The 116,496-nt window shown below is 52.7% G+C and overlaps 8 protein-coding genes and 1 long non-coding RNA gene across 10 annotated transcripts; 2 read left to right on the top strand and 7 right to left on the bottom strand.

Annotated features, from left to right (window-relative positions):
• Positions 1-3,702: 3,702 nt before the first annotated feature.
• CLRN1 (clarin 1) lies at positions 3,703-9,802 on the bottom strand. The gene is made up of 3 exons (XM_054639558.2): positions 9,505-9,802; positions 6,404-6,583; positions 3,703-5,478 (listed from the first exon to the last, which is right to left on the bottom strand). The coding sequence occupies exons 1-3, from the start codon at positions 9,755-9,757 to the stop codon at positions 5,213-5,215; spliced, it is 699 nt and encodes a 232-aa protein (XP_054495533.2). The 5' UTR covers positions 9,758-9,802; the 3' UTR covers positions 3,703-5,212.
• Positions 9,803-16,472: 6,670 nt separating this feature from the next.
• GPR171 (G protein-coupled receptor 171) lies at positions 16,473-19,936 on the bottom strand. Its single transcript, XM_054639613.2, has 2 exons — positions 18,928-19,936; positions 16,473-17,651 (listed from the first exon to the last, which is right to left on the bottom strand). Exon 2 carries the CDS (start codon positions 17,600-17,602, stop codon positions 16,568-16,570), a length of 1,035 nt encoding a protein of 344 aa, XP_054495588.2. The 5' UTR covers positions 17,603-17,651; positions 18,928-19,936; the 3' UTR covers positions 16,473-16,567.
• A 182-nt stretch (positions 19,937-20,118) lies between these two features.
• On the bottom strand, positions 20,119-27,937 carry P2RY14 (purinergic receptor P2Y14). Of its 2 annotated transcripts, XM_077183598.1 has the most exons (3): positions 27,825-27,937; positions 21,598-21,968; positions 20,121-21,309 (listed from the first exon to the last, which is right to left on the bottom strand). In XM_077183598.1, exons 2-3 carry the CDS (start codon positions 21,948-21,950, stop codon positions 20,937-20,939), a joined length of 726 nt encoding a protein of 241 aa, XP_077039713.1. In that variant the 5' UTR covers positions 21,951-21,968; positions 27,825-27,937; the 3' UTR covers positions 20,121-20,936. The 2 variants fall into 2 exon arrangements, with proteins under 2 accessions (XP_054495560.2, XP_077039713.1); XM_054639585.2 differs by having other exon boundaries at positions 20,119-21,968.
• A 6,580-nt stretch (positions 27,938-34,517) lies between these two features.
• Positions 34,518-36,538, bottom strand: GPR87 (G protein-coupled receptor 87). The gene is made up of 2 exons (XM_054639561.2): positions 36,505-36,538; positions 34,518-35,539 (listed from the first exon to the last, which is right to left on the bottom strand). The coding sequence occupies exons 1-2, from the start codon at positions 36,536-36,538 to the stop codon at positions 34,518-34,520; spliced, it is 1,056 nt and encodes a 351-aa protein (XP_054495536.1).
• A 12,965-nt stretch (positions 36,539-49,503) lies between these two features.
• Positions 49,504-54,756, bottom strand: P2RY13 (purinergic receptor P2Y13). The gene is made up of 2 exons (XM_054639560.2): positions 53,006-54,756; positions 49,504-52,381 (listed from the first exon to the last, which is right to left on the bottom strand). Exons 1-2 carry the CDS (start codon positions 53,053-53,055, stop codon positions 51,337-51,339), a joined length of 1,095 nt encoding a protein of 364 aa, XP_054495535.2. The 5' UTR covers positions 53,056-54,756; the 3' UTR covers positions 49,504-51,336.
• A 160-nt stretch (positions 54,757-54,916) lies between these two features.
• On the bottom strand, positions 54,917-59,989 carry P2RY12 (purinergic receptor P2Y12). Its single transcript, XM_054639314.2, has 3 exons — positions 59,553-59,989; positions 57,168-57,250; positions 54,917-56,633 (listed from the first exon to the last, which is right to left on the bottom strand). The coding sequence occupies exon 3, from the start codon at positions 56,614-56,616 to the stop codon at positions 55,609-55,611; it is 1,008 nt and encodes a 335-aa protein (XP_054495289.1). The 5' UTR covers positions 56,617-56,633; positions 57,168-57,250; positions 59,553-59,989; the 3' UTR covers positions 54,917-55,608.
• A 4,630-nt stretch (positions 59,990-64,619) lies between these two features.
• On the top strand, positions 64,620-66,863 carry LOC143694855 (uncharacterized). The gene is made up of 4 exons (XR_013183582.1): positions 64,620-64,689; positions 65,021-65,162; positions 66,104-66,388; positions 66,467-66,863. It is a non-coding gene; the product is annotated as an uncharacterized LOC143694855 (long non-coding RNA).
• Positions 66,864-71,236: 4,373 nt separating this feature from the next.
• On the bottom strand, positions 71,237-83,495 carry IGSF10 (immunoglobulin superfamily member 10). The gene is made up of 7 exons (XM_054639667.2): positions 83,276-83,495; positions 82,087-82,216; positions 81,076-81,466; positions 77,662-80,571; positions 75,895-76,776; positions 73,808-74,708; positions 71,237-73,145 (listed from the first exon to the last, which is right to left on the bottom strand). The coding sequence occupies exons 1-7, from the start codon at positions 83,470-83,472 to the stop codon at positions 71,237-71,239; spliced, it is 7,320 nt and encodes a 2,439-aa protein (XP_054495642.2). The 5' UTR covers positions 83,473-83,495.
• Positions 83,496-105,352: 21,857 nt separating this feature from the next.
• AADAC (arylacetamide deacetylase) lies at positions 105,353-113,304 on the top strand. The gene is made up of 5 exons (XM_054639598.2): positions 105,353-105,723; positions 109,497-109,719; positions 109,846-109,915; positions 110,220-110,391; positions 111,483-113,304. Exons 1-5 carry the CDS (start codon positions 105,586-105,588, stop codon positions 112,089-112,091), a joined length of 1,212 nt encoding a protein of 403 aa, XP_054495573.2. The 5' UTR covers positions 105,353-105,585; the 3' UTR covers positions 112,092-113,304.
• Positions 113,305-116,496: the final 3,192 nt, after the last annotated feature.

Raw genomic sequence — 116,496 nt, 5'->3', positions numbered from 1 at the left:
CTTCTGCTTTCTTGGGTGCAGCGTTGTGATGGTAAATAAGGAAGAAGAAAACCTCCATCTCAGAAAATTATAAATTATAGTTTAGGTGACTTCAGTTGTTGGATTTCTAGGTGGAGCAGGAATAATCAGGTAAGTCTAATTCTCAGAAAAGATACGAGCTTTTTGCAACCTGTTGCATCTCTCCTGAGCAGGTGTGCAGGGTACAGGTGTGCAGGGTACAGGTGTGTGGAGTACAGGTGTGCAGGGTACAGGTGTGCGGGGTAAAGACATGCGGGGTACAGACATGCGGGGTACAGGTGTGTGGGGTGCAGGTGTGCAGGGTACAGGTGTGCCGGGTACAGGTGTGTGGAGTACAGGTGTGCAGGGTACAGGTGTGCGGGGTACAGACATGCGGGGTACAGACATGCGGGGTACAGGTGTGTGTGCTGCCGAGGCCCCTGCCCTGCTCCAGCTCCCAGGAGTGTCTGTGGCAGCAGCAGCTGGCGGCAGGTGCTGTGTGACAGTTTCACCTCTCCTGCCTGCAGCGCGTAGGCCAGGGGGGAGCGCGGCGGGTGGAACCTGAAGCGCGCTGCTGCCCACTCGCAGCTGAAGAGCGGGGCCGTGCTCCTGAAGAGCAGCTGCTGCAGCCTCTGTGGAAGAGGAGGCAGAGGGGCCAGGGTCAGGGCTCTCATCCTGGCGTGAGGGTCTGTCCCATCAGGGCTCTCGGGGTGCAGGTGCCGCGCGTGCCCTCAGCCAGAGCTGCCTAGAGCCAGGCCTCACCGCTTCAGAGCAAAGTGATGTTTGAGCTCAGTAAAGGGACTTCACACTGCACTCAGCCACTCTGGTGAAGCTTGGTTGTACATTTACATTTTACATTTGGGTACAGTGCGCATTTTGGGGAAGATTGCACCAGGGCCCATCGTGCCATTGCCTGCAGATCTGCCAAGCTGCTGGACAACAGCACCTGGCAGCAGTGCTTTTGGGGCCAGGCACTCAGCAGGAGCTGAAATCCCTCCCTGATGGTGTTAAGGGCCCTTTCCAAGCCAAACAATTCTAAGATTCCATAATCCTGCCTCCTGAGGCTGTTTGTCAGGGAAGCCTCCAAGTGCAGGGAAATGTTGCCTGTTGTCATTGGACTGGGTCTCTCCTGAGAATTATTGCGTATCAGCTTTAAGGTGGCATTCCAGCCATGTTTGTTAAGAGTCTCCTAAATAATCCATCCCCATTCCACACCCTGTTCAGCTGACAGCAGGCTGAACCCTGCAGTCAGAGCACCAGGAAAGGCTCCCCAGTCTCTTTCCCTTCAGGAGATTCAATTACAGCTCATTCTTAATTCAGCAGGCAGCTCACCATGGCCGTGTCCGGGGAGATGGGGCAGCCACCCATGCCCTGAGGGAGCAGGAGGGGCCGGGGGACGGTGGAGGGCGGCTGTGACCCCGGGGACTCCCCGGCTCCGGGCGGTCCGTGGCCAGCGCTGCTCCGTCCTTGCTGCAGGGAGAGGAGCAGGCAGGGCATCACCCGGGGCCGCTGCTCCCCCGGGCATCACCTGGGGCTGCTGCTCCTCCGGGCATCACCCGGGGCCGCTGCTCCCCCGGGCATCACCCGGGGCCGCTGCTCCCCCGGGCATCACTCGGGGCCGCTGCTCCCTCACCCAGCGTGGGGCATCACCCGGGGCCGCTGCTCCCTCACCCATCGTGGGGCATCACCCGGGGCCGCTGCTCCCTCACCCAGCGTGGGGCATCACCCGGGGCCGCTGCTCCCTCACCCAGCGTGCCCCCAGTGCTCCCAGGGTGGGCACAGCGCCTGGGCTGGCAGGGGGCTGGGGGCACGAGGTGCCCTGGAACAGGGGTGCCCTTGACTTCCAGCTGCTTTCAGACATTCCCAACACATCCCTCCGATCTGATGACTGCAGCAGGTAATAGTGCTGTGTTTGTCTGAATTACAGGGAATACCCTTCAGTGTCTCCCAACCTAAGGGCACAGCAGGCTTTCCAAATACTTACATTTTAGAGATCTTAGTTTGTTTTCTAAAACTCACCATGAAAACCATTAGTTTTTGATGGAAAGGTTAATCAAGTGTAGGACCGGTCTGCCTCTTTGACTTCAAAATATCTGAAGTCTGTTTCTCAAAGAAGCAGCATGAGAAATGAATCTCCATAGATACCTGGGCTGCAGGTATGGACGTGTGCCATCTAATGACAGCCCAAAACTCACCAGACAAACAGAAAATATTACCTTTGGAAAAGGAGTTACCTGATGAGTCGTGCTGTTGATTTCCAAGCTGAAAGCATAAATAAAGTACAAATGAAAACACCCGACAGAGGTATTACTAGCATGTGGAGAAACTGGAGTCCAGCCAGAAGAGAACCCCAGAACAAAGGAAGAATAAGACCTGTAGCATTTATATTACTGGGTACACAAGGACTTTTTGTCATTGTCACATAAGTTTTGTAATAAAACATAACTTGAAAAATTGCGTTAAATAACCACCTGGAATTAAAACTGTTAAAGAAGCAGAATAAAAACCTTACCCGGGGAAACTGAAGATTTCTCTCCATTTGCTGAGGTCAGAGATTCTGCTGGCGATCTCCTGCAGCGGTGCGGGCGCAGCGTGCCCGGCGCCCTGGTCACCCATGGCCCCGAGCGGAGCCGCGCTGGCCCTCGCTGCTCGCAGGCACCGACCCTCCCGCCCGCCGGGCCGTCAGAGAGCCCGGCAGCATCAATGTTTAATGATGCTTAATGATGTTTAGTGCCGCAGGAGCGGCTGCTCGGGGAATGCGGGGCCGGGAGCGGGGGCAGGAGCGGGGGCATTGTCCAGCATGGGCAGGAACGGGGCTGTTTCCCAAAGTGGGCCAGAGCAGGGGCATTGTCCAGCATGAGCAGGAACGGGGCTGTTTCCCAAAGCGGGGCAGAGTGGGGGCATTGTCCAGCATGGGCAGGAACGGGGCTGTTTCCCAAAGTGGGGCAGAGCAGGGGCATTGTCCAGCATGGGCAGGAACGGGGCTGTTTCCCAAAGTGGGGCAGAGCAGGGGCATTGTCCAGCATGGGCAGGAACGGGGCTGTTTCCCAAAGTGGGGCAGAGCAGGGGCATTGTCCAGCATGGGCAGGAACGGGGGCATTGTCCAGCATGGGCAGGAACGGGGCTATTTCCCGAATGGGGACATTGTCCAGCATGGGCAGGAACGGGGCTGTTTCCCAAAGTGGGGCAGAGTGGGGGCATTGTCCAGCATGGGCAGGAACGGGGCTGTTTCCCAAACGGGGGCATTGTCCAGCATGAGCAGGAACGGGGCTGTTTCCCAAAGTGGGGCAGAGTGGGGGCATTGTCCAGCACATGGCAGGACCAGGGGCATTTTCATGGATGCAAGGAGGTCCAGGGTCCATTCTGGGGCTCCCCCAGGGTCCTTCCTGGGGTTCCCTCAGGGTCCATGCTGGGGCTCCCTCACAGTTTGTGCTGGGCAGACCATACCTGCTCTTCCAGCGTGCCAAACCCACAAACATTGTCTTCATTTTATTTTAGCTGGTAAGAAGTTGTTGTTTGCCTCAGGAAGAGCGGGGCTGATCCTGGGGTGCCGGGTGGGATCTGGGGGTGGTCAGGCCGGGCTTTGGGCACAGGGACCCCTGTGAGGACTCCCAGACCCCAGGTTGGGGCTGCTCTTGCCTGCACAGTAAAGGAGTGGTTTTGGGTTTGCCGTGTAGTAAACAATACCATAAGATGCAACACAAATTATGCTTTAAGAATATACATTAACATTAGGAGGAATATGCATATGGTTTATGAAGAAAATGATGAAAAAAGCTGGGAGCTGTGCTGACTTGCAGAAGCCCTTCCACATTGATAAAATCCAGGGAGATGGGGAGGCAGAGCTACCTTGGGAAAGATGCAGCTGACAAACCTTTGCAACAACCCGGCAGTGTTTTGCCTTTCACAGTAAAAATACAAAAAATGACATCAAAGTCAGTAAGGCCTTGTGGGCTGGTAGATCCTGAAGCACAGAGGGCTGTGATACCTGAAACCTGGGTCTGATCTGCACCTGGGCACTGGGTGGATGCTGGCAGGGATTGCTCCTCACCCACAGCTGGGCGCAGCAGCCCCTGCAGATAAATGGGGCAGGGGCTCTCAGCCTCTGTTTGTTTCTGTGTCCTGTGAGGAGCAGCTCATCTCCAAGGCACCCAGGTAACCCACAGAGGCAGTGTTTGGTGGTGTGATGCTCTGCCTGGGGAAGCATCCTGTGCTTTAGCTGACTTGGGGCTGTCCAGGGGTGAGGGTTGGTGTGTCTGTCTGCTCTGGCTTCCCATGCCAGGCCCTCCCGTGTTTGTTCCTCAGTCCCTGCAGAGCTGCAGCCTGTCTGCCCTTCACCAGGGGTTCTGACAGGGTTTATTGGTACTGTTTGATGAGAATTTGCAGGGCTGTTCTCTGGAGGGGGCAGTGGAAGGTGGAGGTACCTGGGCTCAGTCCCATGGCTCTGCCCTGGGAAATGCCCTTTGCATTTCAAGCAAACCCCAGAGGGTTTGTTCAGCTCTGCCAAGCCTGGCTGCCTCCCTCAGGAGCAGCAGCAGATGTGGCATCTCCCCTGCATCTGCTGTGCTGTGTCAGCTTTGTCACCAAGCTGCAGCAGCTGCTGGGGAAACGAGGGCTCCCAGGACTTTGAGTTTGGAGTAGTTTGTTTTGTTAAAAGGAAAAACCCAGAGAGTTTCATGGAGATAAATGATGCTGTTGCCCTGCATGTGGAGCCAGATCGAAGTGCAGGAGTTAGGGCTGTGCCCCCTGAGCGCTGCAGCTGAGCTGGGGTCTGAGTGTGCTGGGCAGTGCCTGGGGGCTGTGCTGCCCCGTGCTGGGTGCCCCTGGCCCTGCTGCTCTGACGGGGTCACGGCTGCGTCCTTGCCTTCACCAGGGCTGAGGGCAGAGCTGCTGCTGGTCAGTGTGTGCTTCTACTGAACCCATTGATTGGACCTGCCAGATTCAGGGCAATCCTACTGAGATTCCTATTTTTCTTCATACCAGCCACTTTTTAAACAGTTTACAGGAAAAAAATGTTTTAGAGGGCTTTTCCATCCAGGCATCACCATACAGCACATCTTCTTTTGTTCACTGCTTACACCATATAAACACTTATTTGAAACTTTCCCTTTTTTTACCTTCTCTAGGACAATCATTCACAAGTTGGTACATCTGGTGGTTGTTGATGTAATAGTGACAAATTTCTTTGCTAGAAATGTTCTTAAATCCCATCATTTTAATACATCAAGTCAACTGCTCCTGTAATTGTCCCTGACTCTTTTGATTTTGAAAAGGGAAATTCAAATCCAGCAAATCGGATTAGCAGGGCGTTGAGGAAGTGCACCAGGGAGCAAACCAGGATGGTCCAGAAGGAATTTGCAAACTGCTCACTGTGAGTCTTGAATGTAAAAGTTCCCTCTTTGAAATTAGCAATTTTCTCTGAAAGGTGGTGGATCTTCACTTCTGAGGAGAAGAGAATCATGATGAGGCAGCCACAGGAACCTGGAAGGGAGGGGGAGATGCTCGTTACCTCAGGATCCCTCAGCTGTGCTGCACGATGTATGCTGCAGCCCAACACCACAGGGAGAATGTTTGTATGGCCACACCGCTTTAACAGGGATTATTTTTGGAATCCAAGCCAATGGCTATTGAAATGGGTAAGCTTTTCTAATTGAGTTTGGCTCAGGACCAGGAGTATTTAGCATGGCTGCTTTAGTGCCCTGAGCTAGTGAGGTGTCTGTGTTCATGTTCAGCTTTAAGTTGCTCATTGTCCCATTGAGCATGACGGAGCTGTCTGCATGCCTGAACATAAATCTGTACTGAAGTCCTCTGTGAAATGATGGTTGTCATGTGTAACACCTTGTAAAGCTGGGGTAAATCTGCCTGTCAGCCAGGCCAGCAGCCCAGGGAGCAGGTGTGTGGCTGTTTTCCCTGCATGGCAGTGGTTCTCCTCAGAGACCACGAGCTGCTGCCAGCCTCTGGCTGCTCAGCTCCCCTGTCCTTGGCAAGGCTGTGCTGCTCTGTGTGCTGGCCTTGCTCACGTTGTCTGGAACCCTCCTGTGGTGGAACCAGCTGCATCACTGGCATATTTTGGTTGCTTTCTGCCCCCTTTTCCTACTCTGGGGTGGCTGCTGGTTCTGACTGTGTGTGGGGTGTCAGTGATGCCAGCCCAGCTCTGGGTCGCTGGGGCCCTTCTGCCATGGCTCCTGCAGCTGCTTGCCCATTCCCATCCTGCCACCCACCCTTTTGTGGGGTTTCCCCAGTTTATCTCCCAACTTCAATTTGGAAAACATGTGTTTTGACGTGGCAGAGCCACCCGCCTTCCTGCCTGGCTTGCTTTTGCCAACTGAGAGCCAAAGCAGGCACAGTTTAGCCTGAGCAGTGGGTGATGCTGGCAGTGCCAGCCCCAGCCCAGCCTGGTACTCACAGGAGATGAAGCTCCACAGGTACAGCCCCACGGGGCCGTGCAGCGTCTCGTAGGGGCTGCCAAAAGCGTTGAACATGAAGAACCCTGCTCCCACCAGGGCAAAGACAATCAGTACTGTGCAGAAGAGAATGACACTGACATGGATACTCGCAGGGATAATTCTGAGCAAATCTGGAAAAACTGAAAACAAACAAACACAACATTATTATACACATTAGGCAAAGTTGTCTCTCATTAGGCAAAGTTGTCTCAAAGTTGTCGGGCCGGGGGTTCCTGCTCATTTGTGATAATTGTTTTGATGCTGCCCTTCTAAATGCAACCAGATGAAATAATTCACTAGAAATGGTTTTTCATGGATGTTTGGAGGCAGAAAAATTCTGTGGAACTCAGAGGCATGACTGGCCAGGAGGGAGAGAGACTAGCTCCAGGAAAAGCCTCTCCTCCCCTTCCTGAGGGTGCTCTTTGGTCCTGAATGTGAACAGCATCTTTTGGGGACAAACAAGGAAGCTGTGATTGAGGAGGCAGGTCTGGCACAAGGTGTCGCTGAGATCTCTTCCAGTGCCAGTGTTAGGGGCTGATTTCCCTTGGCTGAAGGCTTGGCCATCCCCTCTTCTCTGGGACTTGGACAATAAATCTTTCTTTACACTTTTTTCATTTATGTTCATGAGGTCCCACAAAGGGTTGTGACGTGGGAAAGGAAATTGTGCTGTGATTGTGGATGCACAAATTCAGGAATAATTTACTCTAAATATTTTAATGCAGTTTTTAAGCTACTGTTTCAAATTGTGGTCCTGTTTGTCTAGGACACAGCGATAGACATTCAGAGAGCAAGAGAGAATGATATTTAAAAATTCCTGTTTGTTCGGCAAAAAGGAGGTGTTTTGGAAGGAACTGTGAAATATACTTCACTGTTCCTGATCTATGGGGGCATGACTAAAGTGAGGCAATAATGCCTGGTGCTGTTTTGCTGTAATGTGTGGAGAATAAAGCAGCCTCACATCAATTACTCCTCCGTGTAAAGTTTGTACCAGCAAACTGCTCTGCAGCTCCACGCAGGAGCACAGGGCAGCAGGTAATGAGGTACCAAATGCATTTATCCCCCTGACTAAATGAAAGGGAAATCAATGAAATGAATGTCTCGTGGAGTTCAGCCAGGCCCAGTGCAAGGCGCTGCCTGTGGGGTTGCCAGGGCAGTCCCAGCACAAAGCCCGGCTGGTGGGACCGTGCTGGGAGCTGCCCCAGGAGAAGGACGGGGGGCGCTGGGGGGAGAGGAGCTCCCCGTGCTTGGGCCAGGGGCTCTGGCACCCAGAACCTGCCCTGGGCTGAGCCCCAGCGGGGCAGGGGGGATTCTGCCCCTCTGCCCTGCTCAGGGAGGCAGAGCAGCCCCTCAATGTCCAAACAAGACAGAGCTGCTGAGTGAGCCCAGAGGGGCCAGGCTGGACCTCTGAGCCCCTTCCAGTGCTTCCCTCTGCAGGATTCCTACAGGGAATAGCATCAGTTCCTGTGACAGTATCTGATGCTTTGGGAAAACATGCAAAACTCTGTATTTAATAATGCAATTTCGTATGGTTCGTTTTAAGAAAACAAGTTGTGGCATGGTATTGAATCCTCCCCTGGGCACCTGCGTCTACAGCTGATTCTGTTATTAACATTTTATATGTGATGTATTGGGAAAAATTACTTCCAGAAGCAATGTTGTCTTGAAAGTAAAGCATTCCTTCATGGTCCTGAATGAACCCTTGTGTGCTGTGCATGGCAGAGACCTTTAGAAAATGAACCATTGACCTAGAAACTGATGGGAATGAGTGGGAACAAATGGAGCAGAAGTTTTCCCCAGCTGAACTGGGTTTGCTGGCAGAGCAAATTCATATTACAATTAAAAGACATGCAGTGGTCAGAGGGGAGCACTTAATGGGAACAAGCACAGAACTAAATCACGTAGCCTATTTTCCATCTGTGTTCTCCTCAGGCGTGCTGAGGTGCAGTGAGTGCATTGAGCTATGGCTGTGTATTTTATAAGTTTGTCCTGCTTTCTGGAATGCTCCTGGTGAGCTTCCAAGGTACTGAGGTGATGGGAGGGGATCAGCATCCTGTCCCCAGTGCTCTCTGGGGTGAATGCTCCTGACCCCTCACAGCTGTCACTGACTGAACCTGAGTGTCAGTCCCAGAGCTGCTGGCAGCTGGACCTGCCCTGGCTCATAACTGTCACCTACAGCAATCCAAATCCTCTGAAAATACAGCCACGGTGCAAGAACTGCACACTGGGATGGCACACAAAGCAATCAACAGGGAACTTCAGCAGTATAAACAGAATAGTGATGGAATTTAGAGAGAGCAAATACTAATACTATATCAAATTAACTTGGTTTACTATTTTTGGAAAATGTTGTATAGTAAATAATTTCTGGTACCTAGTCTGGCAACCTTCCCTTGCATTAAATAACAGGTGTAAGCAATTCACGTGTGCTGTTGTAGCAGAATGATTGTGATCTGTGTGCTGTAGTAACTTCAGGGGAGGTATTGCACACACAGCAACTGGCTTTTACTGCCTGTTCTGCCTGCTGCTGGATACAATTGTGTCTCACTTCATAATTCTCTCATTGATCTTCTTATCCTTGAAGATTAATAGGTTATGAATGTAAAGTGAAGCCATTACTAATAGTTTGACACTCTGTGTCAGGTACCGAGTCAGCCAGCATTCCCCAGACAGCCTCCCCCAATCCTTCTTCCAATTACTGCCACAGATTGCAAACTTTTGGGCTGCTTTGTTTCTCAATAGCAGCCAGTGCCCCAGCTCTTTCCTGAGGTTCTTGCTGGTTTAGCTCATTCTTCTTGACAGCACAGAGGTAATGTTGTAATGCTGGCACACAGAGGAAGATGACAGAGATTAATTAACCCCCCAAATAGTCTTTTTAAAGAAATAGCATAAATCTCTCGGGAGGTGGCTACCCGTGTAACTGCAGTAATTGAAGACATGAGGCAGGCAGTATCAGTACCATAAATAAGTTACTGACCCTGGCGATCAGCGCAGGCCGGGGGCTGCGGGCTCGGTGTCCCGCCGGCCCCGCGGTGTGGGCAGCTCGATGGCCGCGGGTACTCACATGAGAACTGGGAGGCTCTGCCCCCGAGCCCGCACTGCCGCACCCGCTGCCCGGAGAAGAGCCCGTACTGGATGTCGCCGATGAACTTGTGCAGCTCGGGGCCGCTGGCGTTGACGAGCAGCGCTCCGGTGCTGCAGAGGATGGAGCCCCTGACCCAGAGCTGGCTGCCCACGGCCGCCGCCGTGCCCAGCGCGCAGGCCAGGCTCAGCAGCCCGGCCGTGCAGAAGAGCAGCCTCTTGTGCTGCGGCGGCATGCTTCACTGCGCTGCAGGACGGGCTGCGTGCGGCGCTGCAGCGCCCGGCCGGCCCCTGCCCGGCTGAGGGAGGGAGCTCTGAGGGCTCTTCTGCCCCGTGCCCGTCCGCACAGCCCGCAGATGTGCCAGTGCACCCCCTGTCACTCGATAGGGAGGGTTTAGGATGACAGATCTCTGTAATTTGATGAGTGCTCTGCTCGTCCCAGCCCCCGGGCAGCGGATGAGTTGGGGGTTCAGGCGATGAGCTTGGCTGCTCTATCTGATTGTCTGCTCTCCATAAAGAAAGCTTCCAGAGGGTTTATTTTTGCAGGTTTTCTTCTAAAGGTAGTAATGCTGAGCTGCTCTCTTGTATATTTTGGTTGTTTTGTTTTCTTGGTTTTGGGATTTGGTTTTTCTTTTTTTCCATCTGGGTGTATTTCTTTTTTGCTGTTTTTTAAGGTAATGCCCAGGTACCATACAGCGCCCTGCCAAGCTGGAGGCCCCACTTCAGTATCCAGTTGCATTTGGGCACTCGCTTTCCGTGTCAGGGTGTTCTCTGGCAGGGGCCGTGTGTCTGTTATGCACACTGCAGTGTGCAGGATGCTCGGCAAACTGTTCAGACCAGGTTTCAGATATACACAAATAGGTTTTCTCTTACAACTTGACAGAAGGCCCAGCCCACCCTGAGGCTCAGGAACGTGGGGCTCCTGTGTCTCACGTCCTGCTGCTGCTGCTGGGCTCCTGCCTTGCTCCTCTCTCGGGCCGGGGCACGGCGGCCCCTGGAGCGCGGCCAGGGCGAGTTCCAGGGCACCGCCGGTGCCACAGCACACACAGGGCCGGGGCTTTCTCTGAATCACATCAGCTGACTGGTATGCACACGCTCTGCAGGTGGTTCAAGAATGTTATATCATCTGGGCTCAAAGACTGAGTCTGGTGAACTATGGAGGTGCAGAGTGCTGGATGGATGGTGCCTGTGCGTTTTGACATTTGAACTTCCAAAGCCCCAGGTAATGGTTTGGAAGGGACCTTAAATATTGTCCAGTTCCATCCTCCTGCCATGGTCAGGGAACCCACACATCCACCTCACCAGTGCAGGTTCAGGTGTCACCTGCTGGGCAGGCTGTGGTGAGCACCTGGCAGCCCTGCCCTGGTCCGGGGGATGAGGGGAGGGCATTGCCGGGGCCTCGGGCAGGGTGCCGGGGCCTCGGGCAGGGTGCCGGGGCCTCGGGCAGGGTGCCGGGGCCTCGGGCAGGGTGCCGGGGCCTCGGGCAGGGTGCCGGGGCCTCGGGCAGGGTGCCGGGGCCTCGGGCAGGTTCCCGGGGCCTCGGGCAGGGTGCCGGGGCCTCGGGCAGGGTGCCGGGGCCTCGGGCAGGGTGCCGGGGCCTCGGGCAGGTTCCCGGGGCCTCGGGCAGGTTCCCGGGGCCTCGGGCAGGGTGCCGGGGCCTCGGGCAGGGTGCCGGGGCCTCGGGCAGGGTGCCGGGGCCTCGGGCAGGGTGCCGGGGCCTCGGGCAGGTTCCCGGGGCCCCGGGCAGGTTCCCGGGGCCCCGGGCATGGTACCGGAGCTCGGGCAGGGTGCCGGGGCTGCCCAGCCGCCCCACGGCCGCTGGATGTCGGGCGCTCCCCGCGCTGCGGGGATGTCACCACGCGCGGTGCTGTTTGTCTTCTTTTTGTCTCCTGTTTCCTTCCCCTTCATAAACTTCTGCTTTCCCCTGGCAGAGGAGGCCCCAAGTCACGAGGTTGCATACGCTGTTTTCAGCCGGCAGCTCACGTAAGCCTTAAGGATTTTTTTTTGTAAATAGGATGTCCACAGCTAGGACATCTGCCTAGTGACGTTGTTGTTGTTAAAAATGTTCTTTGAAGGACAGCTGTCCGCTGCCCGTGTTTTGATGTAAGCCCAAGTGAAGCATGTTTGGAACCTATTTCCTGTCTGTTTTTCCAGTTTTAGTATCTTGGTTTGAGCCTTTACCATGGATCATGCGTGTTTTAGTGGTGGGCTTGCAGTGCTGTCCTAATGGTTTGATGCGATGCTCTTAGAAGCCTTTTCCAACTGGAATGATTCTGTGATTCTGTCCCAGCTGGCTCTTGTGAGGCAGGTTTCCATACAGGCAAGGGGCTCCCAGCAGGACTGGGTACAACCCAAACCCAGCACTTGGTGTAGCTGACAGAGGCTCAGCTCCTTGTTCATGAGGTTTCAAATAATGATAGCAGCTGTTGAAGTGTTTTGGTGGGAAGGTCTGATGGCCCATAAAGATGTAACATCACAATGAATACAGGAACAGGGTTGCTGCCTGGTGAATGTGGCCATGTGCACTGAGCCATGAAGGACCTCTCATTCCTGGTTCTCTTTGACTTGTGTGGGTTCCTCAGGAGATTTGCCTGAGTAGGGGGACTCAAAATATAGAAACCTATTCTGTGTCATAAAGCAGTAAATTCACTTTCTTTTTAGATGGGATTGCAGAGAAAACTACTGACCTTACTTCTGGCCACAAGCATTTTCCATGTGACATTTCCTCAACTCAAATCATCTCTTGTGCACAGCTCCAGAATGATTTTCACAGTGGTGATTATTGTCAAGGGGTAAATCCAGTAAACAGTTTGTATTGCTACTGTACAGTTTTCAGTTGGAATAAATTGTATTACACCAGTCCAGACTGGAACACCTGTGACTCATCTGCAGCCCCAGCTGGGCAAGGAATCCCTGTGAGGGCAGGAGTTGATTTGGGCAGGAGCAGAGTCCTCAGAATGGTGATCTGGAGAATGCAGTAGTGACAATGACTTTCTCATGTCTGTAACAACTCCTCTGTGAGTTCACCTGTCATTTTCCTAGGGCTTAAACCCACTCAAATTTCCCCTAACACTTGAACTACATGTATTCTATTATCTGTCATAGTCTGTCACAGCTGCCGCCATGGAAGGGAACTGAGAATGAATGGTTTTTTCACATCTTTAATCCATTTTAAGGTGTTTAGAATGGTTGGTGAAACCTGATCTTGTCAGTCTCCTGTGTAGCAAAATACAGCCTGGTTAAGTATAGCTCAAAATACCCCCCAGCAGTGGGGGGATCCCTGGTAATGCAGCTTGGTGGCAGGATTTTCTAGCCAGTGTGCAGTAGTGAATGTGATGCGACGGAAGGGAGTGATTGATGTTTTTAAGGATTGATGTTGAATTTCTTGAAATCACTATGTAGAATCCCGGAACTCCATGGATATTTATGCACTTAGGTCTCTGCTTCTAAGGCTTAGGGCTCTGTACTTGTATTTAGTCTTGTTCTGATGTTGTCTTTGAAGTCCGTCTGAATTCTTATGATGCCAAGAAATGTTTTTCACTTTTTTCACAGAGTGAGAAAGTCCTGTTTTGAATGTGGTTCTCAGGAATGGGGCCTGTGACAAATGCAGAGAGTTGATATTTGTCTTTCTGAGATCACTTTTCTGGAAATGACACAGACAAACAAAACTCCCCACCCCACTGTGGGAAAGGAGCTCTGACAGGTCTTGAAATCACAGAGCTTCAATTTAACATTTGTAACTACATTTGTGAGAGACCCAAATCGGAGTGTGCTGGGCTGCCTGACAGGAAAGAGAGACAAGATGAGCAAAATAATATCTGCAGAATCAGTCTGTTTCCCCAAGCACTGAGGAAGTGGAGCATGTTCTGAACAGTCTTGTAATAGTTTTAATAATGCAGTTAGCATTCCTTCGGTTGCTCAAATTGCTTAGTTACCTGTCCGGGTGTTTTCATCCTTAGCTGTTCTAGCAAATCCAACACCAGGTTCCTGCTCGTCTAAAGGAGTTAAAGTACAGAATCTCTCTGGAATGAAAAAATTTATTCTGTGACTTGAATAACTGACAGTGACCTTGAGAGGAGCACACAGCTTCACGTCTGCTTTTCCTTGTGACCCTGCTGCTGCTCTCTGGGGCAGCAGTTTGAGCCCCTCTGGCACAGGGTCTGTGCTTTTCCAGGCCAGAGTAGCTGCAGTGCAAGACCCCAGATCAGACAAACCCAGAGCCTGGTTAATCCAAGAGGCTGATGCATCCTGAGTGTGTGTAAAGGTGGTGCTGGGAGGGAAAAAGCCCTGAGGTACAGCCTTTGTCACACAGGAAGCCTTTGTGTGGCTCCACATTTGTTATTTCCAGTCAAAAGTGAAATGACCTGTTTGATGGTCAGACCCTTCAGCTTCTCTTGTCTCAGCTGCTGCCAGGGCCCTGAGTTCCAGGAACACCCAGAGTGGGAATGGCTCTGGCTGTGCCCAACAGAAGCCTGCATCAGTGGAGAGCAGAGTCTTTTGGGTGTTCTGCATTGTCTTCAGAAATCTGTAGCATCCCTGTTCTGTTGGTAGCTGACTGATCTCACCACAGCAGTGGTGATGCCATCGTGTTGCTTTATTTGGGTAAGAGAAAAGCATTTCCCCTCCTCCCTGCACGGCCCTGCCCCAGCTGTGTGTGTGTGTGCACAGCAGCCTTGCTCAGCACAAACTTGTGTTCTGTTTTCCTGAGGGGGGAAGCTGGGACACCTGTGAAGCAGGAGCTTCCATGCCCTTGGGTCTGTAATTCCCAATCACTCTGAGGGAAGTGTTCACTTGCTGGGGGTGCTGTGCTTGGCTCCAGCCCTTGCGGTGGCCACTGCTCTCTGTAGCTTCCATTGATCTTGGGGAAAGCAGGAAAATCACATCTCTTTAGTTTGCAGGTTGGTGTTTTGTAGTCTTCAGAGATGGTGGCCAGCTTGGGAGGGACAAGTGAGAACAGCAGAGCACACAGGGAAAAAGGACTGGAAATAAGCACATTACATCCCTTTACTGCTCTGTAAATGCAGGGGTCTAAAGACACATGGTGTTTCTTTAAAATGTCAGAAATAAAATGGGGCTTTTGGGGAGTTTTTCAACCTTGGCTATCTGACAGATAACATCTTTAGAGTCAGGGGGTGTTTTGTTGTGTTTACTGTAATGTGTCAGTGTGATACAAGTCGCAGCCTGGAAACAGACAGGAGGGCTGGAAGAATGAGTGTGTGAATCCTGTGTGGTGAGTGGACTGGAGCCTCTGTGGGTACACTGCTCCTCTTCCTCTTGCTTCACAAAACCAGTGAAGGATGATGTGCTTTGTGAGCAACTTTATCATAAGGTAAAATTTTGACTTGAGTATCAGCAATATGAAAACTGGGGATGTGAAATCTTTCTCTCTTTGGCTTCTAGCTTATATTTCATATGAAATTGTAAAGAAAGCAAATGTGTGCAAGTGACAGCAATGTGTGCATTGGAAGCCCAAAGCACAGCTCATTTGGCTTTTCCTCCTGCAGGGCTGCAGGCTGTTGGGTCAGAGCAGCTCGTGGGCTGTGTGAGTGAGGTGGTTTCTCTGTCCTGCCCTGCACAGGCAGCCCCAAACGATGAGGCCATGGTGATGCTGCTCTGTGAGCTGTAGGAGCTCTGGGAAGCACAGGGCCATGGCTTTGTTCCATCTGTAATTTACATAGACAAGAGAACTCTCCTTTTGTATTCACAGTGGTCCTAGAAGTTGCTTTCTGATCAGTAAGCCAAAATGATTAAATAAAACACCTTAGAACTAACCGAACTAGTTAACAGGAAAAGCCTGTCATTCTAGAGTGAGTCTGGACTTGATGCAGAGGTAAGAGAGTCACACGTGTGGTGGCCTCATATGCAAATGCTGGGGATATTGTGTGCATTTGTGTATAGAAATGTGGTGAATCTGAAGTCCTGGATAAAAAGAAATGATGGGTCTTACACTTCTTATCTTCCTTTTACAATTCACTTGAATTTTCTGCAATAACATGCTGTTAGCTTTTCTCATATTCATTGAGGCAGCAGCAGGGAGAGACAGTGGAATTTGGCAAGAAGAAGAAATTTATTAATGAAGCCTGCACATGTGGTGTAAGCAGATACAATAATTTTTAATCAGTGCAGTTTAAAATCCCTTTTTGGAGTAAATAATGCCCTCTGAAATGCTTTTTGATTAATCTTGTCAAACCTGCTTTGCAGCTGCAGAACTGCTGTTTAGTAATTTCTTCACTTGATAGCACCCAGTCCTTTAATATAGTAAATGCGCAATATTTAACTTAGTAAAGGTGGGTCCAGGTGTCTTCCATAAATAATCCCAGGGTATATTTGAGTCTGAACGTGTATTCTCACGCGTTGCTGATGCCTGGTGGGTATTCACTGTTCTTTGAGCTGTTGGTGAAGGCATTTCTGGAGGCTGTGTGTGCTCGGGGTGCTGTGTGAGCGGTCACACAGCGAGAGGTGCTCCTTGCTGGTGTTTTCCTCCTGCCTGGGCTCATCAGAAGTGCTGCCAGCAGTGCTGCCACAGCTGCAGTCCCCCAGCAGCTGCCAGTGATGCAGGTGGGCTCTGCTCTGCTGCTGTTTCATGGGCAGGGCTGCAGCTCTGCCCTTGGCTCTGCTGCTGTTTCACGGGCAGGGCTGCAGCTCTGCCCTTGGCTCTGCTGCTGTTTCACGGGCAGGGCTGCAGCTCTGCCCTTGGCTCTGCTGCTGTTTCACAGGCAGGGCTGCAGGGCTGCTCTTGGCTCTGCTGCTGTTCCACGGGCAGGGCTGCAGCTCTGCCCTTGGCTCTGCTGCTGTTTCACAGGCAGGGCTGCAGCTCTGCCCTTGGCTCTGCTGCTGTTTCATGGGCAGGGCTGCAGGGCTGCCCTTGGCTCTGCTGCTGTTCTACAGGCAGGGCTGCCCTTGGCTCTGCTGCTGTTTCACAGGCAGGGCTGCAGTTCTGCCCTTGGCTCTGCTGCTGTTTCACGGGCAGGGCTGCAGTTCTGCCCTTGGCTCTGCTGCTGTTTCACGGGCAGGGCTGCAGCTCTGCCCTTGGCTCTGCTGCTGTTTCACGGGCAGGGCTGCAGCTCTGCCCTTGGCTCTGCTGCTGTTTCACGGGCAGGGCTGCAGGGCTGCTCTTGGCTCTGCTGTGCTGTCTCTGTGGCTGTGAGCGCCTTTGTCTCCTTGGGGGCTGCGAAGGTCTCAGTGAATTTCAGCCTGAAGGCCTTGGACAGGTGGTAGTAGAGCACGGGGTCGAGGCAGAGGTTCGAGACGGCGAAGAGCAGCGTGGCCTCCTTGGCCTTGAAGAGCACCCGTCGCAGGGGGCAGCTGGCGCTGGCGCTGCCCTGGCTCAGCGTGTAGGGGATGCGCACGGCGTGGTAGGGCACGAAGCACAGCAGGTAGGCCCCTGTCACCAGCAGGATGTGTGCCAGCGCCTGCCGCGCGCGCCCGCCCTGCTCCCCGTGCTCCCCGCGCCCGTGCCGGCGCAGCTGCCGCACCGCCAGGCAGTTGGAGATCAGAATCACCGCCGAGGAGTTCAGGAATATCGCCGTGCAGATGAAGTTGGTGAACACGTGCCAGTCCCTCCCGAATTTAGTTTTGAAGTCGATGCACCCCACGCCCGGCCGCTCCTCGATGTGCTTGATGGGAATGGCCATGTTGGGCACGGTGATGAGCAGAACCATGGCCCACACCACCGCACACAGGGTCTTGGCAAAGCCAGGCTCCTGGATGCGGTAGATCTTGGAGCTGTGCATCAGCTGCAGGCAGCGATCCATGCTCACAAATCCCAGAAATATGATTGATAAATACATGTTCAGATAGATGAAGCAGGCCGTGACTTGGCAGTGGAATATTCTCAGATTCCAGGATGCAATTCCTAGGTCAACAATAATCTTCACTGGCAGTGTCAAAGTCAGCAGGAAATCTGCAGTGAGGAGGTTGATCAAGTAGATGCTCATGCACTTCTGTTTCTGGTCCTTCTGTGTGAATGCCCACAGTGCAAAACAGCTTCCAATAATTCCCATAAGAAAAATCAAGTAGTAAAAATAGGTAAAAGGTTCCATTTCTTCGTAGAGGTGACATTCAGAAATGTTGCTTGACATTGTAAACTCCTTGTGTGAGTTGGTTTTGCTGACAGGAGATATCACAGACCTACAAAAGAACCAAGAGGACATCAATGACATCAGCCTTTCCTCAGCAACAGCAGCTATTCTCTTAGAATTTTGATTAATTCTAAAAAAAAATAGAGTTAGGAAGAAATATTTTTCTCTCTCTTCATGATGCTTCCCAAATATTCAGGAGAGTTTTGTTCTCATGCTGGAAGAATTAGGAGTGTATTCAGATTTGTTTCTGAAAGAATAGAGCCTTCTGAGCACCATTTCCACTACAGCAGCTTTTCTGGCAGTGTTTGGTTCAGCATCCTCCTCCAGTCAGAATGCTAGAGAAAAAGGTTTGAATCTATTTAAGCATCTGGTTAATAATAATCATACTGAAACATCATAACCTTTGAAGGATTGAAGCTATGCCTGGAAAAAAAAAGTAGTATTTGTAGCATCCCCTTTCTGTAAAAATGCATTGGGAGTTCTGAGGGAATGCACTGCCCAACCAATATACAGATATATCCGATGGGTGAGCAAATGATCCTCATCAGCCTTTAGGCTGCAAACTGCTCTCCATTCCTGCTTGAACAGAGAGCTTGTATTTTTATGAAGCCTTTAGGAAAAGCACATTTTGAAAGAAGCAGATAATAGATAATTTTGCTCGTTTCTTTTGTAGGCTTCAGTAGAAAAGGAAAGTAGAAAATTTTGTTCCTAATTTAAGTAAATACCACTCAAAGACTGAGGGGTTTTTGTTTGTTTGCTGCACTGTGTCAGCCTGCTACAGAGAATGGCTGTGGGAAAGGCTGTTCTTTGAATTTCTTGGAACCAACACATTTATGCCTTGAGTAGCATCAGACTGCAACACTTCTATTTCTATATACTGCACAGAATACTTTATACAACATGAGAGAACTACTGCACACGTAATTTAGTCTGTTAAATTGTATCCAGATTTGCATATTTTGTAAAGCAAAATGATTGCAGATCCTCCAGCGGTTTAAGATGTTGGAGAAAGCAGCCTGGTCCTTGCAGCTGGCTCTGTGCAGGTGTCCCTGTGCTGAGAAGGGGTTGAAGTGGCTCTGGGTGGGGCAGGCAGCGCTGCTGGTGGCTGGGCTGAGGCTGCACGGCTGGGAGAGCCCAGCTTGGCCCTGTCCCTTGTGGGCAGGGACACCCAGCACGCCCAGCCCTGGGGGCTGTGAGCAGTGCCAGGGCTGCTGCCCAGCCAGGGCCTTGCCAAAAGCTGAGCCCAGCCTCTGGCAGCTGGATTTTGGGCTGTCCATCCATGGAGACCTGAACAGGCTGTACAGACAGGGACTGAGGCCACCTACCTGTGCTGGTGGCCAGGGCTGTCCTGAGCATGGTCTGCAGAGCTCTGGTGTCCCCGAGGGCTGCTCTCCTCCCGGGCTGGTGTGTGACCTGCTGCCCAGGCTGCTCTGCGGGCCCAGACGGGGCTGTGGTTTCCAGAGGGGCTGACTGACGCAGTTAAACCCGGCGTTCAAGCAGCTGAATCACGTGGGGATTACCCAGAAGAGCAGTGACAGAAAGAAATAAGCACTCATGGAGCTGCCCCGAGCCCTCGCTTTCCTGTTCTGGGGAGAGGTGTGTGGGGGCTGTATCTGTGTGGCATCAGTTCCTTTGCTTCTGTTTTCGTAAGTCTGGAACTCTCCTTCCCCCCGTTCCCCACGTGTATCTCACATTTAAAATCCACCTGAAATCAGGACTTTGCAATGTTGCTGCTCCTCAAGGTTCTGGCGATCTCATGGTGTTTGTTTTAGAGTTACACCTTGCCTGGCAGGTTTGAAGACACCTTGGGGTGTTCTGCTGATTGCAATGAACATTCTCAATATTTGGATATTTTACAAGGACTATTAAAGTAACATGGCATATTAGGGAAGTCAGGGAAATTTTTATTTTTTGTTTGGTTGGTTTGGGAAACTATGAGAAAAGCTCTGACCTGTGCTGGGGGTGAGGTGCTGACAGTAATACTGAAACTCCAGCTGGTGGCCCTGGGTTGTAATTGAGAATCCACAGGAATTTACAAACCCTGCACCAGAGCTGTGTGGAGGAACAGATGAAGAATGTCTGGTTCTAGGTTTAGTCATGAACTGAAAGTTCAGACCATATTTGTCAAAATGTTTGCAAAGCTTAATAATTGGAGTGATCCCGTGTCCAGCTGCAAGCAAACATCGACTCATTTTGTAGTGTTCTGCTCAGGCAAAGCTGATTTCCTATACTTGTAGGGGTTTTTTAAGGCCAAACTGCAGCAGTGGCAGTTGTTTCTGTCTGTGTGTCTCTGTCAGTCACTCTGCCCTTTTCTGCTGAGTCAGTTTACAGATCAGGGAACTTTTCCAGGTCTAAAAAGACAAAGTGATGGTTCAATGAACCTTTACTGTGTAATGGTCTGCCCTTCCTGCAGAAGTGTTACGGGAAGAGAGCAGATCTTGGAATGTGAGTAATTCCCCGAGTGTGGGAGCAGCTGGCTTGGGCTGTCTGACCCCAGCTTGATGTGCTGGGAAAACACCGAATTTTTAAAAATTTTTCACCCTTAGATCTGTTTGGACTAAGACAAAAAGCAGTGGCAGAAAGGTATTTATATTTCTATAGCTTCTTTATTAAGTAAAATGAAGACAATCAGCTCCAGAGCCACTCTCAGAAAGCTTTAGTGGATACTTTAGGCCCTGGTATGTTTTTCCTGTACAATAATAAAATCAATTTTAAAAAAGCTGCTCTGAAAAATAAAGTTATAACAGAGATTATATTTGTATAGAGCAGGTCGGTGGCTTTCAGCTGTTATCTTGGTACAGACAGAAATGCTTTACTGCTGTGTAAAAATCACGGGAAAGCCAGCAAACCATTCATTCTGGATTTCAATGTACCTGAGTTTTTACACAGCTGTATCTGTGTGCTCCCAGCTGGCTCCGTGGTGTTCTTGCCTCTTGTTGCGGCAGCACTGAGGGAGTTGCTGCAGTTTGGTGTGGACATGTTTCTGTTCATGGAAATCCAGATAAGAAGATTGGTGTGGTTTTGGGTCTGTTGGATGGTGCTGTCAGAGACCCACGGCCTGGAGCTGCAGAATGTGCTGTTCCAGGCTCTCCTCTCTGTGTTTCTGAGATCCAGATGGGTCGTGTCACACCCCAATGCCATCAGGGCATCAGCTGGAGCAGCACACAGTGAATATGTTGGCACATGCAATACTGGGTTTAGGCAGAGAAGCAGCACCTGGCGTTTTGCTGAACCCCTCTCCTGCTTGTTGCTGGTTGTCATGTGCTCTGTTTCTTTGGGACATTTGTGTTCATGAATAACTTCCTGAAATGTGCATTATTGTGGAGACACGAACCTACACTATGTTTATGCTTTCCGGAAGTGTATTTGATCTTCTGGATTTAGAAATTTCAACGTCACTTGAAGCTTTCAGCTTGAGATGCAGTTTTTGATACAGCTTTTCTCTAAAGGGGAGGCAGAGGAAAAAATAAATAATGGGGTCAAGGCAGACATTTGCTGCAGACAGCACCAGAGTGAACTCCTTGGCGTAGAACAGCGATTTTTGGGACTGGCAGGTGAACTGGGAGCTGGTCTGGCTCAAGGTGTATGGGGTCCTGCAGAGGTGGTAGGGCACAAAGCAAATGACAAACACGAACATGATGGTGAATATGTTCCGGCTGGTTTTTCTCTTGGCCGTGTCTGAGCTCCTCCGGAATTTTTTGTAAGAGCTGTATATTTTTTTGGATATAGAAGTGTAAAATATGATTAGCAGGAAAAAAACAATCCAGAAAATCCCTGTGCAAATGTAAGTTGTTGCTTTGTGCCACTGTCTGCCAAGCTCGCTTTTAAGACCTATACATTTTGTGGAGTAATTGTCCTTAGTGATTTCATTAGTTAAAATCATATTTGGAAATGACATAATCATTAGTAACAGCCATATGATTACAGAGACCACCTTGCTGTAGTTAACTGTGTGAACAAAGGAGGTGAACAAAGGCTTCACGATTTTGTAGTACCTGTCAAAGCCTATGAGGCCAAAGAAGGTGATCCCGATGTACATGTTCATGTAGAACACGACTGCAGAGTACCTGCACACGAACAGGCTGAGCTCGGCAGGTGCAATTCCTGAGTCAGCAAGGATTTTGAAAGGAAAGGTCAGGCTCATCAGGAGGTCGGCCACAGCGATGTTCTTGAGATAGACAATAAAGCTCTTGGTGCTGGACACGTAGAGGAAGACCCAGGCTGCCAGGGCGTTGAGCGAGAGCCCTGCAAGGAAGATGAGGCAGTAGAGCAGCGGGATGACCGTGGTGGTGATCACCGTGCTGTGGCTGCAGTTGTTTCCCGAGGAGCTGCTGCTGGAGTTGAGCATCTTGCAGTATCCTCATTCCTAGAAGCAGAAAAAGAGTGTCTGAGCAGGACAGGGTGGCGCTGGGCTTTCTGCTACCTGCTCTGAGCTTTCTGCCCTCACTTCCAAGCAAGCTCGGTGTGCCTCAGAAACAGCCACGTTCCACACCTCATCATTCCCAGCAGGGAATGGAGAGGATTTTCTGAGCAGTGCCATCTCACTTTCTGTTGATGTTCCGTGTTGTTGCTTTGAACAGAGGATGCATTTCCTTCTCTGTTTGACTTTAACCTGTTGCCTTCCAGCCCAGGGCTGCCCCTTTCCTGCAGGCATGAGCCCCCATGCTGCGAGATGGGACTGACCCATGGCAATCTGGTGACTCAGGGTTAATGAGATGTGTTTTTTAAACATTAAATGTGGATTTTTAACATTGATTTGCCATGAAACATGAGGGATATGAATATTCCTGGTCAAAATGTTCTGTAAAATCTCCTGTTAGTCAAGGCTGGAGATGCCCAGCTATGGCAATATATCCCAGTGCTCCCTTGCAAGGAACTTGCATGTGCAGCTGGCAGAGTTCACTTTAAAATTCCAGCAGGCCAGCAGTGTGTCTGTGTTAGTTTGTAATGTGAGAGTTTGAGCTGGCTTCTCAAGTCAGTCAGATTTACATTTTAAAGAATCTCCAAGAAGAAATCACATCTGTTGTCTGCTTTTCTTTGCCAGAATGTTTGTGGGGGTGGATTATCCTCTGTGGGGAGGGCAGAACAAATATAGATATAATTATAATGCTGCTGTGTTTGGCAAGTGAAACCCTGGGCAACTGGAAAATATGTGCCTTGGAGCTGGGAAAAACCCACCTTGTCTTTTAGAAAATAACAAATTTCCTTTTATCCCCATTCTGAGTCAGTAGCTGATGTCTCTGTGGAGTAGGTTGGAGCCTGAATGCAACCTTGCAATAGCTAGAAATTGACATTTTTTCTCAAATAGGTGAAATGGTCTCCTTTGGTGTGTTTGTTTTCTGTACCTCTTGCAGATGGTGTGAAGGCTGATCAGCTTAGGTGTGTTCTGGAGCATGGGGTGGGTGTGTTACCCTGAGCACACCCAGAGCCTGCACTGAACCTCGTCCTGCTCATTATCCTGACAGAGCAGCAGCTCTCCTCCTTTGTCATCAAGGCATTTGGTTTTGTTTGGCTGGGGTTCTAAATGATAAAGATGGTTTGGAGAGTAGGTATTACACTACCACATGTACAGGTGTGTTAGAGCTGGGAGGTTATGAGGGTAGAGCTTGGGGTGATGCTGCTGAAATCAGAAGCATCTTCTGGAACAGCACTAATAGCAAATGGCATTTTAATTTAAATAGTAACACACTGTATTTAGGAACTGTTCTCTCCTGCTGTGTTCCTGTTCCCTTTCTCCCTCCAGGCTGTCTCAGCAGGACCCTCTCTCTGCACGTGGTGGGTTAAGAACTTGCTCCTTCTCTGCAGGGTTTTCTACAGCCAAGAACCCCCAGGTGGGTCTTTCTGTGCTTGGACTTGGGGGTAGGTATTAAATTGTTTAGAAGTTCATGAAGTGTGAGGCATCATACAACAAAGGATTATTTCAGAACTGTATGAGTAGAGATTGGACATCAGATCTTTGTGATGTCCACTGCGTCTGTGCAGCCCAGGGGACACCCTGGACAAGTTTTACATCTGATACCAGCAGACTGACCAACTGGCTGCCACTGAGAGGGGCCACAGGCCAGGCTCTGTCCATCTTTCCCTGCCATTGGCACGTCCTTACCCCCCCTCAGCTGCCTGCTGCGGGGCTTTGCTGAGGGTCTGGAGCACTGTCCGTCCCCAGGCACGGGGCTCTGCTCTTGCTGGGACAGCTGTGGGAGAGGCAGACACAGCCCTGTGTCCTGGCAGAGCACACCTGCGCTGCTGAGGGGCACAGCACAGCACTGAGCAGTGCTCAGACATGGCTGCAGGTCCCTCAGGAGACCTTCAGACAGGGCTGGGGACAGACATGGAGCAGCCGTGCTCAAGCTAAAGCCTGTCACTGCCTGGGAAAGGCAGGAGGCTCCGGTGTCCCCTGCTGAGCATCACAGCTCAGTGCTCTTGGCCGGTTTTATCTGTTCTTTGTGTCACCTTGTCACACTGCTCCTTTTGGAGGGTCTTGTCCTGCTGCTGTCATTAGTTCAGCACTGACAGCAAACGCTGTCACCTTCCTGCCTGTCCCCTCTGTCACTTGGGGGCCCAGAGTGGCTCCTGCAGTGGCAAAGGGAACATGCTAGCATTTAGGAGTCTGTGCCATTTGGGAGGGTGGCACGCAGCCTTTTGTACTCAAGCAGCTGTTCTTGTTTGAATGCTTGGGCCAGCATAAAGTACATTGATTCTGTGTGAATAATGTCAGCTAGTTGTGCAAAGCCAGCAAACTTGATTCACCATATGACCAAGATGGATTGGGTAAAATATAAAAAAGTTCTGAACTTTCTCAGTGTGTAAATCGTGTTGTCTTGGCACAACACACCAAAGGGAAGCTGCATAAACCATTAGAAGTGCTCTGTCTCTTCTGAGGTCAGTCCTGTGCTGTCCCCTGTGACTCTTCCACAGTAGCATTAAGGCAATTCTTGACTTCTGTGACATGACTGTCAAGTTTCAAAGTTCACCCTGCTTTACTAAACATAAGAATAATATTTATAAGTTGTTTTTTAATTTATTTACCCTGGCTTTACCAGAGGTTGTGTTGTTCCAAGTACACATTTTAGCTATTTATGGAAACGAATGCAGCTGTTTAATAAATATGTAATACAGTTACTGGGTCAGGAACTGGTGACAGTGGTCACTATTGCCAGAACTCTTTTTGAATTGCAAAATGGAGGTAATCAGGGGAGGCTATCAGGCTGGATGGCACCTCTGATGTTAGGAGGAAGCTGGAGGAGGAAGAGGCACAACACACACCACAGCCATTGCAAGTTGTGCTGAGTGTGCTAAAAGAAGAACCTTATTTTAAGCTTTTCTCTCTAATGTGGTAGGAATGTTGGTGCTGGTGGAACTTGCTGTGTGATGCAGTGGGAAACTGCTGTGGGTGTCCCTGTGGGGCAGGGGAGGGTGAGGCTCAGGGGCTGGGGGAGCCTCCTCCCCAAACACCAGGACACTTCCCGGCCTCAGGGTGGTCAGGGCTGCTCTGAGCCTCCTCTGTGTCCCCAGAGAGGAGCCCAGCCTGGGGGTGTGTGCCAGGGGGAGACACGCAGGGCTCTGGCCAGGAATTGCCACTCTGCTCTGGAGGGCACTGCTCACAGTGACTGTGGGGATATGTTGGTGCATTGGACTCGTTGCGAGTTTGCCAAGAGACTAAAATTTTGTTATTTACTGTTCTTATTATGACATTTGTCATAGGGCAATGTCTGGGCTTTAATACTTAGGAGAATAAAAGTATGCAAAATAATGGGATATTTTAGCCTCTGGAAATGGCATGTTGGATGGTAGCTGTTCTTGTTTTGTGTAGAATGTAGTGGAGGAAAACGGGATGAATGCTGGAATTAGGATGGCAGAAAGAATAGGTGGCATTCCTGTTGCAGGAGGCAGTGAGGGAGGGGATGTGCCCTGGTGAACGTGGGATGAGTTAGGAGGGCAGAAGAAAGAGGTGGTGTTCCCATTGCAGCTAGGGAGGATCTGCTGTGGGTCAGGCAGGGGCCCTCCTCCAGCAGGGCTGAGGGCAGCATTGGGGCAGGGCTGAGGGCAGCATTGGGGCAGGGCTGCGGGCAGCATTGGGGCAGGGCTGAGGGCAGCATTGGGGCAGGGCTGAGGGCAGCATTGGGGCAGGGCTGCGGGCAGCATTGGGGCAGGGCTGAGGGCAGCAGCGATGCAGGGCTGAGGGCAGCATTGGGGCAGGGCTGAGGGCAGCATTGGGGCAGGGCTGAGGGCAGCAGCAGTGCAGGGCTGAGGGCAGCAGCCAGGCAGGGCTCAGGGCAGCCGGGCAGGGCTGTGGGCTGAGGGCAGCAGCAGTGCAGGGCTCAGGGCAGGGCTGCAGGCAGCAGTGCAGGGCTGAGGGCAGCATTGGGGCAGGGCTGAGGGCAGCAGCGGTGCAGGGCTGCAGCAGCGGTGCAGGGCTGAGGGCAGCAGTGGGGCAGGGCTCAGGGCAGGGCTGCAGGCAGCAGTGCAGGGCTGCAGGCAGCAGTGCAGGGCTCAGGGCAGCAGTGACCAGTGCTGTGTCTCGCCCTTGCCCTCCAGCTCCTGCTGTCTGGCCCCCTCAGGTGTGCTGTGCAAGGACAGAGGACACAGAGCCGTGCCTCTCCTCAGCTGCTCCCTGTGGCAGGGGCTGAGGACAGAGCGTGTCCTGTGGTGTGGCCCTGGTGACACGGGGTGTGCTCTGTCTGTGCTGCTGGCAGAAATGGGAAGGACAGGTGGGGCTGCCTCTGCCCACGTTAGCAGGACATCCCCCTTGTGATCCCAGAAGGCCAAATCCGGGATGCTGTGGTGAGGAGGGGCAGTGGGTGACCACAGTGTGGCATCAGGGAGATCAACACTGTTATGGCATCCATGATGTTCCCCTGGCACCTGCAGAGCTGCTGGTGCTCTGAAGGACACGGGGAGGGAGCCAGCAGGTGCACACAGAGGGGGAGATAAGGTTCTGTATTTCCATTACAGCCACGGCTCCTCTGGGTGCAGTGTCAGGACACCTCAAGGGCAGAACTGTGCTTCTGTCTGGCAAAAACCACCAGTGACTGTTTCATTTCTTCTTCCTGTCCAGCAGTCTCTGTGCTCTTTGGTATCTGAAATTCAACAGCTTTGTCTTCCTCATCAGCTAAATTTTTCATTCTCTTTTTATTTCTGATTTTTAGACAAGAGTATGCATTATTCTGAGCACGCTTTTAACCTTAAAAGATTGTAGACTGTGATGTATTTGTGCAAACCCTGATACTTGGAAACTTGGGCAATGCTTTGAGCTCTTCACACACAACATAATTTTCAGGTCTAATTCAAATACTCAGTTTTTTAAATTAAGTCTCAAAATTCCTCCACTGAGATCCTTCCTATCTCACATCAATTATCATACTGGAATTAGGGAGTGGTGGATGAGAGGAAATGTTAGGTCAGGTAAGAGTAGCTTAAAAAGTTAACAATAATAACAATAATAATTACAATAGATTGTAATGAAGGAAAATAACAAGGAGAGAGATAAACCCCAAGAAAAACAAGTGGGTCAGCTTTCCTGGCATGCCCTCCTGCACTGGCAGGGCATGAGAAGCTGCACCTGACTTGGTGCAAGCCCTGCTCATCAACAGCTAAACCATCAGGGTTCATTGGAGAACCATCGCTCTCATCCCAAACCCAAACACATTTCTGTACCAGCTACTGGGAGAAAATTAACTCTATCCCAGCTAAAACCAGAGCCCTGGGTCAGTAAAACATTTTAGAGATTATTAGTTGCATTGTCCTAAAACTGGGTTTTTTAAAGTAGTAAAATGTGGCTCAGAAAGTTTTTCCCTTTAATATTATATTTTAATGGTAGTATTTGTCATTCAAATATTTTATTTTAAATTCTATTTTCTGATGATTTAAGCTATGTTTTTCATATAGTTATATGTTCTCAGTCATAAATTAAAACAAAACTAGTTGCTTAAGAAAAATATCTTTTTAAGGCAGACAAGAAGAATCCTTGCCTGCCGGTTCTCTGTCTGCTGGCACAGCTAGAGTCTGCTCCATAGCTGAAACAGTCGTTTCTGTAGTTAGCTAGTTAGTTAGTTAAAACTGCTCGTTTGTGTTATTAGTTGTTAGGGGTTTGCAGAACGCGCGGACGCTCGCCTTATTTGCCAATTTAAAAAGTAAAATTGCGGTGGCAGTTACTTAAAAATACCCGAGGGTGCTGGAGAGCGTTTGCAGGGGACGGGAGCGGGTGATGGAGGCAGCGACTCACCTGGGCAGCAGCGCGGGATGGCTGCGCGGTCCCTGCAGCGCCGCTCCGACAGCCGGGGCGCGGGGCTGGGCGGGGATCGCTCCGGGAGCCGCTCCGGGGATGGATCGGTCGGGGAGCCCCTGCCGGGGATGGATCGATCGGGGATGGATCGGTCCGGGAGCCGCTGCCGGGGATGGATCGGTCCGGGAGCCGCTGCCGGGGATGGATCGATCGGGGATGGATCGATCGGGGATGGATCGATCGGGGAGCCGCTCCCGGTCCTGCCGCGCGGAGCCGCTCCCGGTCCTGCCGCGCGGAGCCGCTCCCGGGGAGCCGCAGCCGCTCCTGCCCGCCCGCCGTGCCCGCGCCCCGCCGCTGCCCCCAGCGCAGCCCTGCGAGGATTCCGGAGCAAAAGGGGAAGGGCTGGCGAGCCGGGCCGTGCCCCTGCCCCTGCCCCTGGGCCGTGCCCCTCTCTGGCCGTGGCCCGGCTCCCGGCCCGCAGCTGTCCCGGCTGCAGAGCAGCGCCCGGCGGCTTTCGGGACAGACGCAAGTGCAGCTGGCACAGCAGCCAGAGGGCTGGACTGCCGGGCTGGAGTTTGCTTTTCCTAAACTGTTCCCAGGGCTGGCTGCGACCTTTGCTGTGACGCATCCTGCCCCGAGAGCCGCGGCTCTGTGCTTGGGAGGTTTGAACCGGAGCCATGGGCTGGGAGATGGACTCTGGGGATACGTGATGGATCTTTGGTGTTTGGCTGTTTCCTTTCTCTTCTTTTTTGTGCTATTCTTTTCTTTTAAGCTTAAACACCTACTTGGCTTCCTCCCTTCCCGTTCCTCCCAAAAATTTTCTGTGAGGCTTTGAAATCAAGCACAGAATTAGTGGAAATGTATGGTAATAGAAGAGCTAATATCTTCTCTGTGGAAGTAGGAAAGGAGTATATTCTGAGAGAGAGCTGAGGTTCGGGGAGATAGATAAATCGAGGTTTAAATGTTTATTTAAACACTGTGAAATATGTACATTGTGTACCTTAGAACAAGTAAACATTTAGTGCAGGACTTGAGCTCTGCTTGACAGTGTGTCACCTAAACCCTACAGAAAATACCCAATTCCTCATGGACTTTGCTTCTGTGAGGGTTTATCTGTGTAGAATGAGGGCCTAAAGGCACAGGGAAACACATGTACCTTCTCCCTGAGTGTTGCTGCCATATCCACATCCTTTACATGGGGCCACTGTGAGCTACCCTGAACCTCCAGTCCCTTCCTTCCCCAGATTTCACTGAACATCTCTCAGTGCAATAAGGGGGTATCTTGAGAGGCAGAATTGTCTGCACATTCTTGCCAGTACTCTTGTTCCTCTCTCCATCCTGAGACTCACAGCCCAAAGCTGTAGAGGTCAATCCATGGCTTTGGGCTTGGGTTTGGGTGTTGGTTTCAGTGACAATTTTGTACTTTCCCCATGGATGGGGCAGAACAAACGGGGCACGAGGCTTCTCAGGGGCTCCCCAGAAGACACCAGGCAGCCAAGCTATTCTCTCTTTCCATGCACCCTGTGGTCATTTCTTGAAGCAGGGACGGGAGGAGTGAGTCAGATAAGGCTTTGGTTTAAAAGCCATGGGCTCTCTAAGATAGAGGGGAGCACGGGAAGCCCCAAAGGAGAGGAGGTGCAGTGTTCTCCAGTGTAAGATGCCAGTCTGTGATGGATTAGATGTTGCAGCACAGATAATTTTTTGCAGTGAGAAGTAAGCAGTTGTCCAGGGCAGAGGATTAAGGGCTTAAGCAGAGGGTGGGATGCCTGAGCTCTGTGTACAGCTTCACCCCATTGGAATGGCTCTGGGCAGCAGGGCAAACCCAGGCATTGCTCTGTTGTACAAACATGGGGATTTTTCCAACATGCCAGCCAAACCCAATGTTTAAGGATCTCAAGATGTGGCTGCTGTTTCTCAAGGGTTAGAAAGTAGGCAGTGAGCATGGTCACTAGAAGGCCCTGCACTTTGCCATGCACTTTAGGTGGCTGAAGAACAAACTGATAATGTATTTTACCTTTAGCCATACAAGTCTGCTTCTTCCCCCAAAATCCAAAATTCCCAGCTGCTGTTTGTGTTATTGAGAGAAGCTGTTAACGCTTTGCCTGAGCTGAGGGCCTAAGAAGGGAGTCCTTTTGCAGGATCCTGGTGATGGGTTTGTGTCCCAGAGAGGGGAGAGCACTGCTGGCGTGTCCCAGCAGGACTGGGGCTGGCTTGGTTCCTCTCCTGGCTGCTGCAGCAGTGCAGGGAGGGTGGCAGCTCTGCAGGCCTTGCTGGCAGGATGGGGCTGATGGGTCCTGCCTCAAGGTCAAGCCTTTGCCATGGGGAGGGGGTGTCTGTGACCAGGGTCTCACCTGTGCCCTCCCCAGCCCTGCAGACAGAGCTGCCAGTGCTTCCAGCCCTGCTGAGCACGGAATCACGCACGTCCTGGGGTATCAGTGACCAGCTCTGGCAATTGCTAAAAGCAGGATGAACAAAACAAAGGTTTTTTAGGATAATCCCCCCAGAAGCCAGCTAATTACAAAAGTATTGCAGGACTTCTAGCTGTGTTTCTGCCCCATTAAATCTGCCAGCAAATGTTTTCTGCTCAGTTTTGTTTGGGTGATGGATGGGTGCCTTCTGAGCCCTTACAAGGATTTGTCTGGAGCTCCCTCATCCCTCCCTGAGCCTGTGCCCACGTTCAGGTGGCACCACTGCTGCTCCCAGGCTGATGTTTGGCCTTAGGGGGTGGCAGGAGAGGGGTGCTGAGGGAGGGGACTGTGCTGCACTGAACTAGAAAATGCCTCATGTGGGATTTGATCAAGTAATTTTCCTTACTTAGTCAAAGCAGGCTTTCCTGCAGATCAAAGCAGGCTCTCCTGTCCTTCAGCCACAGCCAGCAGTTTTTCTAGTTGCACACTTGCACTTCAAAGACCATTGACATAATTTTTGTAATTTCTCCTGTGTCTCTTTCTCAAAGGACAATTGTGTTTAGAGTACCTCATTTTCTGACTTCAGAATCATGCATTCTACATCTGTAGTCTCTCCAGGAAATGGGGATCTTTTGATTTCCTTTAGTGTGAAAGATAAACTCTCCTCAAAAACTGCTCAAATAACTCCTTTATCTTTTCCACATTTTTCTTTCCTTTTTTCTTTAACCTTCTACTGCCTTTTTCTCATCCTTCCACCATTTCTGGTCACAAGGTTAATATCTGGTCACAAGTGTCTTGATCACAAGCCTAATATCTGGGTCAGCACTGGGCATAGATGAGGACAGAAATCTCATCAAATGGTGCCTCTTCTGGGCAGGTGAGGAGGACAAACCCATCCGTCTGTCCCTGCAGTGTTGTGCTGGATTCTCATGCCCCAGTTGGATGTAAAATTTAATACCTCAGTAACTCCTGATGTGTGAGGTTCTGTGGGTGGGACTGCAGTCAAACCTTCCGGTGTCTGTGGGTGCCTTTGGCAGGACATCTGTGTAGGTAGGGGTGGGTTGGGTTTACAGAGCATTTCTGGTTAACACAGACCACAGGACCTCCATCCGGCCTGGTGCCTGCACCACAGCCTCCTTGGCGTGTTGAGTTTTGCATTTTCTTCACTGTTTTTTGCCTCTGGCCCTGACCAAGCTGGGTGAACCTGTCATGGCCACTCTGCTTGTCAGTGTTTCCCACTGCTTCATCCACCTCGAGAGTGGTGGGTGCCAATGCAAGGACAGATTTTTAGAAATTTGGGTGGGTTTAATTTCCTTTTTTAGGATTCCTGTGAAGCTGCACTGGTGGAAAGTCACAGGAAAGGTCACTAGTAGAAAAACCACAGAAGCAGAGTGCAAAATAAATGTGATGACAAAAGTCCTGCAGCAGTAGTGATCTGGAGCTGGCTCTGAGTACAGGCTCAAATCTCATTTCTGCCACAATAATGCCCTGGCATGGAGACCTCTGCCTTGGCTATTCAATCAGAATATGGAAGATGTAATTGCATTTGAGTTACAAACACTGTAATGCAAATCTTCCTGAATGTAAAAAATCCCAAATGTTAATGAATTGTTCAGGAATTGCTCCTTGCATTCTTGGGTCAGATCTGCTGTTGTAGTTCCACCAGAAAACTGTGCTTCCTCTTAAAAATGGGACTCTGGGACTGCAGAGCCACAGTTTATATCCACCCTGATGTGGCTCTCTGAAAGGGCTGTCACAGGTCAGAGACTTTCCACACAACTTCCTTGTGGCTTTTTCTTTCAAGATGAACTCTTAGAGACCAAAATTCCATGTCAAATCTGGATAAATTAAATATAGTTATCTGGTATTTGGGGACTGGGATGTTGTTGTACAATTCATATTTAGCCCTGGGAAAATACCTCACAAAGAGCATCTTCAAAGAGCTGTCACGCACGTGAGTGTGCACAAGGCAGTGACCAGATTATCACAGATACACCCTGGCAGGCAGAGCAGCCTGCTCTGGGGTGGTTCTGCAGTGCTGCATGCATGCGGGGCTCAGGCTGCATGCGGGCCTCAGGCTGCAGTGCTGCATGCATGTGGGCCTCAGGCTGCAGAGCTGCCTGCATGCGGGGCTCAGGCTGCATGCGGGGCTCAGGCTGCAATCAGGGCTCAGGCTGCAGTGCTGCCTGCATGTGGGCCTCAGGCTGCATGCAGGGGCTGCTCCTGCCTGGCCTGTGTGCTGGGGCTGCATGGCTGTGCCTTCCCTTCCCACATTTCACGTGGATTTCACTTCTGGGACCCTTCCCAGAAACTGCTGATTGCTTCATGCTTCATGTGGTGCCTGCACAGGGGGCATCTTCAGGCTGAGCTTTGGAGGGCACCATCCCATCACCTGAGTGTGGCTGCTTTGGGTAACAGATTTTTTAGTGGAAAGCTCTTATGAGGGATGAGCAGTGGTGTCTCTCTAGGAGGAAACACCATGAAAATCTGTCCTTCAGTTAAAAATTCGTGGGTAATGAGAAAGGTGGTGTGTGTGCATCCTGTCGAGAGGGCACACAGCACATGGGGGATGCAGGCTCCCCTCTGGCTGTGTTTGCAGCCACCCTGCACTGCACCAGCAGCTCCACCCTGTGCCAGGGCCCACCCCAGCCCTGGTCTGCCTCCTCAGCTGCCTTCAGTTCCTCCGGCTGGGGACCCACAGGGACAGTGCCCCTCAAGTGGCTCTTTGGGCTTTGCTGGGCTTGTGTGGGAAATCCACCATCACCTGGGAAAGGGTCATTGTGGATTTAACAGAGCAATCATCAGGCACAATTTAACGAGCCATAAACCCTCGGTGATTTACACTTGTGGAAAGGAGACCAGAAGCACTCAGCCTTGATTTGCTTTAACCATATAAGACCTGAGAGGACAGTCTTTGGTTAGGAATGTCAGTTCTGTGTGCAGATCTTCCAGTCCTAAATACTATCACTCAATTTCATCTGGTGCTTGTCAGAATTTAAGCTATGCAACCCAGTCCCCAGACTGGCTCTCTTAATATGGTTTTGTATGTGCATGGACTGCTTAGGGTGCAAGATGGCAGATTTGGTCCCAGAACTTGTCTCCTGTGTGTGAACAGTTTTCTATGAAGCTGATTGGGAAACAGGGTTTATCTGTGGTATTTTAGCTATTTTAAGTATTTTTATTTAAAGTAGGATAAGTAGCCAAAGTATTCTGACTTCCTTTCCAGAAATGTTCTCTCCTGATCATGTAAGTGGTTTCATAATACTTGCATTAATCCAAATATTATCATACTTACATTTAAACTTCTTAATTATTCATAAACCAAAATCTAAACCTAAACCAATAGTGTTAAAAAAAAATAGAAGAAAGAAACTGCTCTTTCAGTGGAAAGCTTTATGAAAGATGTTCTCATGCAGAACTTAATTTTGAGTGGTGCATTTTGGGGATTTTCTTGTCAAGGATTTTCTTGGTTTTTTTTTTTGTTTTGTTTTGGTTTTTTTTTTTTTTTTTTTTTTTTTTCTTTTTCCGTGTATCAGAAGGGAAGTGGTTCTGAGTGTCAGCGCTGGCCGATGGACTGTTGCCATCTCCTGCCGGTGCAGCTGCACTGCAGCCGGGGCTGGCTGCGAGCACCGGCTGCTCAGGGCTCTGCACGCTCCTGCCAGCTCCAGCCTGCCTTTGCCAGCTCGGTCGGTTTTTGTCCCAGCAGTTTTTGCTCTAAACAAGCCTGATTCAATCCCCAGTGAGTCCAGGACAGACAGACTGACCCACGTGGACATCACAGGGTGCAGAGGGTTCAGGGCAGGCACCGGGTGAGGGACAGGGAGCCCTGGGGCTGGTGGCACAGAGCTGTGTGGCACCAGAGCCCTGCCCTGGGTACACCGAGGATCCCCACGGATCTCCTCCTGCCCTCCCTTCCCCTGCTGCCTTCTGCCAGACCCGAGGAAGCTGATTCCTCCCAGTGCGTCTGCTCAAGGCCAGAGAGTCCATCCTGGCTGCAGCCTCCTGGCCCAGGGCTGCTTTCTGAGCCGAGACAGCCTCCTGATGGCCCCCAAACCAGCCAACCCCAACCAGCCAACCTGCCCAGCTACCAGAACACCCCCAGCCCCACGGAGTGAGCCTGATCCCTGCAGGGATGGAATTTGAGGTGGATGGTGGTGAGCTGGCACAGAAAAGCTGAACGTGTCTGCACATCCCTTAATGAGCTTCTGTGGTCAGACACTTAGAGACATTTTATTTACATGATGTACAAGCACCCTCGCAGGTCAGCACAGTCTCTGGGGTGCCTTCAGACGTCGGTGTACTCGTGGTAGATGCGCACCTCTGACCTCCTGACGCTCTGCAGGGACCTGATGCTCTCACTCCTGGTTCTCATGTTGGATTTCCTGAACAGCCTTCGAGAGAATGATCGACACATGAAAAAATAAATGATGGGATCCAGACAGACGTTGCATGCGGACAGGAACAGGGTCATTTCCTTACAATAATACAAGATTCTATGTGCAGAGTCATCTAAAATTTTGTCCAGATGACTAAAAGTGAAGGGTATTCGGCACAAATGGTAGGGCAAAAAGCAGGTGAAAAACACAGCCACGACAACCCTTATACTCTGGTTGTGCTTCCTCTTCCGGCTGGAGGAGCTGATGAACTGTTTGCTGGATTTGTAGATGTACCTGGAGATGGCAATGTAGCAGCCTATCAGCACTATCAGCACCACCACGAACATGCAGGTGTTGATGTAGATGACGGCCGAGTGCCACTTGACTCCCAGGGGAGACTTCAGCTTCAGGCAGTCGTCCACGTTCCGCCTGGTGGGGTAGCCGTTGGTGAGGATCAGGTTTGGCAGTGCCAGGAACGCCATCACCACCCAGACGCAGGCTGACAGCACCTTGGTGAAGGTGATGCTGTACATCCTGGAGTCCCCAAAGGGCTTCACCACCTTCAGGTAGCGGTCGATGCTGATGAGGCCCAGGAAGACGATGGTGGTGTACATGTTGGCGTAGAACAGCACGGTGCTGTAGCGGCACAGGAAGGAGTTGAAGTGCCACGGCCCCAGCCGCGAGTCCTGGATGATCTTGAACGGGAACGTCAGCGTCATGAGCAGGTCTGCCACCACAATGTTCTTGAGATAAAAGATGAAGCTGGTCTTGTTCCTGATGTGGAAGAAGATCCAGACGGCCAGGCCGTTGAGCAGGAGGCTGGCCAGGAAGATGAGGAGGTAGAGCACGGGCAGCACGATGGTGGTGAACTCATCCCGCGCCGCCGAGCTGCCGTTGGGCCAGCTGCTGTTCTCGGGGCTGGGGCGGCTGTCTGCGGGAGAGGGAGACCATGGTAAGGCTTCATGGTGCTTTATGGCTGGGGCCAGGTGAGGGGAACAACAGGTAAAGCTTCACGGTGCTTTATGGCTGGGCCAAGTGAGGGAAACAACAGGTAAAGCTTCATGGTGCTTTACGGCTGGGGCCAGGTGAGGGGAACAATGACAAAGCTTCATGGTGCTTTATGAGTGGGGCCAGGCAAGGGAGACAACAGGTAAAGCTTCATGGTGCTTTGTGGGTGGGGCCAGGTGAGGGGAACAACAGGCAAAGCTTCATGGTGTTTTATGGTTGGGGCCAGGTGAGGGGAACAATGGTAAAGCTTCATGGTGCTTTATGGGTGGGCCAAGTGAGGGAAACAACAGGTAAAGCTTCATGGTGCTTTACAGGTGGGGCCAGGTGAGGGGAACAACAGGTAAAGCTTCATGGTGCTTTATGGCTGGGGCCAGGTGAGGGGAACAACAGGTAAAGCTTCATGGTGCTTTACAGACTTGGCCACTTTGGAACTGCCCTCTCTGGGCAGTCTGAGGCTGCTGGGTAAACCATAAATCGGAGCTGTGGGTTGTCAGCTCTTGGCTTTCTTGACAGAGTGTGACTTGTGAGCTGAGATGTTTGTCATGGGACAGGGCTCTGGAGAGACTCCGCAGGCCTATCAAAACGTGAATTTAAACTTGGTTTACTTAAATGTACTTAAAAGTCACAGTCTTTGGGGGATTTTAAGATTTCATATGTAAATGTTTGTGAAAAACTTATAAACTGTGCCATAAAATGTCAGTATGTTTTGTTTCATGTTGTTTATGCTCTGGCCTTGTCTGGTGAGGCAAAGCAGGCTGGCTGTGGGGCAGGCTGGGCAGTGCTCACACAGCCCGTGCTGCAATGACCGATTTCTTTCAAATGTTGGTAGGAACTGACAGTAATAAAATAAGCACTTATCAATCTCTTATATTTCCAGTGTTATTTTACCTGGCAGTTTTCCATAGGACAAATTGTACCCCATCCTTTGCACTGCTGTAGGTTTCCAGCTGAAATGCTCCTCAGGAGTCCCACTGACAGCCGTGGATCCCGGATGCAGCAGGGCCTGTGCCAGGATGATGTTCTGGGGAAAAAAATCCAAATTAAAACCAAAGGAAAATAGAAGAGCCCACCTTCTTCTCCCTGCATGGAGGGGAGCCCTGTGAAAGGAGCTGCCTCTGGAGTTCCCTGTGAGGGGCTGGCTGAGGACTGCACAGTGGTTCTGTTGTCAGGGCTTCATTGCCCTCTTCTTGCTCATTTCAGTGACGGGTGACCGTGAGTAGATATTGTTTTTTTTAAATCATCACTCACTTCTTGAAGTGAAAAAGTTTTATCAGTAATGATGAGATATGTGTGTATAACTTCATGGTGTATTCCCCAAATTGGGGTGGAAATGAAAAGTTCCTGTTCCTTTTTCATAGAAACTGGCACACAAGGAACACTGAAACCTGCAGAAACTCAGTAATGCCATATGGCATCACAATGTTTGATACTGTTAAAAGGGATTTTGCCAATACCAGTTTGCAATGCTGTGCTCCAAATTGCTCTTTCCTCAATCAGTATGCAAATGCAGTAACTTTTCTGGGATTTGTTTTTTGCTTACAAGTTTTGATAGGAAAACTGGCAAAATGGTTCAAATCTCACCAATTTCACAAGACCTGACTGCTCTCATGGGAATGAAGAGAGGGTGGGATTCCTGCAGCCCTTTTGCAGATCAGAACCTGTTTTAGGTGCCATCCCCATGTAGGAACTGTATTGTGTGGCACTAGATGGCACCAAAGCAAGTAATGGTGGGTGAAAGCATCAGTAAAAAACTTTAATTTTTGGGTATTTCAACCTTTTTATCAGTCTGGCATCTTGGCTGGCACTGTTTGCTCTGACAGTGACAAGACTGTCAAAGGTGTTGCAGGTATTTTGTTTTCTGTGTCTGAGCAGCAGTAGTCCATCATTGCTGTAGTTGTAGTAGTGCATCCATTGCTGTTGTTGAGGATTTGCAGCTCTCTTTTCTGCCCAGGAGGCAGAGATCAAAAGGGTATGTGATTTTCTGAAAAGATGCATATCTAACTCCTCATGTAAATCAGGTGCTTATTTCCCTGCTTTTCTGAGTTTCTTTTAAGTCTGCATAATTCCTGGCCCCTGGAAAACTCCCTGTTCTCAGGCTCTGCAGGCAGGTGCTCCATGAAACCCTCAGTGCAGAGAAGTCAGGGAGGTGCTGGATGAGCTGCCTGGGACTGGAGCAGAGCAGGAAGGGCTGCTGTGTGCCCTGCTGCACCCCTGGGACTGCTGCAGCATGGCTGGGGCTGGGGCTGGGGCTGGCCCTGTGTGCCCTGCGCTGCACGCAGCCGCTGTTGTGTCCCCATTCCTGTCGTGGCCCTGCTGAGCCCTGCCCAGGGAAGGTGTGACCACCCTCGGATTGCCCAGGGACATCCAGGCCTCTGGAACCCATCCTGGGAGCTGTGTGCTGGGGTGCAGACCAAGCCTCTCTGTGTCTTCTTCTTCCTGATGGAATTGACATTAAAATGTGTTCCAAAATTATCTCAACAAAGGGTGGTTGGAAAAAGAAAGCAGCAAATTCTTCCCCAGTGTAATCTGTGCCAGCTGAGCTCTGGGCCCTGTGCCCTGCCAGCACACCTGAGCTCAGCATTGCTCTGGTGGCTGCAGGGTGGAGCAGAGAGGCTGCACCTGTGACTGCCTGCCCTCCTCACACACCAAAGGCTCTCCTGCAGCTCAGAGCTTTACAGGCTTCACCAAACAGGGCTGGGCAGAGCTGTGGAGCAGGGCTGGTGGGATGGTTCTGCAGCATGGAGCTGGCTGTGTGATGGAAGGTGGGATGCACAGCCATGGTCCTGCTCAGACTCAGCAGTCCAAAGGTGTTCCCAGAGTCTCCTACCAAAGTCTGTCAGGCTGAGGGGTGCTGTGGTGGGCAGAGCACTGAGAGCAGTGTGGCTTCATTATTTACATACTGGAGTGGGTGATCAAGTGTAGAGCTGGGGTACCTGTACTCTGTAGCTTCATTCTTTCCAACAAAGCCTGCTATATGGCAGATGCCAGGAGCAGGATCACATTTATTATATGGAGAATTCACTCTTTTTCATCTGTTTCATTGCAACAGGATATGAAGATTGTGTTCTCCTTGAAGAGTATTTTAGGGTATTTTGTAGATGCTCACTGACTGTGTACTCTAGTTGTGGATTTTTTACTTGTCTGAATCCAGTATTTTCATGCTCAGCAAGGCTGCCTTTCCTCTCCTTGTCCAGTTTTCTGGACACTTTCCTCACCAATTTTATCCTAAGCAGCTGTCTCAGTCTGCTATACAAATATTTTCTGCTTGGAAGGCTTTGAAGATGCACTAGAAGCTGCTGCTTTATCCGGGCAGCTTTGTAAAGCAGAATACATTTTACTTCTTGTAGCTTCTGTACTTTGTCCGTGGTTGATGAGATAATCTCTTGCTGCTGATGTGGACAGACTGGTTTATGTGCATGACTGATGTAACCTCAGAGAAGAAATGAAATAATAGGCTGCATGGCAGCCTTCAGTGTCAGGTGGATGGGGAATGACTGCAGAGTTTTTCTAGTGACTAAGGCTTTAGGTTACCTTCCTGTTTAAAGAAATTGTACATCCTCAAATCTAATATTTTTTCATCTTATTTAAAACTTTTTAGAGTCAGAAAACTCTCTTTGTGACCTAGACCAGCTGTTCTAGGTCATGGGGCTGCAGAGTCTTGAGCAATGTTTTTTATTGGAGCCCATAACTTGTGGATGTCTGCCTCCTTGCCTCTGCTGCACTCATCACCAAAAGGGTGGGTAAATGGCAGGCTTGATGCAGCAATAGACATGTGAGGCAGATATTAAACCTGCTCTAGGCTGGCTGCAATGCTCTTCTTTCCTTTGCCCATCAGAACCAAATCACAGAGTTGTTTGTAAAGATGCAGGGGGAAGGCACTGGTCAGGGTAAGAGCAAGTGTGCATGAAGCTGCTGCAGGCAGGCCTGAGCCTGTGCCACTGCTCTCTGTGTCACCCACAGCTGTCCCATGTCCCCTGAGCCTGCTCCTTGCTCCCTGAGCAAGCCTCCATGCTCTGGTTGGCCCTGCCTGCATCTCTTTCTTTGTCTGAGTGTTGTCTCCTGCTCACTGCAAGCCCAGCCCCAGTAGCCATGGCACGGCCACCTTTCCCTTCCTTGGAGGCTTCTCTCAGAAGTGGTCCAGCTCCCTTTTGTTGGAGGAAGATGTTAATGTGCTGGTAATGCACGGTGGAATAACCTGAAATTCCTGTTTGAGTCGCTGCCTGCCTCGGTGAGTTGCCCTCCTTGCTTGGGCTGTGCACACTCGGATGGTTCTGATGTTTTGTAGCCAGAACCTCCTGGTGCTGGCCCTGCAGGAGAGGGGTGGGAGCTCCTGGGGTCCCCGTGCCCTGAGCACCCCTGGTACTGAGCATGGGGTGTCAGACCCAGCACGGGTCCCTTCCTCGGCTGGGAGAGGGTGAGGGCACAGGGCTCCCCCGTGTGCCCCCCGTCCTGGCACTGAGGCCACCGTGGGCTGGCTCCAAGTGCCAGCAACCCAGCCCTGCTCAACCAGCCAGGAAGGACTGGGTTATCACTGTCCCAGCTGTGGCTCATGCTGCCCCTCTCCTTAGTCCTAGCCAGAAATAGGAACCTGCATCTGCTCAGAAAGCTGCTCCAGCATCTGGCACAGCACCCCTTCTGTGTTTCAGGTTCCTCCTCGGGCTTCCCCTCGTGTCCGGCCCAGTTCTCCTCCCACACGTCTCAGAGCAGCATCCTGCCTGGGGAAGCTGCTGTGCAGCTGGCTTCCCTCTGCCTTCGGCTGCTGCCTCTGGGATCCTGGCCCTGCCCTGTCCGTCTGTCCTCAGGACAGATAGGAAGGGCAGTGGTCAGGGTGCAGCCCTGCCCGGGCCCTGAGCTGGCATCCAGCTGGGGATGCCCACGGGGGCAGCCCTCCCTGGCTCTGTGCTGGGACCAGTGTCCCCATCCCTGCCATGCCCAGTGTCCCCTGTGCCCTGCAGAGCCCCCGCACAGCCCCGAGTGACAGTGAGGGTCAGTGCTCCCCTGGGACTGCCACGGGGGGCCCCGGGGCTGGCTGTGCCCAGGCTGGCTGTGTCACCTCTGGGGGTCATGGCAAGGTACAGCTGCACAGCTCCTGAAGACTGCATGGAGCTGAGAGCTCTGCCCACAGAGCTGGCACCACCTGGGCAGCGGGTGAGCAGCTGCTCTCGGTGCAGGAGAAGCTGGGTTGCAATTGCTGGCTCCTTTTTGGAGGGGATAAAAAAAAAGAGAGCTCAACACAGTGGCTGGCAAAGCTGGGATAATGAATGTTTTCTCAGTAAGGCAGGCTCTAATTAGCAAGGAGGAAAGGAACTCTGGAATGCTTCCTTTGCTCCTTTCTAGAAGATGCTGCTGTTGGTTGTGGCTGCAGTGGGAGCAGCCTGGGCCCTGCACAGGGGCTTTCCCCGGCCCCCACCCAGGACTCACCACGTGAGGTGCAGCCCCCGTGCACAACCACGGGCAGGGCAGGGGCCCAGAGCTGCGGTGCAGGTGAGCAGGGGCGCCCTTGGCACTGCTGCAGAGCGCGGTGCCACGCTGGCAGTGCCCTGTCCCTGTGTCCCTGTGTCCCTGTGTCCCCGTGTCCCTGTCACCAGTGACACAGCTGCCGTGGGGGAGCCGTGGCTGCCACGCTCTGCAGCCCGCCAGCAAGGGCCACGGCTGGGGTGCCCAGTCCTGAGTCAGGAGTTTTTACTGAAAAGATCAGCTTTTAGGTTTGGTTATTTGTACTGTGCAGTGAAAAACATTAAGTAAAAATTTCAAAATGACACTTTAAAAAGAATAAAGGTGTCTGGGGCACAAACACAGAAATGCAGCTGTGTAATTGGTAGCATTGCACCTTCATCTGTTGGACCTGTGTCTGCTGTGCCTCTATCACATCCCTCAGGGGGCACTGTGAGAAAATAGCTTGGAAAACAAAAATAATTATTGGTATGCGTACATGGCCAGTGCCATTTAAGTCTTTCAGTAACTCCAGTCTAACTTTCAGGCATTTTTCTTTGTGCTGAAGCAATTTCTACTGATTTTTTTGCATGCAATCCTAATTCACATCACAGAAGCACCAAGAAATCCTTGTGTGCCTGTTTCTCTGTGCTCCAGTCCATCCTGCTGCCACACTGTGCCATTTGCTACTCACAGCAGCACCACTGCCTGAAAGAGGAAGGAAAAGGACACGGGGATTTCAGGGAGAAGTCCAGCCTGGTGCAAGCAAGGCCGTTTTTTCTTGCACAGCCCGGAGAGTCCTGCTGGCCCTGGGCAGGGCATCAGGCACAGCTGTGAGAGCTGCTGCTCCTCCTGGCACCCAGCTCTGGGCTCCTTCCACAGTGGCGGCGCCTGCTGCTGCAGGGAGGGTGACACAGGCTGGTCCCAGTGCAGTCTGTGCTGCTCAGCATCAGCTGTCCCTTTGGATGCCACTGACACTGTCTTGAGGAAGAGCCAGAAGCAGTGGTTGCTGCAGTACCTTGTGTGAGGTTCATTGTTGGTCAGAAGCGGAAACACAGTTCTGATAATTGGCAGTGCAATGTTTGAGTTCATTGAAGATGTTATGGTATTTTTTTCTGTTGGAAGGGATTAATGTTGAAATGTAGGAATGGATGTTGCCTCTTTCCTCTGGAGTTCTGCCGGCAGCCCTGGGGTTGGTGTCTGCTGCAGCCTGGGCTGCTGTGGAGCTGAGAGCTGTGCAGAGGCTCTGGAGCTCAGGCTGTGTGTCAGGTGTGTTTCCACCAGCCCCACGCTGTTGATAAGACTGCACAGTTCAGGTTCAGTGCTGTAGCTGGGGCACAGGGGGCTTGCCTGGCTTCTGCTGCTCACTGGATCAAAGAGGAGGTTCTTGGACTTTGCTTGGAGCCTGGCTTCTGCTGGTGCTCACTGGATAGAAGAGGAGGCTCCCCTTGAGCTTTGCTTTGGGAAGGCAAGCGGGGGACTGCTCACCAGGTGAGGAGAAGGAGCATTCCCAGTGCCTGGCTCCTTTCCTGAGCACTCCAGGGCTCTGTGCCGGGGGTGGGAAGGAGCCTGTGGCCTCTGAAGTGCTGCTGTGGTGCGGGGCAGTCTGGACGATGGAGCCTCGCTGCCCTGTCCCGGCGGGCCTTGCTGCCCCTGGGTGTCCCCAGGCCGTGCGGGGCCCCGGGCGTGCCCGGTGTGGCGCTCTGGAGCCTGTGCCGGGATGGGCTCCGCGCTCCCTCCCTGCCCCGGGGCTGGGACACGGGGCTGAGCCGGGAGAGCCCCGAGCAGCCCGAGGCCCGGAGCCGGAGGGCTGCGGCTGCTGAAATGCGCCGCTTTTCCCTCCCAGCCCAGCGCAAACCCGCGGGGGATGCCCGCGCCCCCTCCAGGCGCTCTCCCCATGCCCTGCCCGGTCCCTCTGTCGGGGCTGTCCCCGGGGCTGCCGTCCCTCCTCCCCACGGGATGGGGAGGCCGGAGAGGCTCTCCCGGAGCCTCGGGGCTGCTGGCCCGCCCGAAGGAGAGCAGGGGAAGCTTCTCCCAACCCGAAAAGTGCCGGTGGCTTCCCTGCCCAGGGCCAGTGCCTGCGAGTGAATCAGCGACATCAGCCAAAGGCTCCCTGGCTTTCCTGGTTTCCCTTTCTAAAGAGGGTTGCAGAATTCTTTAAAAAGATGGAAAGAAGCGTGAAGTGCTGCCAGTTTCCAGATGGAGCACGCAGGAGTGGCTGCAGGCCCCAGAGTGCACAAACAAGTGATTTTTAACAAACTCTTGAATCGTGCTGCTGCTCCCACTGCCCCGTAACCAAGAACAACCTTCCCAATATGAGATCGCCCTAAAAGACAGAGGTTTTTGCAAGCACCTCAGATATTTCCCAAGCTGTAAGACTCATCAGATCTCGTCTGCTCATTCAGAGCTATGTGGTTTTTCCAGTGAACCTGACAAGTTTTAACATGACTTGAATGAAGTACGAAGGAAGAAAACATTTATTCTCTTCATATAGTGAAGAGAGCTCAAGTTTGCTTTCTTGTACTGAAAGAGGTGAAAGGGAATATAGTACAAACCCTTTTAAAGCAAATTCAGGTACTGTAGTTACTGAATCTTACTTTATATGAGTTAAGTTCTGTCAAGAAGCGAGTTACTGAAACAATGGACCCACCTGCACTTTGAGTCATATCTGAGAAGGAAGGATTAGTAGAAACTGAACTTTTTTGCCACCAAGAATACCATGTATGAGTGAACAAAAGGTTGGTAAAGGCATGCTATTATGAGAACTTTTCAGTTTATGGTTCCAAGTCTGTCTTTCAGCAACTATATCTGAATTCCTGTTTTTCCAGCCGAGGGTGAGAAAGTGCTAGCAGATTCACTGAACAACTTATCGAATGCTTTTCGGATGATCAGAGCTCACTTACCTGTCAGCATCGTCGCCTTCCGCTCTCGGAGCTGCATCCCCAGAGTGCCTCAGACTCCTGCAGAACGCATCCCGGAGCTACAATGGGCAGGAGAGTAATTCCTGGGAGAGGGCAGCCGAACCAGCCATGGCTGCCAGGAGGATTTTTGGGCTTCCGATGGCTTTTTTTTTGGTGATACCTGATCAGAGAGTCAAAATTCCCCTGGCCAGGAGCAACTGGAGCAACTGGCTCTCTCATTCCTGGGAATGACTCACATGCCAGGGTAGGTGAGCGCTCCGCTCACTTCCTGGCTCCGGCGCAGCCCGGGACGCAGACAGTGATTCACCTGGGAGGTGGGAGCGTGCTGGGGAAGGCTGCAGAGCCTGCAGGCTGCTCCCGCTGCCCTGCCTCTGCCTCCCGGGGCATGCCGTGCCTCTGGATTCAATGTCAGCCTGAAAATCTGGCGCTGAACAGGTGAAAATATCTACTAATCAAGCTTATCTTGTCAATTATTAATTTGATTATATTTTTATTGCCTTTAGTGTTGTGCTTTGAACAGATCCTTCCTTCTAAATAACGTGCAGGATGAAAGTGGAGCTCCAGGTCTGTCACTGCAGCTAAAATGCCCTGAGTGTCTGTTTCCTGCCATGGTGCTCCTTGGGCCTGACTGAGCCCACTGCCTCTCACAGCCCTGCCCTCAGTGGTCCTGCCTGTACATATGTTTACAATCAGGCTATTTGGTGCCTCTAGAGCACTGAAATAATCATGGGGTAAAATTGGGACATATTATACTGGGACTGTTCTATTGGGACAAAGTTCTGCTTCGTGTCAGTGGAGGATGAAGTGGGTAATTTTCCATATCTGCTGCCTACTTTATAAAAGAAAGCAAATTCCCATCTCTCTCATTAAAAATTCGGGAGAAAAGAAAGAATAATCCCCAGTGCTCTGAGGGCAGTGGCTGCCAAGGCCATGTTCTGTCTGTTCTGCCTGGACTTTTCCATAGACATGTTCAATCTTTTTCTCAAATACCTGAGGGGCTGAGCCCCTATGGCCCCTCTGCACAGGAGCCTGCAAGGGGCTGAGCCAGAGCAGGACCCACCTGCTGCCCCCGCAGAGCTGAGCAGCTTCTGCTGGGGCCCCTGTGCTGAATCCCACATTGCTGCTTGTGGGCAGACTCCAGAATTTCCTCTTGCCCCCCGGGACCTGTCCCTCGGATCAGGCACAGTCCCTGATCACACAGACTGCTGGCACAGCTCGCCTTTGAAGCCCAGCTTTTGCAAGGCAAAGCAGACCCATGCAGATGAGGCTGCAGGAGCACGGGCTCACTCTGCTGTGTTTTCAGCTCTGTTATTGCAGGCTGCCAAGCTCATCCCAGGAGCTGCACACCCTGCCAGCAGGGATGGTCCTGCTGCAGGCACACGGCACCCCTGAGCATGGAGGAGCCTTTCCCTGCAGCGAGGGAGAGGAGACCTGATGAAGCCTTTGCCTCGCTCGTGCCTGGGCAGGACAGTGGGTGCTCCCCTTTGCCTTCCTGCAGCTGTCCCTTGTGCTCTGGGCTGTGGCAACTGCCTGCTGGAGTGGGGGAACAAAGCTCGGAGGGTCTGGAGGGGTTTGTACCCTCCTGGAACCATCCCCTGCACGAGGCACTGAGCTCCAGAGCCAGGGCTGTGCGGAGCACAGCTCCTGCATCCCTGCCTGGGGGCACAGCTGGGCTCAGGGGGGCACAGCTGGGCTCGGGGGGCACAGCTGGGCTTGGGGGGGGCACAGCTGGGCTCGGGGGGCACTGCTGGGCTCAGGGAATGCAGCCACTCCTGCACTCCAGCATGGCCCAACAACATGTGCTGCCTACATTTGTGCTGCTGCTTTTCAGCACTGCCAGTGCTGGTGGTCTCCCAGGCTGGGGTCTAAGAACCAGGGCAGCAGGATGTGCCGTGGGGAAAGAGAGAAGAAATTGAAAGTGAAAACTGAAATGCTTAAAAAATGTGATTTTATTGCTTACAGAGACCCAAGAGTTCAGGGGTTGGCACTTTGGGAGTAGAGTTTACACACCAAAACTGGTGTTTTAGTAACGCTCAAATAATAAATAAAATCTGCACCAGAATGGGGTTTAGTTTTAGTTTTTGAATATGGCGCAAAGGCACATTAACTTTTCTTAAAAACCGCTGTATTTTGGTGTGCCAGAAGGACATGATGGGCTGGAAGCTGGTGCCCTGGCACCCCGGGCAGGCTGGATGCAGACGTGCTGCTGCTGCTGCCAGGCTGAGCAGGTCGGGACGAGCTGACACACGAAACGCTGGAAATGGGGAGCTTGCCCTCAAAACAGCACAGGAGAAGTGCAAGGTCTGATGCAAAGAACAGCTGAAGGTAACCTGTAACTTAACTATTGTTCACATTATTTACAGGCTGGATGTCCCTTTTTGTGTTTTGATGATTAGAGAGTAACTCTCAGATTTCATAAGAGCCCGAACAACGTTATTACCACAATTACTGTGTTGCTTCATTTTAAAATGTCTTCACTGCCATATTTAGCAATGTGAACTGCAAGGTTATGTTGAAGCAGATTCATCACCTGGGTAATGCACAGGACTGGCTGTTTCTGCTTTTTAAGCAGAAAAGTGTGAGCAAGATCAGAGCTTGCAACACGGGGAGGATTCTGCAGTGTTGGAGCTGAGATGTGGAGGTGGAGGTGCTGTTGTCAGGGGAAGAGTCCTGGAAGAGCTGCCATTTCCCCTTTCCTGGTGTGGATTACTCCAGTCCCTGTGTGATGCCTGTCACTCAGTGGGAAGGAAGGAGGAAAGTATCTAATTAAGAACTGACATTAAAAGCTTAGTTCTTTTCCCCTCGAGTTCCTCACCGTGTGCTGATAGGGAGCCTGGAGCTCCAGGCCTTGTCTGGCTGATGCTGTCTGTAGGCTCTGGTCTGTCCTGGTGCCTGCAGTCCTCCCCTGTGCCCTGCTGGCTCTGTGCATGTGCCATCATGTGGGTCAGACCTTGGCTGCTTGACTTGTCTGCCCAGCTCTGGTTAGGATGCAAATCATTGGTTTGCATTTCTAATTAATTGAAGCATGGCTGTGTGTTGTGAGAGTTTTCGGAGCCTGGATGGAGGGATGTGTGTAGCTGTGCCAAGGGTCAGGATGTCTCTGCAGAGCAGTTTGTCTCTGGGCACCCAGGAATTGCCATGCTGTCCCTCTGAGGAGAGGCAGGAGGCTGCATGTGAGGGTGCAAAATACTTCCTTTATCTGAAACACAAGGAAAATAAAAAATTTGTATAAGCCTGTATGTACACAAATGAGTGATTTCCTATTAAACACACCTGCTGAGTGCCCTGTAGTTCCCTTTCCAGGAACCCAATGACCTGCAGAGATGTTTAGGACAACTGTCAGTACTTTGTGTGTGGAGCTGGCCCATGGGAGCCTGGGCCAAGGGTCATTTCTGCAAAAGGTTCAGAGCCTCATGCCAGTTTTCAGTTTCTAGGTTGTCTGGAGTGAGGACAAGCCATGCAAGGGAACATTTGTCTGTGGGAAGGAAGAGCTCTGCTGCTGCCTGTGGTGTGATGGGCTGGAATGAGCACAGGTGGGATGGGAATGGTGCTGGTGTTTGCTGTCCTGGCCAGCACAGGTAGAATGGAATGGTGCTGGTGTTTGCTGTCCTGGCCAGCACAGGTGGGAATGGTGCTGGTGTTTGCTGTCCTGTCCAGCACAGGGGGAATGGGAATGGTGCTAGTGTTTGCTGTTCTGTCCAGCACAGGGGGAATGGAATGGTGCTGGTGTTTGCTGTCCTGGCCAGCACAGGGGGAATGGTGCTGGTGTTTGCTGTCCTGTCCAGCACAGGGGGAATGGGAATGGTGCTGGTGTTTGCTGTCCTGGCCAGCACAGATGGGATGGAATGGTGCTGGTGTTTGCTGTCCTGTCCAGCACAGGGGGAATGGGAATGGTGTTTGCTGTCCTGTCCAGCACAGGTGGGAATGGTGCTGGTGTTTGCTGTCCTGTCCAGCACAGATGGGATGGAATGGTGCTGGTGTTTGCTGTTCTGGCCAGCACAGGTGGGAATGGTGCTGGTGTTTGCTGTCCTGGCCAGCACAGGGGGAATGGAATGGTGCTGGTGTTTGCTGTCCTGGCCAGCACAGGTGGGATGGGAATGGTGCTGGTGTTTGCTGTCCTGGCCAGCACAGATGGGAATGGTGCTGGTGTTTGCTGTCCTGTCCAGCACAGGTAGAATGGAATGGTGCTGGTGTTTGCTGTCCTGTCCAGCACAGGTAGAATGGAATGGTGCTGGTGTTTGCTGTCCTGGCCAGCACAGATGGGATGGAATGGTGCTGGTGTTTGCTGTCCTGTCCAGCACAGGGGGAATGGGAATGGTGCTGGTGTTTGCTGTCCTGTCCAGCACAGGGGGAATGGTGCTGGTGTTTGCTGTCCTGGCCAGCACAGGGGGAATGGGAATGGTGCTGGTGTTTGCTGTCCTGGCCAGCACAGGGGGAATGGGAATGGTGCTGGTGTTTGCTGTCCTGGCCAGCACAGGGGGAATGGTGCTGGTCTTTGCTGTCCTGGCCAGCACAGGTGGGATGAGAATGGTGCTGGTGTTTGCTGTCCTGGCCAGCACAGGGGGAATGGTGCTGGTGTTTGCTGTCCTGGCCAGCACAGGGGGAATGGAATGGTGCTGGTGTTTGCTGTCCTGTCCAGCACAGATGGGATGGAATGGTGCTGGTGTTTGCTGTCCTGGCCAGCACAGGGGGAATGGGAATGGTGCTGGTGTTTGCTGTCCTGGCCAGCACAGGGGGAATGGAATGGTGCTGGTGTTTGCTGTCCTGTCCAGCACAGGTGGGATGGAATGGTGCTGGTGTTTGCTGTCCTGGCCAGCACAGATGGGATGGAATGGTGCTGGTGTTTGCTGTCCTGGCCAGCACAGATGGGATGGAATGGTGCTGGTGTTTGCTGTCCTGGCCAGCACAGGGGGAATGGAATGGTGCTGGTGTTTGCTGTCCTGTTCAGCACAGGGGGAATGGTGCTGGTCTTTGCTGTCCTGTCCAGCTGCTCTGTCAGGGAACAGTGAGGGGTTTTCTCAGGGCAGCACCAGCACATTCCAGGTGGGCTGGGACAGAAACCAGGTTTGGGAAAATGGTGACTGCTGTATTGAGTATGCTGGTAAACTTTGCAGAATTCCACAAATCCCTGGGCAGCCCCGCAGGAATGTGGGGAGTCCATGGCAGCTGCTCTGGGCTTCCTGCCAGGGGAGAGCTGCTCTCCAAACACGGCTCTGTTTGATCACGTGCAAAGGAAAATACTGCTTGGGGTGTTTGTTTGAGCCTTAAAAAACAGAGACCTAAACTTTGAGCCATTTTAACAGCTGTGATTTTTACTCCATCTGGAGGCAGCGATCTAAAACTTTGTAGAAAAGGTGTGCAAAATTCCAAGTGCTAGCATTCAGGGACTTTTCCCCTAAGTGCATCAAGCAGGTGTTCTGTCCTTGCAGTCACCTTCACTTCTTTGCCACAGAGTTTGGTAGCTTTGGCTGCCTTTTACCTACCTAAGAAGCAACATCTGAAAAACAGATGATTAAGACTCCTCAGAAACCTTTGTCACACCCTTTATTTAAGGACCAACTCATCCCATTTTGTGGTTACACCCACCCTAACACGGGCTCTCAGCTGTGTGAGCTGCCAGTGTGTGTGCACAGCGTTGGATGAGCCTCGGTCACAAGCAGAAATCGCAAAGTAAAAGAAATTTCTGTTCTTCATCTTCTTAGTTTCTCAGTGCCACCGTGCTCTGCCAGTCCAGAGCTGGATGCAGTGAGTGCTGGAGTCCCTGGGGCTCTGTGTGAGCTGTGCTTTGTGGAAGGCCACAGACCCTCCTCTGCCAGTGTTTGGCTCAGGCCCCTTGGTTAATTGTCAGGATGTGTCAGCAGCTTGGGAAGAACATTTCCAGCTTCCTGTATGCTCCTCTAAGCAGGTACTGAAGGGCTGACTACTTCAGCAGCTAAGAATTTATTATATTTACTTTTCCTAAAGGAGCAAAGTTAGTCCTGTTAACAGTGTATGTGTGTGGGGAGAGCCTTTAATGCAACAACATTTAATGTAAGAGGTAGACAATGCTGAGATAACACTGATTTATAGGCAGATCCAGAATCAATTGAAAGCTGATTGGAGATTAGTTCAGTTTCCAGTTAGGAAGGGTGTTCCAGCTGCAGAAGGTGTGTAACATGCCTGGTGGAGGAGAGGAAGTGGGTAGAAGTTGCTAAATAAGACACACATCTCCCTGTGTGGCAGAGGCTGGGGAACCCCAGAGGCAGAGATAATTAATGCACAGCAACCTAGAGCAGCTTTGAGAAAATCAAGCTGTATGGAGCAACCTGCTGTGTTGGATTAGGCTGCTGTAAACAATGAATTTCTAAAAATAGCAGTCTGGTGGTGATCAAAGTGTCTGGCACGTGTGAGAGAGTGTAAAGCTGGCAGGAGAGCTGGAGGAGAAGGGATGGTTTGGGGACACTGCAGTCTTGAAATAGTGACATAAATTCCAGAATCTGGGGTTAAAAAGTGTTTCTGTGCAGGCACAGTCCCTGTGGGATCGGCGGGGAGAGCCCTGTGAGTGGTTTGGTGAGCTGGGTGGAGGGGCATTCTCTGGATGGGGAGGCTCAGGCTCCTCTGGCTGGCACTGGGAAGGGTGAAGGTGCCACCAACGGGGACATCTCTGGGTGTTCCTTCCTGGTGAGGGTAGCGTGGGGCTGAGCCCCACATGGCTCAGGGTGGGGGATGCAGTCCTGGCTGCTCTGCTTGCCTGGACAAGGAGCATGTCCTGGGAAATTGGGGTGCTGAATGGGGGTACTGAGCTGGGGTACTGCCAGCACTGCCCTGGGAAATTGGGGTGCTGAGCTGGGGTACTGAGCTGCCAGCACTGCCCTCCACCAGGTGATGCTGCTGGTTGCAGAGAGGAAGGTGGTGAAGCAGCGTGGGTGGTAGGAAAGTGATTACATGTGTGAGAGGCGAGGAGGGCTGGGAAGGGACCGAGTCCTTCCCTCTGCTCCTCCCCTTGCCTACTGTTGATGTGCAGCCAAGCTGACACTCAGGGTAGGAATTACTGACATACACAGTCACCAGCTCTGGGGTTTGCTCCCAAATAAAGCTGGATTGCCCTTCAGAGCAGCCAGAGTCGGTAAGATGCTCGGGTGGTAGCAAGTGAGTTGGTTTAGTTTAAAGCAGAGAGAATTACCCTGTGGATTGTCTTTGCAGTTTGAGCAAGAGCCTTTTAGCCATTAAGGCTATGCAGTGACTGTACTTAGAAAATCCATTTTGCTGCATTTATTGAGTGTTACTATTACTTGGCAAACACCCTTTTGTGTTCTTCAGCAGAAGTAAACCAAACTATTTTTCAAGTTCTCTATGAAGAGGCAGAGCAGAGTGTGCAGCTGCAGAATCAAGACTCAGTAGGAGATACTCGTGTGTCCAGCTCTGTTTTTGGGTTTGCCTGGGCTGTTCTCTGCAGAGCCCTTACCCTCCTGTAGAAGACCTTCTCCAGGAAGGGCTTGCACAGGAGCAGGTAGATCAGGGGGTCCATGCAGACGTTGGAGGCTGCCAGCCACAGGGTGCTCTCCTTGGCCACGAAGAGCTGGTTCTGCAGCCGGCAGTCCATGTGGGCGCTCGTTTGGCTCATGGTGTAGGGCACCCTGCTGAAGTGGAAGGGGGCAAAGCACAGGAAGAACACGGTAAAAATGATGAATACTTTCCCCTTGATCCGTTTTTCGCTTCTGTTGCCTTTCTTCTGTGTTTTTACGTAAGACTCATACACCTTTTTGGCAATGACTATATAAAATAGCAGCATGAGGATGAGGACAGTCCAGAAGATGAACTGACAGACGTAGTTGACAGCCTCGTGCCATTTGAGTCCGAGGTAGCTCTTCAAGGAGGCGCACTTCCTCACGGACTGGGGCGTCGCTGCCTTGTTGGACAGGACCATGTTGGGCAGGGAGAGAATGAGGAAGAAGAGCCAGACCAGAGTCGCCAGGATCTTTGCTGAGGTCAGATTCTGCACCCAGAACTTCCCAAAAGGTCTCACAATCTTGAGAAATCTGTCGAAAGCAATGAGCCCCAGCAGCACGATGCTGATGTACATGGTGTCATAGAATATCACGGCTGAGAAGCGGCAGACAAAGGCCTTGAGCTGCCACGGCGCCAGGCCAGAGTCTGTCAGGATCTTCAGAGGAAGCATCAGTGTCATGATGAAGTCAGAAACTGAGATATTTTTCAAGTAGACGATGAAGGTTGATGTGCTTGGAATGTGGAAGAAAGCCCAGCAGGCCAGGCTGTTCAGCAGGAGTCCCAGGAGGAAGATGAGGGTGTAGAGCACCGGGAAGAGCAGGTGGGTGACGGTGGTGTCACGCTGGCACTGTGCAGAGGAGGCTGCTCCACTGGTGTTACCCACAGAGCTCGTGTTTGCTGAGCCTCCCATCGTTGGAAACAGACTTGGGGGAAAAGGAGGGAGAGAACACAAAACACACCCTTCTGTATGTAATATTACATGTTCCTTGCAGTGACAGCAGGTTTGCATGAATAAACACCAAACCCAAGTGTGTGTTAAACAGACCAACCAATTTCTCTTCTGATTCATGGAAAATCCAAATCTTTGCTGAAATTTAAATTGTTTGCAAGCTAGCAACCACTGAAGAGTTAAAAGGGTTCACAATTACTTTGGAGGCCTAGGGTAATGTCATAGCAGGATATAAGAGCAGACTGCCTGGAGCACTGTTGGCCTTTCCATGGAAATAGAAATATTTTAGTGTTGAATAGAAATGTTAGAAATATTCTATATCTCTAACATTCAACACTAAATAGAAATTCAACACTAAAATAGAAATATTTTGGTGTTGAATATAATATAGAAATAGAAATGTTAGAGCTGTGGCCCAAAAGCCAGCCACTCCTGGGTAAGTGACTTCTGGTGATTCTTTCCAAGCACCCACTCTTTCCCTTCTCAGCACGGCTTTAGATAGCATTTCCAAGGTCAGCTGCACACAGGTGGCTCCCAGCCCTGAGCACCAGCTGCCCAACCACCCCATCACACCCCAACACTCCGACCCTGTGAGTACCTGGGCAAACCTGCAGCGGCTGTCACAGAGCCCTCTGTGGCTGTCCCCATCTCATCCGCTGCTCCTCTGCCAGCAGAAGCCTCGAGCAAAGTGTTAGAAGTGGGGAAATGTGTAGAAAGATGAGACGTTTTTCTGCTGGTGTGTGGCTTCCTTCCTCATTTTCAGTGTCGCCTGAGCTGGTCACATTGCTATTGCTTCTGTCTCTTCCCTTTGCTCTGTGTGAGAAAGCACAGCATCTGCTCCTGAACTGGGAAAGGAAACCTGAGCCTGCCCCTTAGGACAGACACATTTCTGGGCTTGTGCATGGGACCTGCTGCACCTGGACTGGTAGGAAGAACAAACACAGAGTGTTTCCTGACAGCATTCCAGAATAAGCCTCAAAAGTAGCTCCTGGTTGTTGTTTGTGTGTGAATTCCATGTTCTAGATGGCACCAGTCATTGCCAAAGCATTGCAAGAGTCTGCTCAGAGCCCCCTGACAGGGAGGGGCTGGCTCCCCTGCCCCTGGTGTCCCTGGCACAGGGCCTGGGCTGGGCTCTGCCTCTCCAGAGAGGATTCCTGGGGTAGGCAGGGGATGCACCTTGTGCTGCTTGCAGCCCCTTTCTGCCCTGGCAGGTCCTGCTGCGTGGAGAGCTGTGGGTTGCTGATGGGTTTGCTGGGTGTAGGCTGGAACTGGGTGCATTTCTCTGAGAGCAGAGCTGCTTGTGTGAGTTTATTGCTGCCTGTGGTGGGACAGGGCTCGCTGCCCTGTGGGCAGTGCTGCTGCTCAGGCCATTTCCTGGGGCAGCTGTGGATTGCTCCAGAGGTGCTCGGGCAGCTGTGCCAGGGAGTTTGTGCATCAGTAGCTGGGACATTTTGGCTAATGTAGGTGCTGGTGTCAGTGTTAAATGGCTGCTGGGAGCAGGCAGCCCTGAGGATGGCTGGGCTTCAGTCACGCTCAGCACTGTCACCAGTGGGGTGTGTCCCTGGCTGTCCCTGCCTTCTGGTCCCCACTGGTGACCACACAAGGGTGTCACAGTCCATGCAATGCCCCAGGAGTACTGTCCTTCCCAGGAACAGTGCCTTCTGTGTTTTGAGCTCTTGCTGCTGTTCCCAGGTGTCAGAGGCAGCAGGTACCTGTGCACATCCCACCCGTGGTGGCTCTGGGGGACAGGTGTGTCTGTGGTGCCTGTCTGGACAGCTCACCTGGCCAGGGAAAGCAGCTCCTGCCTAATTGCCACTCCACGTGTAGGTGCCAAATGTGTGCAGAATGAGTTCTGGGTGGGACTGGGGCATGTGGCACTGCCCTCCCTGGGCATTAATGGGGACTGAGCTGGCCTAGGGCCTGTGGGCTGCTGGGGGAGCACGCTCTGGGGTGGCTGCATGCTGTTCCAGGGAAATCCTGGTGCTCTGTGGTGGAGCCCAGTCACTGCCTGTCTCAGCTGGAGCAGGGCACAGTTTGAGCAGGGTGGGTTCATCCCAGTGGGCTGTCAGAGATGCACAGACCCCAAGGCCGAGGGTCTGTGAGCAACAAGTGAAATTGGGTTGCAGAAGTGCCCTGGCAGGCAGGGACACGTCCCAGGAAGGATGGACAGGTGATGGCTTTGGCAGGCTGAGCTCTTGTGTGCTGGGGGCACACACTGCTCAGCTGGAGCTGTTGGCAGTGGTGATAAATGAACCACAACTTATTCCAATAGCCCACAATCTATTTCATGTGTAATCGCTGTGATACCTCAAAATGTCATGTACTTGAAAATACTTCCCTGGTTTTTTTCAATTTTCCAAGTGCAAAAGGGAAGTGGTTGAGTATTTTGTATAGTGGAAAAAGCTGCCCTTAATCATCAGTAAAGAAGTTAGCATGAGCCTGTTTTTCCCCAGGGTCTCAGTAAGATTTAAATCGAGTGTTTGTATGTTTTCTAATATAATGTTCTCTGTGAAAACATACAGTTTTGTTTATTTAAGTAGTAAGGGGAAGGATTTGGGGATTTAATTAATATCAAGATAAGCCTGATTAAGAAATAATTTCATCTGAAATACAGCTATTAATTATTGGTCAATGGATTAGGAACTGCAAGCATAGAATGAGATTAGAAAAGTGTTATTCTGTTACCAAAAATCTGCCCAAATGGCTCTCTCTATGTTTCTGTTTGTCTGCCAGTTGCATACAAGATGACAACTCCCTGTATCAAAAAATGACATCTACTGTGCATTTTATCTGCATTTCTCAGGTCTTGTGTTGTCATGAACTTTACTCTGGCCCAAATTTAGCTATTTCTGCAACATCTTTACAGTTCATGGTATCATCTGTAGCATTTCATGACTCTGTTTTAAGTTTTTCCTCACAGTTCCACCTTTCAGTTCTGACTTCTTCCCATCAGTTCTGACAGCCATCAGTGGAGGCCGGGGAGCTCTGGTTTTGGAAGGGTGGAGGTTGGGGGGACTCCTCTGGTATTTATTTAAGCTTTTTCTTTTCGCAGGCAGTGGTGGTGGTTCCAGGGTGCTCGTGCTTCATCTGCAGGGCTGTTTCTGAAGAAGTCAGTGAAGTTCTGGACGCTCCTCGTGGCTCTGTGCTCCTGCCACCCTCAGTGAAGGTGTGTGGCCAGGAAGGTGAGAGGAGCCCTGGGTTCTAGAGCGGGGTCTCGTCAGAGTCATCCCCCTTTGTCTGTGCCCCTGACCCTGCCCTGTGCTTGCACAGCATGTCCAGCAAGGATTTCCTGAAGGACTTGCACAGGAAAAAGTAAATGAAGGGATCCAGGCAGGCATTGAGGGACGTCAGCCACAGCGTGGTCTCCTTCAGGTAGAACAGAGCGTTCCGAGCGGAGCAGTCAAACACATCTCTCGTTTGGCTCAAGGTGTAGGGGATTCTGGTAAAGTGGAATGGCACAAAGCAAATAAAGAACACAGCAATTATTATGAAAACCTTGAGATTGACAGTCTTTTTAGATGCCTTCCCTGTGCATCGAGTCCTTTTGTAGGATTTGTACAGTTCCTTGCTGATCAGGATGTAACACACCACTATGACTGCTAAGTTAACCCAGAAGATGAGCTGACAAATGTAATTTACAATTTCATGCCAGACTAAGCCAAAGTCCGATTTCAGGAGAGCACACTTCCTTACGTTCTTGGGTGTTTTCTTCTTATTATTTAGAATCATGTTGGGTAGCGAGAGAGCGAACATGGACAGCCAGATTGCTGTGGACAGGACCTTGGCAGCCAGGAGGCTCCGTGGAGTGGTGGTTCTGAAAGGTGAGGTGGCTTTCTGGTAGCGATCAATCGTTATCAGACCAAGGAACAGGATGCTGATGTACATGGTGAAGTAAAACACCACCTGCGTGACCTGGCACACAAACCCTCGCAGGACCCACGACACCAGCTTGGCATCGCTGAGGATTTTAAATGGAAAAGTCAGGATCATGAGGAAGTCAGAAATCACAGTGTTCTTGAGGAAGATAATGAAATTGGATTTACTGGGTACTTTAAAGAAGACCCACATTGCCAGGCCATTCATGGGGATCCCCACCAGGAACAGAAATGTGTAGAGTAAAGGGAAGATGACTTGGCTGATCCTGCTGTCGCTGGTGCAGTTGCTGTCATTCCTGGAGGAGCTGAACTGGGTTGTGGCTTTCATTTGCATTGTGGTATCTCTTCTCCCTGGAGAAACAAACAGAAAAAAAAAGAAGAAAATGAGAGTTTTATCTGTTATGAGGCTTCAGCCTTTTCAGTCAGCTTTGAATTGTTGTGTTGTGAACAAGTGCACCCGGCTGGGCCAGGGCAGCTCTCAGGTGTGTGGTGATGCAGCTGGTTCTGTCTGTCTGGGCTCTGCCCATGGGAAACAGGCACTCGGGGAATTGATGTGCTCTCAGCTGATGCCCAAATCCCTGACAAAGTTTTATTTCTTCCTAGAAAGTAGGAAAAAAAGGCTTTTGCTTTGAAGATGAAGCAGGTTGATGAGCCAAGCCCCACGCTGTGGGAGCAAGCCCTGGCAGAGGTGGGCACGTGGTGCCCCAGGGCAGGCGCCAGGAGGAGCTGGGCGCTCTGGGCACAGGCTGCTCTCAGCCAGGGGCCCTTGGCAGCCCCTGCAGCAATCAACACGGGGCAGGGCAGGGCAGGAGGGCTCCTGGGGAGCCCCTCGGAGCAGGCAGAGGCAGGAGGAGCAGCTGAGCATCCCTGGCCTGAGACCCAGACCTTGTCCTGGCTCCAAACTGCTTTCTTAGCCAGGGACAGCTGCAGATTCCAGATGATGCACTAGGAGCTTCTGCTTCTGTTTTCTGTAGAAAAGAGAGAGAAATGAAATGTTAAGAAATAATTAGCAGATTCCTTCCTGCCTTTGACTGACTCCCAGAGACATTATTTGTAAAGGGAACAGGGATTTGTCAGATTGTGCAACTTTTCTGAGCACAGAGCTGCATTCCTGTCTGCTCCTATTGGCCTTGTGAGTCCTTAGTGTTATTTCTGTACACAGCCTTGTTTCTTAAAACTCTTAAAGAACTTGAAAGAAGTAGTGATTTGTTACTTTGGAGAAAGTTATTATTGAAGGAAATATTTCTTCCTTATGTGACTTGTAGAACAGTGCTTCAAGTTTTAAGCTGCATACAGTAGGTCAACATTATATGATACATACATGTAATTGAAAGACTAACTATAAACAGTTACAATGAAATAAACTACACATATTTCAATTTTTTTGGGGTGTACAAGACACCACTTTAGGAGCTGCATCTTTTTTTCAATGGATTTGTAAGTAGTAAGTGTCACAGTTTCTAAACATCTGTCTTCTGTTTACTGATCTGCTGCAGAGTATTGATCCAGGGCACAGTTTGAATAGGGGGATGTGCAGTCCCGGGGCTGTTTGGTGCCCGGGGGCTGTGCGGTCCCTGGAGGATGTTCAGTGCCCGGGGCTGTGCTCGGGGAGCCAGGGCTGTGCGGTACCCGGGGTATGTGCGGTGCCCGGGGCATGTTCTGTCCCCGGGGAATGTTTGGTCCCGGGAGATGTTCGGTCCCTGGAGGATGTGCAGTCCCGGGGCTGTGCTCGAGGAGCCGGGGCTGAGCAGTCCCTGGAGGATGTGCGGTCCCTGCGGGATGTTCCGTGCCCGGGGGATGTTCGGTCCCCGGAGGCTGCGCGGTGCCGGGGCTGTGCTGGGGGTCCCGGGGCTGTGCTGGGGGTCCCGGGGCTGCGCGGTGCCGGGGCTGTGCTCGGGCAGCCGGGGCTGTGCGGTCCCTGCGGGATGTGCAGTCCCTGGGGGCTGTGCGGTGCCGGGGCTGTGCTCGGGGTCCCGGGGCTGTGCGGTCTCCGGGGGCTGTGCGGTCCCTGGGGGCTGTGCTCGGTGTCCCGGGGCTGTGCGGTCCCTGCGGGATGTGCAGTCCTTTGGCGCTGTGCGGTGCCCGGGCTGTGCTCGGGGTCCCTGGGGGCTGTGCGGTCTCTGGGGGCTGTGCGGTCCCTGCGGGATGTGCGGAGCCGGGGCTGTGCGGTCCCTGCGGGATGTGCAGTCCTTTGGCGCTGTGCGGTGCCCGGGCTGTGCTCGGGGTCCCGGGGCTGAGCCCGCTCCCGCTCCCGTTCCCGCTGTGTCAGCCCCGGGGCTGCCCTGCCCAGCTCGGGACCGTCCCGGGGCAGCCCCGCGGCACCGGAGCCCCCTCGCCCCCCGGACCCCGCTGCCCCCGCGGGCTGGGGCGCCCGGCTGGGCTCTGGAGCGCCTCGGCTGCAGAACAGGCAGGGCTGGACGGCGAACCTGCCCAATCTCTGCTGCGGTGCTCTGTAAAGGCTGCCTTCGGTGCGGGGAGAGGCACAGACGGGCTTGAGTTTGTGAAGTTTTATGCTTGAATGTTCAGTTCCTTGATTTTTAAGTTAAAAAAGAATTAGATTCCCGTATGGCATATTTTTGGCTTTTACCTTTTAAAGGAGGAATGGAAACCCTTCAGATACAAATCCACATCTTGTAATACTCACAAACTGCCCCAGTTGCTGTTTCCCCTCCTGGTTTGTGTCCCTAGTTTGGGTCTGCATAGTTCAGGTTTGTGGCTCCATTTCATAGGGAGCAGGAGAGTATTTCTCAGTAATAATATTTTAGTAGGTTTACAGACACCTGGCAGCAGTAGCATTCATTTAGAAACACCAGGAAAAGGAAATAGGAAATATAGAACTACACAAGTGTCTATGTTAATTTCTTCTGCTTACAAGCTAAAGTTCAGTAACACAACAAAAATAACAAGTTTTGTTAAGGTTAATCTACAATAACAAGTCAAAACAAGGTCTAGTAATAATACAGGGTAATAAATAATTTATTAAAGATATGATACACAAAACTTGTTTGGAAGCACTTTTTTTTTTTTGTCAAGTGGAGTTAGAAATTCCTGAAAACTGTTAATAAAATTTATGTATACAATTTGAAACAGCTATATTTAAGGTAAGAACATGACATTCTTGTTGGTCTCCTTTCCAAGCACCCAACCCCTGTATGTTCACAGGAACATTTTCAGCTCCTTTCTGGCCTGCTGTAAGCCCAGCTGTTTCTCTCAGTCTGTTTGAAGCGATAATAAATTACAATTCACAGATGCTCACGTTTAGAGACTCACCCTCTGTGGGTTGCTGTGCTCTGGTCTCCTCTGCAGAGTCTCTGAGTGTGCGTCAGTGAGGGAGGGATGTGTTTGGTTTCGTGTGCCTGGAACAGTTACTTATCTTCTGAAAACTTCCTCTTTTAAAATAATTCTTTCACTTTTTTTAAAGATTCTGTCTCCTGGCCACTCCTTCAGTGTTGCTTCTGGTGCAAGTGCTGTCCCAGAGTGGAACACTCGCTGGATTTCTGTCTTTGCTGTGGCACTGGCTGTCAGAGCAGAGGGCTGACATCAGGCACTGCCCTTGTAATTAATTACCCGCTAATGACCTCGTCCTGCTGCCCTTTGGTATCAGGATGTGGAGCAGCAGGCAGGGGCTGGCAGTGGCAGGGGGTCCCAGGGCTGCAGGAGATAGTTTAACTTAACTTCAGTTTATAGATTCTTTTCAGTAATGAGAAGTCTTCCCAGTTGGGCTAATTAGTGAAATTTGTCCCTGTGATATAAAACCTTATGCTGGAGACAAACGCTCCTTGGAATATTTTGGGTGTGAAATTTGCATTCCTCACTAATACCTATTTTTCTCCCTCAAGAAAACCACTTCACATATTGGTGTTCCTGGCCTGGGACAGTACTTGCCCTTTTGTCTAATCATTAATATCAAAATATGAGCTTTAAGTATCTTTTCTCTAGATACTGATTTCCAGACCCTGTCTGTTAAGTCACCTTATTACCAAATGTAGCTTTTAATTTGGATAAATTTTCTCATTTCTCCTTAATGAATTCCCTCTGCCCCACTGCAGCTCACTGGGTCAGGACACCTGGAGGGTGGCACTGTTGGGAAGTGAGGTTCTGTGCCCTGTAGGGACACCTGATGTCCCAGGAAGATGCTGGGGAGGAGGATGTTGGGCCTTACCCAGCTGCTCACAATTTCAGTCCTAGAAATGTCCAGGAACTCATTTGGAAATTCAAGACTTTGTTTGCAGGAAAACTTGAACAAACTAGGTGTAGCAGCCTTGTTATCTGGTAGATGTTGCTTATCCAGAATGAGTTTGAAAATGTGTCTGAAGTGCTAACCCAGCAAGATTTTGAAAACATGTATGAAATGTTAGCCCAGCAGGATATGGAAAACATGTATGAAGTGTTAGCCCAGCAGGATATGGAAAACATGTATGAAATGTTAGCCCAGCAGGATTTTGTCATGGCAGCCGCTTTCCTGCAGTGTGCATTTGCAGGCAGCTCTGGTTTGGCTCCCAGCACTGTGTGTTCCCAGGTGCAGCAACACCCAGACCCCAGCTGCTGTGGGACCAGAGCTCGTGCTGGATTTCCTGGAGAGCCCTCAGCTCCCAGCACGAGCTCCTGGAGGCTGCCCAGGGTCCCGAGTGCCAGGGCAGCTCTGCGGCAGCTGAGCTCTGCAGAATTCCTTCCTCCTGTTTGTCCCGTGCCTGCCTCTGCAACCCTGTGCACTTTCATCCCTCTTGTGAAAATGTATAAAGTACTCTGAGTTACTGTGTTAAATCAGTCTGAGTCATTCCTCAGAAGGGAGGAAGGAGCAGCAGGCCTCGCTGTCAGACTGTCAGGAGCAGCTTGGTACCAGCAGTTGTTGTTGTTTGGCACCAGCAGTTGTTGTTATTTGGTACCAGCAGTTGTTGTTGTTTGGTACCAGCAGTTGTTGTTGCTTGGTACCAGCAGTTGTTGTTGCTTGGCACCAGCAGTTGTTGTTTGGTACCAGCAGTTGTTGTTGTTTGGCACCAGCAGTTGTTGTTTGGCACTAGCAGTTGTTGTCTGGTATCAGCAGTTGTTGTTTGGTACCAGCAGTTGTTGTTTGGCACCAGCAGTTGTTGTTGTTTGGTACCAGCAGTTGTTGTTGTTTGGTACCAGCAGTTGTTGTTGTTGTTTGGCATCAGCAGTTGTTGTTGTTTGGCATCAGCAGTTGTTGCTGTTTGCTACCAGCAGTTGTTGTTGTTTGGTATCAGCAGTTGTTGTTGCTGTTTGGTACCAGCAGTTGTTGTTGTTTGGTACCAGCAGTTGTTGTTGTTTGGTACCAGCAGTTGTTGTTGTTTGGTACCAGCAGTTGTTGTTGTTATTTGGTACCAGCAGTTGTTGTTGTTTGGTATCAGCAGTTGTTGTTGCTGTTTGGTACCAGCAGTTGTTGTTGTTGTTTGGTACCAGCAGTTGTTGTTGTTGTTTGGCACCAGCAGTTGTTGCTGTTTGCTACCAGCAGTTGTTGTTTTTTGGTACCAGCAGTTGTTGTTGTTGCTTGGCACCAGCAGTTGTTGTTGTCTGGTACCAGCAGTTGTTGTTGTTTGGTACCAGCAGTTGTTGTTGTTTGGTACCAGCAGTTGTTGTTGTTGTCTGGTACCAGCAGTTGTTGTTGTTGTTTTTTCTACCAGCAGTGTTGTTGTTTGGCATCAGCAGTTTTGCTGTTTCAGACTGAGCAGCCCAGGACAGTCCTTTCCTGTTTAAGTCTGGAAATGAGGGAAGGTTCTGCATTAGGTCCTTGCCTCCTATTATGATGGGTGTTTTGTTTATTAAATGTGTAATTCATAGATTATGGATTTTGTCTACACAGCTTTTGAAAAATCTGATTTTTAAAAGTAATAAGAGTTTTTACTGGGGGAATTGCTTTAAACTGGCAGAGACTAGGTTTACGTTGGATGTGAGGAAGAAATTGTTCCCTGTGAGGGTGGGCAGGCCCTGGCACAGGTGCCCAGAGCAGCTGGGGCTGCTCCTGGATCCCTGGCAGTGCCCAAGGCCAGGCTGGGCACTGGGGCTGGGAGCACCTGGGGGAGTGGGAGGTGTCCCTGCCATGGCAGGGGTGGAATGGGATGAGTTTTTAAGTTCCCTCCAAGACAAACCAGTCTGTGATTCTCTGGAGTGTGGGGCATCCTTGGCAGGGCAGAGCAGCTGAGAGGAAGCAGTTTTGTAAGAGCACAAAGGGGAACATCTAAATGCAGCCAAATGAGTTTCACTCTAGAATAGAGAGAACATAACTGGCACTGGGGTGAGTCAACTCTGCTGTTTCTTCAGCTGTTACATAACCCTGAATCATGCCCCAAATCCCGCATTACACTGTGTGGGATCTCTGAAGTTCTTTAATGCCAGTAGATTGTGTGGCTGGTCTCCCTCCTGAGGGCAGTGCTGGCTGGGCAGGGGCAGGGTCCTGCAGTGACACAGAGCTGGGCAGAGGTGCCCCACACGCCTCTGCCCCCGAGCTGGGTGCCTCGCACGCCTCTGTGAACCCACGGCTGCTTTTTGATGGCTGCGTATTTTCATGGGTGAAAATATCCACAGTGCAAGTTCAAAATCACAGATGTTTCACTACTGATGATACCAATAACCTTAATTATTTGGGAAATGGTTTGGATGTCAGTAAAACTAGAGGAATTTACTGAAACTTATTCATTCTCTGCACCTGGCAGTGTTGAGAAGGGCAGAAGCACTGACAGGGATACACCCTGTGCTGTCTGGGAGCCTGACATGGAAATGGAGAGTAAGTGTGATTTCAAGCATTGACAGCACTTAATTTTGCCTCATTTGTCATGCAGGTGAGGTAAGGGAAGTAATTTCCTAAATCTGTGGTGTCAAAACCAACACAGGCTTCAGTGTCTCATCGTGGTTAAGTTCCCTGTTCACATGGACACAATGAACCAACAGGCTCCATTTTCCCATTTCAGTGCCCACAGCTTATTTTGATATTAATCCATCATAACCACATACCCCAGCTGAATTAATCACTTACCTGTTAGGCTGCAGTTTCAATGCCAGAAGATTAAATTCTTTCTTCAGCTCATGAGCTTCTGTAGCTGTTCTGGCTGAGGAGGATTTCGCACAAAGGAAATGTTAGTTGATAAAAAATACCCATTTTTTACAAGATTTCCTCTTCTTGGCACAGAGAAATTATTTTCTGGAATTTGTTCTTCTTGTGATTGTCACCTCTTGGCTGCTGCTCACAACAGCATCGAAGTGGGGGCTGTGTGTGCGGTTCTGAAGGCAATTGTGGTGCTGGGTAAGGGTGTGCAGAGTCCTGTGTGGGGTGTTCATGGCAGTGTTTGTGTGGGAAACAGCTGGTGCTGGCTCACTGCTGGGGGAATGCTGCTGGGAAAGGAAGCCCTGGGAACAAGGCAGGAATGTGGCTGCTGTTGTGTCCTGCAGGGAGCAGAGCCCAGGTCAAAGCCACATTTCCCTGTGGCTCAGCCCCAGGGGAGGCTACAGGCACGTGTGACTGTTCCAGATGCTCATCCTGACCTCCATCCCCGAGTCCCAGTGCATTTAAACTCAGGCAAGTCCCTCTCAAATATAGATAGGAAATAGGGTCTCAGATGGGTTTTCTGTGTTTTGCCACAAATCCTGGGTGTCTGCCATTGTGGGAGTTGCAAAAGCATCACTCTGAGCAGCTCTCCACGAGTGGTGAGCTCTATTTTCCTGTAAGTAACTGCCTTTGGTTTGGCACTAGTTCAGCTTGTTGGCACCCTGCATTCGTAATTCAAAATTTTTACTGGCTTTGCTGAAGAAAAGCATCAGATAAATGGTAGCTGCTGCAGGTCAGTGCTGACAAAGCAGCTCCAGTTTTATCAGAGCATTCTGGGGTGGCTTTGGGTTCATGTGGCCTTGGTGCCACTCTCCTCATTGTTTTATCTCCCTGCCAGGTCCTTCCTCTCATCCTTCCTGGCTGAAGGAGTGGGCTGGCAGTGAGATTGAGGGGCCACTGGTCAATTCTGTCTTGAACTGCAGAATGTTAATAAATCAAAGGGAGAGATAGCACTTGGAGAAAGGACATCTGAGAAGAGTGGGTCACATTCAGGTGTGGAGCAGCTCCCTGAGGGCCCCTGAGCTGGGGGATCTCAGTGCAGCTGGGCTGGCTGGGGCTCTGCCTTCCTGCCTGTCCTGAATGCCTCTGCCAAGACTTAAATTGACTAAAACAGAAACAGACACAGATGCAGCAGTGCCACTTTAGGGGAAAACGGGTAGACAAAACAGGGAAGGGACTGAGGATGGGAAGTACCAAAATAACTCTACTAATGCAGTGCTGTGTTTGCTTCTCCTAAAGCTGTCCCTGCTGAGCCAGCAGCCCTTCCTGCCACTGGCACTCACTCGCCTTGAGGGTCAGGATGAGCAAAGGGAAGGGCTCCTGGCACCCCTGCACAATCAGGTTCCTCAGGTAAGGCAAGCACAGAGCTGTGAGCACCTTTGTCAGGTGGGTGTGTGTCAGCAGTTTTATGTCAGCAGTTTGATGGTGTAAACCCAGGGAAATTACAGTGCTGTGCCAAAAGGAGCAGTCCCAGGAGGGGAAAATGGGGAGGCCTTGTTCCTCTTGTGAGTGTGAATACATCTTTTCTCCTAAATTTGTTGCAGAGAAATGTAATGAACTGGAGTCTGATTTCAGTTCTTTCTAGGAAAAACAATAAAGGTGTTGGCCCTGAGAGCATGTCTTCCCAGCCCCTTCCTTGATCCTGGAACGTTTGTATAAGTTTAAAACTGTCCTTCTTTAGGAAGACCTGTCACCCTCTGCAGCTGGCACAGAGAGAGTGCTGAAGAGTTTTGCATACTGTGAACAGCAGCATTCCTGGTCCCAGACTGGCTGCTTGAGGCTCTCCTGATGTTTGAAAAGATGCAGCAGCTGCTGGGGAGGAGGTGAGGAGCAGGGAGCTGCAGTGCCCAGCTCTGGGGGCTGGCGAGCTGTTTTATTCCAGAGTGATCCCAGTGCAGCCCAGAGTGGGCATGTGTGACAGTGCAGGGAGCACCAGTGCAGCCCAGAGTGGGCATGTGTGACAGTGCAGGGAGCACCAGTGCAGCCCAGAGTGGGCATGTGTGACACAGTGCAGGGAGCAGCACCAGTGCAGCCCAGAGTGGGCATGTGTGACACAGTGAGGGAAGCACCAGTGCAGCCCAGAGTGGGCATGTGTGACAGTGCAGGGAGCACCAGTGCAGCCCAGAGTGGGCATGTGTGACAGTGCAGGGAGCACCAGTGCAGCCCAGAGTGGGCATGTGTAACACACAGTGCAGGGAGCACCAGTGCAGCCCAGAGTGGGCATGTGTGACACAGTGTAGGGAGCACCAGTGCAGCCCAGAGCGGGCATGTGTGACAGTGCAGGGAGCACCAGTGCAGCCCAGAGTGGGCATGTGTGACACAGTGCAGGGAGCACCAGTGCAGCCCAGAGTGAGCATGTGTGACACAGTGTAGGGAGCAGCAGTGCAGCCCAGAGTGGGCATGTGTGACACACAGTGAGGGGAGCACCAGTGCAGCCCAGAGCAGGCATGTGTGACAGTGCAGGGAGCACCATTGCAGCCCAGAGTGGGAATGTGTGACACAATCAGGGGAGCACCAGTGCAGCCCAGAGTGGCCCTGCTGCTCCTCCAGGGATCCTCAGGGGCTGCAGGTCTGCAGAGCAGCAAGAACCTCTGCTCTGTTCTGACAGCTCTCTCCTGTCATTACAGCTTTAAGCCTAGGTTGCATGTGTGTAATTGTTATCTTTTTCTCCTGATACTGCTCCATTCAGAGGTTTAGAGGTTCTGTGCTGGCTGTGCCTCCATTTGGGAAAGCACTGGAGCCTTTATTCTCTTTTCCTCCCCAGAGCATTTTCCCTTGTTGGACGCTGTAATTGCCCCTGGCTCTCTTGGCTGGCTGTGCTGGCAGCTGCCCTGGGGCCTCTGCCATGGATCAGATCTCTCTGGGCCTCCTGGCAGCCACAGCTCCCCAGGATAACGTGTGTCTTCACTTCAGGGAGTTGTTCACCACCGTGCTGGACATGCTGGGGGTCCTCATCAGTGGGACACTCACCTCAGACCTGTCAAACGCCTCCCAAGGAGGGTCTGAGCACAACCAAAGGACTTACAGGCATTCAGTGAAGAAATTAAAAGTAAGTGCCATGTGTGCCATTTTCAGCATTTCCTTTGAATTGCTTTCTGTGCTCATGTTTTAATCCTGTCATTCCTAGTGTCTGGGAAAAAGAAGAAAGTGTCTTTTGGAAAAAGAAGAAAGACTGAAACATTCCCGGTGATAACAAGAAGAAATAGAAGAAGATAAAAATACAGGAATGTGGGCATGGGAAGAGATTTCTAGGATTTTTTTCATATTCTGTTAAATTTGGGAACCCTGCAAGACACTCAGTTACTTTTATTCATGGTTGGGGCACTAAACTTGCATTATGTACTTTCTATGTTGCATTTAAAGAAGAGATGAAAAGAAGACTTACATTCTTCAAACAAAGAGAAAAACCCCAAAAACCTTGCAAAGCCACTTGCTTAAATTTAGTAAAAGTACAAGGAAATGATTCATGCAGAAAGTGGATGTTTTCTAATAGTGAAAGCAGCGTGGTGTTGTGCCCTGGCCCTGTTTCTGTCTGGCTGATGGGGGTGTGTGCTCCCCAGAAGGCGGTGGGGGCACAGGGGCTGCGAGAGCATCACCAGGGCCTGGCAGCCCTGCTAACTCTCACCCAGGTCTGTGTGTGCTTCCTCCTGTCTGGGGCAAGCTGTAGCTGTTACTGCAGGAGCAGCTTCTGAAATGCTTCCTGGTCATGCTATCTTGACACCAAACACGTTGGTTTAAACCCAGGTCCATTCAAATGGAATCAGTTTGGAAAAGTCTCACACACTAAACTGCTAAACCCAGGCCCCATTCAAATGGAAGCAGTTTGGAAAAGTCTCACACACTAAACTGTCCTGCTGTGCAGCCTGGTCTGGTGTCTGAGACGCTTTCCCTCCTGTTGGGGCTGGGGCTGTGGGTTCCTGAGCTGAGCAGTCACTTAGAGCAGGATTTTGGAAACGATGCCTGGCACCAGCGTGGCCAGGCTGGTGTGGGTGTGCCAGGATTCCCTCAGCATCCAGCTGGGTAGCCCAAGGATATTCCCTCAGCATCCAGCTGCATTCCCCATGTGCTGTGGCTTAAGTAGCTGTAATTCTAAGATGATTTTCTGGCCTTTTTGATGTTTCAGTGGTGTTCTTCATGTTGCTTATATCCCGATGCTTTGAGCTGTCCTGGTGCTCCACCTGACCATGCCTGGAGAAGGTGCCTGCTCCTGAGGCTGGGATGTGCCTGGAGCTGGCAGTGGGAATCACCAGACCTCACCTGGAGTTCACATCACTGCCAACAACAAAGGATGTGTCTCTGTCTCTTCATAATTCAGTAGGAAAATGGCCATTACTTATGAGTTAGGAAGGTATGAATTCACATTTCCTTCTGCTGTGTATTTTAGGACCATGCACAGGCCAGCTCACACAGAGTGCGTCCTCCTGCTCCTCACTGCCATCCCTGCTGGCTCACACAGCCCCTGCCCTGTGGGGGCACAGCCTGGGGGTACAGCCTGGGGGTACAGCCTGGGGGTACAGCCTGGGGGTAAGCCTGGGGGAACACCTGTGGGGCTGCAGCCTCGGGGTACAGTCTGGGGGTACAGCCTGGGGGAACACCAGTGGGACCCCTCCCCAGCCCAGCCTCCTCCTGCACAGCCAGCCCCTGGCCCAGCTCGGGAGCACAGCCTGCAGACTTTGACCCGCTCCTGTTTCTCGCCCCGTTTGGCTGATTCCTTTGTCAGCTGGGGGGGTCTCAAAGGGCTTTTCTGCTCTCAGTTGTAGCTCTGTCTCTGCCAAGGCGCTGAACTTTGTGGAGGGATAAGCCAGAACAACTCCTGTGGTGGCAGTGTCAGAGCTGGTGGGGTTCTGTGCTGAGTGAAGGGAGAAATGGACAATTAAAGGAACAAAGGCCCTTTGGGTTATTTCCTCTGTGATTCATACCAAGAGCCATGGTGGATAATTTGCCATCTTCTAGCTGTAATAAATCCACAGGCTCACATTTTTTCAGCATTTCAGATCGGTGCTTTATTTTGTGGGGCATTGTCTGTTTCCTCTCGTTAGTGAATTAGAGTTTTACAGCGATTTGCTGGCTCCAGAGGGCAGCACTGTGTGACGATTTGAGAAACATTCCTGTGACTTAGAGCAGCAGTTTAAAAATTTGGTTCCAGTAATAAATATTAAATATTCCTTCCTGAAGCTCCAAATACAACTAACCTGTATAGTAGCTGTGTAAAGTCTTCAGAACATAGTAGAGAGTGGCTAAAAAGTTTAAGGAAATGCTGCTTTTGAAAACAAATGTATAAGATGACCTTTGAAGTCTGACAGAGAGATACATGGTTTTAATCAAGCGGCAGAGAGTGCATAAACTGCTGCCATATCACAAAATTGGCTTGAAATATTAAGATGTTCAGGCCATGCTTTTGATGTGACACACAACTTTTGTTCAGCAGCAGTAGCAAGATGCTTTATGTGACACAGAACATAGAGCAGCCCACAGTCTTTGAGCTTTTTCTTTCTCATTCACAAGTGGCAGTTTTCAAAGTTGCTTTGCCCATTTAAATTTTCAGGCCAGAATCGGGTTTAATCCAGGCTGTGCCTCTACAGAGGTGGATACTCACAAGTATTTCCAATAGCTGCATCACTGGTGATTTTTCTCCTCATCTCTGTAAGGATATCCTGTCTAGAATGGCAAAGGCTTTGTTGGAGGACTTGGATTTGTGTTTGGTTCTATGGGGAACTGGCAGCTGTGGGAAGGATCACTGCTGCGTCCAGCTCCTGCCTGTCCCTGGCTTTTCTGGTGGAATGGTTTTAGAAGTGGCCAAGTGCAGCCGTGCAGCATTCCAGTCACACAGGGAACACACGGGGAGAGAGGAGGGGAGGGTCAGGGGGGCTTTGTCCCCTGTGGACAGAGAAGGGAGCCCCTGACCAGGTGAGGCGCTGGTGGCTGGCCCTGCTCCCTGTCCCTGTGCTGTCCTTGGGGAGCATCCCTGCTGCCCCAGCCCCTGCTGTGTCCCACCACAGGGCACGGCTCCTGACTTGGGGCCCTTGATTTTTGGGCTGTACTGCTAACAGGCTGGGGGGAAAATGGGGTTTACTGTTTGAAGATCCTTTTAAATTAAATTGTTAGTAATAAACCAGAGTTGCATGAAGACAGCCAAAAAAACTGAATTCCTTCTGAGACATAACTTTCTGCTGGATTGGAGCCTTTGCTGGATTAGGGAATGATTTTACCCAACAACTGTCACTGACAAATCCTTTTTAAATCTCATTATGCTTGTTTCCTTTATTTCCACAGTTTTTCCAAACATATTTCAGGTAGGTGAGGATAACTAGGAAAAGTTTGCTATAGAAAAGTAGAGAAAATACAGTCATGCTGAAATTGCAGCTTTTGAGTTAAAAAGCATTAATCTTATATAATTTGCATCCATTTTTGAGGGTTTTTTAAATAGTTCTTATATGTTGAACAAACTGATGGGAGAGTGTTGTGGCAATGGGCACCTGCCTGGTGCAGACTCCTCTGCCAGCACCTGCACAGCAGAAGGTGCTGTGGGCTGGGTTTATGCTCCCCAAAAACCTCCATGTGCTGGTTAGTGCCTTTGATAACCTCAGCAGTTCCTACAGCCTGGTAGCCAGGAGATTACACATGTTTAAAGTGAGGGATTTGGTTTCAGAAAGGGAAAAGATGCTGAAGTCTTGTAAAACACTGAAACTGCCTTCAGTAAGCACCAGGTTTTGCTGAGCAAAGCTGGGGCGGTTTCTGTAGCGCCCACGGAGTTATTAGGGTACAGGATTACTCCAGTTTTATTCAGCACACCAGATTTCCAAAGAATCACTTAATTAAAAGCATTAGAAGCACGTGCATTTTCACTGGGTCTAATGAGAAAAACAGTTGTGGATTGAGGAGGCAGATCTGTAAAGCTGACGGCCCAGGGACGGATGGTGGGCGCTGAGTTTGGGGTGCTGATCCTGCTGTGCTCAGCGCCACAGCTGCAGCGGGGCATCCTGAAGCCTTCCCTTCTGCAGGCTGAGCGCCCCTGCTGGGAGGCTGCAGGGCAGGAAGGGAGCCCTCAGGTGTTCTGAGAGTTCTCAGGTGCTCCCTGCATCCTTGCTGTGCAGGACACCCTCCTGCCCTCGCTGCCCTCCCCACCTGCTGGCCCCTGTGCCAGGGCGGTACAGCCTGTGGCTTGGGCTCAGGTACTGTGGGGTTTGTTCCTGCCATGGCTTGGGCACTGTGGGGTTTGTTCCTGCCGTGGCTCGGGCACTGTGGGGTTTGTTCCTGCCATGGCTTGGGCACTGTGGGGTTTGTTCCTGCCATGGCTTGGGCACAATGGGGTTTGTTCCTGCCATGGCTTGGGCACTGTGGGGTTTGTTCCTGCCATGGCTTGGGCACTGTGGGGTTTGTTCCTGCCATGGCTTGGGCACTGTGGGGTTTGTTCCTGCCATGGCTCGGGCACTGTGGGGTTTCTTCCTGCCATGGCTCAGGTACTGTGGGGTTTGTGCCTGCTGTGGCTCGGGCACTGTGGGGTTTGTTCCTGCCATGGCTCGGGCACTGTGGGGTTTGTTCCTGCCATGTCTTGGGCACTGTGGGGTTTGTTCCTGCTGTGGCTTGGGCACTGTGGGGTTTGTTCCTGCCATGGTTTGGGCACTGTGGGGTTTGTTCCTGCTGTGGCTTGGGCACTTAAGTGCCTTAATGTTGCTGTCCTTTAAATCCCCTGAACATGGAGAGAAACAATGCTAGGAAATAATGCTGGAGGTAATTTTCCCTTTCCTCTCTCCTTTTGCCCAGTGACTGCAGACTGAATGCTGTGATGTGCCCAGGCACTCAGGTGCTTGTGGCTGCCTTTGATTGAAGCCATTGCAGGGCTGAGCCCAGCCTGGCTGCAGCCTGTGTTCCCCACCATTCCTGCTGTGTTTCTGGCTCAGATGACGTGGATGTAGGTGGCTGCAGTGTCAGTGCCCAGAGGGTTCCTAGCTGTGCACCTGTACGTGCCAGAACTGGAGGGCTGGGGGTTCTGCAGGAGCAGAGTTCCCGTGGGGTGGAGCAGCTCGCCCCCAGAGCCCCGGCCCTGGTGAGCTGTGGAGAGAATGGAATGGTCAGGTAACTCCCAGGTGATTTCTGGCTTGGGGATGCCCAGCACGACGCAGTGGAGCTGAACTGCTGCCCCTGGCATGGTGTGGATGGCCGGGGGGGGTCTGCCCATGATCCGCGGGGCGTAGGCTGCGACCATGACAGGGATGGTGAGGGAGGAGTCCCCGGCCTCGTTGTGGGCCCGGCACAGGTAGCTGCCTGTGTCGTGGGGCGAGGCTGCCCCGATGACCAGGGTGCCGTTGTCCAGCAGCAGGAGCCTCCCGCTGAGCTGCGGCCGCTCCAGCACGCGCCCCCCCGGCAGCGTCCACGCCAAGCGGGGCCGGGGGCTGCCCTCGGCCAGGCAGTGCAGAGACAGGGGCTCCCCGCTGACCCCCCGCACCAGCCCCGCAGGCCGGGTCAGGATCCTGGGCTTCTGGGCCACCTCCAGCACCATCAGCTTCTCGATGTAGCCCACCTGGTTCCGCGCAGCGCAGCGGTACCGCCCGGCGTGCTGGCTCTCGGGGCTCAGGATGGTCAGGGCGCCGTTGCTTCCTGTGACAAACTGGGGTGTCCTGATACTGCTGGAAAACCACGTGCCGTTGGGCAGCATCCAGCTTATATCCGGGGGAGGGTTTCCATCCACAGAACAGTTCAGTGTGATAGGTTTCCCAGGTTTTGCTATTATTTTTTCATTGAAAGGGTTTTTGAACATTGGTCTCCGTAGCATTTCTGTGACTTCCACCTGCACCACCAGCACAGTTTCTCCCCCATCATTACGTGCCACACAGGTAAAATCCCCCATGTCTGAGGGCCTGATGTTTCGAATCTCAAGTGTCCCATTTTTGTGCACCACGATCCTGCTCCCGTAATATGGGGCTGTTAGGAAAATGTTGTCAGGCATGATCCACATAATCTGGGGAGGAGGTGTCCCTTCTGCCCGGCAGTCGATGTGTTTCTTGGAGTGCCTCACTGCCGTCACCTTCATGATCGTTTTGTTCCCGTGTACACCATTGATGATGGGGGGTTTAGCAGCCACACCCAGCCTGTACAGCCTGCTGTCGTCCCCGCCAGGGTTCTGAGCCACACACAGGTACTCCCCAGCATCCAGCAGGCCAGCCTGGCTGATGGACAGCGAGCCGTTGGCGTGCAGGGAGTGCCTGTCTGTGGACGAGGAGATCATCTCACTGGAGGGCAGCAACCAGAATATCTGTGCCCTGGGCTCTCCAGCAGCCTCACAGTCCAGCAGGGCTGTGTCTCCAGCTGTCACTGTGACGTGTGTCTTGTGATTGTGCTTTATTTGAGGGGCTGCCACAACGACCGTGACGTGGATCTTCATCTCGTCCCTCCCCAGAGTGTTTTGGGCGTAGCACGTGTAGTCTCCTCCTTCTGCCACTCCAGCTTTGTTGAGGTGCAGAGTGCCGTTGTGGAAGAGGACGTACCTGCGAGCCCTGTGCCCGCTGTCGTCCGCCAGCATCGCGTTGTTCACCACCGTCCCGTCCGGCAGGCCCCAGGATATTGCTGGGGTGGGTGAGCCTGAGGCCTTGCAGTCCACTCTGAAATCCTTCCCGTATGGCACCAGCTTCTCCAGCTGCTGTTTGTGGTCAATCCTGGCTGGTTTCATTGTGATGCTGACTTTCATCAGGATCAGATCTTCCCCGATTCTGTTCCTTGCGACGCACAGGTAATCACCTGCATCCTTTTCTGTAACTGCCTCAATAGCCAAGGATCCATTGGGGTAGACATGGATCCGACTTCCCATTCTGTTGGGACAGAGAGAGAGGAAAAGAATTACGGCAGCAAGTGCTGGGGGTGAACACTGAGCTCTGGAAGGGACTGACTGTGTTAGCAGCAGGGTACAACACAGGAGGCCTTTCCACAGGTGCTGTGCCCATGCCTCCTGCCCACCCAGCGCGTCCTGCCCTGATGTCGCTGCCAGGTTTGGAGCTGTGTGGATGTGAGCGGTGCTGGCTCTGCTGGGAACACCCTGAGCTGGGGCTGTCTCTCCTGAGGTGGAGGTGAGTGTTACTGTGGGAGGGGGTGGGGGACACCCCCAAAGGCAGACAGGGCAGAGATGAGAGAAACCCCTCCCTCCTGAGCCCTGCTTCACAAATCTGTTACAAATAACTTCCCCTCCTCTAAACTGACAGCAGCCAGCCAGTGCACGGTGACAGTAATTAATTACCTTAATTCAAATATGACTTGTACCTGTTTTGAGACCTCATTCACCTATGGCAATTGATGTAATCTATTAATAGGTCTGTTATTAGATATAGATGCTATTAGAACAGATGTTTCACAACTGTTAAATGCTTAAAGTTTGGTTTAGTTTACAGTGTATTAGTGCTGTATTAGGCTCTTACATGAGCACCAGAGCAGACAGTGTTTGAAGCTCCAAAGAGGAGGAGGAAAAAAAGGGTCATACCTGTGCCACTGGTCCACAAGAGCCTTGGAGGGCAACCTCCAGATTATCCTGGGTGTGGGCTCCCCATTTGCTGTACAGTTCAAAAGCAACCTCTCCCCAAAGTTCAGCCGCGTCAGTTCCTGGGAGGCGGTGGCAATTGTCGGAGGTGTGTCTCTGTGCTCCACCACGAGGCTGACCACCCTCCTGTCCGAGCCCGTGGAGCTGGTGGCGATGCACTCGTAGGTGCCGCTGTCGGAGGGGCTGATGCTGCCCAGGAGCAGGGTTCCGTTGGCGAGCAGGACCAGCCTGGCGTGCAGCGCCTGCAGGGGTCTCAGCGCGGCGCCGCCGGGCAGCACCCAGTGCACGCCGGGCTCGGGCTCGCCGTGCGCCGTGCAGGGCAGGCTCAGGCTCTGCCCCGCCGCCCCTGCCACGCTCTGTCTCTTCTCCTCCAGGATGGCGGGGGGCGCCGCCACCACCTGCAGCCGGAGGGGCAGCGCGTCGGAGCCCGCGGCGTTGCGGGCCCGGCAGGTGTAGGTGCCCCTGTCGTAGACGGTGACGGCCCGGATGAGCAGCGTGCCGTCCGCTCGCACCCTCGCCCTGCCGCGGCCCGCCGAGCCCGGGCGCAGCTCGGTGCCGTCGGGCAGCAGCCAGGAGATGCGGGGCGCGGGGCTGCCCCGGGCCCGGCACGGCAGCGCCGCCGCCGCCCCGGAGTGCGCGGTCAGCGGGCGGGCGGCGGCGATGCGCGGCGGCAGCGCCCGCACGGCCAGCGTGGCCAGCAGCCGGGCCGAGCCCAGAGCGTTGGCAGCCGTGCACAGGTACTGCCCGGCGTCCTGCGGCCCCGCCCGGGCGATGGCCAGAGTCCCGCTGGGCAGCACCGACCGGCGGCCCGGGGCATCGCCGTGAGCCACCGGGGCATCGCGCCCTGCGGAGCAAGGCACGGACAGTCACTGCCTGGGGCACGCTGGGACTGACTGGGACAGACTGGGACTGACTGGGGCACGCTGGGACTGACTGGGACAGACTGGGACTGACTGGGATAGACTGGGACTGACTGGGATAGACTGGGACTGACTGGGGCACGCTGGGACTGACTGGGACATACTGGGACTGCCTGGGACACGCTGGGACAGACTGGGATAGACTGGGATAGCCTGGGACACACTGAGACAGACTGGGACTGACTGGGATAGCCTGGCACTGCCCGGGACAGACTAGGACACACTGGGATAGCCTGGCACTGCCTGGGACACACTGGGACATGCTGGGACACACTGGGATAGCCTGGGACAACCTGGGACACACTGGAACACACTGGGATAGCCTGGGATGCACTGGGACACACTGAGACAGACTGGGACTGACTGGGACACACTGGGACTGACTGGGACACACTGGGACAGACTCGGACAGACTCGGACAGACTAGGACAGACTAGGACAGACTGGCACTGCCTGGGACACACTGGGACAGACTGGGACTGCCTGGGACAGACTGGGATAACCTGGACAGCCTGGCACTGCCTAGGACAGCTGGGACAGACTGGGATAGCCTGGCACTGCCTGCCTCTTGTTGCATTTTCCTCAGTCCCAAATACCCTGACCTGCTCTGCTCTGCCCAAATAACCAAGACAACAGTGATAAACCAGAAAGAAATCAGAGAATTCTGCATATAGACTGACAAAGCTTTAAAGTAAGAATGAAGCTGAATCTCCAGTAGAGACAAAGTTTGGATAAAGCACACAGGGCTTTGCAATCCAAACCTGGCACAGCTCTAACTCAGTTTGAGTGGTTTTTACCACATTTTTGTTTTTGTTTGTCTCACTGTCCTGGAATAGCAGGTAATGTAGAATAAATGCTGAACTTTTCCCACGATAAGCAAGGAATTATAATTAAACATAGATTTGATTTTTTTAATCATTTCACTAAAGAGCTCTTCCAGAATCAGCACTAAGTTGCTCCAGTGAGTCTCTGTCACTGTTTCCAAGTTTGCCTTTCACTAATATTTCACAGTACTCTGAAATGAAGCAATGCTTGAGTTCGGCACACAGAAGAGGTGACAAATTACAGGGGTAATGGAAGGTAAATTCTAGAGAGGTTTATCAAGCTCACCTGATGGTATCTTGGTCCACTGTATTGTTGGAGGGGGGTTCCCAGTAGCTTCACATGGAATAAAAGCATCAGAATCTGCCAGCACAGTGAAAGCAGCCACTTTTCCTCCGACTATCCTGGGCTTTGAAAAATGTTCTTTGCTTGCAGATCCCAAGGTGATGGGAGTGGGCAGGGTGGTGGTGTCTCGATTGTGCCGCCCGTCAGACGAGGCGCTGCCGGGGCCGTCCTTGTCCCCTCGCCAGGGAGCTGCGACCTGCGGTGCCTGCAGCGTGTTCCCCGTCTCGGAGCCCTCGGGAGGCGGCCTGGGCTGCAGCTGGGGCTGGCCGTGCCCCCGGGGGGCTGGCAGGGGCCGGGGGTGCCGGGTGCTGGGAGCGGTGACCGCGGCGGGGGCTGTGGCCCGGAGCGCGGGCTGAGCTTGAGCTGCGCCCTCCCCCGGACCCAGCTGGGGCCTTTCTCCTGCCCCGGCAGTGGCTCTGGTGCGCTGGGCAGGTCCTGGCCCCGGCGTGGCACTGCCGGCAGCAGGTGGGGCACCGGTGGCACCAGGGGGCTCATCCGGCCATGGTGAGGTTTGGGCACCCACGGTGGGGGTCAGGGCAGGTGCCGTGGCCAGCCGGGTGCTCCTCTGTGAGCCCGGAGGGGTTTGGGGTGCCATGGGGGGGCTCTGGGCAGCCCCACTGCCAGGCAGTGCTGTTACTGACAGGGTGCTCCCGCAGGTGCCCGGGGCTGCTGCTGCCGGCGTGGCTGCCATGGGCCCGGGCTGAGGGGCCTCGGGGCTCCCAGGGACCCCCAGAGCTGCTGTTCCAGTCCTGGAGACTGCACCGATGCTCCCAGGGAGAGCGTTTGCAGGTGCAGGGCTTGGGGGCACAGCTGGTGAGGTAGGAGCTGTCACTGCAGGGGTGCCTGTGCTCGCTGCAGGGGGGGCTGCAGTGCTCTGGGCTGCAGGGGTTGCATTGCTCTGGGCTGCAGGGGTGGCTGCAGTGCTCGTTGCTGCAGGGGTGGCTGTGCTCGCTGCAGGGGTGGCTGCAGTGCTCTGGGCTGCAGGGGTGGCTGTGCTCGCTGCAGGGGTGGCTGCAGTGCTCGTTGCTGCAGTGGTTGCATTGCTCGCTGCAGGGGTGGCTGCAGTGCTCTTGGCTGTAGGGGTGGCTGCAGTGCTCTGGGCTGCAGGGGTTGCATTGCTTGCTGCAGGGGTGGCTGCAGTGCTCTGGGCTGCAGGGGTTGCATTGCTCACTGCAGGGGTGGCTGCAGTGCTCTGGGCTGCAGGGGTGGCTGCAGTGCTCTGGGCTGCAGGGGTTGCATTGCTTGCTGCAGGGGTGGCTGCAGTGCTCTGGGCTGCAGGGGTTGCATTGCTCGCTGCAGGGGTGGCTGCAGTGCTCTGGGCTGCAGGGGTTGCATTGCTCACTGCAGGGGTGGCTGCAGTGCTCTGGGCTGCAGGGGTTGCATTGCTCACTGCAGGGGTGGCTGCAGTGCTCTGGGCTGCAGGGGTTGCATTGCTCACTGCAGGGGTGGCTGCAGTGCTCTGGGCTGCAGGGGTGGCTGCAGTGCTCTGGGCTGCAGGGGTGGCTGCAGTGCTCTGGGCTGCAGGGGTGGCTGTGCTCGCTGCAGGGGTGGCTGCAGTGCTCTGGGCTGCAGGGGTTGCATTGCTCGCTGCAGGGGTGGCTGCAGTGCTCTGGGCTGCAGGGGTGGCTGCAGTGCTCTGGGCTGCAGGGGTTGCATTGCTCACTGCAGGGGTGGCTGCAGTGCTCTGGGCTGCAGGGGTGGCTGCAGTGCTCTGGGCTGCAGCCACACGCTGTGGTGCAGGTGTTTTAGGAGGCCTCTTCCTCCTCTGACCTCTCCTTCCTCCCACTCTGAGTATTTTGCTTTTGGTGGCTCTGGTGTTGGTTTGAGGAGTAGTAACCAGTGTAACTGTGGGCTTCAAACCCATCACACCCAATCCACTGGCTGCAGGAGTGGCAGTGTCCTCTGCAGTGACAGACACCACTGTGGCAGCAGCTTTTGGCCTTGCACCACGTTTCTTTTCCTCTTCCCTGAGGAAAGCTGTGTTTTGATGGGTACCCACGGGGTGCTCCAATGGCATTTTCATGGTGGAGGGGGAGGACTGGGGTGTGTCTGGGCTGAATGGGTTGATGGAACTGCTGGAGTTATTTGAGGTTGGTACATTTGATGCGTAGTTCATATTAAGTTGGACACCTGTAGCCACAGCTGTACTTCCTCTGGCAGACCCTGGTCTCCCAAAATTGTATCGGGGCTCTTTCATTCCTGGGACACGTCCTGGTCTAACAATTCGTCTCTGACCAGAAATTTTCCTTCGTCTTCCATGGTGCTGCTGGAGCTGGGGTGGATGAGTTGGAACGCCCTGAATTTGCTGATGAGTGGTGAAAGTCGAGGCAGGTGGATTAGGGGTTCCTCCTTTCTGAGTACTATGAAAATAAATGGGGCCAAATTCAGAGCTTGGTGCATTGACTGTCGCCACAGGGACCTGGTGATCTGTTTTGGTGGAGACATTATCAATGGAGTCAGTAAGAATATGTAACTTGTCTGCTGTGCTTTGGGGAGTTACAGCCTTGCTGGTGCCTGTAGCTTCTGTCATGGGTGTCATGGATGCAGATTTTAGGTGCTGGTCATCACTTTCCCCAGAATATATTGACTTCTGCCCATGGGGGAAGAGTGTGGCTGTCCCACTAGGTACAGTTGGCTGTTTTACATCATTTGCTGATATTTGACTCAAAACAGATCTTTCCCATGAGTCTGTAGGTTTTGGAAGTGTTTGCAGCCTTTTGCTGGCAGGCACCCCAGGGTGTGGAAGAGGTGAGGGTTGGGGAGTTATTGGCTCTGTGAGCAGGAGGGAGGTGCTCCGGGCAGGAGGGGGATTTGCATTTTCCTTGGGCCCTGCAGTGATCGTGAGCTCTGTTGCTCTGCCCAGAGCAGATACTGGGGATCTCTCTGTTGCTGCTATCATGAATTCTTCTTCTGGAGATACGAGATCACCAGATGTCTCCTCCTCATCCTCAGGTACCTCTGAGAGCTTATGGGCTTGAATGGGTGGTTCTGTTGCAGCTTCTCCTCGTTTGTCTGCCACGGTCGAGTTCCTCTTTGTTTTCTCCAGCAGGGCTGCCCAGCGCTGTGGATCAACTCTCCTGCCTGAGGAAACAAACTGTCTCCTGTGTGCCCTGAAGCGCCGGCCTGTCCTGTCTGTGAGGGGCCAGGGAGGCGTTTTCCCGTGGCTGTTCCTCGGACGTGTGCTCTGGCTGCTGGCTGCTGGTGCAGCAGGTTCCCCGAGAGCCCTCCGGGTGCCTGCAGTGCCCGAGGGACGTCTCTGTGCTGCAGCAGAGCGTGGCAGCTCATTGCCAGAGCCTTCTTCCCAGTCTCCCACAGCCCCATGCTTTTTCTTCAGAGTGGTTTCATCCTGTCTCACCAGCACTTGGAAGACCAAAAGATCAACACCGAACCGGTTGGCCGCCAAGCATCGGAAGTAGCCCTCGTCCCGCTGCGTCACCCCTTGTATTCTCAAGGTGCCATTGGCAAAAATGTGTTTGTTTCCAGCAGACTGATGGAGAATTGTGTGCTCAGGTAGCACCCAGGTGATGGCAGGGTCTGGGGCAGCCGTGGTTGTGCAGGGGAGGTGCAGCGTGCTGCCGAGAGCCGCCGGCACCTGGGCTCCATTGACACCGTTGTGTCCCACGTGAGGATCCACCACAGTAATCCGGAACGTGAGCACGTCAGCATCCTTGTGGTTGGTGCTGATGCAGTGGTAGAGGCCCGAGTCGAACACGTCAGCTGTCCTCAGTGTCAGCACGCCGCTCCTGAGGACCAGGATCCTCCCATCCTCGCTGACGTGAGGAGCTCGCACCTTGCTGCCATCAGCCAGGATCCACTCCACGGCAGGAGCTGGCTGCCCGGCCGCCCGGCACCCCAGCTCCACGGAGCCCCCTGCCAGCACGGCACGCTCCGTTTGGGTGCTGTTGTCCCTGGAAATGATGGCCCAGCCGTGTCTGCCCTGCTCCTTGTCCTGGCTGGGCAGAGGCACCCGGGCCTGGGCGGTGTAGCGGAGGTGCAGCGTGCTGAGCGTGGTGGCCGTCCTGTCCAGCTGCAGGGACACCTGCCTCTGCAGCAGCCACGCTGGCTCCGCTCGCAGCTCTGCCTCGATCCTGGTGAAGAGCTCATCTTTCTCGCTGTACACCTGCTTGTATTTGTAGCTGACTGAAGGCTCCCCGGCTGCCCGCACAGTTTGCTCCAGTTTCAAGGGAGAGCTGCTGTACAGTGCCAGGATGCTCCACAGCTGCTGGATGTGCCCATAATCGATACCACACACCAGGAATGCTGAGAACGAGGCTTTGAGCACTCTGCTGGGGCCACTTTGGTCAAATGAGATGGGAGACATTTCTTTAGGGCTCTGGACATTGCAAACCAAATTGCCTCGATTTCCTGCCTGGTCAGTCATATTCAAAACCACAGATCCTATCGGAGCCATCAAGTCCTTGGGAGACACAAAGCTGAAGTCCCCATCGTCTGGCACTGAGAGGTTTCTGGATTTCAGGGAGTCATGGATGACTGGCTTAGTGCAGGTGAAAGATGCAGAAGGGAGATCCACTAAACTTTTCCCATTATGAGTTTTGGGACTAGCACAGACTGGGCATTGCTGGACACCAGAACTTCTCTCTTTTCTGCACTTTATAACATCTGAAGAGAAGAAAACTTCAGTAAGTTTCTGTGCTACAAGTTTTAGTATTAAAAATGACATATAGCTACTAACAAGTGGTTCTTTCGAATAAAATAAAACCAAAGCTTGAAGTGACATGTGAATGGCAGCAGCAGAGAAAGTCCTAGAGTCCCCTGAGTTCCTGAATTTCTTTTAAAGAAGCAAGTGCAATGTGGCTCTTGCTCTTGCCAATTCCACAGAAGCTAGCTTGTTCCCTGTGGATTCTCCCAGTGCACAGAAGCTTTGAACTGGCCAAGGAAAATTCTTATTAAGAAAAGCTGCACTTGGGAATGGCCACAAGATCCATTTAATCTGGGAAATGCAGTGGTGTTAATCTCTTTATCCTGATTGCCCACACCTACACAAATCCTACCTTCCAGTCTTTTCTGGGAGAATAAACAGATGAATAAAGGACAGTTACCTGTATCAGGAAGAGCAAGATGCTACAACAGGATTAAAGAGCATGAGCAAAGCCTTCAGCTCACCTGGTCTCTCCCGTGCCCACCCTGCAAACCCCTGCAGGCTGCAGTCGCAGGACCAGGGGTTTCCGTGGAGGTAAATGCTCTCGAGCTCTGACATGTAGGAAAACATCTCTTGTGGAAGTGAAGTCAGCGCATTGTCAGACAGAGAAATGTGCTTCAGGAAGGATATTCTGAATATTTGGCTATAGCGCAAGGTGACAAAAGTGTCTGGGTGCAGCTGCTGAAGGAAATTTCCATCCAGGTGGACCAACCTCAAGGAAGTGAGCCCGTAGAAAACATTGGGATTCACAAATTCAATTTGATTGTGGTCCATATGCAGCCGTACCAAGCTGTTCAGACCATAAAATACATCCTGCTGAAGCACTCTGACCTTGTTGTAACTCATTTTTAAGACCTGTTCATGACAAAGTAAAAAATGCATACTATTAAGCCAAAGTTACAGGACCCCTATTAAATGCTGCTGAAGGTTGCTCTGTGCAGTGAAAGTTCTTCACCAGACCAGGAATGCCAGCTAACTGGAGTTTCTTTAAAGAACTAAAGTGTTTATATACAGTATTAAGTTTCTGCACAGTTTGGCCTTTTTCTCATGAAGGCTAGAAAGGGACAGGATTGTACTGAAGGGAAAGGGAAACCTCAGTGGAAAAAAATCCTCAAAAAGCCCCAAACTGACTAACAAATTAACAATGACAGGTTTCCTTTCCAGACACAGTAGTTGGAGCTTTGCAATCTTTCTCCTCTGTAGGAAGAGAGTTTTGACTGCAGTTGCCTGCTCAGGTACAGCTGAGAGATACCTACCAAAGTGTTTGTTGTGCTCTGCACCCTGCACCTGAGTGCCCACCTGGGAAGGAAAGACATTCCCCACCAGGATAGGGGATTTTGAAGGCTGTTGACTTTCACATGAATAAGGTAAGAAACAGGAAACTGAAATGCTGCAGAAGGCTGCCCTGTGGCTGCCTACCCTATCACTGAGAGTTAAATCATAACCAAATTAACATTGGCTCATTTAGCTCTTACCTGCAGCGAGCGTAAATCACTGAACACCTTCTCAGGGATGGCACTGATCTCATTGCTGTGCAGCATCAGTAACTCCAGCTTCTCCAGGCCAGCAAAGTCCGTGGGGCTGAGCTTTCTCAGGCTGTTGTAGCTGTATGGGATGGGTTTAGTCAGCCCCAACTTGCAGCTTTTAAATCCAACCAACCCAAAACAAAAGAACCACTCTTTGGGAATGGCTGAAGGTAAGCAGCACTCCCCTTGCCAAGAGCAAAGTGAGTCATTCCTTCAGGCTGGCACAAAAGGTGGTCACTTTTCCAGGACAGGGTTCTGATGGTGAATTCCCAGTGGGTGGGGTGAGTGACAGCAATGAAACACATTTGTCTGTGTCCACTTTGCTACCACTTCAGTGAAAAGTGCCTTGTGTATTCCTGCAGACACATCTGGATGGTTCAAAGGGTATGTGCATCAAAAGGGACACACAGATCAGACAAATACTGCTGATGGGTCTCATCATTTGATTTAAGAGAGAGGACACTTGCTGGAAACTGCAAGAAGGGGCCAGACAAGCCTGGGTATGATCTATTCCCTGTTCCTTTAACCACTCAGAGAACGGAGCCACCGTGGAGGCTGACATGGCCAGACAAGTGAAATTTCCCTTGAACTCAGCAGATGAAAGCATAGACCCCAATGCTGTGGGACATTCTGAGTGACAGAATCACAGAACAGGCTGGATCTGAAGGGATCCAGAAGGATCTCTGAGTCCAGCCCTTAAGAGAATGGCTCACAGGGGGATCTAACCCCCGACCTTGCTGTTGCATCACTGCAAAGTCTGAGCAGATTTTAATATCTGTGCTCCTTTTCCAGACCACTTTCTGAGCTCTGGACTATCCTTCCCCAGAGAGAAATCTATTTCAGCCTTCTTCCAGGTTCCATGCTACAGACACAACACATTCAGGTAATATAAAGGAAAGTTAAGTACAAAACGTTCTGAAGTTCTCATGTGTCCTGTGCTAGATCCCCAAAATTTCTCCTTACTGTGGGTGGTCTCGGGCTCTGCTGGCTGTGGCTGCAGCCCCTGCTGAGCGCTGCAGAACATTACAGACTCACCTATTGCTGTGGTTAACATTTAGCCCTAAATCTGGACGGTTAATTACTGCTGTGCAAAGGGCCGAAAGGCAGGCGGGGTGCTCGGGTGGCGCAGCTCACGTACCCCAGGTTGATGCGCTGCACGTCGGGCGGGATGCGCGGGGGCACGGCGCTGAAGTAGCGGAAGGTGCAGTGGAGCTCGGCGGGGCCGTGGCAGGCGCAGGGCCGGGGACAGGCGCCGGTGGCCGGCAGGGAGGCCAGGCAGGCGGCCAGGAGGGTCCCCAGCCAGCGGGGCCCCCATTGCCTGCGCGGGGCCCCCATCCTGCGGGGATCCCACGCCGCCATCCCCGGCGGCGGCGGGCGGGCTCCGGCGGGGGAAGCGGAACACGCGGGCGCTCCCCGCGCCAGCCGAGCCGAGCCGCTCGGGTTTAAGCCACGAGCAAAAAGGAATCCTTAACTTGAAGCAAAAACCCGCCCACGAACCAGCCCCCAACTCTCGGGTTTCCCCTCAGCGACGGGTCCGTGTCATGGCCCAAAGCGCTGTCGTTTGACAGCTGCCCCGCTGTGCCCGTGCGATGCGCCGGGAGCTGCGGGCGCAGGAGGGGCCGGAATCCCGCAGGGAGCCGGGGGCAGCTGCAGCGGTGCCCGCCCGTCCCCCGGCCCGGCTGGGCCGAGCGCTCCCGGCCCCGCCGGCGGCTCATCCCCCGGAGGCGTCTCCACACGTCAGCTCCTTCCCCGCCAGCAGCAATTCCGAGCAGAATTAACTCATTTCGCATCCCTCGCACAAACCCTCCCCAGCACCGGCACCGGCCGCCCGCTCCCACCTGCGCGTCCCCACCTGCGCGTTCTTGCTCCGGGCAGGGGCAAACCCGACACCGCCTCCTCCTCGGGGCACCCCGGGCTCCCCGCAGCCCCATGGGCACCGCTCGCTGCGAGGCGGGGAGCGAGGAGCGCCCGCCGCCTCCCCGGGGATGCTGCGGGAGAGCCACCGCCGCTCCCTGGGACCCCCGCACAGGGGAATCCCGCACGGGAATCCCGCATCCCCGGCCCCGCATCCCCGGCCCCGCATCCCTGGGACCCCCGCACAGGGGAATCCTGCACGGGAATCCCGCATCCCCCGGCCCCGCATCCCTGGGACCCCCGCACAGGGGAATCCTGCACGGGAATCCCGCATCCCCCGGCCCCGCATCCCTGGGAACCCCGCACGGGAATCCCGCATCCCTCGGCCCCGCATCCCCGGCCCCGCATCCCCGGCCCCGCATCCCTGGGACCTCCGCACAGGGGAATCCCGCACGGGAATCCCGCATCTCCCGGCCCCGCATCCCCCGGCCCCTCACGGGAGCCCCGCATCCCCGGCCCCGCATCCCCGGCCCCGCACGGGCTCGGCTGCCCGGCACTCGAGGAGCGTTCGCTGTCCAGGGGGGTTCGGGCGCGACCCCTCCCGAGAGCGGCCGGGAAACGCTCAGTTCGGTTTGGAGGACGTTTCCTCTCCTTGCAGAGGCGTCTGTCGGTGCTTCAGGTGATTTTTCTCGGCTCAGAGGTGTCTGTGACAGCCACAAACTCGACTGACAGCATCTTTCTGCTCAGAATGTGTCATTCTAGGGCAAACCTCCTTCTAGGAGTCCAACTGGAGATGTAAGGGCAATACGAAGCTTTAAAGACGAGATAAAGATTCAAACATCTTTTTAAAGGTTCTGCTATTGTTCAGATGAGTTCGAAATCAAACGTGAGCTGTGGGAGTTCAGGAGGGCTGGCAGGACCGGGCTGTTCTGTGTAATCCAGTCAGAGCTTTACTGGTGGGATTCGCTGGCTGGTGTTTGTTACCTCGGGGTTGGATGGTCCCACCTTGCTCCAGCACGGGAGCTGGGGCCGAGAAGCACTGCCCCACTCACTGTGTCACTGGCACTGGGGTCAGGAAAAGGGACAATGCCTCGGCTGAGCCCTGCACTGAATCCTGAGGTGGCATCTTTAGGTGCTACCCTAAGAACAGGGAAAATCTTCACAGCTCACACTGAATTCTGTTCCCCTGGGTGCTAGGGAGGGTGAGAAAGCTGTTGTTAGGTGCCTTTTCTCCATCTTAATTACTGTCTGGAAAGCAAAGCATCAATTGCTCTCTTTCAGTTCATCAATTTTTTTCTTCTGGAAGACGGAGGTCAAAGCTTCTGGAGCAACACATTCCAATGCTGTGCTTCTCTGAGTTTAAACACAAGGCAAAAGACATTTTTAAATTATTTGTACCAGTCAATTTAATTATTTGTACCAGATAACATGGTAGACAAGGAACTGAAGTCACTTCTGAGAGCATTTTCCAAAATCACATATCTGAAAATCTGCATTAAAATAAAAACAAATGTTTTAAATGTACGTGGACCTTGTCAAAATTTTAAGAACAGGGCTTTCATCTCAGGATGTGCTGTCTGTTGTCATTAAGCTGCAGCTCTCACTGCTGAGAGGCAGAGCATTAAATTACAAGAGATACAAAGCTCTCCCTCTGGAAGGTGGCTGAGGAACATGTGGAATATTTTATTATGATGTGGCTGGGATCTCCCAGGGCAGCCTTACGGGGAGCACAGTGTCTGTACAAACCCCAGCTGAGCTCGCTGCTTCGCTGGCAATTCTGGCCCGTGTCTGACTTTGAGACATTGGTTTAGCTGGAATTCATTACAAGGGAGAATGAAGGGAGCTTTTTGGGAAGTGAAACTATATTTTGGCAAGAAAGTGTGACTGAGTGTGAGCTCAGGAGTGCTGGGAAGGGGAAAGCTGAGTGAAGGAGGTGTTCGTGAACTGGATCTGCATAGCAAATTGTACCTATCAAAAATGGAATTTCACAATTTTAGCTCATTTTTCAGCAGTTCAGTTCCTAACATACCTGTCTGTGGAATAACCTGGCTTTGCCCAAGCCAGGAGGGAAGGCAGAGCTGCTCCACAGCTCATCTGTGGGCTTTGTGTGCTCCTGGGGCACTGTGGGCAGGGACAGCGGGCAGGTCAACAGAAATTCAATTAAAGAGGCAGCTTTGGAGAACACCACCCTGATGTGTTTCATGCATCAGTGTCAGCAAACGGGTTTTTTATGCAATTCTAGTCTTAATTAGGTACCTGAATTATGTATCTGGGTTTTGTTTGATGATGTTTGGTTTTAAATTTGTTCTTCCATTGCAGACGTGGGCTGGTCCCTCCCTCATCCCACTGCTCCCTTGTGATACTGTCCCTGCTGTTTCCCAGGCCAGCACTGCAGGTGCTTCTGTTCCTGCAGTTCCCCTCTCGTGCTCTCTCTCTCCACATTGTGCCAATTCTCCTCAAAGGCCCGTGCAAAGCGTTTTCATGTTGTTCTTTTCCTTCCCAGCTTCTTGCTGGCCCAATTCTCCCAATGCCTGCTGGGTGGCTGGATGCCTTGGGAAGGATGAGGGGACCCTCCGAGGGCCGTGTTGGGATTTTCACAACAACACTCTTAGGTACAGCTCTCCTGGGGCTCAAGGCCACAGTCAGGCATTCTAGCTCCACTGTAATGAGCTGGACAAGCTCCCAGCAAAGCAGCCAGGGGCCCTGGCAGCAGGGGCAGTGCTTGGAGCTGCTGGGGTGTTTGTGCTGACATTGCTTTGGGACAGTGGTGCTGTCTGCGTGGGCAGGGTGCTGCTGAGCTCAGGGCACCACTGCTGCCCTCCAGGAAGCCAAGCAGCACCTCAGAGGAATGCAAGCTGGAAAGGGGCCTGGGCCATGGCTGCCTTCCTGTCCCCTCCTGTCCCCTCCTGTCCCCAGCCGATCCCTTCTGTCAGCAGATTCCTTCTGTCCTGCTGTGCTCCCAATTCCTTCTGTCCCTCCTGTGTCCCCCTGTGCTCCCAATTCCTTCTATTCCCCTGTGCTCCCGATTCCTTCTGTCCCCCCTGTGCTCCCAATTCCTTCTGTCCCCCTGTGCTCCCAATTCCTTCTGTCCTTGCTGTGCTCCCGATTCCTTCTGTCCCCCTGTGCTCCCAATTCCTTCTATTCCCCTGTGCTCCCAATTCCTTCTATTCCCCTGTGCTCCCGATTCCTTCTGTCCCCCCTGTGTTCCCAATTCCTTCTGTCCCCCTGTGCTCCCAATTCCTCCTGTCCTTGCTGTGCTCCCAATTCCTTCTGTCCTTGCTGTGCTCCCAATTCCTTCTGTCCCCCTGTGCTCCCAATTCCTTCTGTTCCCTCCTGTGCTCCCAATTCCTCCTGTCCCCCCATGCTCCCAGTTCCTCCTGTACCCCTGTACTCCCAGTTCCTCCTGTCCCCCTGTGCTCCCAATTCCTCCTGTCCCCCTGTACTCCCAATTCCTCCTGTCCCCCTGTGCTCCCCCAGCCCCCGGGTTGGAGACAATCCATCCTCTCTGGGAGGGATGGGCTGTCCTTGATGTCCACACCAGGTGTGAAGGGCCAGGGACCCCCGTGGCTGCTGCTTTTGACCTGCATGCAGCAGAGATGAGCTGGGGCTCTGTAAATCATCCAGGGGTGGGCAGCCTCAGCAGCAGCTCCTGGGGCTGCCTCTCACCCAGCACCTGGTGAGTGGAGAAGGGGTTTCTGCGTTTTCTTGTCTGGGAAGCTGTGACACCGCTCTCTTGCCGTGGGCAGTGCTGGAGGTGGGCAGCAAGGGAGGGGTTGTCTGTCCCTCCAGTTTAGAGAAAAGCCTGTTTAACACTCGCTGTGCCCGAGGAAGATCTGCTCTCCTCATTACTGCAGCAGGTCCTCAGCCGGGGTAATTCCATGTTTGATCTGCTCCCACAGGGGCTCCTGTGCTCTCGAGGAGATCTTTAATCTCCTGTCAGGCAGAGACAGGCACCTGCAGATCCACTCCAGGCCCTCCTGCTAAAGCACTTCTGCAGGTGCAGGCTGGATGTTTTCAACACTCATCTTTTACATTAGCTGGAAAGGTTTTTTCATGGTTTGAATTGCAAAAGCAGCACTGAACCGGATTTTGGAGGTCTCTGTCTTGCTCTCTGCAGTTGTTTTGTGAGGGTGATTAATCAGGCATGTTCCTGGTTCTTGATGGCCACTGTACATCATGGATTTACATCCACAGGATAAGGCAGCAAGCCTACAAATCCATAGCCCCCATAACCTATAGGTCTAATGCAGTAATTAAAGGAAAATGTTCTGCAGTTCGTTAACAAGAACCTGAACTGAAAGCAAACCAAAAGCTGATCTTTGCTGCACAAGTTTTGCTTGTTCTGAAATAACAATTTGTCATCTGCTGAAGATAACCCTGAACTCTGGTCTTTAATTCAGCTTTTAAATTGCTGAAAAAACAATCAGAAATCCCCCCAAAAACCCAACCAACCCCTGCCCTCACCCAAAGAAGCCAACAGAAAACTCTGGGTAAGGGAGATGAGGCATGGCTGTTTATTCCCAAGTTACGGGTCAGAGCGTGTTTCTGAACTCTGTTTTATTTCCCAGTGACAATTAAATGAACAGTTTCAAAGCAGAGCCCAGGTGTCAGCTGCAGCCCTCCCCTGCCATCAGTTTGCCAGCAGTCTGATCAGGAGGGAGCTGCATTGCCCTCAGGTGCCAGGAGGGCACAGGTGCCTCCTGCCAGGCTCTGCCCCTGGCAGGATTTAGGGCAGGCGCAGGGGCAGAGCCTGTTTGGCTGGGGCAGGGGCTCTCTGCTGTACCTGAGTGCCTGGCTGGAGGCTTGTGACTGGAAACCAGCAGTGGCAGGGTGTGAGAAGCCCCATGGATGTAGGAATTACTGCATGAGTCTGTCAAGGTCAAGACTAGAAAATGAGAGCTCCTCTGTGCTGAACTCTGGGGAGAAGGGAAGCAAAGGTGCCTGTCCTGCAGGTGAGGAAGCCTCAAGGCTACCCCGGGGTCTTCATGTTGGCAGCACAGGGAGGAAGAGTGGTTCTTACCCAGGGAATGTGGTTTACTGAACCCCGTGATGGGTGTCCCAGAACTGGACTGCACTCTCCTGGGTGAGTTTAACTTGCACTAGCAGGCTCCAGTAAACGTGTGGGCTCTGGGGCTGCGTGTGCTAAACGAGCAGTGCTGGGCTGGTGGAGAAATGATAAGCTGATGAAGGCAGAGGGGATGCTCACTTGCTGGGCCATTTTAAAACCCTTGGTTCTAAGTGATGGAATAGTTTTTCTCTGGAATAGCATGTGAGGAATTGTTTGGGAGGAGAAGGCATGTGAAAGTGTGATAGGGATTGAAAAGTGAAGAGCTCAAACTTGTCACTTTCTCCTTTTTCTCCATTTGTATGCTCAGCAGAGTAGTTCTCCACCACTTTCAAGTAGTTGAGAGTACCTAATTTAAAATCCTTTAAAAATTGTAATTCTCCTAATTGAAACAATGAGGTCATAGCTGGACAATGATCTCCCACTGTCTCTTCTGCTACTTTAGTCTTAACAATATTTTCCTATGGCTTCTTGAATGGCTCACAGGGACTGCTGTGTGGCTGTTGGCTTTCCAAAGCTCTGGAAGTGGCTGTGTCCTATGGCAAATTAAATGCTCATGAGCTGCTCTGCTTTGAGCTGTGGATGTGGGGTGGTTCAACATTAAACCATGCTGGAGCTGTGGTGTCACTTATTAGACCTAATAAGTTTATTTGTGTTGTGGTTTAGAGTGGATCACCACAGGCAAAATCAAGATCTGGTCAAAAAGCCGCTTCACAAATGTCTGCAGATGAGGTTTCTGATTCTGTGTCAGCCAGTTCTGCTCCAGCATTGAGTAAGGCTGTGCATTGTGTTTCTCTGTGCTCTGCACACTGGTTCTCCAGGCTGTGTTTGACCCCATGCCCGTGCAGAGAGGTTTCTGAACTGTCACACAGAGGAATGTGACTCGGTGTGTTTAAAATGGGTGTTTGTAAGTGCAATGCTGAAAATGTCGGGAGCCTGCCGGAGCACATGAAGAAGTTCAGTGTGACAGGTGCCACGTTTGATGGCCTCCCTCCTCGAGCAGAGTGACCTGGGCAATGCCAGGGGTGAGCAGGAGCAGCACTGCTGGACTGGAATGGCCACCAGTGGCTGGAATCCCAGTGAACCCAGTGAAGGTGCTGGCTCGGGGCCTGGGCTACGCCTCACTGATTGCAGGAAAGGGGCAGTTCTGAATTAATTATATCACTAAGGGGATCTCTAGAGCCTTTTGAGCTTTATCTTGTTGTGGTAGCTCTGAGCTATGGATGTGTTGGTAGTGGCACAGATCCAGCTCCCCTGGGCCCAGAGGCTCAAACAAACTTGTTTTTATCAGTGAATTCCACTCCAATTCCAGGAAAGCAGGGCCCAATCTGACTCACCAAAGAAGTTTATAGATGTCTATTTGTGAGAGCATTTATTTGCCTATGGAATGCCTTTTGGTGCCACTGCAGTGCCAGGTGTGGAGTAGGGCCTTGCCTGGCCCTGGGCTGTGAGCTCTGCCCTGCCCAGGTGTGGGTGCTCTCTGGGAGGAGGTGCCAGCTCTCCCTGGCACCTGGCTCCAGGTGTGGGTGCTCTTTGGTGGGAGGTGCCAGCCCTGCCCTGCCCTGGCTCCAGGTGTGGGTGCTCTCAGGGAGGAGGTGCCAGCCCTGCCCAGCCCTGGCTCCAGGTGTGGGTGCTCTCAGGGAGGAGGTGCCAGCCCTGCCCAGCTCTGCCCAGCCCAGGTATGGGTGCTCTCAGGGAGGAGGTGCCAGCCCTGCCCAGCCCTGCCCTGCCCTGGCTCCAGGTGTGGGTGCTCTCTGGGAGGAGGTGCCAGCTCTCCCTTGCCCCTGGCTCCAGGTGTGGGTGCTCTTTGGTGGGAGGTGCCAGCCCTGCCCTGCCCTGCTGGCCCGTCCCTGGTGGGGCTGGGCACCCCTCAGCAGTGCTGGATGGAACAAGAGCTCTCTGTCACTGCCGTGTAAAGCAAGGAGGGGCTGGTGGGGGCAGAGCATTTCCTGTCTGGTTCCCTGGGGGCTGCTCTCGTGCTCCCTTTGGTTTGGAGTGGGTTTCAGGCTCCTCTGTGGTTGGTTTGTGTCGGAGCTGTCGGTTGGATCAAATGTCCTTTCCATTACTGACTGCAGGAAGCTCTCCAGGGATGAATGCTGCAAACCCTTCCAGAGCACTGTTTTGTTCCAGAAGGCCTCCTATGGAATATCCAGCTGCAGTGCTGGAGTCAGGAAATCCATTTGATGCTTTTGTACCTATCAAAGTACAGCAAGCCTCCGTTTCTTCACCCTGCAGCTCGCTCTGGTTTTTGCCCCCCTGTTGCTGTTGGCACAACCCTTAACGCCAATTCCATCACTGGGGGCTCGGGGAAGGGGCAGGGTGCTGGGCAGCCCCTGTGCCAGGCTGGGGGCACTGTGCCCCTCCCCTGGCCTTTCCAGGGCAGGAGATGCTGCAGGGTCCCCCGGGACACCTGGGCAGGCCGGGATCCTGCGGGAGGAGCCAGGCCCTGGGTTTGGGATCCCTTGCGTTCAGCCCAGCGGGATCTGGTTTTATTTATCCTGTGAGGGATGTGGGATAGAGAGCCCTTGGAAGCAACTCGACAGCCACTAAAATAAATGTTCTTTTCTGTTTATTCCTTGGCTTACATCTGGAAATTAAATGTGCTGCATTAGGAATCTCAAACTTTGACTGTCTTCCTGAGTCTTTAATTGAAGACAGGTCAAGCCCAAAAGCATGACTGACTTCTGTTGCTGCACTAGGAAAAACCACTGATTTTGGAGAGGCTGTGGGTGCAAGGCATTGCTGCTGTAGGTACAATACATCACTGCTGTACAGAAAACCTTTGCTTTGATCAGGACATGGCAATGGCTCTGGTTTGGAATGGTTGGATCTCACAACAGGAAATAGATCAAGAAAGATTTAATGCTGGTCTTGGGTAAAACTACAGCAAGCTGTGAATGCAGGCTGAGAGCTTTCTGTTTAAAGCTGGTATGTCTCTGCTAAAAACTGGTAAATTTTCCACAATAGTCAGCTTAATGCTGCATTTTTTACATAAAGAAAATTGTTGAATCAAGCTGAAAGGAATGTGTCCTTAATTCTTTCGGCAGTTCTTGAGCCACACGTTCAGCAGCTCTGTTCACAAGCCCCAGCAATGTTGTTCTTATTTCTACAACATTTACCTCAATTTCCTGTTTCCAGCATTTTTTGAGTTGAAGAGAAAATGGCTCTTTCCTCAATGGTGTCTCGGGGCTGAGGCAGCTGTCAGTGTTTGTGCAGAAATGATTTCCCAGGGAAGCTCAGCCCTGCAAGGTGCTGGAGCCTGGGCTGGTGCAGTGGCTGAGCCCCAGCCCCATGGCCAGAGGCTGCTCTGGGTCCAAGTCCAGAGGTTTGTCCCTGAATTGTCCCTGCCAGCGGGGACTTGTGCAATTAAACAGCTTTTAAACCTCTGCCAGCATGTTAATAAAGCCTTGTTTATGTGCAAAGCACTTGGAAAACAGCTCTAAACACTGGATTTATTTGCAGTAAATGTTGGACCTAATCTCAGAAGATATTCTGCGTTTGCAAACACGATGCACGTTCTTGCTGTGTTTCATAGCGCAGCACCAGGCCCCGGTTCCCTGCTGGAAGGGGGCGGGTGGGTGGCTCTGGAGCTGCTCCCTGGCGCTCCTCCTGTGCCCCCTGTGCCTGGCACTCCCTGAGGAGCAGCCCAGGGCAGAGCTGGCAGGCCTGGGGCAGCAGCCTCAGAGCCCCCCTGCCCCTTCCCCTCTGCAAGCAGGGGCTGCGTCCCCAGGGCAGCTGGGGAAGGGCTGTCCCAGGGCTGTCCCAGGCAGCGGCCACAGATGGGAGAGCCCAAAGCTCACCTGGGCAAAGTTACTGCTTTTCCAGCATTTGAATGAAATGTAGGCTTTCCTTCTCTAGAAAAGGACTTTCAGAATTCCTTTTTCAGTGTAAGAATGAAAAAGGACAGCTTGGCTTCTGTCCCTTTCTAAAAGACTCAGCTCCTTTCTGAGTCCTTCCTGGAAAAACATTTTCTGATGTTGAAATTAGCCAAGACCAGAGTTGCTGCCTGGGAGTAGTTAGCTGTAAATTCACATGCTCTTGGCCTCTGGTTTGCTTTATCTCCTTGTGTTTAGCAGAAAGCCTTTGGCTTTGTTCTGGTTTTGCTGACAATGTGAGGTCCAAAGTGACTGCCCCAGAAGGATGTTACAGTGCTGAGATTTAACTTTGGGTGTGTTGGGCAAAACTGGGAGCTCCTGTGCCCCACTGGTGATGGGGTGGCACGATGTGTCAGTGAAAATTGGATTTTATTCCAGTTTAGTGCTTGTGTCAGTCCCACAGCAGCACCAAGTGTCTGAGCTTCCCTCTGGGAGCTGCAATTCCTGCGGGGGGAGCAGGGACAGGTGGTGGAGCTGCTGCAGGCCCCAGGGAGGGCTCGTGCTGCGGGCTCCGACAGCCCTGGGGTGATGGGGTCCCCCCGGCCAGGCCGTGCCCGTGCGTGCCCTGGGGCTGGTGCTGGCACATCCCAGCAGTGCCTGACCAGGAGCACCCTGGGGCTGCTCTCCAGGCGCTGGCACAACCCCTCTGGGCCAGCTGGGAGGAGCACGGGGGATGCTGGAGGTCCAGGCTGAGCCCAGGCAGGCTCCAAAGGGCTGCTCTGACCCAGGAGCTGCACTCTGCTCCCTCCATCCACCTCTGGTCTCAGGAGAATGAGACACATCTGCCAGAGAGGCCACGTAGCTGAAATCTCTGATGTGCAGATGCTGGGGAGAGTTGTGTACAAACAAGGAGCTCGGGTTTTCTTTGCTGCTGAAGCCTCTGACACTTTCCCTGTGCTGAGCCTCTGCTCAGCCTGGCTTTCTCCTGGGCATGGTCTCCTGCTGGCTTCTCCCTTTCCCTGGCAATGCTGGCTCGAATATAAACCGAGGCCAGGGTGCCACGGGGCTCACTCTGCTCCTGCTGGCGAGTTTTCCCTTGTGACTACATGGAGAAAATACCTGGTTGGTTGTGCAGGAGCTGGATTTCATCTCTGGGTCATGGTAAGCAGGGGTGAGGGGCCAAATTCTGATCCTGTGATGACATGGGTAAACTCCCACTGATTTCCTAAGACTGAATTGGCTGCAGAGGGCTGGGTTTGCAAATCCAAGTGCCTCTGACAAACACATTTGGCTCCCTTGCTGCCAGCACTCCATTATTTTTTCCCCAGCTCAGATGTTTATGTGAGTGCTTGCTGGCTCGAGAGGCTGAATGTGTCTGGTTATATTTGAGGGGATAAATGAAACTAAACATATCTAGCAAATGCCACCAGCCCTGCTCAGCTGGAGGAGCCCTGCAGGGCTCTGGCACCCTCGTCTCAGCTCTGCTGTTCTGGTTTCCTGGCTGGGAGGATGCAGGTTTCTTGTAGGAGTTCCCACAGATCTGCACAGGGGCTTAACCCCCCTGGCCTGGTGTCCCAGGGGAGCCTGAAATGGCAACCAGGCTGTGGGAATGGCACTGAAATTATGGTGGGCAGAAACGCTCAGAGACAAACCCCTCATGTCACATGGACAGATGATTTTTTGCAGCATGAGAAGAACTGATATTAGTGGCACATGTCTGTAGTAAGCAGTGCAGAACAAATCTGGGGCCAGAACCTTTCCTGCAGTGCAGCATTGAGCCAGTGTGATTTGTTTACCCTGATTCTGAGATAAGCAACTGTTGTGGTTTAAGCCCCAGCCAAAGCCAGCACAGCAGTGTGTGTGTGTGACAGTTTCTACCATTTTATTCCATGTATTAAGAAGACAATGCAATTTATCTGCACGGCAATGAGAGGAGCAGTCACCTCAGCAAAATGTGCTTTCAGCAGCAGGAGTGTAGGAGGGACCCGTGGTGGGAGAGCATAAAACTGAGCATAAAACTGAGCATAAAACTGAGCACAAACACCTTCCCCGAGCAGGGTGTGAGGGGCTCCTGACGTGCAGAGTTCCGAGGCTGCGAGGGCCAGAGCAGCCCCTGGATGGGGCAGGGCTGGGAGGGCTTTGCACCCCAGGCTCCCCTGCAGCTGCAGCTCCGGGGCTGCGCACGGGCACAGAGCGCTTTGCCTTCATCATTGCCTCCTCTCCCTCCTGGCCTGGCTGGACAGGGCATGTGGAGATTTCTCTGTCCTTCTGGATGGACACACTGTTCTTGGCTACTTTACTCACCAGCATTATGAGCTGCAATTTTGTGTTAAAACCAAAGCACTGCATGGAAACAGCAGCCAGCAGGGAGTCGAGGAATGCTGGATGTAACAACTTTCACAGTTGTTAAGCCATTGCACTGAGCAGTTTGACTCATTGGTGCTTCCTCCTCTCTGCTTCCTTGGATATCAAATGCTATCCTGGTTTTTCTTTGTAGTTTCCTGGGTGTTTTTAGCTGCAGTTCCTTCCTGTGGTCACTGCCACAAATGCAGCATTCTGGGAGTGCCAGTGGGCATCAGGTGCCCTTTGCATTGCATCTCCTGGGGCTCTGTCCACGTCCCACTGCCCTCTCCTTGTGCTCTGGAGGAAAGCCCAGAATATCAGGAAGATTTTCCTTCCTGAGCTGCTGGGCCTGGATGGAAGGAGGGAGCCTTTTCCACCTGCAACAGCAGATTGTGTTTAACTTGTTCATCTGTGTCATTAGGAGGCTGTGCTACATTTCCAGGTGCAGTTTTTGAAATAATTTTGTTTCAAGACCAGGACAAGCCAGAGACCCTGGGTAACTGGATGACATGTCTGGCTCGTGGGCTCCTTCCCAGAGATAGTGATTTCCTTGCACAGCTGGGCGGGATCCAGCTGCCATTCCCTAGGCTCTGCCGAAGGGAAGTGCTGACCTTGCTGAGGTGTGGGAGCGCTCAGACACCCAGGGCTGGCGCTGTGGGTCCGTGGGTCCAGCTGGGACCATTGCTGAAGGGAAGCGCTGACCTTGCTGAGGTGTGGGGAGCGCTCAGACACCCAGGGCTGGCACTGTGGGTCCAGCTGGGACCATTGCTGAAGGGAAGTGCTGACCTTGCTGAGGTGTGGGAGCGCTCAGACACCCAGGGCTGGCGCTGTGGGTCCGTGGGTCCAGCTGGGACCATTGCTGAAGGGAAGTGCTGACCTTGCTGAGGTGTGGGAGCGCTCAGACACCCAGGGCTGGCTCTGTGGGTCCGTGGGTCCAGCTGGGACCATTGCTGAAGGGAAGTGCTGACCTTGCTGAGGTGTGGGAGCGCTCAGACACCCAGGGCTGGTGCTGTGGGTCCGTGGGTCCAGCTGGGACCATTGCTGAAGGGAAGTGCTGACCTTGCTGAGGTGTGGGAGCGCTCAGACACGCAGGGCTGGCGCTGTGGGTCCGTGGGTCCAGCTGGGACCATTGCTGAAGGGAAGTGCTGACCTTGCTGAGGTGTGGGAGCACTCAGACACCCAGGGCTGGTGCTGTGGGTCCAGCTGGGACCATTGCCAAAGGGAAGTGCTGACCTTGCTGAGGTGTGGGAGCGCTCAGACACCCAGGGCTGGCGCTGTGGGTCCGTGGGTCCAGCTGGGACCATTGCTGAAGGGAAGTGCTGACCTTGCTGCGGTGTGGGAGCGCTCAGACACGCAGGGCTGGCGCTGTGGGTCCAGCTGGGACCATTGTCCCTCTGTGCTGCGGCTGGGCTGGGTCCCTGCGGGGCCGGGCCCTGCTGGGCGCTGGAGGCTGCTCTGCCTGGGGAGCCCTGGAGCTCTGCCCCTTTCCCCGGGCTGAGCAGCCTGGCTGCTCCTGGGGTGTCAGCCTGGGAGCGCCTCGGGAGGAGCTGGCTCTGGCAGCCAGAAAGAATGCAGCCCATGGAAAAACCATAAACGTTCCTGGTGGTGGCAGGATTACAGCAGGGCTGACAGTGAAAGCTCCTGCTTGGAGCAGGATTACAGCGGGAATAAATTTCTCAGGAACTCAGAGTTTCCACTCAAATACAGACATTGATAATTTTATATTTGCCTGTTTGTGGCTTGAAGTCAACCTCTTCCCGAAGTTGATTTTTCTGTTTTGTAGAAGCTAAATCTTCTGTAATGCATTTTATAATTTTACAAATCCTTTTGTTGTAAAATTGTCCTGCTGGCTGCCTGGGTGGGCGTGCAGCACCTGCAGCAGCCTGGGGAGAACTGCACTCAGTTAAATGCACAGGACGGGTGCCAAGGCCACCAGGCTGTCAGGGGCTGGGGCAAGAAACTCTGATTGCTGGGATTGTTTAAAAGCAGGGGCTGTGGGTGTTTAGTCTGACACCCTTCACATCCTGAGGCTGTTTCTATGAGTTTTGGTCAAGCCTTTTGGCCAGTCCTTGGTAAAATCCCAGCAGAAATCTCAGTCCTGTTAATATTTTAATTGTTTTCCTTGTTTTCCTCGGCTCTGTTGGTTATTGGCAAAGGCTATGGATTCTCTTGCAGCATTTTAATGGTTTTACACATGAGAAAATGATGGGATGCACTTTCCAAAGTGCTTTTGTCAGTGATGGGGCCACAAAGGGAGACTTGCCCGGGAGCTGCAGGACCAGCAGCCAGGTTTGCCTCTGTCCCCTGGCCTGTGCAAAGCCATGAGTCAATTCCCATCCCTGCTTCACCTTCCCACAGGCAAAACATGGTCTTGGAGCTGATTTAATATTTGGAGAAGTGGTTTGAGAGCTATTTGCTTAGCTTGCACTATTATTATTAAAGACAGAAATGGGTTTTTAAAGGTCTTAGTGAGTTATAATTGTAGATGGTTTCCACTTCAAATCACCCAGTGGGAGCCCTGGGCCTTGCTCTGCAAAATGGGGAAACCTGAGCAGCAGCAGGGATGAACCTCAGGGGCGTGGGTGCTTCTCTGCAAACCCACTGCAGCTGCTTCAGGACCACAGAACCTCTGAGGCTGGAAAAGAACCCCCCAAGACCATCGAGTGCAGCCTTTGAGCAGTGCCCACCCTGTCACCAGCCCAGAGCACTGAGTGCCACATCCAGGGTTTCCTTGGCCACCTCCCTGGGCAGCCCCTGCCAATGCTCACAGCCCATTCCGTGCAGAAATCCTCCCTGGTGTCCAGCCTGAGCCTCTCAGTGCAGCTTGAGGCCATTTCCCCTTGTCCTGTCTCTTGTTGCTGGCCTCAGCCTCCTGTCAGGCAGAAATATCAGCTGCAACTTGAGAATTTGGGTCTTTTCCTGGAGCCTGAGCAGGACCCTGCAGCAGCACTGCAACCCACTGGGCACTGCAGGTGCTTTAAGCTTAATAAAAGCCTCTGTAATGAACATTCAGTTAGTAAGTGCTAACAATCAGTTGTTGCAAATTCATGTCCTTGATGCTTATTAGAAGCATTTGACATTGCAACACTTCCCAGAACTGTTGTGAGGCCAAGCCCTGTGTGTCCATTCTAGGAACTCCCTGAGAGTGGAGCACAAACCCTGCATGGACACAGATATTGCTCACCCCTTCCTGCAGGGAGAGTTTATGGACAGGGCTCTGCTTGCACAGAGGGGTTTCCCCCTCACAGTGCATCTACTGCAGTCGTGGATTTTCTGCTTTGGTTTTAAACAGTTTCAATTTTAACATCACCCAAATACTTTCTGCAGTGTTTTCTTCTAGTTTCGTACAGCTTGGGTGGATTGGGAGGTGGAGGCACTGTACGTGGTGCTGGCTTGAGTCCCCGTTCCTGGGCCTTGCACAGTGAGATTGCTCCAGGAGCGTTTCTGCTGCTCAGCTCTGAGCAGCCAGGGGTGCCCCACAACCCCAAATGCTCTGCAGGCTGATTTCAGAAAACGCTCTGGGGGTGCCTGGTGTGACCACGGACGTTCAGCTCCTCTGAGGAGCCTCAGTCCCACTCCATGTGCCCTGGTGTGCCCTGGTGTGCCCGTCCTGTGGGTGAGTGCTCCAACCTGGCTGGCTGGAGCTCCAGCCTTCCCTGGGCATTGCAGCTCAGCCCAAACTCTCTGCCCTGATCTCCCTGAGATTCCCAGCGCTCCTCAGCTCCAGCCTGGCCACAGAGGCTGGAGAACACTGGCTCAGGATGGGTGTGAGAAACAGGAGCAGGGGGAGAAAATGTGTCCCCAAATGAGAATACTGGGGGCTTGAGTTTTCAGGTTTGTGTTTGATTTTAGCCAAATGACTGATTTTGTTACACTTTGAGAGAATGAAAAGTAGAATGAGAATGTGGGGCTGCCTTTAAAAATGCAGTTACTGAGAGCTAGCCTTTCAGTCTGATCTGTGTGGAAACAAGATGAAACCTGCAGGTTTCACATGCTCTGCACATGTGAGATGCACTGCACAGGTGGCTGCTGCTCCAGTTCTGCTGCTTCTGAGTGCAACTCTCACTGCAGGGCAGCAGCAGCCAGCAGGACACAGCCCCACAGCCCAGGGCTGCTGCTGAGGCAGCCCCACAGGCAGGGACACAGCCCCAGAGCATTTCCATCCCTGCCCAAGGGCAATGCCCTGCCTGGGGGCTGCCCAGAATGGGCTTTCTGCTGGCACACGGGGCATGGCCCTGTGCTCCTCCAGAGCACTGGGATCTCCCAAAGGTCACTGAGGTGATTTGAGACCCATCTGAGCTGTGGAACTCCCCCTGCTGAGCCCCCAGCTTCCAGTGGGAGTAGGAGCAGTTGAAATCCACCTGCCTGGCCCTGCTGCAGGGAGGGCCCCAGGGGATGGTACCTGGTGGCACAAGGGCTTTAGCTTTACCTTTCTCTTACAAATGCACAGCCCAGTGTCTGTGGCACTTTGGCCAAACCTCCTCTTGCATAAAGAAACATCCTCGGGGTCTTTTGTGTTGGTGTTTCCAGCAGCTGGTGAGAATTACTCCTGCTTGTTTCCTTTCCCTCTTCTATTCACAAAAGGAACAAATTAAGAAAGTCAAGATTTTTCTGCTTACAAAATGAAAGAAAAAGCTTTGTAGAAATGAGGTCTGGGCAGAAATTGTGGCTTTGTTTTGTGCAGCAGCCCCTGCTTATGCAAGGGAGAGCCTCTGGCAGGGCCCTGCAGGGAGGTGGGCCTGGGGCAGCTTTGGGAGAAACAAACAGCAGAAGAGAGATCTGTGGAGGAGAAAACATGAACTGCACCTGGGGGGCACGCTGTGTCCCAGGAGCCCACGCTTTCCCCAGGACACTGAACTCATTCAGCACAAGCCATGTGGTTACCTCCTGGTCAGTAGAATCCCAGTACTGCTGCATATTTGGTTTATTGTATGTCAGATCCAGTGTAAATGGGTACTTTCTGCTAGTCCTGTGGCTTTATCTGCTCAGCAGCAATACCAGAGTGTCCCCAGCACATGGGAATCCCCATCCCTGCTTTCCCATTCCCCTGGTTTTGGAGGAAGCAGTGGGGGCACGTGGGGTGTGAGCAGGGCCAGCCCAGCAGGGCAGGAGCACCCCTGGCAGCACAGGCTGTGTCTGGTCAGTCCCACATCCCCATCCCATCCCATCCCATCCCATCCCATCCCGGGTGTCTCCCAGCCTGGACAGCCCTCCTGGCCCCTGGGGCCGTGTGAGTGAGGAGCTGCCCTCCCTCAGCCTGCAGCCTTTGCTCTCAGGCACAAACCTGCAGTGACTGCCCTGAGCCCAGGGACTGTGGGGTAGAACTGCACCCAGAGCAGGTGGGGCTCTGGATAACCTCATAGTCACCCTTCAGAAACATCCCAACGTGTTCATTTGGTGACGTAAACAGCAAAAGTAATCCAACCCTGGGCTTCATCGTGCTTTTTTCTCATTTGCTACTGCAGTTCCAATTCAGAGCTTAATCCCCCAGTGCCATGGCAGCTCAGCTGGAGAAGCTGTGAACCTCTGGTTTGGATAATGTCCCTCCTGTTCCCCATCCTTGGCATGCCTGGTGGCCCTGCAGCTCCAAAGTGAAGCTGATTTCAGAATTCAGCCTCCAACATGTGCTCCTGCTGGTGCACATCTGTGCATTCTCAAAGCCAGAGACGTGTTTGAGTAAACAAACGTTTCCCAAATGGTCTCTTCCCTATTCGTGGTCTTTCAGGTGGTCATTCCCCTTCCCAAGTGACTGCCTTGGGCTTCAATTTTATAATCTAATTTTTAAAATTTACCGCTTTAACTGTGTGTAAGATTCCTTCTGACTGTCCCTCAGGTTCCTCTCTGCCTTCTCTGTTCCCCCAGGATGGCAAATCCAGCTCCAGTGAGCTGCTGCTGGATCCAGAGTTCAGGAACTGTGCTTGTTTTTGTAAAAATGGGAAATTGTATGAGAACTGGAACTAGATGGACATTGAGAAGCTGGCAGTGGGAGGTGTGAGCTACATGAAATCCTTGTTATATGTTCAGGTTCCGTAAATTACTTTGAAGCACAATCTTTAATGTGAGGAGAAGCTCAGTGAGGCAGCTGAGGGTGTGTGGATCCTGGCTCTGTGTGTGCTCACTGAGGGCTGTGTGCTGGTTCAGAGCAGGATCTCTGCACTCCCAGGGAGCAGCTCTGGGCTGCTGCTTCGCTTGGAACAGAAAGAGTGAAAGGCAAAAGTGCTGCTGCCTTCCTGCCAAACAGTAAAAAGCTGCGTGTTTAAAAGCAAGATTTCAGTCTAAAAGCATCAAAGCAAAACACTGACTTACTTGAGAACCCCTGTTGTCTTATCCTGATAATAATGTTCTTTTTAGACAGAGTTGGAAGGTGTTTTATTGGCTGCTTTAATGCCTTCATGAGCACAGTGTGTTTCTGAGCTGCTGCTGTGTCTTGTGTTCAGGAATACTGCATGTGCCATACTTCTGCTTGCTAAAGTTTCAGAGAATTGCTTTTTTCAGTTCAGGGTATGAATGCATTGTCAAATAAGACATTTGTTTCCATTTACACAACTTGCAATTTGGTAATAAGAAACAGATGAAAAAGCAGTGTCCAAATTCTCTTGTACAAAATTTCTTGTGAATGCCATCCCTTCATTTCACAGAAACAGGCCAGTTTTCAGTCCTGAAATGTGAGTAGCATTAAAAGTACAGATACCAAGAAAGAAGAAAGCAAGCACAAATAACTGGAGCTTAGTGAAGTGGTATGAAATCTAGCACTGGCTTCTGAATATCAACCCAAAAGCTGCCTGGGGTTGAATACCCCAGACTCAAGGGGTGTTTTCAGCCCCGTGCTGCTCTGACTGTACTGACCAGTCAGTGGGTGTCCATCAGAGGCATTAAAGGGCAGAGTAAGTCATTTTCGCTTTTTACTACAAGGTTGCAGCTTAACTGTCTGCAGGCAGACGAGGCCGCATCCCGTGGCTCGGGTGCTGAGCGTGCTCCTTTCCCCTCCTGGAGCCCCCAGGCGCCCGTGCCTGCCCCGCCGGGGAAGGAGCGCCCGGGCCGGCGCTGCTGCCGCTGCTGCTGCTGCTGCGGGTTTGGCGGCGCTCGGTGGAAGGCAGACGGTCTGCAGGGCTGCACTGCCGCCCCGTGGCTTCTCCCTTCCCTTCCGAAAAGCTTCCTGAAAGCACGGGAGCCCAGCGCTGCGGTGGGCAGCTCTAGTGCCCACACCTGCAGCCTTTCTGCCTCCCCTTCACCTGCGCGGGCCCAACTGTGCCCCTCCTGCTGGAGGTCCTGCCGGGGTCCCGGGGCTGTGGTGTCGTTTCCCCAGTCCCTTTCAACACCCCTGTCTCCATCCCTCTGCCCCAGCCCTGCAGGGCCATTGGCCACCAGGGCAGGCTGTCCCCAGCTGACCCCTCTGTCCCCAGCAGGAGTGGGGGGCTCTGCTGTCCCCAGCTGACCCCTCTGTCCCCAGCAGGAGTGGGGGGCTCTGCTGTCCCCGTCTGACCCCTCTGTCCCCAGCAGGAGTGGGGCTCTGCTGCCCCATCACCCAGGGGTACCCAGGGCCCTGCCAGCCCTCAGTGCCACTCTGGGCAGCTGTCACTCCCCAGCCCAGAGGAGATGTGGCCCTCCTCAGCGTGGGTGCACCACACCACTGCTGTCACCACGGGCTCTGTGAGGCAGCAGGGCTCAGCCAGGGCCACAGCAGTGACGTGCCTGAACATGAGGCCGTGCTGGCACCTGCACCCCAGGGCAGGCTCAGGCTGCACGGTGGGAAATGATGTCCACAGGCTGCAGGTGGCTGTGGCAGAGTCCCCAGCCCTGGAGGGGCTGTGTGGATGTGGCACTTGGGGACATGGGCTGGTGGTGGCCTGGGCAGTGCTGAGGGCATGGCTGCACTCAATGGTCTTGGGGGGATTTTCCAGCCTGGATGATTCTGAGACTGACAGACAAAGCAAGGGCTTGTGTGCTGTGAGGGTGCAGGCAGTGGGGATGCAGTGGGGTGGAAGGGGGTGAGGAGGGACTGCTCTACAAACAGATGTAAGGCTGTAAGCCTGGATTGCTGTTACAAACAAGGTGTAAGGTTATAAACTTACACAAATCTCCTTTCCAAAGCACAGTTTGAAAGCTCAGTCTGATGTTGCAATGCTTATTTTTTGCTGGGCTGACTTACTGAGGCGGCATGTCAGCGCCTGACTGAGTCCATGCCCTCTCTGCACAGCTGAGCACATCCAGGCAATCCTGGCTCTGATTGTCCATGTCGTGGAGCACAGGGATGCAGGGAATGCTGGCTCTGAGCAGGGGCACACGCTGCCTGCTGCTCTTCCCATTGCACTTTTAGCCCTGGCTTTAGCCTGCTTAACCTTGCACTCATTTTTTTCTGACACATCAGCAGCCTGGACATGCTGGGGACATGCAGAGGGTGGGAAGCAGGGCATGCTGCATGGCTCTTGGTACACTGTGTGCAGGAAAAGCAGCAATGTGATGTTTCATCTTTGTATAACTTCAGAATGGTTTGGGTTGGAGGAGTGGCTTAAACTTGTCCCATTCCACCCACATGCCGTGGGCAGGGACAGCCTCCACTAGACCAGGTGCTCCAAGCTCCATCCAACCTTACTGAATGAAATAAATAAGGAGGGAAAGGACTAAAGCAAATGTTTGTTTGCTTTAGAAGGCTGTGAGTGGTGGGGAGCAGGTGGTGCACAGCAAGCCAGCAGTGCTGGTGCTGGTGTTGGGCTGAGGCATGAAGGGTAAGCACTGCGTGGGATGGATCTGGATTTTAACATTCACATGCTCCATTTGGCACCTCATCCTGTCTGACAGAGGTCTTGTGCTGTCCCAACTGGTCCCTTTGACTGAAAGGGCTCTAACAGAATTGGCATTGGAGCATTTCCATATTGCAGCTGATGCTGTACGGTTCCTTTGGGTAAATCAGTTTAGGATTTCCTCTATCTGGGAGTGCTGTGGGTTCAGGGAGGTTGCTGGGGAGGTTCACTGGAGGGCAGGGGAGTGGCTCTGGCATGAGATGAGACGTTGGTCTTTCAGGGTTAAGCACTGTGAGCTCCTGCCCTAAGCCAAGGGTGACCTCAGGGCAGGAGCAGCACCCTGGCTGTCACTGCACAGCCACGTTCCACCTGGAGACCAGCATGGAAGGAGAGTGGGAAACCTTCCTTAAGTGCAACAAAATGAAACACCAGTTTTGGTGGTTCCAGTCTGGCCTCCTCTTCCTCTGTGCTGTTTGCCTGTGCCAGAGCTGTCCTGGGAACTCCTGTTCTCCTGGGAGGGACAGGGCAGGAGAGGGCTTTGTCCTGCATGCCCTATCATCAGCTGTGCCTTATCTTCCCATGCCACCTGAGATCTGGCTTCTTTCCCTCTGTTTTACCTCTCAGCCTCTGACAAAGGACCTGAGCTGTGCAAAACAGGAGATGGGTTTGCTGCTCTGTGCCCAGCCCTGTGTGTACACGTCAGTGCTGGGACCCAGGGCCAGGCCACCCTCACCTGTGCCCTGCCCAGCACCTGGCACTGCAGGGCAGGTGGAGTGGCCATGGAGCTGTGTTCTCTCTTGGTTTTGTGGGAGTGGGGTGAAGAACATTGGGCTTTCACTGGCTATTGTGCTGCAGAAGGACTGAGGAGAGAGAGCACGGATGGATTTTTAAAATACTTGAATAGTTTGGAGGTGGCAGAACTTAAATGTCTGAAAGTCTGACTAAGGGCCAATCTTCATCTGTGTTTGGGCAGGTGGCACACGGTTCAGCTCACAGCTTTCTGTGATATTCCTGCTCTGCTCCTCCAAAGGCTGCTGCACCCCACAGGCTGCTCAGCCAGAGAGCAGGAGGCTGCGCTGATTTGCTGCTGGTGGAACTTTCGCCAAAGAAATCACCTACATTTCAATCTGAAAAGGTAAAACCGCTGTGTCCCAGGCTCTGCTCGAGTCCCTGCCTCGCAGAGCGGCAGCTCGGTGCCCCAGGACACCCGACAGGGCTGCCTGCACCCGGGCGTCACCGAGCGGCTCCCGAAGGGCTCCCGAGCGGCTGCGGAGCGGCTCCCGAGCGGCTCCCTCCGCTGCCTGTCTCGGGGGACTGGGGCAGGTGACGGGGCTCGGTTCGGGGCTCGGTGCGGGGCTGGCAGTGGAGGCTCAGTGCGGGATTCAGTGCGGGGCTCGGAGCAGGACTGGCCGGCTCGGCTGCTCCCGGCGGCTGCACGCCCTGCTGGTGAAACCTGTTGTTTTGGAAGCTGCACAGTGGAGTAACCTCTGCCCGGGGTGATACGACAAGAAATCACCTCCTGGCCGGGACCCAAGCAAAACACGGGATTAACTTTGCCCTGCGCTGGCTCGCCGGGAGGCGGTGAGAGGGGGAGAGCCGCTCCGGCAGCGCCAGAGAGGATCCTGCGAGGATGGGGGCCCGGCTGCTGTGCCTGTGCCTCCTCACCGCCCTCCTCGGCTACTACATCTACAGCCCGCTGCCGCAGGAGCTGGCCCAGCCCGGCACCGTGATGCTCGCCTCGGCTGCCCTCCGGGCCCTGGGGCACCTGGTGAGCCGTGGGGCAGGGCAGGGGGGTTCAGTGGGCTCGGGGACACGGCACGGTGTGTGTGTGTGCTCTCTGTGTGTGTGTGTGTGTGCATGGTGTGTGTGTGTGTGCTCTGTATGTGCTGTGTGTGTGCTCTGTGTGTGTGCTCTGTGTGTGTGTGTGTGCTGTGTGTGTGTGTGCTGTGTGTGTGTGTGTGCTCTGTGTGTGTGCTCTGTGTGTGCTCTGTGTGTGTGCTCTCTGTGTGTGTGTGTGTGTGTGCTGTGTGTGTGCTCTGTGTGCATGGTGTGTGTGTGTGTGTGCTCTGTGTGTGTGTGTGTGTGTGTGCTGTGTGTGCTCTGTGTGTGTGTGTGCGCACTCTGTGTGTGCTGCATGTGTCACACGGGGACGGTGCTGCAAAGACCCGAGGGCAGAGTCGCTGAATGGAGCTCTGAACTGACTATGATAGAAAGAAATGTAGGAAAGGTTTGGTCTTGCAGCCTTGAGAAAGGGCCGCTCCGAGTAACGAATGGGACGTGGGATGTGACTGGATCAACAAGCACAGACAGGCTTGTCTCGCTTTGCAGGGCTGTGCAGCTCCAGCCCTGCTGCCTGAATCATCCCTGGCTCCTGTGCCCAGCTCCCCCGCCAGCGCTGGCTGTCCGGGGAGGGAACACTACAGCAGCTCTCACATTCTATTGATTTCTGTGGCTTCATGGAAATCCACTGGCAAAAAGGCCTGAAAACCACACAAAACAACATCTCTGTGTGAGACAGCCCCTGCTGGCACGGGGTACTTTTCAGGGCTGTCCAGTCTGCAGGAGGAGGGAGGATGAGGAGTTTTTTGGTGTGTGTCAGGGACTCCTGTTTTGATTTCGGGGGCTGAGGCGGTGGAAGATGAGTGGTGAGAAGGGAAGGAGCTGTGGTCAGCAGTGCTGGTGTGCTGCCTTGCTGCTTCCCCTGCCACATCCCCTGCTGGAGGGGCCTGCAGGGCGGGCGGGCACGGGCAGCCCATTGCCGGGTCACACCGTCCCTCAGCAGGACCCTGGCACAGGAGTGGTGTGATCTCCCTGGAAGGTGGGGCTGTGTCTGCTGCTGCTGTCCTGCCTGCCTGGGCTCAGCCGGGCTCTGGGCAGGCGTTTTGTAACCGGGCTCTCATCTCCTGTGAAACCATAATCCCAAGGGATGGGCACAGCCACAGCCCCCCTGGAGCTGCACTGGTGCAAATCAGAGTCAGGTGGCCCTAAATTGTCCCAAATGTATCCTGAATGGCCCTGCAGTTACTGGGCAGTGACTCGAGCTCACCTGGGGCAGGGCTGTGTTTCAGAGGGGGCCCTGGTGCAGTCTCTCTGACTCCCTGATGTTGGTTTGAACAAAGGGGCCAAAGTGCCACCCTCGAGTGTTCCTGGGCAGTAGAATTCTCTCTGGGCTCCCAAAAGGGTGTGCCACGAGCCCACAGCATGGCACATCTCCATGCCCTGTTGTGGGGGCTCCTGGGGAGCCCCCAGCCCTGCTGGGTGAGCTCAGAGGCCCTCAGTGCCCCCTCTTTGCAGCAGGGAGGCTGGGAGCTCTCCCTGGCCTGTTGATGTTCGTGTCCTGTGTCCATGTGCTGCCAAGCTGGGGAACAGCCTCTGAGAGCACACCTGCCACTTGCTGTGGTGTTTGAGCCCCCAAATCCCTCAGGTATTTCAGGAAGTGCCCTGTAAATGCCTGGAGAAGGTACAAAACACAGCAGGATGTTTTTGCTGCCGTTGTGGGACATCCCCCCAGAGCTCCCCCCTCCTCAGCCCAGCTCTGTGGAAGCAGAGAGCCAGACTGGGCCCTGCTCACGAGCTGCCCTGTCAGGGTGATGGGGAGCATCCCAAGCACTGCCCCTCTGGAGCCCTGTGGCACTGCCCCTGCCCGGGCACAGCCAGGCTCCCTTCCCTGCACAGGGCTTGGCTCTGTCCTTGCTGTGGGGACTGGGGAAATGCTTTCCAAAGCACAAGGAAAGTGCTTGTGCACAAGGAAAATGCTTTCCAAAGCACAGGGATCCCAGCCCCAAAGTGGCAGGCTTTCCTGTTGCTCCATAAGGCCCAATAATCTCACACTGGGACAATGAGGATTTTCAGATGAGGGCACCATTTCCTTTGATTGATAATGGCCTGGAAACCACAGGCAGCAGCCCAGTGGTTTTCCACAATGTAAATTGTCCACTTGTGGAAAACAGCTCTGAGAGCTCTGGAAACCCTCAGTGCTGGGGCTCAGGGAATTCCTCCCACCACGGGGCCTTCACAAGCTCGTTGGAGTCACAGCAGGACTCACTTTGACTGAGATATTTGTTTTTTCAAGATGTTAATCCCTGGGGGAAAAGCAACAACTGAGACATGTTTATGTAAACTGTGTCAATGTGGTGGCTAAAACGGCAATTCTGGCACGGGCTGTGTGTTTGTTTGTTTTCATGGAGCTGATGGCAAGGACCTGTGCTTCCCTTTGCCGTGTGCCAGGGCCTGCCCACTCATCTCCCTCCCAGTTCCAGCACTCTGGGATTGGCAGGGCTCCCCCTGGCATCACCCGCTCCAGGCCTTTGGAGAGAGGTGACTCAAAAATGTGCTGACAATCAAGGGCTGAGCTCTGTGCTATTCCAGCTCCTGAAAAAGAAGGTTATAGCATGGAATCCCAGAATCCCAGACTGGTTTGGGTTGGAAAAGATCTTAAATTTCATCTCATTCCACCCTCCTGCCAAGGTCAGGGACACCTTCCACTAGACCAAGTTGCTCAAAACCTGGTTATATGTAGATGATGATGAAACAGTTGATTTAAATACAATTTGAAGGAAAAAAAAATACACCAGGCGGGGTCAGACTGTATGGCTTCCACTATCACAGTGGGAAGGCCAGAGGTTACACCTATCAGCAGATAACCTGTCAGTGTGGGGGTTCCACATTCTTCCTGGGGACAATAAAGCTTCTCTGGGACACCAAACTCCAAACAGGTTCTGCACCAGGCTCGGCTGTTTTCTTCCTTTTAAAACTCAAACCTGCTCTGAACTTCATCTGTTTTCACCTTCAGATAACATGTAAGAGCTTGGCTTTATTTCTTATTGCTTCAGTTGTGGTGTGGTGAGGCTAGAGTGGGAAGAGGGGCACGTCCCATTGCTGGGGTGCTGGTGGAGGAGCCCAGGTGCTGGTGCTGGCAGCAGTGCAGAGGCTGTGGGTGGCTCTGCATTGTGCTCCCAGGGCTGTGCCCATGCCATGCTGGTGCTGGGTCTGTGGGTGGCTCTCTGCACTGTGCTCCCTGGGCTGTCTGTGCCCACTGGTGCCAGCAGCAGTGCAGGGGCTCTGGGTGGCTCTGCACTGTGCTCCCAGGGCTGTGCCCATGCCATGCTGGTGCTGGGTCTGTGGGTGGCTCTCTGCACTGTGCTCCCTGGGCTGTCTGTGCCCACTGGTGCCAGCAGCAGGCCAGGGGCCGTGGGTGACTCTCTGTGGGACAATGCCCGTGCTGGTGCTGGTGGCTCACTGGGCCGGATCCTGGGCTGCAGAGGTGACCCGCATGAACACCAAGCAGGAGCCTGAGTGTGGCACGGAGCAGCAGCCCTGGCTGTGGCTGGGCTCTGGCCTTGCTGGGCAGCTGGTGGCAGTGTGGGCACGTGCCAGGAGCGCTCCTGGCACTGCCAGGCTCGGGTGGAGGCACTCTGCTCTGGCCTGTGTGACTGCTACAGCAGCTTCACACACCTGCACAGAGCATCAAAGGGCTGCAGGGGAATTCACCCTGAGAGGAATAGGCTGCCTGGAAACAGCTTCCCCTGTCTTGTGCTGCAGTCGGAGGCGGCTGAGCTGCTGGGGCTGATGCACTACATGGAGGGCCTGAGACTGATCACGACTGTGGAGCTGGTGGCTCCCACGTCCGACGAGAACGTCACCGTGACAGACACAGAGCTCAGCGGGGTCCCTGTGCGCCTGTACCTGCCCAAGAGGCCACCTGGAGGCCTCAGGAGGGCCGTGCTCTTCTTCCACGGCGGCGGCTGGTGCCTGGGAGACGCAGGTGAGCCCTGCACGTCGCTGCTGGGTCTGTGCCACAGATCTCACAGCCTGTCAGGAGCTGCCTTTTGCTTTGTGGGGTGTGTGTGTGTGTGTGCCCATTCTCACACACACTGGGCTTCCATTCCAGGCATGCACGGCTACGATCTCATGTCACGGCGGATTTCAAACGAGCTGAATGCTGTCGTGGTGTCAGTCAAGTAAGAGCTCTTCTCTGTCCAGATCTGTTTCAATTAACCTGATTTTTCAATGTTTCTGCATTTGGTTGCATGCTTTCCTGCTGACTTATACACATTTGTGAGCAGAGGCTGCCAGGGTGACAGAGAATTGTGGTTGGTGGCTACTTTGGCTTTATGGAGATGGGTGGGTAATAAAGTGGATGCCCTGGGACAGGCAGTTCCCACTTCTCTGGGCATGGAAACAAACATCCCCCAACAGGGAGACACGAGCAAGCCCTTCTCTTTATTAACAGCAGGTACTAACACACTTCTCTTGCCTCCCCAGCTACAGGTTGGCCCCTCCACACCGTTTCCCTGCCCAGTTTGAAGACGTGTACCTGGTGACCAAGTTCTTCCTGCAGAGCAAGGTCCTGTCCCAGTACGGGGTGGACCCTGCGCGGGTCTGCGTGGCCGGGGACAGCGCCGGGGGCAACCTGGCTGCAGCCGTGGCACAACAGGTACAACACAAACGGTTTGCAGCTCAAAATCAGTGTTTGTGTAGTCTCACAACCACTAAGGAAAGCTCAGCTCGCAGCACACACTGCTCTCCTGGTCTGCCAGGATGTCACAGCCTGCAGGGTTGTCACAGGGACCAGGCAGGCAGCTGTGCCTGAGCCACCCAGTGCCATCACAGGAGCTTTATGCCATCCAGACATCTGTCCCCTAGAAAAGGCTCTCTGCCCTCCAGTCGGGCCTTACATCACTCTAACCTTAAGCTCGTGTTGTCTGGTTTAGGTATGATGTTTGCAAAGGGAATTTTAACTATGTGACTCATGAAGATGCAAATAGCAGGGAAAACAAGCAAACAAAAAAACCCTCACTAAATTTTGTGGTGTCTGAGCATACAGTCTGGTGCCTTTTGCACTTCTCCTTCAGCTTTATTAAATAGTCAGCACGATGTTGTTGCTCTCTCGAGAAGCTGTTTGGGCTGTAACGAAACCCTGGGAATGGTGGTGAATTTGCTGCGGATGCTGAAGGCATAAAATGAGGGAGAAAATGGAAAATTTATTAGTGAAGAGGGGAAAAGGTTGACATATAAGAAATGTCAATGTTCAATTCGTCACGTTTTATTTGTTACATCTCTAAAATGCACAGAATTGTGATTGCTTGAGTTGTAACATCTCAGGGTTAAAAACCAAACAGATGAGCATGCTCTAAATTGTGTGAAACAATAAGGAGACCCTGAAATGATAAGAAACCTGAAAGTTTCGTGATGTAAGAATGGAAATTTTCAGTAGCTATAGAAAATCTTCTGTCAATACCTCAGAAAGCATCAAAATTTAAGAAAGAGTATTTCCCAAAAATCATTATCCTTCAATATAAGAAATAAAAAGAAATTATATTTGATGTTTGAGAATTTTTATTACAGCGTGCTGTTTTAGATAGCCTGCCTATAGATTCAGACTTTCTTTATCCTGGTTTTATTGATAATCTTATTTTGCTCACGTTGCAAAATGCGTGTTTTCATTCTCCACCTCGATGATCTGTCAGCGTGGGAGAGTCGACACCTTTACTGATTCTTTGCAACGGGTTCTGGTTGTTTTTGCAGCTGTCGGAGGACCCTGAAGTCAAAACGAAGCTCAGAGCTCAAGTTCTGATCTACCCAGCCCTGCAGGCGCTGGACCTGGACCTGCCGTCGTACCGCGACAACGCGCACAAGCCGCTGCTGCCGCGCGCGCTGATGGTGCGGTTCTGGAGCGAGTACCTGAGCGCCGACCCCGCTCTGCGGGCGGCCATGGCCTCCAACCGCCACGTGCCGCCCGAGGCCGGGCCCCTGCTGCCGCTGGTCGACTGGAGCCGCTGGCTGCCCGCCGCCATGCGCGGGGCTCACGCCTACCGGCGCCCGGCCCTGGGCGCCGCGGGGCCGGCGCGGCGCTTCCCGGGGCTGCTGGACCCGCGTGCGTGCCCGCTGCTGGCGTCCGAGGCCCGGCTGCGCCGCCTGCCCCCGGCCTTCGTGCTGACCTGCGAGCACGACGTGCTGCGGGACGACGGTGCCATGTACGCGGCCCGGCTGCGCGCCGCCGGCGTGCCCGTCACGCACCACCACGCCAAGGACGCCTTCCACGGCGCCATGACCTTCCTGGCCTGGCCGCTGGAGCTGGCCGTGGGCCACCAGCTCTTCAACACCTGCATGGACTGGCTGAAGGAGAACCTGTGAGCCCAAGTCAGGCCCTCGCGTGCCCAGGCGTGACTGGAGCTGGGCCGGATTTTGGCCATGACCGCCGGTGCTGGGGCTGGAGCGTTTCCCACCTTGTGTGGCAGGAAATCAGTCTGATCCCAACCCACACGTTCCTCCAGTGCTACCATCCGAACTTCAAGCCCCCAGACCGCCAGGACTGCCCCGGGTTCCTCCTCTGGCTCTGCAGCCTCCGGGCTCTGGTGTCTTGTCTCTGTTGCTGCTTCTTTCTTCCTATCGCATCTTCGGTGCAGGGTGTGTGCCCGAGGGCCAGGTGGCTGTGGGCACACGGGACGTGCTCAGGGCTGTTTCTTCCTGTCCCCTTTGGCTCCGTGGGATGTGGCAGCAGGGCCCCGCTGCTGCCAGGGCTGATGGCCTGAAGGGAAGCCCCAGGAGCTGCAGGGGGCTCGGGGCAGCTGCAGGGACCTGCCTGTCGCAGGCTGGGCTGGGGCTGCTGCTCCTGCCCTGCACGGCTTGAGGGAAGGGCTTGGAAACCCAGTGGGAGGGCTAAAAATTGTGCAAGTGTTTTGGGCTTGGCTTGTTTGTTTCTTTTGGGGGTTTTGTTTATTTGGGGTTTTTGTTGGTTTTTGTTGTGGTTTTTTTTTTTTTTTTCTTTGAAAAACACATATCTTACTCCTACTTCCTTTCTTTAATCCTTGCACTAGCAGGAATTAGAGAATCAAACCAGCACTGGATATTCACTGGAAAAAGGAAGCTGTGAAGGTCCCAGACTTAGGATAACACTGCTGCATGGTCTGTGCTCTACTTATCTGTTAAGTCTTGCACTGGGTGTTCTAATTGTCCTTGAAATTTTTTATCAGATTTCACATATGATTTCTTAAAAGTAGAATTAGCTTAGAGATTTTATAGGCTTGGAAAAGAAACATAGTTCAGCTGGCTGTGTGGAACAAATAACCTCTGTGTAATTGTTTTGTGTGTTAAATATAAACCCTAAAACTTTTGACTGAAGCATGAATACAAGGGTTGACTGTTGGTTTAAGTAAATCAACCACTGGGCAGGTACTTCATGTATCCTGCTTTTCTTTTGCATAAAAGATACTGAATCTTCAATAATTCAATAATGGGTTATTTTCCTGACTGCGTGCGGCCTGTTCAGATGGCATGTGTAAGGGATGATTGCTGCTTTCCATCTTTATTCAGATGAATATAAACATTAAACTCGTTTCTGATTCCAGAGCAGTGTCCTGTCCCTCGGGTGTCCCATCCATGGGGAGCAGAGGCAGCTGTGCTGCAGCTGCAGACAGCCCCAGTTCAGGCTCTGCCCTCCCTCCTGCTGGGGCTGGGCTGGGCTGTGCAGGAGGGAAGCAGCAGTGCTTGGGTAGGTCTGTCTTGCCCCTTTGCACACCCTCTGGATGCACCTCTGCGCTGGTGTGCCCAGTCCCAGGGGTTTGGGGGTTGTTCCTGGGGTCTCCCTGCAGCGCTGCCAGCACAGCCCAGCACTCACCACAGCCTGGGCTCCTCTCTGCTGCCACAGACAGCTCCACTGCACTTTTATTGCTCCCACATTTGGGATTAATTAACAGCCTCTTAGAGTTCCTGAGGAAGCTGGACTTCGGGGTTTTGCTCATTAACACCTTTGGTTTGATTTTCTGTACAGTTTTAGGGTCACATCCACAAGAATGTTCCCTGGGATGGGCATTTCTGGGTTGTAAATGCCAATGGAATGAGCCCAGCTGGGGTTTCCAGGAAGATAACCTTGCTGAAGAGGTGCTCAGGGAGGAGGGCTGTGCTTTGGGTTTGGAGGGGACATGCCCACCTCACGTCCCTCAGCCCTGCTGTGGGCCAGAGTGGCTTTGGTGGCTCTCCTGCCCCACAGCACTGGGATGTTGCTGTTAGGGCAGCACTGGGCTGAAGTGTTGGCCTCAGTTGGCTTTGCCTCCCCTCAGGGCTGCTGGAGGAGCCTGTGCCAGCTCAGCTGGAGCAAACCTGGGCCACCCCCCTGTCCACACTGCCACCAATACTACTGTGCTTCCTCCATCGTGGCATCAGGGACACTCAATGCCTGCCTGTAAGGCAGGAGAAAAATTTATGTTCTAAGAAACAATGCCAGTCAAAAATTGCCAACCTTCTGTGTTTTTATAGGGTGCTCTTGGAACCAGAAGTAAATGGCTTTTAAGCACCAGCACCTATGGACTCATGATTGATTGGGCTGTATGTTTTTGTTTAGGTTCCTAAAATAGACTTTTGGGATTGGAAATGCCTGGAGAGGCACAAAATGAGACAGTGAAAGCTGCACTATTGATGTTGCTGGCAGGAGAGGCTGGAGCTGCAGTGAGCAACCCGTTTATCCACACCAAAAACAAGACAAACCACCACAAGGGAAGGCTTTGGTACATCTCCAAAAGCCTCCCCTTGAAGGAAGGATGGGGTTTGGTGGTTGACAGTCAAGGACAAAGCTCAGCCTCGCCACGGTGGGTTCACAACCCTGTTTGGAGCCAGCTCTGGGTGCAGAGATCAAACCTCCAAGGATGCCCAAGCACAGGGAGACTGATCACAGACTCCCCTACCACAGGGTGCAGTGGGAGCTGTATGAACAGAGGGGGTTCATGCCTGCAGGTGAGTCAAGGAGGAAATGAAGCATCCTCAAAATATCCCCACCAATCTGGGCTTTCCCATCACCCTTTTCTTAAGAATCCTTAACTTTTTGTTGCAGTACTACACTGGTTAAAAAACCCAAAAATTCCCCAACAAACCACCACCAAAACCCCAAACCCCAGAACTGGGCAGTGCTCTTGTGTTTCTGGTATTTCTGGCAGTGTTGGTTGATTGCTCCCAGTGTGCTCAGCCCCAGCAGAGGCCAGCAGGGCCCCAGCCTGCCCTGCCAGGAGCACTGGGAGCTGCAGGCCTGCAGTGGCAGCACACAGAGCCTGCTGTGAGAGCCCAGCTCAGGTGCTCCTTATGGACAGGGCAGCTGAAAGGCAATGGACTGCCAGCATGTGCGACTGGGACAGCCTCAAAATAACCAGGGGATAGAAAACTGCTTAGAAGTACAACCAGCTGAGGCAATGGTCACTGAGCTGTAAAGCAGGGACCAATCTAAACCTACTGAAATGAACATTTCTTGCTCCCTCACCAGTTTTCTGAGGAGTTACTGCAGCAGGAAGGAAGAAATGCTCCATTTCTTCAGCCCTATTTTATCCTTCAGTGCAACAGCAGTTGCCTGAATGAACAAGATATTTAAAAGCTGGTAAATGAGAAGCCAGTGTTGGTTATTAGCCATGGGGGAAATTTCAAATCGCCTTCTGTAATGGCTAAATATGAGCTGATTATTTGGCCTTGTCCGCAGAGAAAAGCTACAATAGCCTTTCATATGTATTAATAGGGTTAATGTTTGCTAACTGTGCAGCACATCACAATAAAGGGGAGGGAAAGGTGGAGAAGCTGTGGCTGCCCCATACCTGAGGATGCTCAAGGCCAGGTTGAATGGGGCTTGGAGCAGCCTGCTCCAGTGGAAGTCCGTGCCCATGGCACAGGGGTGGAACCATTCGCCCTGGGGGTGGATTAGTCGCTGTGGGGTGTGGTCAGTCTGCATTAGCAGCATCATTGTATTTTTGTCTTTGCCAATCATTTATATAGCGCTGGCAGTAGAGCAGGGAGCGGTGGAGCGGTGATGTGCTGCTGTGTGAGGAGCTGGTGCTCCGCTTCCCCCGGCTCTGCCCTCCGGCAGCCCCTGGCTGTCCCAGGCCTGGCATGGGAGCAGGGGCTGCCCTCTCCTCGGGCGGCCCGGCTGGCTCCCCGCGGGCTCCTGTGAAGGGGAAGTGCCGCTCGCAGCCCAGCCAAGCAGGTCCCGCCTTGCCCTGCCTCGTTAATGATTGAATGAGAGGCGGCGGGGCTGCCCCGGCTCGCTCAGCTCGGCCCGACCCGCGGCGAGGCAGCACCGGCCCCGGCCATGGTAAGGCTCCAGCCACGGGCACTCTGCCGGTCCACATCCCTGAGTGGGCTCTGGCTGCTCTTCCTTCTTACCTTAAAACTGATCCATCATCCTTTTCCCAACAACTTGCTAAATTAATGCATCTGTCTATAGCGCACTTTCAATTATTGTTGCTATTTAAATTGCTGATGTCTGTGATGTGCTTTCTAGACTTAGAGCCTCACTAAGGTGTTGAGTTTCTCCTCAAGAAGCGAGCAGACAGGGCTCAGCAGGAGCAGCAGGTGAGGTCTGAGCAGAGCAAGGGCTCTCTGTAGCATTTCTGTCTCCTGGGAGGCACAGAGCAAGTGTTGAGACTTGATGGAAATGGCTTTATGGAGCTTTTGCTCTGCCTCATGATCTCCCTTCGAAATGAAACACAGCTGATCTCTGCTTTGAGGACAGAGACCAGTGAACAAGTTCTTGACACCAAAACACCTTTGGAAATGCTTAACCTTA

This window comes from Agelaius phoeniceus, chromosome 10, assembly GCF_051311805.1.
Source record: "Agelaius phoeniceus isolate bAgePho1 chromosome 10, bAgePho1.hap1, whole genome shotgun sequence".
Lineage (NCBI taxonomy): Eukaryota > Metazoa > Chordata > Aves > Passeriformes > Icteridae > Agelaius > Agelaius phoeniceus.
The sequence above is the reverse complement of the archived record's forward strand: the minus strand, read 5'-3'. Positions and strand labels throughout refer to the sequence as shown.

What these genes read in the sequence shown, in the direction of transcription:
- CLRN1 (XM_054639558.2), bottom strand. Translation starts at nt 9,757, where the DNA reads ATGCCGCCGCAGCACAAGAGGCTGCTCTTCTGCACGGCCGGGCTGCTG. An exon ending in CAGAGCCTCCCAGTTCTCAT is followed by an intron (nt 6,584 to 9,504) that starts GTGAGTACCCGC and finishes GTTTGTTTTCAG; the next exon opens with TTTTTCCAGATTTGCTCAGA. An exon ending in CCTGTGGAGCTTCATCTCCT is followed by an intron (nt 5,479 to 6,403) that starts GTGAGTACCAGG and finishes CCTCCCTTCCAG; the next exon opens with GTTCCTGTGGCTGCCTCATC.
- GPR171 (XM_054639613.2), bottom strand. Translation starts at nt 17,602, where the DNA reads ATGTCAAGCAACATTTCTGAATGTCACCTCTACGAAGAAATGGAACCT.
- P2RY14 (XM_054639585.2), bottom strand. Translation starts at nt 21,950, where the DNA reads ATGCTCAACTCCAGCAGCAGCTCCTCGGGAAACAACTGCAGCCACAGC.
- GPR87 (XM_054639561.2), bottom strand. Translation starts at nt 36,538, where the DNA reads ATGGGGTACAATTTGTCCTATGGAAAACTGCCAG. An exon ending in GTCCTATGGAAAACTGCCAG is followed by an intron (nt 35,540 to 36,504) that starts GTAAAATAACAC and finishes CCTCTCCCGCAG; the next exon opens with ACAGCCGCCCCAGCCCCGAG.
- P2RY13 (XM_054639560.2), bottom strand. Translation starts at nt 53,055, where the DNA reads ATGGGGACAGCCACAGAGGGCTCTGTGACAGCCGCTGCAGGTTTGCCC. An exon ending in GCCGCTGCAGGTTTGCCCAG is followed by an intron (nt 52,382 to 53,005) that starts GTACTCACAGGG and finishes TTTTCCCCCAAG; the next exon opens with TCTGTTTCCAACGATGGGAG.
- P2RY12 (XM_054639314.2), bottom strand. Translation starts at nt 56,616, where the DNA reads ATGCAAATGAAAGCCACAACCCAGTTCAGCTCCTCCAGGAATGACAGC.
- IGSF10 (XM_054639667.2), bottom strand. Translation starts at nt 83,472, where the DNA reads ATGGGGGCCCCGCGCAGGCAATGGGGGCCCCGCTGGCTGGGGACCCTC. An exon ending in GTGCAGCGCATCAACCTGGG is followed by an intron (nt 82,217 to 83,275) that starts GTACGTGAGCTG and finishes CATCCCATACAG; the next exon opens with CTACAACAGCCTGAGAAAGC. An exon ending in GTGGACCAAGATACCATCAG is followed by an intron (nt 74,709 to 75,894) that starts GTGAGCTTGATA and finishes CTTGCTCCGCAG; the next exon opens with GGCGCGATGCCCCGGTGGCT.
- AADAC (XM_054639598.2), top strand. Translation starts at nt 105,586, where the DNA reads ATGGGGGCCCGGCTGCTGTGCCTGTGCCTCCTCACCGCCCTCCTCGGC. An exon ending in CTGGTGCCTGGGAGACGCAG is followed by an intron (nt 109,720 to 109,845) that starts GTGAGCCCTGCA and finishes CTTCCATTCCAG; the next exon opens with GCATGCACGGCTACGATCTC. An exon ending in GCTGTCGTGGTGTCAGTCAA is followed by an intron (nt 109,916 to 110,219) that starts GTAAGAGCTCTT and finishes TTGCCTCCCCAG; the next exon opens with CTACAGGTTGGCCCCTCCAC.